This window comes from Rhea pennata, chromosome 14 (genome assembly GCF_028389875.1).
Source record: "Rhea pennata isolate bPtePen1 chromosome 14, bPtePen1.pri, whole genome shotgun sequence".
Classification (NCBI taxonomy): Eukaryota; Metazoa; Chordata; class Aves; order Rheiformes; family Rheidae; genus Rhea; species Rhea pennata.
Window position 1 is genome coordinate 1,706,236 of NC_084676.1, and position 118,563 is coordinate 1,824,798.

Sequence of the window (118,563 nt, forward strand, 5' to 3'; positions counted from 1 at the left end):
TGTGTGGATGCACTAGGTACTCAGGAACCCGAGAGCAGTGGAAGGTTGCTTGTTTATTATGAGGTCTGGGTCAAAGGTGGGCATAGTGAGCACTCACGCAGGTACTGAGACCGGGAGCACTTAGGCCACATTTATAGTGCATAACGTCTTGTGATACCTCTCATGATCTTCAGCTTACAGTACAGCTTCTTTTGTGACTGGTAGTGACTTGGAAGAGGTAGCTCACTAGTAGAATACCCTATACCCCAAGTACTGTAAGAGTTCTTCACGGTGGAAGGAATGTGTTGCCCTTCATAATTACGTGAAGAGAGCTCGCACACTTTGAGTGGTGATGCTACGATGCGGCAGGGACTGCAGTATGCATAGCACGATGTGTCCTGAGAGAAGAAGGTGAGACGTGGATTCCAGGGAATATGAGGGTTTTTGGATGGGGAGAAGTCCCTTCCTGGCAGAACGGTGTGAACCTTTGTTCCCAGAGAGTGGGAGGATTCTTTGCTGATGTAGATTCAGGCTTTTGATGCAGTGCACGCTAGAGCAGAAGTCTGTTGCAGCTAATTCTGGCCTTGGCTTAGGAGAGATGAAAGTTCAAAAAGAGCTTCTATGAGGCCACGTAGTTGCTTCATCACATGCACCTTTGTAGCACCGTGTTGAAGGCAGGCTGAAGAATTCTGTTTGTGTAGATGTAGGGGAGGTTGCAGAGTTGTCTGAATTATAATTTTAAACGAATACAAGGTGAGTGTGAACACTGGTCGTAGATGTAATATTCCACCCACAGCTGTGGTTTCATCCGGTCTTATTTTCTGTGAAGTGTGGCTGAGGAAATGTGGCTATGGCCTATGCCGTGAGCATTGTGAGGAGCCTCCTCAGTGGATGTTGCTTACTAGATACCTTTACTATATACCTCCTACAAGCAATATAAACTACAATATCAGGGCATGATTCCTTCATTTCAGTGTGCTTCAAATTCCAGCCTTGGTTGTGGTTGTCACCTAAAGCCAGGCCTCAAAGTGTCTGACCATGGTTTAAAGGAGATGTAAATGCTCTAAATGTATGCGTGGAGGAGCAGTTTCCATAGATATCTTAAACGTTTTCAGCTGAAAACAGGAAGACTCTGATGAACACGCTTGCTTAGTATGTCACGCAGTGCTCTCGCCTATTGCTTGTGCACGGCCTAAAGTCAGATGTTCTCGATGCTGCAAGTAAAGGGTCGTCAGGCAGTGCATTGACGGTGAGAGGCTGGGTGTGAAAGTGGGGATAGGTGGGTCAGCGGTGCTTTTGGCTAGGCAATATATTGATTTCATGCCTTGTGCCACCGCCCGTGGCAGTTATGCTAGGTCTCTGTTGTCCCATCCTTAAAGGCGGTGACAGTCCTCTGAAGAATGTGTCTTCAGGCAGTAATGTTGTATGTACAAAGGTGCTGCTTGACTAGAATGCCTCGTAATTCCTGTGTGAAACCTCATTCTTCTACCCGTACGACCTTTTAACACCAGGATGGAGAGTCTCATCACAGTTGCATGTAGCTTTCCCAGGCCTGAGCCACCTTCAAGCTGAGTTTGCTAGATGTCTTCCTAGGTCACATTTACAGAACGGGCTGTTGCTTTGGAACCTGTCAGTGTTGTTTTGCAGCGAACACTTAATTCCCTAGACAAGCTTGCAGCCACCTGAAGACTGAATTCTTCCCCGTGAGGAAGACAAAGCTGAGCAGCTAAACCAGCATCTCCCATACATGCTGTTCTATCCCCCACGAGACTTAGGCTCCGGCGGAGGCCTGCAATAAGCCTTCTGGCTTCCTAGGCGCAGGAGGAAGCAGGCCGTATGGTACACAAATCCACGCACAGGGATGAACACTTGTGAAAACAGACCCCTTCCTATCTAGCCCAACATAAGAATTCAGGGCCTGGCTTGCAACTTGAGGTCTCACTGACCTTCCAGATGCTCTGTGGGTGCCTTTTTAGGCAGAGCTGTGGCAAAACAGCTGTAAATCACACATGTGAAATACATGCCTCCAAGGGGCCAGTTGGAGGTTTCGGAATCACTAATCCTCAAAAATGATAGCGAGATCTGAGCTACTGCTTTGTGATAAACGAGATCTCTTTACTGCACATGCCTGTCACCTCTGATGCCTCTCCTTCAAGCTGGCCACACACTAATGTGGTATAGTCTGGTGCAGAGTGCTTCTAGGAAATACCAGCTACTTCTGGGTTGCTCTGATCTCTTAGAGGCCTGTGGACACATGGCCTGCCTCTCGGTGTGCCATCCTGCATTGCCCAGGACTGGAACCAGGCCTTCTCAAGTGGCAGAAGGAAGGTCACAGTTGCAGGCAGAAGTAATTCCAGCTGAATAGGATAGCCTAAGCCTGGATAAGGCCTGGTAACAGGACTTTTGCCTAGAAGCTCCCCAAGGCAACAAGGTCTCAGGCATAACAGTGTGAAATCATTTTTACAGCAGACCTCAGACTGCAGAGTTTCAGCCAAGCGTACCCTGAGCTTTTTATGGACAGCGCTAAGAATCAGCATCAGGATGTGCTTAGGGCAAACAATCTACGTTGTAGATTGGCCAGCCTGGTACTGATATAGAAAAAGAGCAAGTTTAATAGGCAGCTCAGTTATGTTAGTATGCTAACACGTACGATACCTTTAGGGTCCTTTCTTCTCAATCAATATTATTTGCTTATAAAAAGGAAAGAACAAACCTCAGGCACCTACATATAAAAGTAAGGTGAGACTTAGACAAGCTGGAAAGCGTTTGGAGGCCTGCCATAAAATCACGGACCTGATTCCCAAACTGAGAAGGAGGAATAGCTTGGTCTTCTAAGATTTCCTACTCCTTCTCCCTTTTGCTTGCAACTAAGCACAGCGCTTTACCAAACTGGTGTGGCTTACCGGAAATAGAAGTGTGAAATATTCAGACGAGCCCCTTCCCAACCTGGGCATGCGTTTCATCCTCTGCATGAGAAATCTTATTTATCACTCTGTCCTATTTATTTCTTTCTTTGCCTTCATCCCGAGTCAGGGAATGAGTCACACTCACAGAGACGGAAGAAGGGAAAGAAAAAGAACAAAAAATACTGACATAGGGTTATTGCTTTCAAAGTCTTCTCAAGCTATGAAATCATTGTACGGGTCTGTTGCTTTTACTATCCTGTAGTGGATAACTACAGTAGTGAAGAAATACCTCGTTGTGCGAGTGCGAGCCGGCTGCAGTGGCGGCGCGGGGACTCCGGGTGCCGCTGTTGCCCGATGCGAAGCGCCGCCGCAGCCGCCGCCGCAGACGGAGCCGGAGCCGGAGCCGGAGCCGGAGCCGCCGCAGCCTCCCGCGGGGCGGCTGCTCGCTCGCGCAGTGCCCGCCTCGGAGCCGGAAGAGCGGAGCGGAGCAGAGGCGGACTGGGTCTCGCCGCGCCGGTCGACCTGTGAGCCAGCTGCGGGGGATCTGCAGAGCAGGGCGGCGTCGGAGGACGGGAGGCGAGGCGCGGCGAAGGCGGCGAGCGGCGGGGATGGGAGCGAGGCAGGGAGCGCAGCGGCGGGCAGCAGCCAGGCACGTCGCGCTGCTGGCCGTGCTGCTGCCGGTGTGCTGCCGGGCGGCGCCGGAGCGGCTGCGCTATGCGGTTCCCGAGGAGACGGGCAGCGGCTCCCTGGTGGGGCCGTTGGCGCGGGACCTGGGGCTGAGCCCGGCAGACCTGCCGGCGCGGCAGCTGCGCATCAGCTCGGAGAAGCCCTACTTCGCGGTGGGCGCGGAGAACGGGCACCTGTACGTGAGCGAGAGGCTGGACCGGGAGGAGATGTGCGGCGACTCCGCGTCCTGCTCGGTCAGTTTCGAGGTGGTGCTGCAGAACCCGCTCAACGTTTTCCACGTCGACGTGGCCATCCAGGACATCAATGACAACTCGCCGGTCTTCAGCAAGGCAGCTCTCGATCTGGAGATTGCGGAATGGACTGTTCCTGGTGCGCGGTTTCCCCTGGAGATGGCGCAAGATCCGGACGTGGGAAGCAACTCGCTGCTCAGCTACCAGCTCACTGACAGCCCCTCCTTCTCGCTGGCGGTGAAGGAGACTGCAAGTGGCAAGAGGCAGCCCGAGCTGGTGTTAGAAGCAGCTTTGGATCGTGAGAAGCAGAGCTCCTTCCAGATGGTGCTGACGGCGGTGGACGGCGGGTCTCCGGCGAGGTCGGGCACGGTGCAGATTCGCATCAACGTGACAGACGCGAATGACAACGCGCCCGTGTTCAGCAAAAGCGCCTACGAGGCGCGAGTGCGGGAGAACGCGCCGGCGGGGTCGCTGGTGCTGCGGGTGCGAGCCACGGACGCGGATGCGGGCTCCAACGGCCGCGTCTCCTACGCCTTCAGCAACGTGCCCGAGGCTGTCCGCGCTGTCTTCAGCATAGACAGCGACAGCGGCGACATCCGAAACGAAGGGACCTTGGATTTCGAGGAGAGGAACGAATACAGCTTCGGCGTGGAAGCGAGGGACGGGGGCGGGCTCAGCGGTCACTGCCAGGTCCTCGTAGAGGTCACAGACGAGAACGACAACGCGCCCGAGATAACGACGCTGTCGGTGTCGAGCCCGGTGCCCGAGGACTCCCCGCTCGGCACCGTCGTCGCCCTCGTCAAGGTGCGAGACCGGGACTCTGGCGACAACGGGAAGGTGCGGTGCGAGCTGGAGGGCGAGTCGCCGTTCGCCATCGTGGCGTCGTCGGGCAGCTCGTACAAGGTGGTGACGGCGAGCGCGCTGGACAGGGAGCGGGCGGCCGAGCACAACGTGACGGTGGTGGCGAGCGACGGCGGGAGCCCGGCGCTCTGCAGCCGCACGACGCTGGCGCTGGCCGTGTCGGACGTGAACGACAACGCGCCGGTGTTCGAGGAAGCGGCCTACAGCGCCTACGTGGCGGAGAACAACGCGGCGGGCGCGGCGGTGCTGCGCGTCCGCGCGCGGGACGCGGACGCGGGCGCCAACGGGCGCGTGAGCTACTGGCTGGCGGGCGGCAGCGCGGGCGAGGCGGCGGCGGCGCCCTACGTGTCGGTGGAGGCGCGGAGCGGCGCGCTGTACGCGCAGCGCTCCTTCGACTACGAGCAGTGCCGCGAGTTCGCCGTGGAGGTGAGGGCGCAGGACGGCGGGTCGCCGGCGCGCAGCTCGACGGCGACGGTGCGCGTCTTCGTGCTGGACCTCAACGACAACGCGCCGCAGGTGCTGTGGCCGGCGGCGGCGGCGAGCCCCGGCGCGGGCCCGTTCGAGGTGGTGCCGCGGTCGGCCGAGGCGGGCTACCTGGTGGCCAAGGTGGTGGCGGTGGACGCGGACGCGGGGCGCAACGCGTGGCTGTCGTACGAGCTGCTGCAGGCGACGGAGCCGGCGCTCTTCCGGCTGGGGCTGCACAGCGGCGAGGTGCGGACGGCGCGGGCCGTGTCGGAGCGCGACGCGGCCCGGCAGCGCCTCGTGGTGGTGGTGAAGGACCACGGGCAGCCGGCGCTGTCGGCCACGGCCACGCTGCACGTGGTGCTGGCCGAGAGCTTGCAGGAGGCGCTGCCGGCGCTGAGCGAGCGGGCGGCGGGCGCCGAGTCGCCGGCGGATTTGCAGTTCTACCTGGTGCTGGCGCTGGCGCTGCTCTGCGCCTTGTTCGTGCTGAGCGTGGCGCTGGCCGTGGCGGCGCGGGTGCGGCGCGCCGGGCCGCCCGCCGTCCTGCGCTGCCTGGGCGCCGAGCGCTTCGCCGCCGCCGGCCCCGCCTTCCCGGCCGACTTCTGCGAGGGCACCTTGCCCTACTCCTACAACCTGTGCGTGGCGCCGGGCCGCGCCGTCGCCGAGTGCGCCTTGCTGCCGGCCCCGCTCCCCAGCCGCGCCGTCGACGATCTTCTCAGCGGCGACCCGCCCGCGATGCTGACGCCCAGCAGCAGCCGTGCCCCGGCAGAGCCGCCGTCGCACCCCGACGCAGTGCAGGTCTGTAAGCCGACCCCAGCCCTCTTCTCGCACCCTTCCTTATCTGCACACCCCCCGCGTCTGCTCGTTTGTAGTTTTCGTAAGCTTTAGCAGCCTGTGCTGCTTCTCCTCGATTGTATTTGCATCTTAACGAGGAAAGGGGAGCGCCTGTTGAGGCGAATGGATGAACGGACGAATGACTGAGAACAAGCAACACTCCGGTGACGCCTTGCTTTTAGGAGCAGCAAGTGCTCCCGTAGGGTTCTTCTGCTCACAGTTTGGGAGGTATGCCGAGGGGGAACAGACCAGGGCGTAGATCGCGGATCGATGTCAGAGGCAGCAGAGAAATTAGTAACATGAATGTCTGTTGCCACACTGAATGACATGGGGATTTGCCTATGAGAGGCGCGGCGCGGCGCGGCGCGGCGCGGCGCGGCGCGGCGCGGCGCGGCGCGGCGCGGCGCAGGCCCCGCTTCGTTTCCGCACGGGCTCTTCTCGCTCACACTAGTGACTGTGCCGACTGGAGCACGCTTTGCTAAGGCGCAGCTGCTCCAGCGCTTGTTGGCAGATGGGCTTCGACCACGTGCATCTCTGCGTAATGCTTATTGGCTATATTAAAGATAGAAAGGAAGCTCGTGTAAGGTTAGAAAAATGGCCCTTAAGCGGTGTGTGTGTGTTGGTGGGGTGGGGGTGAGAATGAAATGTAATTCACAGCAGCCTCTGAGGTGTGTGGGAAAGCAAAAGTGAAAGGCAGTTTGGGGAGATAAGAGGGACTGCTAATGGGAGGAATTAACAGTTGCAAAGGCTAAGGCAACGACCAGCGAAAGGATCGAGGAGGTGGAGATGTCCTCTGAAGCGCTTGTCCCGAGCGTGGAAGCCCCTGGCGGGAGAGCTATCGTCTGCCCCCCGTGCAATGAGGTCTGTAAGCCTGCACATTCCTCTACGTCCGAGTACACCACATGAAACCTTTTTTGTGCGATGTGGGTTTGGGGGCTGAAGGAATAGCCCCTTGTAACTGAGAGAAGGCAGTGACGTGGTATTTCCCGTAGGCTGGTAGCTGTCAATGTTTTCCGAGGTTGCTCGTGTTAGTTTCCATTTATGCCTTTATAGCTCACTTGATCAGCGTAGGCTGCTCAGCTGGTAAGGAAGGGTGGAAGCTTGTGCTACAGCTCTTACTTCCCGTGCTGATCGACGCGGGTACCGAGGCACCCGACTACGACAGCCTATGCGTTCCTGAAATACCGCGACCGGTATTTCCTCCTGCGACCCGCGTTTTAGGGAGGATCTTCGTTGCTGGGATGTACTGTCAGTCGTGATTTCGGGAACGAATGCGATGGGTAGCGTTCCGGTACGGGGCTGTCCTGACCTGCAGGAAGGTAGCTAGCCACTCGTACCAGAGTATCCGAGGAGCTCATGGCGCTCCTTGCTTCTCGCTGTACGCTGAGAGGGGTGAAATGTTTCCTTTCGGGACTGGGCGCCCAGGGGTGCTTCAGATGAGTGAGGGAGGTTCCCTCTCCTGTTTGAAGCGAAGCCGTGGGAACGTTTTCGTTCCCCGGGTGTGTTGCAGTCTGCAGCAGCTGCTCCGAGTTCTGCCTCGGGAGGCAGGAGGCTGCTGATCTCTTTGGCTCCCCTTGAGGCACCTCTTATCTCGGCAAGTGCCTGTAAACGGCCAGCTCTCTGAGCTTTAGCGTGTGCTGCCGCTGTGAGCTCTCCCTCGAGAGGGGAGATGTGAAGACAAACACTCAGACAAAAGGGTGATCGCTGGAGAGTGCTTGCTTGCGTGGTCCTTTCCAACCTCGGATGGCATAAGCTGCGGAGAGACTGCAAAGGAGAAGAGTCTACGCCTAGAGGGAAATACTGGCCAGCTGCCAATCCGTTGTAAAGGACGGCAGCCGGACGTGTTTCTTCTGTCCTTGACGTCTGAGGCTGGATCCCCGTTACTCTGGGTCCATGCTCTCTGTTCCAGAGAGCCGAGTGGCTGCTGGGAGTTGCTAGCATTCGTGTTACAGATGTTCCACGTTCTTTCGGACATGTGCTTTAGGCAGATGAGACTCTCTTTAAGCAACCTGGCACGACCCAGCGTTTTGCCTTAGGTGCTCATTGTTTGTGTCCTTTTTTTTTTTTTTTGCCCTTTCCCATGCCAAGTAGATCTTTTTTTATAGCGTGATGATACTTTCCCTCTTCTCTCTTTGCCAAGGGATCCTGTATGGTGGTACTGAGAAGTAGAATGTCACCAAGCATGGTCCTTTTGTCCCTAATGTGAGCATAGTGTTGTTTAATGAATTTTGCTTGGCGGTCTTACGAATGGTAGGGAATGATAAGACCTCCTCAGGTATTTCATATTGAAGAGTCCTTATTTCACTTCTTCTGTGCCATGTGGCATCCTGTCCCTTCCTTTAGCAGCTCCCGCTTGTAGTGCAGCTTCTTCTTTCAGTGCTGATTATTTGAAATCTGGGCAAGCATTTTGTTAGCTGTAGGACATCCTGTAATCCAAACAATGCTGGAGGAAGGGGTGAGAAAGTCTGCATTTCTCTTAATGTGTTGCTTCTGAATGACTTTGCTGACCACAAAAGCCTGCTCGCATAGCAACTTTCTTGGTTGTCTTATTGCAGGTTCCTGTTACCCGCAGGGTGGTACTGGTCCATTTGCTTTACTGTTCATCTTGTAGACAGTGGTGACGTTAGAAGAAGAGGTAAATTAAAGCTGAGGGTATGGCTGTACTTGGGCCTAAGGTCCCTGAACTTTGTCGTGTGCTGTGCTGATACTAATTATAACACAAGTATTTAAGCAGAGTGAGATTCCATGTAAAGATATGCTCGCTAGGTAAGTGACCCCTTTGTGTGTCTTACTCTGTCTACAGCAGAGTGTGAGCATTTGTTGGTGAGGAAGAACTCAGTGATGGGGAAGAGTGTGTTCACAGGGAACCTTTCTGTCCCTTCCTGGCAGAACGGTGTGAAGGTTTGTTCCCAGAGAGTAGGAGGTTTCTTTGCTGATGATGGCAGAGGTTTATGACATTGTGCACGCCAGGGCACCGGTGTCTCTGTTGCAGCCAACTCTGGCCTTGGCTAAGGAGGAATACAGGGGACTGGGTTGATTTGACTCTGTTCCTAGGTGCTGAGGACCAGCATCATCTGGGGAAGGTGCTTGGAAAAGGAGTGAAGCTTGTGGTGTGTTCCGAGCCTGACCATCGCTCTTGCCTCGGTGGTGGGGAAACAAGGCAAGAAGAGTCTTTGTGGGGGCAATGCATTCCCTGGTTGTGCCTAAGATTCAAAGAGAAGAGCCGTCACCTCAAGGAGTGCGGGAGCTGACTGTAGAGAGAATGTAGACTTCTTGTGGCTCTACAGCATTGTGATAAATCCTCCTGATATCACTGTATGGAAGAGACATGAAAGGTTGAGGTATGACCTGGAGTCCTTTACCTGTGTTGGGTATCTCTTCCACATGTTCTTGTCTCAGAATGTTCATCACCTTAAATGTTAATTGGTGGGTAGTGACAGAAAGGTGACTGTGACATATCAGAATGTAGTGTGTGTTTTCCATTTGGGAAGTACTGCTACCTCCTTCCTAGGTGTGCCTGTGTATTACTGGTTACCTGCTGGAATGTTCTGCTTTGAGAGAACAGTGAGTTTCAACCTGTAGATGGGGTAAGGGGCTGGAACAGCAAAATCACTGCTTGCTAAAATTCAAATTGTGAAGTGTATGTGCATATGACACAGGTACCCCTTGACCTAAGCAGGGAATCACCATTGTGCCCTTCCTAAGGTGCTTTCCTATGTATTGTGAGTGGAGATGAACAACTGTATGTTTACAGAGGGCAGCCTATCCTTAGGCCTGGAAAGTATGGGTGAAGCGTGCAAAAGCAAGCTGGAGTACGGTTCCCAGTAGGGAGTGGAGCCCGTGATGTCCTTATGAGAGGACAGAATGCCTTCTTAGTTCTTCGGAGAATTGGAGAGCGCTTGTGTCCAGTCGATATCACTGTCTCAGTGGACCTGAGAGGTCGGAGGCAACGCACTACAGTGAACACTGCGCCAGCCTAGAGACGTGCTCTAAAATCAATCAATACACCTGCTGCTTATGAAAGATGCATGTTTCAGTTTTGGTTTCTTCAAGCCTTTATCAGGTGGGAGTTGAGTGACGGCTCTACCAGTTCCTGGAGATTGCATCTCTCCCGTTCTCTTCAGGCCTCCAACGGACACTGTCGGAAGAGCTTTTGTGGTTTCTTGGGTTTGATTTTTTGATGGCAGGTCCCGTGTCACTGAAGGCTTCTGAACACTTGCCTCTCTGTGGGAATGTGGTCACACTGGCATCCTCTACATGCGTCCAGCTTTAGCGTGTTGATGTGACCCACAATGTGTGGATGCACTAGGTACTCAGGAACCCGAGAGCAGTGGAAGGTTGCTTGTTTATTATGAGGTCTGGGTCAAAGGTGGGCATAGTGAGCACTCACGCAGGTACTGAGACCGGGAGCACTTAGGCCACATTTATAGTGCATAACGTCTTGTGATACCTCTCATGATCTTCAGCTTACAGTACAGCTTCTTTTGTGACTGGTAGTGACTTGGAAGAGGTAGCTCACTAGTAGAATACCCTATACCCCAAGTACTGTAAGAGTTCTTCACGGTGGAAGGAATGTGTTGCCCTTCATAATTACGTGAAGAGAGCTCGCACACTTTGAGTGGTGATGCTACGACGCGGCAGGGACTGCAGTATGCATAGCACGATGTGTCCTGAGAGAAGAAGGTGAGACGTGGATTCCAGGGAATATGAGGGTTTTTGGATGGGGAGAAGTCCCTTCCTGGCAGAACGGTGTGAACCTTTGTTCCCAGAGAGTGGGAGGATTCTTTGCTGATGTAGATTCAGGCTTTTGATGCAGTGCACGCTAGAGCAGAAGTCTGTTGCAGCTAATTCTGGCCTTGGCTTAGGAGAGATGAAAGTTCAAAAAGAGCTTCTATGAGGCCACGTAGTTGCTTCATCACATGCACCTTTGTAGCACCGTGTTGAAGGCAGGCTGAAGAATTCTGTTTGTGTAGATGTAGGGGAGGTTGCAGAGTTGTCTGAATTATAATTTTAAACGAATACAAGGTGAGTGTGAACACTGGTCGTAGATGTAATATTCCACCCACAGCTGTGGTTTCATCCGGTCTTATTTTCTGTGAAGTGTGGCTGAGGAAATGTGGCTATGGCCTATGCCGTGAGCATTGTGAGGAGCCTCCTCAGTGGATGTTGCTTACTAGATACCTTTACTATATACCTCCTACAAGCAATATAAACTACAATATCAGGGCATGATTCCTTCATTTCAGTGTGCTTCAAATTCCAGCCTTGGTTGTGGTTGTCACCTAAAGCCAGGCCTCAAAGTGTCTGACCATGGTTTAAAGGAGATGTAAATGCTCTAAATGTATGCGTGGAGGAGCAGTTTCCATAGATATCTTAAACGTTTTCAGCTGAAAACAGGAAGACTCTGATGAACACGCTTGCTTAGTATGTCACGCAGTGCTCTCGCCTATTGCTTGTGCACGGCCTAAAGTCAGATGTTCTCGATGCTGCAAGTAAAGGGTCGTCAGGCAGTGCATTGACGGTGAGAGGCTGGGTGTGAAAGTGGGGATAGGTGGGTCAGCGGTGCTTTTGGCTAGGCAATATATTGATTTCATGCCTTGTGCCACCGCCCGTGGCAGTTATGCTAGGTCTCTGTTGTCCCATCCTTAAAGGCGGTGACAGTCCTCTGAAGAATGTGTCTTCAGGCAGTAATGTTGTATGTACAAAGGTGCTGCTTGACTAGAATGCCTCGTAATTCCTGTGTGAAACCTCATTCTTCTACCCGTACGACCTTTTAACACCAGGATGGAGAGTCTCATCACAGTTGCATGTAGCTTTCCCAGGCCTGAGCCACCTTCAAGCTGAGTTTGCTAGATGTCTTCCTAGGTCACATTTACAGAACGGGCTGTTGCTTTGGAACCTGTCAGTGTTGTTTTGCAGCGAACATTTAATTCCGTAGACAAGCTTGCAGCCACCTGAAGACTGAATTCTTCCCCGTGAGGAAGACAAAGCTGAGCAGCTAAACCAGCATCTCCCATACATGCTGTTCTATCCCCCACGAGACTTAGGCTCCGGCGGAGGCCTGCAATAAGCCTTCTGGCTTCCTAGGCGCAGGAGGAAGCAGGCCGTATGGTACACAAATCCACGCACAGGGATGAACACTTGTGAAAACAGACCCCTTCCTATCTAGCCCAACATAAGAATTCAGGGCCTGGCTTGCAACTTGAGGTCTCACTGACCTTCCAGATGCTCTGTGGGTGCCTTTTTAGGCAGAGCTGTGGCAAAACAGCTGTAAATCACACATGTGAAATACATGCCTCCAAGGGGCCAGTTGGAGGTTTCGGAATCACTAATCCTCAAAAATGATAGCGAGATCTGAGCTACTGCTTTGTGATAAACGAGATCTCTTTACTGCACATGCCTGTCACCTCTGATGCCTCTCCTTCAAGCTGGCCACACACTAATGTGGTATAGTCTGGTGCAGAGTGCTTCTAGGAAATACCAGCTACTTCTGGGTTGCTCTGATCTCTTAGAGGCCTGTGGACACATGGCCTGCCTCTCGGTGTGCCATCCTGCATTGCCCAGGACTGGAACCAGGCCTTCTCAAGTGGCAGAAGGAAGGTCACAGTTGCAGGCAGAAGTAATTCCAGCTGAATAGGATAGCCTAAGCCTGGATAAGGCCTGGTAACAGGACTTTTGCCTAGAAGCTCCCCAAGGCAACAAGGTCTCAGGCATAACAGTGTGAAATCATTTTTACAGCAGACCTCAGACTGCAGAGTTTCAGCCAAGCGTACCCTGAGCTTTTTATGGACAGCGCTAAGAATCAGCATCAGGATGTGCTTAGGGCAAACAATCTACGTTGTAGATTGGCCAGCCTGGTACTGATATAGAAAAAGAGCAAGTTTAATAGGCAGCTCAGTTATGTTAGTATGCTAACACGTACGATACCTTTAGGGTCCTTTCTTCTCAATCAATATTATTTGCTTATAAAAAGGAAAGAACAAACCTCAGGCACCTACATATAAAAGTAAGGTGAGACTTAGACAAGCTGGAAAGCGTTTGGAGGCCTGCCATAAAATCACGGACCTGATTCCCAAACTGAGAAGGAGGAATAGCTTGGTCTTCTAAGATTTCCTACTCCTTCTCCCTTTTGCTTGCAACTAAGCACAGCGCTTTACCAAACTGGTGTGGCTTACCGGAAATAGAAGTGTGAAATATTCAGACGAGCCCCTTCCCAACCTGGGCATGCGTTTCATCCTCTGCATGAGAAATCTTATTTATCACTCTGTCCTATTTATTTCTTTCTTTGCCTTCATCCCGAGTCAGGGAATGAGTCACACTCACAGAGACGGAAGAAGGGAAAGAAAAAGAACAAAAAATACTGACATAGGGTTATTGCTTTCAAAGTCTTCTCAAGCTATGAAATCATTGTACGGGTCTGTTGCTTTTACTATCCTGTAGTGGATAACTACAGTAGTGAAGAAATACCTCGTTGTGCGAGTGCGAGCCGGCTGCAGTGGCGGCGCGGGGACTCCGGGTGCCGCTGTTGCCCGATGCGAAGCGCCGCCGCAGCCGCCGCCGCAGACGGAGCCGGAGCCGGAGCCGGAGCCGGAGCCGGAGCCGCCGCAGCCTCCCGCGGGGCGGCTGCTCGCTCGCGCAGTGCCCGCCTCGGAGCCGGAAGAGCGGAGCGGAGCAGAGGCGGACTGGGTCTCGCCGCGCCGGTCGACCTGTGAGCCAGCTGCGGGGGATCTGCAGAGCAGGGCGGCGTCGGAGGACGGGAGGCGAGGCGCAGCGAAGGCGGCGAGCGGCGGGGATGGGAGCGAGGCAGGGAGCGCAGCGGCGGGCAGCAGCCGGGCACGTCGCGCTGCTGGCCGTGCTGCTGCCGGTGTGCTGCCGGGCGGCGCCGGAGCGGCTGCGCTATGCGGTTCCCGAGGAGACGGGCAGCGGCTCCCTGGTGGGGCCGCTGGCGCGGGACCTGGGGCTGAGCCCGGCAGACCTGCCGGCGCGGCAGCTGCGCATCAGCTCGGAGAAGCCCTACTTCGCGGTGGGCGCGGAGAACGGGCACCTGTACGTGAGCGAGAGGCTGGACCGGGAGGAGATGTGCGGCGACTCCGCGTCCTGCTCGGTCAGTTTCGAGGTGGTGCTGCAGAACCCGCTCAACGTTTTCCACGTCGACGTGGCCATCCAGGACATCAATGACAACTCGCCGGTCTTCAGCAAGGCAGCTCTCGATCTGGAGATCGGGGAATTGATGCTTCCTGGTGCGCGGTTTCCGCTGGAGATGGCGCAAGATCCGGATGTGGGAAGCAACTCGCTGCTCAGCTACCAGCTCACTGACAGCCCCTCCTTCTCGCTGGCGGTGAAGGAGACTGCAAGTGGCAAGAGGCAGCCCGAGCTGGTGTTAGAAGCAGCTTTGGATCGTGAGAAGCAGAGCTCCTTCCAGATGGTGCTGACGGCGGTGGACGGCGGGTCTCCGGCGAGGTCGGGCACGGTGCAGATTCGCATCAACGTGACAGACGCGAATGACAACGCGCCCGTGTTCAGCAAAAGCGCCTACGAGGCGCGAGTGCGGGAGAACGCGCCGGCGGGGTCGCTGGTGCTGCGGGTGCGAGCCACGGACGCGGATGCGGGCTCCAACGGCCGCGTCTCCTACGCCTTCAGCAACGTGCCCGAGGCTGTCCGCGCTGTCTTCAGCATAGACAGCGACAGCGGCGACATCCGAAACGAAGGGACCTTGGATTTCGAGGAGAGGAACGAATACAGCTTCGGCGTGGAAGCGAGGGACGGGGGCGGGCTCAGCGGTCACTGCCAGGTCCTCGTAGAGGTCACAGACGAGAACGACAACGCGCCCGAGATAACGCCGCTGTCGGTGTCGAGCCCGGTGCCCGAGGACTCCCCGCTCGGCACCGTCGTCGCCCTCGTCAAGGTGCGAGACCGGGACTCTGGCGACAACGGGAAGGTGCGGTGCGAGCTGGAGGGCGAGTCGCCGTTCGCCATCGTGGCGTCGTCGGGCAGCTCGTACAAGGTGGTGACGGCGAGCGCGCTGGACAGGGAGCGGGCGGCCGAGCACAACGTGACGGTGGTGGCGAGCGACGGCGGGAGCCCGGCGCTCTGCAGCCGCACGACGCTGGCGCTGGCCGTGTCGGACGTGAACGACAACGCGCCGGTGTTCGAGGAAGCGGCCTACAGCGCCTACGTGGCGGAGAACAACGCGGCGGGCGCGGCGGTGCTGCGCGTCCGCGCGCGGGACGCGGACGCGGGCGCCAACGGGCGCGTGAGCTACTGGCTGGCGGGCGGCAGCGCGGGCGAGGCGGCGGCGGCGCCCTACGTGTCGGTGGAGGCGCGGAGCGGCGCGCTGTACGCGCAGCGCTCCTTCGACTACGAGCAGTGCCGCGAGTTCGCCGTGGAGGTGAGGGCGCAGGACGGCGGGTCGCCGGCGCGCAGCTCGACGGCGACGGTGCGCGTCTTCGTGCTGGACCTCAACGACAACGCGCCGCAGGTGCTGTGGCCGGCGGCGGCGGCGAGCCCCGGCGCGGGCCCGTTCGAGGTGGTGCCGCGGTCGGCCGAGGCGGGCTACCTGGTGGCCAAGGTGGTGGCGGTGGACGCGGACGCGGGGCGCAACGCGTGGCTGTCGTACGAGCTGCTGCAGGCGACGGAGCCGGCGCTCTTCCGGCTGGGGCTGCACAGCGGCGAGGTGCGGACGGCGCGGGCCGTGTCGGAGCGCGACGCGGCCCGGCAGCGCCTCGTGGTGGTGGTGAAGGACCACGGGCAGCCGGCGCTGTCGGCCACGGCCACGCTGCACGTGGTGCTGGCCGAGAGCTTGCAGGAGGCGCTGCCGGCGCTGAGCGAGCGGGCGGCGGGCGCCGAGTCGCCGGCGGATTTGCAGTTCTACCTGGTGCTGGCGCTGGCGCTGCTCTGCGCCTTGTTCGTGCTGAGCGTGGCGCTGGCCGTGGCGGCGCGGGTGCGGCGCGCCGGGCCGCCCGCCGTCCTGCGCTGCCTGGGCGCCGAGCGCTTCGCCGCCGCCGGCCCCGCCTTCCCGGCCGACTTCTGCGAGGGCACCTTGCCCTACTCCTACAACCTGTGCGTGGCGCCGGGCCGCGCCGTCGCCGAGTGCGCCTTGCTGCCGGCCCCGCTCCCCAGCCGCGCCGTCGAGGATCTTCTCAGCGGCGACCCGCCCGCGATGCTGACGCCCAGCAGCAGCCGTGCCCCGGCAGAGCCGCCGTCGCACCCCGACGCAGTGCAGGTCTGTAAGCCGACCCCAGCCCTCTTCTCGCACCCTTCCTTATCTGCACACCCCCCGCGTCTGCTCGTTTGTAGTTTTCGTAAGCTTTAGCAGCCTGTGCTGCTTCTCCTCGATTGTATTTGCATCTTAACGAGGAAAGGGGAGCGCCTGTTGAGGCGAATGGATGAACGGACGAATGACTGAGAACAAGCAACACTCCGGTGACGCCTTGCTTTTAGGAGCAGCAAGTGCTCCCGTAGGGTTCTTCTGCTCACAGTTTGGGAGGTATGCCGAGGGGGAACAGACCAGGGCGTAGATCGCGGATCGATGTCAGAGGCAGCAGAGAAATTAGTAACATGAATGTCTGTTGCCACACTGAATGACATGGGGATTTGCCTATGAGAGGCGCGGCGCGGCGCGGCGCGGCGCGGCGCGGCGCGGCGCGGCGCAGGCCCCGCTTCGTTTCCGCACGGGCTCTTCTCGCTCACACTAGTGACTGTGCCGACTGGAGCACGCTTTGCTAAGGCGCAGCTGCTCCAGCGCTTGTTGGCAGATGGGCTTCGACCACGTGCATCTCTGCGTAATGCTTATTGGCTATATTAAAGATAGAAAGGAAGCTCGTGTAAGGTTAGAAAAATGGCCCTTAAGCGGTGTGTGTGTGTTGGTGGGGTGGGGGTGAGAATGAAATGTAATTCACAGCAGCCTCTGAGGTGTGTGGGAAAGCAAAAGTGAAAGGCAGTTTGGGGAGATAAGAGGGACTGCTAATGGGAGGAATTAACAGTTGCAAAGGCTAAGGCAACGACCAGCGAAAGGATCGAGGAGGTGGAGATGTCCTCTGAAGCGCTTGTCCCGAGCGTGGAAGCCCCTGGCGGGAGAGCTATCGTCTGCCCCCCGTGCAATGAGGTCTGTAAGCCTGCACATTCCTCTACGTCCGAGTACACCACATGAAACCTTTTTTGTGCGATGTGGGTTTGGGGGCTGAAGGAATAGCCCCTTGTAACTGAGAGAAGGCAGTGACGTGGTATTTCCCGTAGGCTGGTAGCTGTCAATGTTTTCCGAGGTTGCTCGTGCTAGTTTCCATTTATGCCTTTATAGCTCACTTGATCAGCGTAGGCTGCTCAGCTGGTAAGGAAGGGTGGAAGCTTGTGCTACAGCTCTTACTTCCCGTGCTGATCGACGCGGGTACCGAGGCACCCGACTACGACAGCCTATGCGTTCCTGAAATACCGCGACCGGTATTTCCTCCTGCGACCCGCGTTTTAGGGAGGATCTTCGTTGCTGGGATGTACTGTCAGTCGTGATTTCGGGAACGAATGCGATGGGTAGCGTTCCGGTACGGGGCTGTCCTGACCTGCAGGAAGGTAGCTAGCCACTCGTACCAGAGTATCCGAGGAGCTCATGGCGCTCCTTGCTTCTCGCTGTACGCTGAGAGGGGTGAAATGTTTCCTTTCGGGACTGGGCGCCCAGGGGTGCTTCAGATGAGTGAGGGAGGTTCCCTCTCCTGTTTGAAGCGAAGCCGTGGGAACGTTTTCGTTCCCCGGGTGTGTTGCAGTCTGCAGCAGCTGCTCCGAGTTCTGCCTCGGGAGGCAGGAGGCTGCTGATCTCTTTGGCTCCCCTTGAGGCACCTCTTATCTCGGCAAGTGCCTGTAAACGGCCAGCTCTCTGAGCTTTAGCGTGTGCTGCCGCTGTGAGCTCTCCCTCGAGAGGGGAGATGTGAAGACAAACACTCAGACAAAAGGGTGATCGCTGGAGAGTGCTTGCTTGCGTGGTCCTTTCCAACCTCGGATGGCATAAGCTGCGGAGAGACTGCAAAGGAGAAGAGTCTACGCCTAGAGGGAAATACTGGCCAGCTGCCAATCCGTTGAAAAGGACGGCAGCCGGACGTGTTTCTTCTGTCCTTGACGTCTGAGGCTGGATCCCCGTTACTCTGGGTCCATGCTCTCTGTTCCAGAGAGCCGAGTGGCTGCTGGGAGTTGCTAGCATTCGTGTTACAGATGTTCCACGTTCTTTCGGACATGTGCTTTAGGCAGATGAGACTCTCTTTAAGCAACCTGGCACGACCCAGCGTTTTGCCTTAGGTGCTCATTGTTTGTGTCCTTTTTTTTTTTGCCCTTTCCCATGCCAAGTAGATCTTTTTTTATAGCGTGATGATACTTTCCCTCTTCTCTCTTTGCCAAGGGATCCTGTATGGTGGTACTGAGAAGTAGAATGTCACCAAGCATGGTCCTTTTGTCCCTAATGTGAGCATAGTGTTGTTTAATGAATTTTGCTTGGCGGTCTTACGAATGGTAGGGAATGATAAGACCTCCTCAGGTATTTCATATTGAAGAGTCCTTATTTCACTTCTTCTGTGCCATGTGGCATCCTGTCCCTTCCTTTAGCAGCTCCCGCTTGTAGTGCAGCTTCTTCTTTCAGTGCTGATTATTTGAAATCTGGGCAAGCATTTTGTTAGCTGTAGGACATCCTGTAATCCAAACAATGCTGGAGGAAGGGGTGAGAAAGTCTGCATTTCTCTTAATGTGTTGCTTCTGAATGACTTTGCTGACCACAAAAGCCTGCTCGCATAGCAACTTTCTTGGTTGTCTTATTGCAGGTTCCTGTTACCCGCAGGGTGGTACTGGTCCATTTGCTTTACTGTTCATCTTGTAGACAGTGGTGACGTTAGAAGAAGAGGTAAATTAAAGCTGAGGGTATGGCTGTACTTGGGCCTAAGGTCCCTGAACTTTGTCGTGTGCTGTGCTGATACTAATTATAACACAAGTATTTAAGCAGAGTGAGATTCCATGTAAAGATATGCTCGCTAGGTAAGTGACCCCTTTGTGTGTCTTACTCTGTCTACAGCAGAGTGTGAGCATTTGTTGGTGAGGAAGAACTTAGTGATGGGGAAGAGTGTGTTCACAGGGAACCTTTCTGTCCCTTCCTGGCAGAACGGTGTGAAGGTTTGTTCCCAGAGAGTAGGAGGTTTCTTTGCTGATGATGGCAGAGGTTTATGACATTGTGCACGCCAGGGCACCGGTGTCTCTGTTGCAGCCAACTCTGGCCTTGGCTAAGGAGGAATACAGGGGACTGGGTTGATTTGACTCTGTTCCTAGGTGCTGAGGACCAGCATCATCTGGGGAAGGTGCTTGGAAAAGGAGTGAAGCTTGTGGTGTGTTCCGAGCCTGACCATCGCTCTTGCCTCGGTGGTGGGGAAACAAGGCAAGAAGAGTCTTTGTGGGGGCAATGCATTCCCTGGTTGTGCCTAAGATTCAAAGAGAAGAGCCGTCACCTCAAGGAGTGCGGGAGCTGACTGTAGAGAGAATGTAGACTTCTTGTGGCTCTACAGCATTGTGATAAATCCTCCTGATATCACTGTATGGAAGAGACATGAAAGGTTGAGGTATGACCTGGAGTCCTTTACCTGTGTTGGGTATCTCTTCCACATGTTCTTGTCTCAGAATGTTCATCACCTTAAATGTTAATTGGTGGGTAGTGACAGAAAGGTGACTGTGACATATCAGAATGTAGTGTGTGTTTTCCATTTGGGAAGTACTGCTACCTCCTTCCTAGGTGTGCCTGTGTATTACTGGTTACCTGCTGGAATGTTCTGCTTTGAGAGAACAGTGAGTTTCAACCTGTAGATGGGGTAAGGGGCTGGAACAGCAAAATCACTGCTTGCTAAAATTCAAATTGTGAAGTGTATGTGCATATGACACAGGTACCCCTTGACCTAAGCAGGGAATCACCATTGTGCCCTTCCTAAGGTGCTTTCCTATGTATTGTGAGTGGAGATGAACAACTGTATGTTTACAGAGGGCAGCCTATCCTTAGGCCTGGAAAGTATGGGTGAAGCGTGCAAAAGCAAGCTGGAGTACGGTTCCCAGTAGGGAGTGGAGCCCGTGATGTCCTTATGAGAGGACAGAATGCCTTCTTAGTTCTTCGGAGAATTGGAGAGCGCTTGTGTCCAGTCGATATCACTGTCTCAGTGGACCTGAGAGGTCGGAGGCAACGCACTACAGTGAACACTGCGCCAGCCTAGAGACGTGCTCTAAAATCAATCAATACACCTGCTGCTTATGAAAGATGTATGTTTCAGTTTTGGTTTCTTCAAGCCTTTATCAGGTGGGAGTTGAGTGACGGCTCTACCAGTTCCTGGAGATTGCATCTCTCCCGTTCTCTTCAGGCCTCCAACGGACACTGTCGGAAGAGCTTTTGTGGTTTCTTGGGTTTGATTTTTTGATGGCAGGTCCCGTGTCACTGAAGGCTTCTGAACACTTGCCTCTCTGTGGGAATGTGGTCACACTGGCATCCTCTACATGCGTCCAGCTTTAGCGTGTTGATGTGACCCACAATGTGTGGATGCACTAGGTACTCAGGAACCCGAGAGCAGTGGAAGGTTGCTTGTTTATTATGAGGTCTGGGTCAAAGGTGGGCATAGTGAGCACTCACGCAGGTACTGAGACCGGGAGCACTTAGGCCACATTTATAGTGCATAACGTCTTGTGATACCTCTCATGATCTTCAGCTTACAGTACAGCTTCTTTTGTGACTGGTAGTGACTTGGAAGAGGTAGCTCACTAGTAGAATACCCTATACCCCAAGTACTGTAAGAGTTCTTCATGGTGGAAGGAATGTGTTGCCCTTCATAATTACGTGAAGAGAGCTCGCACACTTTGAGTGGTGATGCTACGATGCGGCAGGGACTGCAGTATGCATAGCACGATGTGTCCTGAGAGAAGAAGGTGAGACGTGGATTCCAGGGAATATGAGGGTTTTTGGATGGGGAGAAGTCCCTTCCTGGCAGAACGGTGTGAACCTTTGTTCCCAGAGAGTGGGAGGATTCTTTGCTGATGTAGATTCAGGCTTTTGATGCAGTGCACGCTAGAGCAGAAGTCTGTTGCAGCTAATTCTGGCCTTGGCTTAGGAGAGATGAAAGTTCAAAAAGAGCTTCTATGAGGCCACGTAGTTGCTTCATCACATGCACCTTTGTAGCACCGTGTTGAAGGCAGGCTGAAGAATTCTGTTTGTGTAGATGTAGGGGAGGTTGCAGAGTTGTCTGAATTATAATTTTAAACGAATACAAGGTGAGTGTGAACACTGGTCGTAGATGTAATATTCCACCCACAGCTGTGGTTTCATCCGGTCTTATTTTCTGTGAAGTGTGGCTGAGGAAATGTGGCTATGGCCTATGCCGTGAGCATTGTGAGGAGCCTCCTCAGTGGATGTTGCTTACTAGATACCTTTACTATATACCTCCTACAAGCAATATAAACTACAATATCAGGGCATGATTCCTTCATTTCAGTGTGCTTCAAATTCCAGCCTTGGTTGTGGTTGTCACCTAAAGCCAGGCCTCAAAGTGTCTGACCATGGTTTAAAGGAGATGTAAATGCTCTAAATGTACGCGTGGAGGAGCAGTTTCCATAGATATCTTAAACGTTTTCAGCTGAAAACAGGAAGACTCTGATGAACACGCTTGCTTAGTATGTCACGCAGTGCTCTCGCCTATTGCTTGTGCACGGCCTAAAGTCAGATGTTCTCGATGCTGCAAGTAAAGGGTCGTCAGGCAGTGCATTGACGGTGAGAGGCTGGGTGTGAAAGTGGGGATAGGTGGGTCAGCGGTGCTTTTGGCTAGGCAATATATTGATTTCATGCCTTGTGCCACCGCCCGTGGCAGTTATGCTAGGTCTCTGTTGTCCCATCCTTAAAGGCGGTGACAGTCCTCTGAAGAATGTGTCTTCAGGCAGTAATGTTGTATGTACAAAGGTGCTGCTTGACTAGAATGCCTCGTAATTCCTGTGTGAAACCTCATTCTTCTACCCGTACGACCTTTTAACACCAGGATGGAGAGTCTCATCACAGTTGCATGTAGCTTTCCCAGGCCTGAGCCACCTTCAAGCTGAGTTTGCTAGATGTCTTCCTAGGTCACATTTACAGAACGGGCTGTTGCTTTGGAACCTGTCAGTGTTGTTTTGCAGCGAACACTTAATTCCCTAGACAAGCTTGCAGCCACCTGAAGACTGAATTCTTCCCCGTGAGGAAGACAAAGCTGAGCAGCTAAACCAGCATCTCCCATACATGCTGTTCTATCCCCCACGAGACTTAGGCTCCGGCGGAGGCCTGCAATAAGCCTTCTGGCTTCCTAGGCGCAGGAGGAAGCAGGCCGTATGGTACACAAATCCACGCACAGGGATGAACACTTGTGAAAACAGACCCCTTCCTATCTAGCCCAACATAAGAATTCAGGGCCTGGCTTGCAACTTGAGGTCTCACTGACCTTCCAGATGCTCTGTGGGTGCCTTTTTAGGCAGAGCTGTGGCAAAACAGCTGTAAATCACACATGTGAAATACATGCCTCCAAGGGGCCAGTTGGAGGTTTCGGAATCACTAATCCTCAAAAATGATAGCGAGATCTGAGCTACTGCTTTGTGATAAACGAGATCTCTTTACTGCACATGCCTGTCACCTCTGATGCCTCTCCTTCAAGCTGGCCACACACTAATGTGGTATAGTCTGGTGCAGAGTGCTTCTAGGAAATACCAGCTACTTCTGGGTTGCTCTGATCTCTTAGAGGCCTGTGGACACATGGCCTGCCTCTCGGTGTGCCATCCTGCATTGCCCAGGACTGGAACCAGGCCTTCTCAAGTGGCAGAAGGAAGGTCACAGTTGCAGGCAGAAGTAATTCCAGCTGAATAGGATAGCCTAAGCCTGGATAAGGCCTGGTAACAGGACTTTTGCCTAGAAGCTCCCCAAGGCAACAAGGTCTCAGGCATAACAGTGTGAAATCATTTTTACAGCAGACCTCAGACTGCAGAGTTTCAGCCAAGCGTACCCTGAGCTTTTTATGGACAGCGCTAAGAATCAGCATCAGGATGTGCTTAGGGCAAACAATCTACGTTGTAGATTGGCCAGCCTGGTACTGATATAGAAAAAGAGCAAGTTTAATAGGCAGCTCAGTTATGTTAGTATGCTAACACGTACGATACCTTTAGGGTCCTTTCTTCTCAATCAATATTATTTGCTTATAAAAAGGAAAGAACAAACCTCAGGCACCTACATATAAAAGTAAGGTGAGACTTAGACAAGCTGGAAAGCGTTTGGAGGCCTGCCATAAAATCACGGACCTGATTCCCAAACTGAGAAGGAGGAATAGCTTGGTCTTCTAAGATTTCCTACTCCTTCTCCCTTTTGCTTGCAACTAAGCACAGCGCTTTACCAGACTGGTGTGGCTTACCGGAAATAGAAGTGTGAAATATTCAGACGAGCCCCTTCCCAACCTGGGCATGCGTTTCATCCTCTGCATGAGAAATCTTATTTATCACTCTGTCCTATTTATTTCTTTCTTTGCCTTCATCCCGAGTCAGGGAATGAGTCACACTCACAGAGACGGAAGAAGGGAAAGAAAAAGAACAAAAAATACTGACATAGGGTTATTGCTTTCAAAGTCTTCTCAAGCTATGAAATCATTGTACGGGTCTGTTGCTTTTACTATCCTGTAGTGGATAACTACAGTAGTGAAGAAATACCTCGTTGTGCGAGTGCGAGCCGGCTGCAGTGGCGGCGCGGGGACTCCGGGTGCCGCTGTTGCCCGATGCGAAGCGCCGCCGCAGCCGCCGCCGCAGACGGAGCCGGAGCCGGAGCCGCCGCAGCCTCCCGCGGGGCGGCTGCTCGCTCGCGCAGTGCCCGCCTCGGAGCCGGAAGAGCGGAGCGGAGCAGAGGCGGACTGGGTCTCGCCGCGCCGGTCGACCTGTGAGCCAGCTGCGGGGGATCTGCAGAGCAGGGCGGCGTCGGAGGACGGGAGGCGAGGCGCGGCGAAGGCGGCGAGCGGCGGGGATGGGAGCGAGGCAGGGAGCGCAGCGGCGGGCAGCAGCCAGGCACGTCGCGCTGCTGGCCGTGCTGCTGCCGGTGTGCTGCCGGGCGGCGCCGGAGCGGCTGCGCTATGCGGTTCCCGAGGAGACGGGCAGCGGCTCCCTGGTGGGGCCGCTGGCGCGGGACCTGGGGCTGAGCCCGGCAGACCTGCCGGCGCGGCAGCTGCGCATCAGCTCGGAGAAGCCCTACTTCGCGGTGGGCGCGGAGAACGGGCACCTGTACGTGAGCGAGAGGCTGGACCGGGAGGAGATGTGCGGCGACTCCGTGTCCTGCTCGGTCAGTTTCGAGGTGGTGCTGCAGAACCCGCTCAACGTTTTCCACGTCGACGTGGCCATCCAGGACATCAATGACAACTCGCCGGTCTTCAGCAAGGCAGCTCTCGATCTGGAGATCGGGGAATTGATGCTTCCTGGTGCGCGGTTTCCGCTGGAGATGGCGCAAGATCCGGATGTGGGAAGCAACTCGCTGCTCAGCTACCAGCTCACTGACAGCCCCTCCTTCTCGCTGGCAGTGAAGGAGAGCCCGGATGGAAGCAGGCAGCCCGAGTTGGTGTTAGAAGCAGCTTTGGATCGTGAGAAGCAGAGCTCCTTCCAGATGGTGCTGACGGCGGTGGACGGCGGGTCTCCGGCGAGGTCGGGCACGGTGCAGATTCGCATCAACGTGACAGACGCGAATGACAACGCGCCCGTGTTCAGCAAAAGCGCCTACGAGGCGCGAGTGCGGGAGAACGCGCCGGCGGGGTCGCTGGTGCTGCGGGTGCGAGCCACGGACGCGGATGCGGGCTCCAACGGCCGCGTCTCCTACGCCTTCAGCAACGTGCCCGAGGCTGTCCGCGCTGTCTTCAGCATAGACAGCGACAGCGGCGACATCCGAAACGAAGGGACTCTGGATTTCGAGGAGAGGAATAGATACAGCTTCGGCGTGGAAGCGAGGGACGGGGGCGGGCTCAGCGGTCACTGCAAAGTCCTCGTAGAGGTCACAGACGAGAACGACAACGCGCCCGAGATAACGACGCTGTCGGTGTCGAGCCCGGTGCCCGAGGACTCCCCGCTCGGCACCGTCGTCGCCCTCGTCAAGGTGCGAGACCGGGACTCTGGCGACAACGGGAAGGTGCGGTGCGAGCTGGAGGGCGAGTCGCCGTTCGCCATCGTGGCGTCGTCGGGCAGCTCGTACAAGGTGGTGACGGCGAGCGCGCTGGACAGGGAGCGGGCGGCCGAGCACAACGTGACGGTGGTGGCGAGCGACGGCGGGAGCCCGGCGCTCTGCAGCCGCACGACGCTGGCGCTGGCCGTGTCGGACGTGAACGACAACGCGCCGGTGTTCGAGGAAGCGGCCTACAGCGCCTACGTGGCGGAGAACAACGCGGCGGGCGCGGCGGTGCTGCGCGTCCGCGCGCGGGACGCGGACGCGGGCGCCAACGGGCGCGTGAGCTACTGGCTGGCGGGCGGCAGCGCGGGCGAGGCGGCGGCGGCGCCCTACGTGTCGGTGGAGGCGCGGAGCGGCGCGCTGTACGCGCAGCGCTCCTTCGACTACGAGCAGTGCCGCGAGTTCGCCGTGGAGGTGAGGGCGCAGGACGGCGGGTCGCCGGCGCGCAGCTCGACGGCGACGGTGCGCGTCTTCGTGCTGGACCTCAACGACAACGCGCCGCAGGTGCTGTGGCCGGCGGCGGCGGCGAGCCCCGGCGCGGGCCCGTTCGAGGTGGTGCCGCGGTCGGCCGAGGCGGGCTACCTGGTGGCCAAGGTGGTGGCGGTGGACGCGGACGCGGGGCGCAACGCGTGGCTGTCGTACGAGCTGCTGCAGGCGACGGAGCCGGCGCTCTTCCGGCTGGGGCTGCACAGCGGCGAGGTGCGGACGGCGCGGGCCGTGTCGGAGCGCGACGCGGCCCGGCAGCGCCTCGTGGTGGTGGTGAAGGACCACGGGCAGCCGGCGCTGTCGGCCACGGCCACGCTGCACGTGGTGCTGGCCGAGAGCTTGCAGGAGGCGCTGCCGGCGCTGAGCGAGCGGGCGGCGGGCGCCGAGTCGCCGGCGGATTTGCAGTTCTACCTGGTGCTGGCGCTGGCGCTGCTCTGCGCCTTGTTCGTGCTGAGCGTGGCGCTGGCCGTGGCGGCGCGGGTGCGGCGCGCCGGGCCGCCCGCCGTCCTGCGCTGCCTGGGCGTCGAGCGCTTCGCCGCCGCCGGCCCCGCCTTCCCGGCCGACTTCTGCGAGGGCACCTTGCCCTACTCCTACAACCTGTGCGTGGCGCCGGGCCGCGCCGTCGCCGAGTGCGCCTTGCTGCCGGCCCCGCTCCCCAGCCGCGCCGTCGACGATCTTCTCAGCGGCGACCCGCCCGCGATGCTGACGCCCAGCAGCAGCCGTGCCCCGGCAGAGCCGCCGTCGCACCCCGACGCAGTGCAGGTCTGTAAGCCGACCCCAGCCCTCTTCTCGCACCCTTCCTTATCTTCACACCCCCCGCGTCTGCTCGTTTGTAGTTTTCGTAAGCTTTAGCAGCCTGTGCTGCTTCTCCTCGATTGTATTTGCATCTTAACGAGGAAAGGGGAGCGCCTGTTGAGGCGAATGGATGAACGGACGAATGACTGAGAACAAGCAACACTCCGGTGACGCCTTGCTTTTAGGAGCAGCAAGTGCTCCCGTAGGGTTCTTCTGCTCACAGTTTGGGAGGTATGCCGAGGGGGAACAGACCAGGGCGTAGATCGCGGATCGATGTCAGAGGCAGCAGAGAAATTTGTAACATGAATGTCTGTTGCCACACTGAATGACATGGGGATTTGGCTATGAGAGGCGCGGCGCGGCGCGGCGCGGCGCGGCGCGGCGCAGGCCCCGCTTCGTTTCCGCACGGGCTCTTCTCGCTCACACTAGTGACTGTGCCGACTGGAGCACGCTTTGCTAAGGCGCAGCTGCTCCAGCGCTTGTTGGCAGATGGGCTTCGACCACGTGCATCTCTGCGTAATGCTTATTGGCTATATTAAAGATAGAAAGGAAGCTCGTGTAAGGTTAGAAAAATGGCCCTTAAGCGGTGTGTGTGTGTTGGTGGGGTGGGGGTGAGAATGAAATGTAATTCACAGCAGCCTCTGAGGTGTGTGGGAAAGCAAAAGTGAAAGGCAGTTTGGGGAGATAAGAGGGACTGCTAATGGGAGGAATTAACAGTTGCAAAGGCTAAGGCAACGACCAGCGAAAGGATCGAGGAGGTGGAGATGTCCTCTGAAGCGCTTGTCCCGAGCGTGGAAGCCCCTGGCGGGAGAGCTATCGTCTGCCCCCCGTGCAATGAGGTCTGTAAGCCTGCACATTCCTCTACGTCCGAGTACACCACATGAAACCTTTTTTGTGCGATGTGGGTTTGGGGGCTGAAGGAATAGCCCCTTGTAACTGAGAGAAGGCAGTGACGTGGTATTTCCCGTAGGCTGGTAGCTGTCAATGTTTTCCGAGGTTGCTCGTGTTAGTTTCCATTTATGCCTTTATAGCTCACTTGATCAGCGTAGGCTGCTCAGCTGGTAAGGAAGGGTGGAAGCTTGTGCTACAGCTCTTACTTCCCGTGCTGATCGACGCGGGTACCGAGGCACCCGACTACGACAGCCTATGCGTGAGCTCTCCCTCGAGAGGGGAGATGTGAAGACAAACACTCAGACAAAAGGGTGATCTCTGGAGAGTGCTTGCTTGCGTGGTCCTTTCCAACCTCGGATGGGATAAGCTGCGGAGAGACTGCAAAGGAGAAGAGTCTACGCCTAGAGGGAAATACTGGCCAGCTGCCAATCCGTTGTAAAGGACGGCAGCCGGACGTGTTTCTTCTGTCCTTGACGTCTGAGGCTGGATCCCCGTTACTCTGGGTCCATGCTCTCTGTTCCAGAGAGCCGAGTGGCTGCTGGGAGTTGCTTCGGAGGAGGGATGAGTGGAGGTGGTGTGCACAAAGGTCTTGGAATAGAGTGCAAGAGGTCTATCTCCATAATGACATTAACAACAACAATAATGGCGAGTTATAAACGGGAGCTATCCTTTCGCAGTAGATTGGGCTTGTCGTTTAGCGACATGCTGGAGGGAAGGCGCCGTGTGAGCACGTGGGCTCCACAGGCAGCTGTACCTAGAATGGCAGCTGTAGGACCTTACCTACAGAGGTACACACAAATGCGTTTTTTAGAAACGTGTCTGGATTCAGGGGTGTCGGCGGGTTCATAAGAGGGGGCATCTCAGTGACACACGGGTTCCTTTGCCTTTTAATGGTCGTGTGTTATAATACAGAGAGTGCCTGCAGAAAGCAAAAGCCTGTATTTTCTCCCCCACGAGACGGCCACGCTGACGTGTAGATCTGCGGAGCATGGTGGGGTGAAGACACGGCTGAATCGTGAAGGTGTGCTCTCGCGTCTCGGTGCAGTATCGTGAAGCGTGTTGTAAGCCGAGATTCGCATATGCGCATAAGAACGAGCGGAGAGGAGCGGAGCAGCGATTAGCTTTGCCGGCGCTAGAGCGCTGCAGTGATTCCTGGAGGCTGCAAGTGTCGCTGTCTGCTCACGATGGGCCGCTCGGCAGCCCGAGAGCGCGAGAAGAGAAGCGAGCCCGAGAGAGAGGAGCCGCCGGAGTGCAAGGACAGCGCAGGAAAGAGCAGGGTGCGGTCGGAGCCGGCTTGTGCTGTTGGCAGTGGAGATTCAGCCGGGAGGAGAGCGGCGGAAGCGGTGGCCCGAGCTTTGAAATGTGGCCGCGAGAGAGGCGCCGGGACCGCCGAGGGCGAGCGCTGCTGTGGTGCGCCTGGGTGGCAGCGTGGGTGCTGGCGCGGGGGCAGCTGCGCTACTCGGTGCCCGAGGAGATGCAGAAGGGCTCTTTCGTGGGCGACGTGGCCAAGGACCTGGCGCTGGAGCTGGCGGCGCTCCGCGACCGCGGCGCCCGCATCGTAGACACAGATAGGAGTCAGTATTTTGCTCTGCATGAGAAGACCGGCCATTTAGTGACGGCGGCACGGATAGACAGAGAGCAAGTGTGTCGGCTGCTGGAGACGTGCCTGATCCATTTGCAGATTCTGATACAGAATAAAGCCCATCTTTATACTGTGGAAATAGAAATCACTGACCTGAATGACAATGCTCCCACATTCCAGCAAGATAAACTGCAGGTTCGAATCAGTGAAACAGCAGCCGTGGGAACACGGTTCCAACTGGAAGAAGCACAAGACGCAGACGTGGGTGTGAATGCCCTGCAGCGCTACGAGCTGAGCGGCGACGAGCACTTTGCTCTCGATGTGCTGGTGGCACCAGACGGCTCGAAGTATGCGGAGCTGGTGCTGGCGAAGGCGCTGGACCGGGAGGAAAGCACCATTCACGACCTGGTGCTCAGGGCAATGGACGGCGGGGAGCCGGTGCGCACGGGAACAGCGCGGATCCGCGTGGTCGTGCTGGATGCAAATGACAATGCGCCGGTGTTCAGCCAGGCGGTGTACACAGTGCGTGTGCGGGAGGACGTGCCCATGAGGTCATGGCTGCTCACTGTGAACGCCACGGATGCAGATGAGGGCACCAATGCAGAGCTGACCTACTCGTTGCGCAGAACGCCCGGTGAAGCATCATGCATCTTCCAGGTGGACGCCCACACTGGGGATGTTACAGCCATAGGGACGCTGGACTATGAGGAAGCGGCTCTGTATGAGCTGGAGGTGCAGGCAAAGGATGGTGGGGACCTCTCAGCCAGGGCAAAAGTCCTGGTGAGTGTGATTGATGTGAATGACAACGCACCTCTAATCACAGTGACATCTGTTGTGAGCTCCATGTCCGAGGACAGCCCCCCGGGGACTGTTATCGCTTTTATAAATGTGAAAGATGCAGATTCAGAGGCCAATGGGGAGGTCAGGCTGTCCCTCCCAGACAGGCTGCCATTTCGCCTAGAGAAGTCCTCTGAGGACTACTACAGTGTGGTGACGGCGAGGGAGCTGGACCGCGAGGAGGTGTCGGAGTACAACGTGATGGTGCGGGCGACGGACAGCGGGTCGCCGGCGCTGTGGAGCAGCACGGTGCTGCCGCTGCGGGTGCTGGACGTGAACGACAATGCGCCGGTGTTCGCGGAGGCGCGCTACAGTGCCCAGCTGCGCGAGAACAACGCCAAGGGCGTGCTGGTGCTGTGGGTGCGGGCGGCGGACGCGGACTGGGGGCAGAACGCGCGCGTGCGGTACCGGCTGTGGGAGGGGCAGGTGCGGGGCGCGCCGCTCTCGTCGTACGTGTCGGTGAACGCGGAGACGGGCGCGCTGTACGTGCTGCGCTCCTTCGACTACGAGGAGGTGCGCGAGGTGGGGCTGTGGGTGCAGGCGGAGGACGGGGGCACGCCGGCGCTGAGCAGCAACGTGTCGGTGCGGCTCTTCATCGTGGACGAGAACGACAATGCGCCGCAGGTGCTGTACCCGCCACCGGTGGCAGCAGCAGCAGCGGGTCCGGGCTTGGGCTGGACAGGCATGGAGCTGGCACCGCGCTCGGCGGAGCCCGGGGCGCTAGTGGCCAAGGTGGTGGCGGTGGACGCAGACTCGGGGCAGAACGCGTGGCTCTCCTACGAGCTGACCAAGGCCACGGAGCCGGGGCTCTTCCACGTGGGGCTGCACAGCGGCGAGGTGCGCACGGCGCGGTCCCCGCTGGCGCGTGACGCGCTGCGGCAGAGCCTGGTGGTGGTGGTGAAGGACCACGGGCGGCCGGCGCTGTCGGCCACGGCCACGCTGACGGTGGTGCTGGCCGAGAGCGTGGCCGAGCTGCTCTCGGAGCTGGGCAGTGCGGCGGCGCCGGGCGATCCCCCCGGCAGCCTGGCGCGCTGGCTGGTGGTGGCTGTGGCGGCCGTGTGCTGCCTCTTCCTCGCCTTCCTGCTGGCACTGCTGGCGCTGCACATGCGGCACTGGCGCCGCTCACGGCTGCTGGCGGCGGGTGGCGGCGCCTTGCGCGCCGTCCCAGCCTCGCCCTTCGTGGGCATCGATGGCGTCCGCGCCTTCCTGCACTCCTACTCGCACGAGGTCTCGCTCACGGCCGGCTCGTGCAAGAGCCAGCTCCGCTCCCCAGGTGCCAGCTGCTCCAACACGCTCACGCCCGTGCCACCGCCCGACCAGTGCGCCGCGCTGCTGCCCCAGGAGCCCTCGAGCACCGCTGGCCACAGCGGAGACACCCTGCTGGTGAGTCCCTCGAGCGAGACTTTCAAAGTCCTTCTTTGTGCTGCCCGTCCTCCTGCCTTTGCTCCTCCGTGGCACTACTTGTGCCTTTGCTTTCCTGTGCGTCGTTGCTTCTGCCATGTTGTGGGGGAGTAACAAGCAGAAGTAGAGGTCTAGCTGAGGACATGGCTATGAGTGCCCCCAAGGTCCCTAGCACTGATAGAATTTGCTTTTGCAGCACTACAGATGGTGCGCAACTGTCACAAACGTAAATGCATTTTTGTCAATGTAGTTTCTTCATGTTTTGAACTGCCCATTCCTTGAGCTGGGCCTTTGAGGCCTGTGCCACGTTGTTACTCAGGTTACCGCCTTTCGTGTCTCATTCAGCTATTCCTGTGAATGCCAGATTTTGGGAGTAGACGTACAATTTGCGTTAGTAGTTGTATGACAGATGTTCCATGTTCTTGGTGACATGTGCTTTAGTCAAATGAGACTATCTTTAAGTAGAGTTTGGGATGACCCAGTGTTTTGCCTTAGGTGCACATTGTTCGTATACTTTTTTTTCCCCTTTCCCATGACAGGGAGCTCTTTTTATGGTGTTATCGTTCCATGATGATACCTTCCGTCTCCTTCTCTCTTTGCTGAGTCATCCCGTACAAACGGCTTTACTGAGAAGTAGAGGGTCACCAAGCGTGGTCCTTTTGTCCCTAATGTGTGCATAGTGGTGTTTTACAAATGGTGCTTGGCAGCGTTACAGATAGTTGGGAATGATAAGGCCTCTTCAGGTATTTCATAGTGGAGGGTTCCTTATTTCACTTCTTCTATGCCGTGCAACATCTTGTCCCTTCCTTTAGCAGCTCCCACTTATAGTGCAGCTTCTTCTTTTAATGTTGACTATTTGAAATGTGGGCAAGCAGTTTATTAACTGTAGGACATCATGCATTCCAAACAACGCTGGAATAAGGGATAAAGAAGTATGCATTTCTCTTGATGTGCTGGTTCTGAATGACTTTGCTGACTGCAAAAGCCTGCTCGCATAGCAACTTTGTTGGCTGTCTTATTGCAGATTCCTGTTACCCGCAGAGTGGTACTGGTCCATTTGCTTTACTGTGTCTTTACTTGTAGACAGTGGTGACGTTAGAAGAAGAGGTAAGGTAAAGCTGAGGGTATGGCTGTACTTGGTCCTAAGGTCCCTGAATGCCAGTAACTTTGTCGTGTGCTGTGCTGATACTAATTATAACACAAGTATTTAAGCAGAGTGATATTTTGTGGAAAGATGTGCTCCCTAGGGGTAAGTGAAGCTCTTGTGTCTTACTCTGTTTAAAGTAGAGTGTGAGCATTTGTTGATGGGGAAGAACTTGGTGATGAGGAAGAGTGTTCACAGAGAGACTTTCTGTCCCTTCCTGGCAGAACAGTATGAACCTTTGTTCCCAGAGAGTAGGAGGTTTCTTTGCTGATGCTGATACAGGCTTATGACATCGTGCACGCCAGGGCACATGTGTCCCTCTTGCAGCCAGTTCTGGCCTTGGCTAAGGAGGAATGCCATGGACTGGGTTCATTTTCTAGGATTCCACAGAGAAGCCATCCCCTGCCGGAGTCAGGGAGCTGACTGTGGAAAGTATGTAGACTTCTTGTGGCTCTACAGCAGTATGATAAATCCTTCTGGCATCACTGCATGGAAGAGAAGTGAGAGGTTGAGGCATGGCCTGGGGGGAAGTAGAGCCACCTGGGCCTTTACCTGTGTTGGATGTGTTGGATGTGTCTTCCACTTGTCATTGTGTCAGAATATTCTTTGCATTAAGCGTTAACCGGTGGGTAGTGACAGAAGGTGAACGTGACATGTCAGAATGCAGTGTGCCTTTTCCAAACAGGAGGTACTGCTACCTCCTCCTGGAGACCCTTCCTAGGTGTGCCTGTGTATTGCTGGTTGCCTGCTGGAATGTCCTGCTTTGGGAGAACAGTGAGTTTAAACCTGTAGATGGGGTAAGGGGCTGGAACAGCAAAAGGACTGCTTGCAAAGGTTCAAATTGTGAAATGTATGTGCATAAGATACAGGTACGCCTTGACCTAAGCAGGGAATCACTGTTGAGCTCTTCCCAAGGTGCTTTCCTATGTACTGTGAGTGGAGATGAACAACTGTATGTTTGCGGAGGGCAGCCTATCCTTAGGCCTGGAAAGTATGGGTGAAGGGTGTGAAAACCCTGGAGCAGGGTTCCCGGTAGTGTGTGGAGTCCCTGATGTCCTTATGAGAGGACAGAATGCCTTCTTAGTTCTTCGGAGAATTGGAGAGCGCTTTTGTCAAGTCGATATCACTGTCTCAGTGGACCTGTGAGGTCAGAAACAATGCAGTTCAGTGAACACTGCCCCAGCCTAGTACTGTTTTCTAAAAAAAAAAAAAAAAAAAAAAAAAAAAAAAAAAAGAAAAGAGAGAGAGAGAGAAATCTGTGTTTTTATGGAAGATGTTTTTCATCTCTTCTAGCCTTTGTGGAGCGTGAATTGAGTGATGGTTCTTCCCATTCCTGGAGATTACCAGCACTGAGAAAGGCCTGGAAAATTCCCATGCACATCTCTCTCATTCTCCTCAGCCTACCAACAGATACTGTCTGTAGCGCTTTTTTTTTTTTTTTTTTTTTTTCCTGTGTGATGGAATGTTCCATGTCAATGAAGGCTTGGCTCTCTGTGGGAACTGCTATCATGCTGGCATCCTCTGTATGCATCCAGCCTTACAGTGTTGATGTGACCAACAACATGTGAATGCACTACGTACACAGGATCCTGAGAGCAGTGGCAGGATACTTGTAGTGAGAACTCACACAGCTATTGAGACCAGGAGCACTTACACCCTGTTTGTAGTGCCTGATGTCTTTTTATTCCTCTCCTGATCGGTATCTACCAGTCAGCTTTTTTCCTGACTGGTATTTGGAAGAGGAACCTCACTAATAGCACATGTTTGTAGAGTGTAATGTCTTGTGATTCCACTCATGATTTCAGCTTACAATACAGCTTTCTGCATGACTGGTAATTATCTGGAAGAAGTATATCACTAACAGAATACCCTATTTCCCAAATACTCTAAGTGATACTCATGGTAGAAATGTTATGTTCTTTTTAAATATGTGTAGTGAGCTTGCACATTCTGAGTGGTGATCCTACAACATGGCATGGACTGCAGTATGCATAGCATGGTGTGTCCTGAAAAAACAAGGTGACACCTGGATTCCAGGGAATATGAGGTTTCTTGATGGGTAAAAGACATGTAGTTTGCCACATAGTACACAGGACTGCATTTGTGCAGGGCTCTGAGGCTGCGAAGTCTTGAGTCTTCATATGTTTTGGGGGAACAGTCAGGGCTGGCACCATCAGAAACTGAGACCACCAGCATCCTTTATTGCTAGGTCCGCATTCACATGACCACAAGAATGAAGCGATGGAGTGAGAAACAGGAACAAGTACAGTGGGCCAGTGCCTAAGATCAATGGCTACAAAGCCTTGTGAGAAATGCCATGTGAGGTCACTGTGCTGAGAACAGAGAAGCTGAGGTATGGAAGAGATACAAATGGAGTCACGTGTGTTTATGGCTGTGCTGGTTTAGAGATGACAGCCTATATCCTCCAAGCAAACTTTGGGGAGTACCTGTGCCTATGCCAGACATGTATGCCCAAAGGGAATATATAATTCTAGCATCACATTGTCGTGATGCCAACTAAGGTGCCAACAACAGAAACCGCAGCCCTGACTTACCGAAGCTGATGCCAGAGAAGACGATTGATTGCATCCCCGAGGCGACTTTCTGTGACAGCTGGGGGTGGCACACGGTAACGCTACGAAGCAGCTCTGGGATGAAGAGCTCCCTTGGGGAGAGCGCGGCCGCAGCATGTAGCTTTGCGCGGGGCTCTGGGCTGCTACGAGCGGCGGCAGTGGCGGCGCGGGGACTCCGGGTGCCGCTGTTGCCCGATGCGAAGCGCCGCAGCAGCCGCCGCCGCCGCCGCCGCCGCAGACGGAGCCGGAGCCGGAGCCGGAGCCGGAGCCGCCGCAGCCTCCCGCGGGGCGGCTGCTCGCTCGCGCAGTGCCCGCCTCGGAGCCGGAAGAGCGGAGCGGAGCAGGGGCGGACTGGGTCTCGCCGCGCCGGTCGACCTGTGAGCCAGCTGCGGGGGATCTGCAGAGCAGGGCGGCGTCGGAGGACGGGAGGCGAGGCGCGGCGAAGGCGGCGAGCGGTGGGGATGGGAGCGAGGCAGGGAGCGCAGCGGCGGGCAGCAGCCAGGCACGTCGCGCTGCTGGCCGTGCTGCTGCCGGTGTGCTGCCGGGCGGCGCCGGAGCGGCTGCGCTATGCGGTTCCCGAGGAGACGGGCAGCGGCTCCCTGGTGGGGCCGCTGGCGCGGGACCTGGGGCTGAGCCCGGCAGACCTGCCGGCGCGGCAGCTGCGGCTGGTCTCGGCGGCTAAAAGGCAGCTGAAACACTTCGCGGTGGGCGCGGAGAACGGGCACCTGTACGTGAGCGAGAGGCTGGACCGGGAGGAGATGTGCGGCGACTCCGCGTCCTGCTCGGTCAGTTTCGAGGTGGTGCTGCAGAACCCGCTCAACGTTTTCCACGTCGACGTGGCCATCCAGGACATCAATGACAACTCGCCGGTCTTCAGCAAGGCAGCTCTCGCTCTGGAGATCGCGGAATGGACTGTTCCTGGTGCGCGGTTTCCGCTGGAGATGGCGCAAGATCCGGATGTGGGAAGCAACTCGCTGCTCAGCTACCAGCTCACTGACAGCCCCTCCTTCTCGCTGGCAGTGAAGGAGAGCCCGGATGGAAGCAGGCAGCCCGAGCTGGTGTTAGAAGCAGCTTTGGATCGTGAGAAGCAGAGCTCCTTCCAGATGGTGCTGACGGCGGTGGACGGCGGGTCTCCGGCGAGGTCGGGCACGGTGCAGATTCGCATCACCGTGACAGACGCGAATGACAACGCGCCCGTGTTCAGCAAAAGCGCCTACGAGGCGCGAGTGCGGGAGAACGCGCCGGCGGGGTCGCTGGTGCTGCGGGTGCGAGCCACGGACGCGGATGCGGGCTCCAACGGCCGCGTCTCCTACGCCTTCAGCAACGTGCCCGAGGCTGTCCGCGCTGTCTTCAGCATAGACAGCGACAGCGGCGACATCCGAAACGAAGGGACTCTGGATTTCGAGGAGAGGAATAGATACAGCTTCGGCGTGGAAGCGAGGGACGGGGGCGGGCTCAGCGGTCACTGCAAAGTCCTCGTAGAGGTCACAGACGAGAACGACAACGCGCCCGAGATAACGCCGCTGTCGGTGTCGAGCCCGGTGCCCGAGGACTCCCCGCCCGGCACCGTCGTCGCCCTCGTCAACGTGCACGACGCGGACTCTGGCGACAACGGGAAGGTGCGGTGCGAGCTGGAGGGCGAGTCGCCGTTCGCCATCGTGGCGTCGTCGGGCAGCTCGTACAAGGTGGTGACGGCGAGCGCGCTGGACAGGGAGCGGGCGGCCGAGCACAACGTGACGGTGGTGGCGAGCGACGGCGGGAGCCCGGCGCTCTGCAGCCGCACGACGCTGGCGCTGGCCGTGTCGGACGTGAACGACAACGCGCCGGTGTTCGAGGAAGCGGCCTACAGCGCCTACGTGGCGGAGAACAACGCGGCGGGCGCGGCGGTGCTGCGCGTCCGCGCGCGGGACGCGGACGCGGGCGCCAACGGGCGCGTGAGCTACTGGCTGGCGGGCGGCAGCGCGGGCGAGGCGGCGGCGGCGCCCTACGTGTCGGTGGAGGCGCGGAGCGGCGCGCTGTACGCGCAGCGCTCCTTCGACTACGAGCAGTGCCGCGAGTTCGCCGTGGAGGTGAGGGCGCAGGACGGCGGGTCGCCGGCGCGCAGCTCGACGGCGACGGTGCGCGTCTTCGTGCTGGACCTCAACGACAACGCGCCGCAGGTGCTGTGGCCGGCGGCGGCGGCGAGCCCCGGCGCGGGCCCGTTCGAGGTGGTGCCGCGGTCGGCCGAGGCGGGCTACCTGGTGGCCAAGGTGGTGGCGGTGGACGCGGACGCGGGGCGCAACGCGTGGCTGTCGTACGAGCTGCTGCAGGCGACGGAGCCGGCGCTCTTCCGGCTGGGGCTGCACAGCGGCGAGGTGCGGACGGCGCGGGCCGTGTCGGAGCGCGACGCGGCCCGGCAGCGCCTCGTGGTGGTGGTGAAGGACCACGGGCAGCCGGCGCTGTCGGCCACGGCCACGCTGCACGTGGTGCTGGCCGAGAGCTTGCAGGAGGCGCTGCCGGCGCTGAGCGAGCGGGCGGCGGGCGCCGAGTCGCCGGCGGATTTGCAGTTCTACCTGGTGCTGGCGCTGGCGCTGCTCTGCGCCTTGTTCGTGCTGAGCGTGGCGCTGGCCGTGGCGGCGCGGGTGCGGCGCGCCGGGCCGCCCGCCGTCCTGCGCTGCCTGGGCGTCGAGCGCTTCGCCGCCGCCGGCCCCGCCTTCCCGGCCGACTTCTGCGAGGGCACCTTGCCCTACTCCTACAACCTGTGCGTGGCGCCGGGCCGCGCCGTCGCCGAGTGCGCCTTGCTGCCGGCCCCGCTCCCCAGCCGCGCCGTCGACGATCTTCTCAGCGGCGACCCGCCCGCGATGCTGACGCCCAGCAGCAGCCGTGCCCCGGCAGAGCCGCCGTCGCACCCCGACGCAGTGCAGGTCTGTAAGCCGACCCCAGCCCTCTTCTCGCACCCTTCCTTATCTTCACACCCCCCGCGTCTGCTCGTTTGTAGTTTTCGTAAGCTTTAGCAGCCTGTGCTGCTTCTCCTCGATTGTATTTGCATCTTAACGAGGAAAGGGGAGCGCCTGTTGAGGCGAATGGATGAACGGACGAATGACTGAGAACAAGCAACACTCCGGTGACGCCTTGCTTTTAGGAGCAGCAAGTGCTCCCGTAGGGTTCTTCTGCTCACAGTTTGGGAGGTATGCCGAGGGGGAACACACCAGGGCGTAGATCGCGGAACGATGTCAGAGGTAGCATAGAAATTTGTAACATGAATGTCTGTTGCCACACTGAATGACATGGGGATTTGCCTATGAGAGGCGCGGCGCGGCGCGGCGCAGCGCAGGCCCCGCTTCGTTTCCGCACGGGCTCTTCTCGCTCACACTAGTGACTGTGCCGACTGGAGCACGCTTTGCTAAGGCGCAGCTGCTCCAGCGCTTGTTGGCAGATGGGCTTCGACCACGTGCATCTCTGCGTAATGCTTATTGGCTATATTAAAGATAGAAAGGAAGCTCGTGTAAGGTTAGAAAAGTGGCCCTTAAGCGGTGTGTGTGTGTTGGTGGGGTGGGGGTGGGAATGAAATGTAATTCACAGCAGCCTCTGAGGTGTGTGGGAAAGCAAAAGTGAAAGGCAGTTTGGGGAGATAAGAGGGACTGCTAATGGGAGGAATTAACAGTTGCAAAGGCTAAGGCAACGACCAGCGAAAGGATCGAGGAGGTGGAGATGTCCTCTGAAGCGCTTGTCCCGAGCGTGGAAGCCCCTGGCGGGAGAGCTATCGTCTGCCCCCCGTGCAATGAGGTCTGTAAGCCTGCACATTCCTCTACGTCCGAGTACACCACATGAAACCTTTTTTGTGCGATGTGGGTTTGGGGGCTGAAGGAATAGCCCCTTGTAACTGAGAGAAGGCAGTGACGTGGTATTTCCCGTAGGCTGGTAGCTGTCAACGTTTTCCGAGGTTGCTCGTGTTAGTTTCCATTTATGCCTTTATAGCTCACTTGATCAGCGTAGGCTGCTCAGCTGGTAAGGAAGGGTGGAAGCTTGTGCTACAGCTCTTACTTCCCGTGCTGATCGACGCGGGTACCGAGGCACCCGACTACGACAGCCTATGCGTTCCTGAAATACCGCGACCGGTATTTCCTCCTGCGACCCGCGTTTTAGGGAGGATCTTCGTTGCTGGGATGTACTGTCAGTCGTGATTTCGGGAACGAATGCGATGGGTAGCGTTCCGGTACGGGGCTGTCCTGACCTGCAGGAAGGTAGCTAGCCACTCGTACCAGAGTATCCGAGGAGCTCATGGCGCTCCTTGCTTCTCGCTGTACGCTGAGAGGGGTGAAATGTTTCCTTTCGGGACTGGGCGCCCAGGGGTGCTTCAGATGAGTGAGGGAGGTTCCCTCTCCTGTTTGAAGCGAAGCCGTGGGAACGTTTTCGTTCCCCGGGTGTGTTGCAGTCTGCAGCAGCTGCTCCGAGTTCTGCCTCGGGAGGCAGGAGGCTGCTGATCTCTTTGGCTCCCCTTGAGGCACTTCTTATCTCGGCAAGTGCCTGTAAACGGCCAGCTCTCTGAGCTTTAGCGTGTGCTGCCGCTGTGAGCTCTCCCTCGAGAGGGGAGATGTGAAGACAAACACTCAGACAAAAGGGTGATCTCTGGAGAGTGCTTGCTTGCGTGGTCCTTTCCAACCTCGGATGGCATAAGCTGCGGAGAGACTGCAAAGGAGAAGAGTCTACGCCTAGAGGGAAATACTGACCAGCTGCCAATCCGTTGTAAAGGACGGCAGCCGGACGTGTTTCTTCTGTCCTTGACGTCTGAGGCTGGATCCCCGTTACTCAGGGTCCATGCTCTCTGTTCCAGAGAGCCGAGTGGCTGCTGGGAGTTGCTTCGGAGGAGGGATGAGTGGAGGTGGTGTGCACAAAGGTCTTGGAATAGAGTGCAAGAGGTCTACCTCCATAATGACAACAACAACAACAATAACGGTGAGTTATAAACGGGAGCTATCCTTTCACAGTAGATTGGGCTTTATGTGACCATTCGTCGCGGGAACCTTGAGGAGAAAGATTTCAAGCGCCGCTATGGGAATTAACTCTGCCATTCGTAGTGCATGTTCTGCTTTTGGACTGACGATGACGGATATATGATATTTAAAGGGGACAATATAATATGTAATTTTACTTTACATAACGCTTTTCCGGGCCGTGTGGTGCGGGCGAGCCGTGGAAAATGGACAGAGCAGGCGGCCGCGGTGAACATAGTGGCTGCAGTTCTGGGCGCAGGCTGCGGGCGCCGCTGCTCACCACGGAGGCGAGGAGGGAGCGGAGCGCTGCAGCCAGCCCCGCCCGCCGGGGCCCGTCTCGCTCGGCCGCCGCAGCGCCGGGCGCGCTGGCTCGGCGTCTGGGCGGTCCCGGAGCGGCCGGCGCGGTGCGGAGCCGGGCTGCGGCGAGGCGGAGGGGGCGGCGAGAGCAGGTCGCAGCGCCGAGCCGGAGCGACAGCGTCGCGGAGGAGCCCGCGGGCTTTCGTTGCCAGCGGCGCCGTGGCGGAGATGGCAGCGGACGCAGGGAGGCGCCGGGGCGGCCGGGGCCGAGGGCGAGCGCTGCTGTGGTGCGCCTGGGTGGCGGCGTGGGAGCTGGCGTGGGGGCAGCTGCGCTACTCGGTGCCCGAGGAGATGCAGAAGGGCTCTTTCGTGGGCGACGTGGCCAAGGACCTGGCGCTGGAGCTGGCAGCGCTCCACGACCGCGGCGCACGTGTCGTGTCCGAAGGTAGGAGTCAGTATTTTGCTCTGCATGAGAAGACTGGCCATTTAGTGACGGCGGCACGGATAGACAGAGAGCAGGTGTGTCGGCTGCTGGAGAAATGCGTGCTGCACTGTGAGGTGATAGTGGAAGGCGAGATGAAGGTTTATGCCATCGAAGTGGAAGTCAGAGACATTAACGACAACACGCCCAGCTTCCGAGAGGCAGAAATAAAGCTGAAGGTGAGCGAGACAACAGCACCAGGATCACGGTTTTCACTCACTGAGGCTCACGACTCGGACAGCGGGAGCAATTCCGTGCAGCGCTACGAGCTGAGCGGCGACGAGCACTTCTCCCTGGCCGTGCAGACGGCACCCGATGGGGAGAAGCGTCCCGAGCTGGTGCTGGCGAAGGCGCTGGACCGGGAGGAAAGCGCCTTTCATGACCTGATGCTCAGGGCGATGGACGGCGGGGAGCCGGCGCACACGGGCACGGCGCGGATCCACGTGGTCGTGCTGGACGCGAACGACAACACACCAGTGTTCAGCCAGGCGGTGTACACGGTGCGCGTGCGGGAGGACGTGCCCGTGGGCTCCACGCTGCTCACTGTGAGGGCCACCGACGCCGACGACGGGCTGAACGGAGAGGTGAACTACATTTTTCAGAAAATCTCTGACATGGCATCAGAGATTTTCTATTTAGACCTTGAGACCGGGGAACTCTCTCTCATGCGTGAACTGGACTTCGAAGAAATTTCAACATATGAGCTGGAAGTGCAAGCACGAGATGGCGGAGGCCTTTTCGACACAGCAAAAGTCGTGATCGCAGTGACTGACGTGAACGACAACGTGCCCGAGATCTCCGTGCGGTCGCTGGTGAACGCGGTGTCTGAGGACTCTCTGGCCGGGACGGTGGTGGCCCTGCTGCACGTGCAGGACCGGGACTCGGGGGTGAACGGGGAGGTGAGGTGCTCGCTGAGCGCGGGGCTGCCGTTCCGCCTGCGGAGCTCGCTGAGCAGCTACTACAGCGTGGTGACGGCGAGGGAGCTGGACCGCGAGGAGGTGTCGGAGTACAACGTGACGGTGCGGGCGACGGACGGCGGGTCGCCGGCGCTGTGGAGCAGCGCGGTGCTGCCGCTGCGGGTGCTGGACGTGAACGACAACGCGCCGGTGTTCGCGGAGGCGCGCTACAGCACCCGGCTGCGCGAGAACAACGCCAAGGGCGCGCTGGTGCTGCGGGTGCGGGCGGCGGACGCGGACTGGGGGCAGAACGCGCGCGTGCGGTACCGGCTGTGGGAGGGGCAGGTGCGGGGCACGCCGCTCTCGTCATACGTGTCAGTGCACGCGGAGACGGGCGTGCTGTACGCGCTGCGCTCCTTCGACTACGAGGAGGTGCGCGAGGTGGGGCTGTGGGTGCAGGCGGAGGACGGGGGCGCGCCGGCGCTGAGCAGCAACGTGTCCGTGTGGCTCTTCATCGTGGACGAGAACGACAACGTGCCGCAGGTGCTGTACCCGCCACCGGTGGCAGCAGCAGCAGCGGGTCCGGGCTTGGGCTGGACGGGCGTGGAGCTGGCACCGCGCTCGGCGGAGCCCGGGGCGCTGGTGGCCAAGGTGGTGGCGGTGGACGCGGACTCGGGGCAGAACGCGTGGCTCTCCTACGAGCTGGCCAAGGCCACGGAGCCGGGGCTCTTCCGCGTGGGGCTGCACAGCGGCGAGGTGCGCACGGCGCGGTCCCCGCTGGCGCGTGACGCGCTGCGGCAGAGCCTGGTGGTGGTGGTGAAGGACCACGGGCGGCCGGCGCTGTCGGCCACGGCCACGCTGACGGTGGTGCTGGCCGAGAGCGTGGCCGAGCTGCTCTCAGAGCTGGGCGGTGCGGCGGCGCCGGGCGAGCCCCCCGGCAGCCTGACGCGCTGGCTGGTGGTGGCCGTGGCGGCCGTGTGCTGCCTCTTCCTCGCCTTCCTACTGGCGCTGCTGGCGCTGCACCTGTGGTGCCGGCGCCACTCGCGGCTGCTGGCAGTGGGCGGCGGCACCTTGTGCGCTGTCCCAGCCTCGCCCTTCGTGGGCATCGACGGCGTCCGTGCCTTCCTGCACTCCTACTCGCACGAGGTCTCGCTCACGGCCGGCTCGCGCAAGAGCCAGCTCCGCTCCCCGGGCGCCAGCTGCTCCAACATGCTCACGCCCGCGCCGCCGCCCGACCAGTGCGCTGCGCTGCTGCCCCAGGAGCCCTCGAGCGCCGCCGGCCACAGCGGAGACGCCCTGCTGGTGAGTCCCTCGAGCGAGACTTTCAAAGTCCTTCCTTGTGCTGCCCGTCCTCCTGCCTTTGCTCCTCCGTGGCACTGCTTGTGCCTTTGCTTTCCTGTGCGTCGTTGCTTCTGCCATGTTGTGGGGGAGTAACAAGCAGAAGTAGAGGTCTAGCTGGGGATGTGGCTACGAGTGCTCCCAAGGTCCCTAGTGCTGATAGAATTTGCTTTTGCAGCACTACAGATGGTGCGCAACTGTCACAAACGTAAATGGATTTTTATAAATATAGTTTCTTCATGTTTTGAACTGCCCATTCCTTGAGCTGGGCCTTTGAGGCCTGTGCCTCGTTGTTACTCGGTTTACCGCCTTTCGTGTGTCATTCAGCTGTTCTTCTGAATGTTAGGTTTTTGGGTGTAGACGTACACTTTGCGTTAGTAGTTGTATCACAGATGTTGCATGTTCTTGGTGACATGTGCTTTAGTCAAATGAGACTATCTTTAAGTAGCATGTGGGATGACCCAGTGTTTTGCCTTAGGTGCACATTGTTTGTGTACTTTTTTTGCCCTTTCCCATGCCTAGTAGATCTTTTTTTGTATAGCGTGATGAAACTGTCCCTCTGTTTGCTGAGTCATCCTGTACAAATGGCTTTACTGAGAAGTAGAGGGTCATTAATTGTGATCCTTATGTCCCTAATGTGTGCATAGTGTTGTTTTATGAATTCTGCTTGGCAGCGTTACAGACAGTGGGGAATGATAAGACCTATGCAGCTGTTTCATAGTGAAGGGTTCTTTATTTTTCTTCTTCTGTGCTGTGTGACATCTTGTCCCTTCCTTTAGCAGCTCCCGCTTATAGTGCAACTACTTCTTTTAATGTTAACTATTTGAAATCTGGATGTATTAGTGGTAGAACATAGTGTACAAATCTGCCCTATGAGGAACAGCTGTGAGAGCAGGCCCTGTTTAGCCTGGAGAAGACTGAGGGGGGGATCTATTAAGTATCTGAAGGGAAGGTGTCAAGGGGATGGGGCTACACTCTTTTCAGTTGTCCCATGCGAAAGGAGAAGAGGCAATGGGCAAAAACTGAACCACAGAAAGTTCCACCTAAATATGAGGGGCACTTTCTTTCCTGGGAGGGTGACAGAGCACTGGCAGAGTTTACCCAGAGAGGATGTGGGGTCTCCTCCTCTGGAGATATTCAGAACCCCCCTGGATGCAACCCTGTCTAAGATGCTGTAGGTGACCCTGCCTGAGCAGGGGGGTTGGACTAGATGATCTCCAGAGGTCTGTTCCAACTTTAACCATTCTGTGATTCTGTGATTCCAAGCAATGCTGGAAGAAAGGTTAAGAAAGTCTGCATTTCTCTTGATGTGCTGCTTCTGAATGACTTGCTGACCACAAAAGCCTGCTCGCATAGCAACTTTGTTGGCTGCTTTATTGGAGGTTCCTGTTACCCCTAGGGTGGTACTGGTCCATTTGCTTTACTGTTCATCTTGTAGACGGTGGTAACATTAGAAGAAGAGGTAAGATAAAGTGGAGGGTATGGCTGTACTTGGTCCTAAGGTGCCTGAATGCCAGTAACATTGTCGTGTGCTATTTGGCAGTGCTACAGATGGCTTGGAGGTAAAGGAAATGATCAGGTTATTGTTCGCACATTTTCTGTGAAGACTGTCCATTGCTGACTTAGTCTATCACCGACCTCTTATAATACAGCTACATCATTTCAGGTCACGTCAGGTGGTTTTAAACATCCCTATACTAATGATGTCACGAGCATTTAGGCAGAGTGAGATTCCATGTAAAGATGTGCTAACTAGGGGTAAGTGACCCTCTTGCGTGCTTACTCTGTCTAAAGTAGAGTGTGAGCATTTGTTGGTGAGGCAGACCTTGGCGACAGGGAAGGGTGTGTTCACAGAGAAACTTTAGGTCCCTTCCTGGCAGAATGGTGTGAACCTTTGTTCCCAGAGAGTAGGTTTCTTTGCTGATGCTGATACAGGCTTATGACATTGTGCACGCCAGGGCACTGGTGTCTCTGTTGCAGCCAACTCTGGCCTCGACTAAGGAGGAATACAAAGGACTGGGTTGATTTGACTCTGTTCCTAGGTGCTGAGGACCAGCATCATCTGGGGAAGGTGCTTGGAAAAGGAGTGAAGCTTGTGGTGTGTTCTGAGCCTGACCATCGCTCTTGCCTCGGTGGTGGGGAAACGAGGCATGAAGAGTCTTTGTAGGGACAATGCATTCCCTGGTTGTGCCTAGGATTCAAAGAGAAGAGCCATCACCTCAAGGAGGGAGGGAGCTAGTCACAGAGACAGTGTAGTCTTCTTGTGGCTCTAAAGTACTGCAATAAATCCTACTTCCATCACTGCATTGAATAGAGATTGATGCATAGCATGGAGGGAAGTAGAGCCACCTGGGCCTTTACCAGTGTTGGACATGTCTTCCACTTGTCATTGTGTCAGAATGTTCATCATGTTAAGTGTTAACCAGTGGGTGGTGACAGAAGGATGAACGTGACATGTCAGAATGCAGTGTGCCTTTTCCAAATGGGAGGTACTGCTACCTCCTCCCGGAGACCCTTCCTGGGTGTGCCTGTGTATTGCTGGTTGCCTGCTGGAATGTCCTGCTTTGGGAGAACAGTGAGCTCCAACCTGTAGATGGGGTAAGGGGCTGGAACAGCAAAATCACTGCTTGCTAAAATTCAAATTGTGAAATGTATGTGCATAAGATACAGGCACCCCTTGACCTAAGCAGGGAATCACCATTGTGCTCTTCCCAAGGTGCTTTCCTATGTACTGTGAGTGGAGATAAACAACTGTATGTTTACAGAGGGCAGCCTATCCTTAGGCCTGGAAAGTATGGGTGAAGGGTGTGAAAACAAGCTGGAGTACGGTTCCCAGTAGGGAGTGGAGCCCGTGATGTCCTTATGAGAGGACAGAATGCCTTCTTAGTTCTTCGGAGAATTGGAGAGCGCTTGTGTCCAGTCGATATCACTGTCTCAGTGGACCTGAGAGGTCAGAGGCAACGCACTACAGTGAACACTGCGCCAGCCTAGAGACGTGCTCTAAAATCAATCAATACACCTGCTGCTTATGAAAGATGTATGTTTCAGTTTTGGTTTCTTCAAGCCTTTATCAGGTGGGAGTTGAGTGACGGCTCTACCAGTTCCTGGAGATTGCATCTCTCCCGTTTTCCTCAGGCCTCCAACGGACACTGTTGGAAGAGCTTTTGTGGTTTCTTGGGTTTGATTTTTTGATGGCAGGTCCCGTGTCACTGAAGGTTTCTGAACACTTGCCTCTCTGTGGGAATGTCGTCACACTGGCATCCTCTACATGTGTCCAGCTTTACCGTGTTGATGTGACCAACAATGTGTGGATGGACTAGGTACTCAGGAACTTCACTTCAGATAGCCTAAGCCTGGATAAGGCCTGGTAACAGGACTTTTGCCTAGAAGCTCCCCAAGGCAACAAGGTCTCAGGCATAACAGTGTGAAATCATTTTTACAGCAGACCTCAGACTGCAGAGTTTCAGCCAATCATACCCTGAGCTTTTTATGGACAGTGTAAGAGTCAGCATCAGGATGTGCTTAGGGCAAACAATCTACATTGTTTTGTACTGTTCTTGGCCAGCCTGGTACCAATATGGAAAAGGAGCAGGTTTAATAGGCAGCTCAGTTATGTTAGTGTGCTAACACGCACGATATCTTTAGGGTCCTTTCTTCTCAATCAATATTATTTGCTTATAAAAAGGAAAGAACAAACCTCAGGCACCTACATATAAAAGTAAGGCGAGACTTAGGCAAGCTGGAAAGCGTTTGGAGGCCTGCCATAAAATCACGGACCTGATTCCCAAACTGAGAAGGAGGAATAGCTTGGTCTTCTAAGATTTCCTACTCCTTCTCCCTTTTGCTTGCAACTAAGCACAGCGCTTTACCAAACTGGTGTGGCTTACCGGAAATAGAAGTGTGAAATATTCAGACGAGCCCCTTCCCAACCTGGGCATGCGTTTCATCCTCTGCATGAGAAATCTTATTTATCACTCTGTCCTACTTATTTCTTTCTTTGCCTTCGTCCCGAGTCAGGGAATGAGTCACACTCACAGAGACGGAAGAAGGGAAAAAAATACTGACAGAGGGCTATTGCTTTCAAAGTCTTCTCAAGCTATGAAATCATTGTACGGGTCTGTTGCTTTTACTATCCTGTAGTGGATAACTACAGTAGTGAAGAAATACCTCGCTGTGCGAGTGCGAGCCGGCTGCAGTGGCGGCGCGGGGACTCCGGGTGCCGCTGTTGCCCGATGCGAAGCGCCGCAGCAGCCGCCGCCGCCGCCGCAGACGGAGCCGGAGCCGGAGCCGCGGGGCGGCTGCTCGCTCGCGCAGTGCCCGAGGCGGAAGAGCGGAGCGGAGCAGGGGCGGACTGGGTCTCGCCGCGCCGGTCGACCTGTGAGCCAGCTGCGGGGGATCTGCAGAGCAGGGCGGCGTCGGAGGACGGGAGGCGAGGCGCAGCGAAGGCGGCGAGCGGCGGGGATGGGAGCGAGGCAGGGAGCGCAGCGGCGGGCAGCAGCCAGGCACGTCGCGCTGCTGGCCGTGCTGCTGCCGGTGTGCTGCCGGGCGGCGCCGGAGCGGCTGCGCTATGCGGTTCCCGAGGAGACGGGCAGCGGCTCCCTGGTGGGGCCGCTGGCGCGGGACCTGGGGCTGAGCCCGGCAGACCTGCCGGCGCGGCAGCTGCGGCTGGTCTCGGCGGCTAAAAGGCAGCTGAAACACTTCGCGGTGGGCGCGGAGAACGGGCACCTGTACGTGAGCGAGAGGCTGGACCGGGAGGAGATGTGCGGCGACTCCGCGTCCTGCTCGGTCAGTTTCGAGGTGGTGCTGCAGAACCCGCTCAACGTTTTCCACGTCGACGTGGCCATCCAGGACATCAATGACAACTCGCCGGTCTTCAGCAAGGCAGCTCTCGATCTGGAGATCGGGGAATTGATGCTTCCTGGTGCGCGGTTTCCGCTGGAGATGGCGCAAGATCCGGATGTGGGAAGCAACTCGCTGCTCAGCTACCAGCTCACTGACAGCCCCTCCTTCTCGCTTGCGGTGAAGGAGACTGCAAGTGGCAAGAGGCAGCCCGAGCTGGTGTTAGAAGCAGCTTTGGATCGTGAGAAGCAGAGCTCCTTCCAGATGGTGCTGATGGCGGTGGACGGCGGGTCTCCGGCGAGGTCGGGCACGGTGCAGATTCGCGTCAACGTGACAGACGCGAATGACAACGCGCCCGTGTTCAGCAAAAGCGCCTACGAGGCGCGAGTGCGGGAGAACGCGCCGGCGGGGTCGCTGGTGCTGCGGGTGCGAGCCACGGACGCGGATGCGGGCTCCAACGGCCGCGTCTCCTACGCCTTCAGCAACGTGCCCGAGGCTGTCCGCGCTGTCTTCAGCATAGACAGCGACAGCGGCGACATCCGAAACGAAGGGACTCTGGATTTCGAGGAGAGGAATAGATACAGCTTCGGCGTGGAAGCGAGGGACGGGGGCGGGCTCAGCGGTCACTGCCAGGTCCTCGTAGAGGTCACAGACGAGAACGACAACGCGCCCGAGATAACGACGCTGTCGGTGTCGAGCCCGGTGCCCGAGGACTCCCCGCTCGGCACCGTCGTCGCCCTCGTGAACGTGCACGACGCGGACTCTGGCGACAACGGGAAGGTGCGGTGCGAGCTGGAGGGCGAGTCGCCGTTCGCCATCGTGGCGTCGTCGGGCAGCTCGTACAAGGTGGTGACGGCGAGCGCGCTGGACAGGGAGCGGGCGGCCGAGCACAACGTGACGGTGGTGGCGAGCGACGGCGGGAGCCCGGCGCTCTGCAGCCGCACGACGCTGGCGCTGGCCGTGTCGGACGTGAACGACAACGCGCCGGTGTTCGAGGAAGCGGCCTACAGCGCCTACGTGGCGGAGAACAACGCGGCGGGCGCGGCGGTGCTGCGCGTCCGCGCGCGGGACGCGGACGCGGGCGCCAACGGGCGCGTGAGCTACTGGCTGGCGGGCGGCAGCGCGGGCGAGGCGGCGGCGGCGCCCTACGTGTCGGTGGAGGCGCGGAGCGGCGCGCTGTACGCGCAGCGCTCCTTCGACTACGAGCAGTGCCGCGAGTTCGCCGTGGAGGTGAGGGCGCAGGACGGCGGGTCGCCGGCGCGCAGCTCGACGGCGACGGTGCGCGTCTTCGTGCTGGACCTCAACGACAACGCGCCGCAGGTGCTGTGGCCGGCGGCGGCGGCGAGCCCCGGCGCGGGCCCGTTCGAGGTGGTGCCGCGGTCGGCCGAGGCGGGCTACCTGGTGGCCAAGGTGGTGGCGGTGGACGCGGACGCGGGGCGCAACGCGTGGCTGTCGTACGAGCTGCTGCAGGCGACGGAGCCGGCGCTCTTCCGGCTGGGGCTGCACAGCGGCGAGGTGCGGACGGCGCGGGCCGTGTCGGAGCGCGACGCGGCCCGGCAGCGCCTCGTGGTGGTGGTGAAGGACCACGGGCAGCCGGCGCTGTCGGCCACGGCCACGCTGCACGTGGTGCTGGCCGAGAGCTTGCAGGAGGCGCTGCCGGCGCTGAGCGAGCGGGCGGCGGGCGCCGAGTCGCCGGCGGATTTGCAGTTCTACCTGGTGCTGGCGCTGGCGCTGCTCTGCGCCTTGTTCGTGCTGAGCGTGGCGCTGGCCGTGGCGGCGCGGGTGCGGCGCGCCGGGCCGCCCGCCGTCCTGCGCTGCCTGGGCGCCGAGCGCTTCGCCGCCGCCGGCCCCGCCTTCCCGGCCGACTTCTGCGAGGGCACCTTGCCCTACTCCTACAACCTGTGCGTGGCGCCGGGCCGCGCCGTCGCCGAGTGCGCCTTGCTGCCGGCCCCGCTCCCCAGCCGCGCCGTCGACGATCTTCTCAGCGGCGACCCGCCCGCGATGCTGACGCCCAGCAGCAGCCGTGCCCCGGCAGAGCCGCCGTCGCACCCCGACGCAGTGCAGGTCTGTAAGCCGACCCCAGCCCTCTTCTCGCACCCTTCCTTATCTTCACACCCCCCGCGTCTGCTCGTTTGTAGTTTTCGTAAGCTTTAGCAGCCTGTGCTGCTTCTCCTCGATTGTATTTGCATCTTAACGAGGAAAGGGGAGCGCCTGTTGAGGCGAATGGATGAACGGACGAATGACTGAGAACAAGCAACACTCCGGTGACGCCTTGCTTTTAGGAGCAGCAAGTGCTCCCGTAGGGTTCTTCTGCTCACAGTTTGGGAGGTATGCCGAGGGGGAACAGACCAGGGCGTAGATCGCGGATCGATGTCAGAGGCAGCAGAGAAATTAGTAACATGAATGTCTGTTGCCACACTGAATGACATGGGGATTTGCCTATGAGAGGCGCGGCGCGGCGCGGCGCAGCGCAGGCCCCGCTTCGTTTCCGCACGGGCTCTTCTCGCTCACACTAGTGACTGTGCCGACTGGAGCACGCTTTGCTAAGGCGCAGCTGCTCCAGCGCTTGTTGGCAGATGGGCTTCGACCACGTGCATCTCTGCGTAATGCTTATTGGCTATATTAAAGATAGAAAGGAAGCTCGTGTAAGGTTAGAAAAATGGCCCTTAAGCGGTGTGTGTGTGTTGGTGGGGTGGGTGGGGGGGTGGGAATGAAATGTAATTCACAGCAGCCTCTGAGGTGTGTGGGAAAGCAAAAGTGAAAGGCAGTTTGGGGAGATAAGAGGGACTGCTAATGGGAGGAATTAACAGTTGCAAAGGCTAAGGCAACGACCAGCGAAAGGATCGAGGAGGTGGAGATGTCCTCTGAAGCGCTTGTCCCGAGCGTGGAAGCCCCTGGCGGGAGAGCTATCGTCTGCCCCCCGTGCAATGAGGTCTGTAAGTCTGCACATTCCTCTACGTCCGAGTACACCACATGAAACCTTTTTTGTGCGATGTGGGTTTGGGGGCTGAAGGAATAGCCCCTTGTAACTGAGAGAAGGCAGTGACGTGGTATTTCCCGTAGGCTGGTAGCTGTCAACGTTTTCCGAGGTTGCTCGTGTTAGTTTCCATTTATGCCTTTATAGCTCACTTGATCAGCGTAGGCTGCTCAGCTGGTAAGGAAGGGTGGAAGCTTGTGCTACAGCTCTTACTTCCCGTGCTGATCGACGCGGGTACCGAGGCACCCGACTACGACAGCCTATGCGTTCCTGAAATACCGCGTAATTCATTTCCTCCTGCGACCCGCGTTTTAGGGAGGATCTTCGTTGCTGGGATGTACTGTCAGTCGTGATTTCGGGAACGAATGCGATGGGTAGCGTTCCGGTACGGGGCTGTCCTGACCTGCAGGAAGGTAGCCAGCCACTCGTACCAGAGTATCCGAGGAGCTCATGGCGCTCCTTGCTTCTCGCTGTACGCTGAGAGGGGTGAAATGTTTCCTTTCGGGACTGGGCGCCCAGGGGTGCTTCAGATGAGTGAGGGAGGTTCCCTCTCCTGTTTGAAGCGAAGCCGTGGGAACGTTTTCGTTCCCCGGGTGTGTTGCAGTCTGCAGCAGCTGCTCCGAGTTCTGCCTCGGGAGGCAGGAGGCTGCTGATCTCTTTGGCTCCCCTTGAGGCACTTCTTATCTCGGCAAGTGCCTGTAAACGGCCAGCTCTCTGAGCTTTAGCGTGTGCTGCCGCTGTGAGCTCTCCCTCGAGAGGGGAGATGTGAAGACAAACACTCAGACAAAAGGGTGATCTCTGGAGAGTGCTTGCTTGCGTGGTCCTTTCCAACCTCGGATGGCATAAGCTGCGGAGAGACTGCAAAGGAGAAGAGTCTACGCCTAGAGGGAAATACTGACCAGCTGCCAATCCGTTGTAAAGGACGGCAGCCGGACGTGTTTCTTCTGTCCTTGACGTCTGAGGCTGGATCCCCGTTACTCAGGGTCCATGCTCTCTGTTCCAGAGAGCCGAGTGGCTGCTGGGAGTTGCTTCGGAGGAGGGATGAGTGGAGGTGGTGTGCACAAAGGTCTTGGAATAGAGTGCAAGAGGTCTACCTCCATAATGACAACAACAACAACAATAACGGTGAGTTATAAACGGGAGCTATCCTTTCACAGTAGATTGGGCTTTATGTGACCATTCGTCGCGGGAACCTTGAGGAGAAAGATTTCAAGCGCCGCTATGGGAATTAACTCTGCCATTCGTAGTGCATGTTCTGCTTTTGGACTGACGATGACGGATATATGATATTTAAAGGGGACAATATAATATGTAATTTTACTTTACATAACGCTTTTCCGGGCCGTGTGGTGCGGGCGAGCCGTGGAAAATGGACAGAGCAGGCGGCCGCGGTGAACATAGTGGCTGCAGTTCTGGGCGCAGGCTGCGGGCGCCGCTGCTCACCACGGAGGCGAGGAGGGAGCGGAGCGCTGCAGCCAGCCCCGCCCGCCGGGGCCCGTCTCGCTCGGCCGCCGCAGCGCCGGGCTCGCTGGCTCGGCGTCTGGGCGGTCCCGGAGCGGCCGGCGCGGTGCGGAGCCGGGCTGCGGCGAGGCGGAGGGGGCGGCGAGAGCAGGTCGCAGCGCCGAGCCGGAGCGAAAGCGTCGCGGAGGAGCCCGCGGGCTTTCGTTGCCGGCGGCGCCGTGGCGGAGATGGCAGCGGACGCAGGGAGGCGCCGGGGCGGCCGGGGCCGAGGGCGAGCGCTGCTGTGGTGCGCCTGGGTGGCGGCGTGGGAGCTGGCGTGGGGGCAGCTGCGCTACTCGGTGCCCGAGGAGATGCAGAAGGGCTCTTTTGTGGGCGACGTGGCCAAGGACCTGGCGCTGGAGCTGGCAGCGCTCCGCGACCGCGGCGCGCGTGTCGTGTCCGAAGGTAGGAGTCAGTATTTTGCTTTGCATGAGAAGACCGGCCATTTAGTGACGGCGGCACGGATAGACAGAGAGCAGGTGTGTCGGCTGCTGGAGAAATGCGTGCTGCACTGTGAGGTGATAATGGAAGGCGAGATGAAGGTTTATGCCATCGAAGTGGAAGTCAGAGACATTAACGACAATGCGCCCAGCTTCCGAGAGGCAGAAATAAAGCTGAAAGTGAATGAAATAACAGCGCCGGGATGGAGGTTTCCGCTGGCTGAGGCTCACGACCCGGACAGCGGGAGCAATTCCGTGCAGCGCTACGAGCTGAGCGGCGACGAGCACTTCTCCCTGGCCATGCAGACGGCACCCGATGGCGAGAAGCGTCCCGAGCTGGTGCTGGCGAAGGCGCTGGACCGGGAGGAAAGCGCCTTTCACGACCTGGTGCTCAGGGCGGTGGACGGCGGGGAGCTGGCACGCACGGGCACGGCGCGGATCCGCGTGGTCGTGCTGGACGCGAATGACAACACGCCGGTGTTCAGCCAGGCGGTGTACACGGTGCGCGTGCGGGAGGACGTGCCCGTGGGCTCCACGCTGCTCACCGTGAGGGCCACCGATGCCGACGACGGGCTGAACGGAGAGGTGAACTACATTTTTCAGAAAATCTCTGACATGGCATCAGAGATTTTCTATTTAGACCTTGAGACAGGGGAACTCTCTCTCATGCGTGAACTGGACTTCGAACAAGTTTCCTCATACGAGCTGGAAGTGCAAGCACGAGATGGCGGAGGCCTTTTCGACACAGCAAAAGTTGTGATCGCAGTGACTGACGTGAACGACAACGCGCCCGAGATCTCCATGCGGTCGCTGGTGAGCGCGGTGTCCGAGGACTCTCCGGCCGGGACAGTGGTGGCCCTGCTGCACGTGCAGGACCGGGACTCGGGGGCGAACGGGGAGGTGAGGTGCTCGCTGGGCGCGGGGCTGCCGTTCCGCCTGCGGAGCTCGCTGGGCAGCTACTACAGCGTGGTGACGGCGAGGGAGCTGGACCACGAGGAGGTGTCGGAGTACAACGTGACAGTGCGGGTGACGGACGGCGGGTCGCCGGCGCTGTGGAGCAGCGCGGTGCTGCCGCTGCGGGTGCTGGACGTGAACGACAACGCGCCGGTGTTCACGGAGGCGCGCTACAGCGCCCGGCTGCACGAGAACAACGCCAAGGGCACGCTGGTGCTGCGGGTGCGGGCGGCGGACGCGGACTGGGGGCAGAACGCGCGCGTGCGGTACCGGCTGTGGGAGGGGCAGGTGCGGGGCGCGCCGCTCTCGTCGTACGTGTCGGTGAACGCGGAGACGGGCGCGCTGTACGCGCTGCGCTCCTTCGACTACGAGGAGGTGCGCGAGGTGGGGCTGTGGGTGCAGGCAGAGGACGGGGGCGTGCCGGCGCTGAGCAGCAACGTGTCGGTGCGGCTCTTCATCATGGACGAGAACGACAACGCGCCGCAGGTGCTGTACCCGCCACCGGTGGCGGCATCAGCAGCAACAGCGGGTCCGGGCTTGGGCTGGACGGGCGTGGAGCTGGCGCCGCGCTCGGCGGAGCCCGGGGCGCTGGTGGCCAAGGTGGTGGCGGTGGACGCGGACTCGGGGCAGAACGCGTGGCTCTCCTACGAGCTGGCCAAGGCCACGGAGCCGGGGCTCTTCCGCGTGGGGCTGCACAGCGGCGAGGTGCGCACGGCACGGTCCCCGCTGGCGCGCGACGCACTGCGGCAGAGCCTGGTGGTGGTGGTGAAGGACCACGGGCAGCCAGCGCTGTCGGCCACGGCCACGCTGATGGTGGTGCTGGCCGAGAGTGTGGCCGAGCTGCTCTCGGAGCTGGGCGGCGCGGCGGTGCCGGGCGAGCCCCCCGGCAGCCTGACGCGCTGGCTGGTGGTGGCCGTGGCGGCCGTGTGCTGCCTCTTCCTCGCCTTCCTGCTGGCGCTGCTGGCGCTGCACCTGCGGCGCTGGCGCCGCTCGCGGCTGCTGGCAGCGGGCGGCGGCACCTTGCGCGCCGTCCCGGCCTCGCCCTTCGTGGGCATCGACGGCATCCGTGCCTTCCTGCACTCCTACTCGCATGAGGTCTCGCTCACGGCCGGCTCGCGCAAGAGCCAGCTCCGTTCCCTGGGCGCCAGCTGCTCCAACACGCTCACGCCCGCGCCGCCGCCTGACCAGTGCGCTGTGCTGCTGCCCCAGGAGCCCTCGAGCGCTGCCGGCCACAGCGGAGACGCCCTGCTGGTGAGTCCCTCGAGCGAGACTTTCAAAGTCCTTCCTTGTGCTGCCCGTCCTCCTGCCTTTGCTCCTCCGTGGCACTGCTTGTGCCTTTGCTTTCCTGTGCGTCGTTGCTTCTGCCATGTTGTGGGGGAGTAACAAGCAGAAGTAGAGGTCTAGCTGAGGACGTGGCTACGAGTGCTCCCAAGGTCCCTAGTGCTGATAGAATTTGCTTTTGCAGTGCTGCAGATGGTGCGCAACTGTCACAAGCATAAATGCATTTTTGTAAATGTAGCTTCTTCAGAGCGACTTGTTATTTCCTTTTTTTTCATAAAGCGTGTCAATCAGTCACTGATGTTGACATCCTTCTCTTAGAACACACCTGTTTCATTTAATAGGAACTATTTTAAGTATGTGTAATCAGTATTTGGGTAATGGCATGGCAAGTATTTTGGCAGGATGAGATTCTGTGTTAAGATGTACTCCCCAGAGGCAGGTAACCCTCCTGAGGTCTGTTTGTAGTAGAGTGTGAGTATTCTTTGGTGAGGAAGACCTTACTGATGAGGAAGAGCATGTTCACAGAGATGCCTTCTGTCACTTTCTGGCATAACGACACAGCCAGCCCAGGTTTCCAACCTGGTGAATGCCAGAGCACATGCATCCGTGTTGCAGTTCATTCCAGCCTTGATCGTGGATGAATGTAAGGGACAGGGTTGATCTAAATTACTTGTTCTTGTGTCAGAATGTTCATCACTGTAAGTGTTGATCTGTGGGTAGTGATAGAAGGGTGAATGTGATATAACAGAATATAGTGTGTTTTTTCAAAATGTGAGGTACCACTACCTCCTCCCGGAGATCCTTCCTAGTTGTGCCTGTGTGTATTGCTGGTTCCCTGCTGGAATGTCCTGCTTTGGGAGAACAGTGAGTTTCAACCTGTGGTGGGGTAAGGGACTGGAACAGCAAAATGACTGCCAGCTAAGTTTCAGGTTGTGAAATGTATGTGCATACAACAAACTTATCCCTTGACCTAGGCAGGGAATCACCATTGTGCCCTTCCCAAGGCGCTTTCCTATGTACTGTGAGTTGAGATAAACAATTGTATGTTTGCAGAGGGCAGCCTATCCTTAGGCCTGGAAAGTATGGGTGAAGCGTGCAAAAGCAAGCTGGAGCATGGTTCCCAGTAGCGTATGGAGCCCGTGATGTCCTTATGAGAGGACAGAATGCCTTCTTAGTTCTTCAGAGAATTGGAGAGCGCTTGTGTCAAGTCGATATCACTCTCAGTGGACCTGTGAGGTTGTAGACAATGCAGTTCAGTGAACACTGCCCCAGCCTAGAAACGTGCTCTAAAATAAATGAATAAATAAAACTACTATTTATGGAAGATGTGTGTTCCAGTTTTGGTCTCTTCAAGCCCTTGCAGTGTGGGAATTAGGTGATGGCTCTACTGGTTCCTGGAAATTGTATCTCTCCCCTTCTCCTCAGGCCTCCAGCAGATACTGCCTCTAGTACTTTTGTGGTTTCTTTAATTTGTTGATGGCACGTCCCATGTCAGTGAAGGCTTCTGAACACTTACCTTTCTGTGAGAATCTTGTAATACTGGCATCCTCTGCGTTTGCCCAGCTTTACTGTGTTGTTGTGACCAATAATGTGTGAATGAACTATATGCTGAGGGACCTGAGAGCAGTGGCAGGCTGCTTGTTTGGTCTGAAATCTGTGTTGAAGGAGGAAGTAGTAATGAAGTTCTACTCATGGTAGAAGGAGTGTTATGTTCTTTTAAAATATGTGTAGTGATCTTGCACACTCTGAGTGGTGATTCTACGACATGGCAGGGACTGCAGCATGCATAGCATGGTGTGTCCTGAAAAAACAAGGTGACACCTGGATTCCAGAGAATATGAGGTTTCTTGATGGGTAAAAGACGTGTAGTTTGCCACATAGTACGCAGAACTGTGTGCAGGGCTCTGAGGCTGCGAAGTCTTGAGTCTTCATATGTTTTGGGGGAACAGTCAGGGCTGGCACCATCAGAAACTGAGACCACCAGCATCCTTTATTGCTCATGACCACAAGAATGAAGCGATGGAGTGAGAAACAGGAACAAGTACAGTGGGCCTGTGCCTAAGATCAATGGCTGCAAAGCCTTGCGAGAAATGCCATGTGAGGTCACTGTGCTGAGAACAGAGAAGCTGAGGTATGGAACAGGTACAAATGGAGGGCCCCCTGCGAGTCCTGACGACTGCATGCTCTGCAGAAGATCTGTCCTCAGCCAGAAGTGACAGGAGAATGAATTTTGTGTATCAGACAGCAGTGTATGTTCACAAAACTGGAAGTATGACCTGTTGAACCCAGCGGCCTTTCCTAGGCATTCTTGAGAAATGTTCACTGCTTGCTGGAATGCCCTTGGTCTGGGGAAAGTGAGTTCAGGCTGTGGTGGAGTAAGAACAGTTTCCTAGGAATTGTTCCCAGAAGTCTTTCAGCCCTAAATAGCTCTCTACTCCAGACAGAGACCTCTTAGTCAAATGTGAGGAATCACCCTTGTGCTCATACAAAATATGTTCTGCTATCCCTTAAATGGAGACGCAGTATCATTCGTTTAGAGATGACAGCCTATATCCTCCAAGCAAATTTTGGGGAGTACCTGTGCCTATGCCAGACATGTATGCCCAAAGGGAATATATAATTCTAGCATCACATTGTCGTGATGCCAACTAAGGTGCCAACAACAGAAACCGCAGCCCTGACTTACCGAAGCTGATGCCAGAGAAGACGATTGATTGCTTCCCCGAGGCGACTTTCTGTGACAGCTGGGGGTGGCACACGGTAACGCTACGAAGCAGCTCTGGGATGAAGAGCTCCCTTGGGGAGAGCGCGGCCGCAGCATGTAGCTTTGCGCGGGGCTCTGGGCTGCTACGAGCGGCGGCAGTGGCGGCGCGGGGACTCCGGGTGCCGCTGTTGCCCGATGCGAAGCGCCGCAGCAGCCGCCGCCGCCGCCGCCGCCGCAGACGGAGCCGGAGCCGGAGCCGGAGCCGCCGCAGCCTCCCGCGGGGCGGCTGCTCGCTCGCGCAGTGCCCGCCTCGGAGCCGGAAGAGCGGAGCGGAGCAGGGGCGGACTGGGTCTCGCCGCGCCGGTCGACCTGTGAGCCAGCTGCGGGGGATCTGCAGAGCAGGGCGGCGTCGGAGGACGGGAGGCGAGGCGCAGCGAAGGCGGCGAGCGGCGGGGATGGGAGCGAGGCAGGGAGCGCAGCGGCGGGCAGCAGCCAGGCACGTCGCGCTGCTGGCCGTGCTGCTGCCGGTGTGCTGCCGGGCGGCGCCGGAGCGGCTGCACTATGCGGTTCCCGAGGAGACGGGCAGCGGCTCCCTGGTGGGGCCGCTGGCGCGGGACCTGGGGCTGAGCCCGGCAGACCTGCCGGCGCGGCAGCTGCGGCTGGTCTCGGCGGCTAAAAGGCAGCTGAAACACTTCGCGGTGGGCGCGGAGAACGGGCACCTGTACGTGAGCGAGAGGCTGGACCGGGAGGAGATGTGCGGCGACTCCGCGTCCTGCTCGGTCAGTTTCGAGGTGGTGCTGCAGAACCCGCTCAACGTTTTCCACGTCGACGTGGCCATCCAGGACATCAATGACAACTCGCCGGTCTTCAGCAAGGCAGCTCTCGATCTGGAGATCGGGGAATTGATGCTTCCTGGTGCGCGGTTTCCGCTGGAGATGGCGCAAGATCCGGATGTGGGAAGCAACTCGCTGCTCAGCTACCAGCTCACTGACAGCCCCTCCTTCTCGCTGGCGGTGAAGGAGAGCCCGGATGGAAGCAGGCAGCCCGAGCTGGTGTTAGAAGCAGCTTTGGATCGTGAGAAGCAGAGCTCCTTCCAGATGGTGCTGACGGCGGTGGACGGCGGGTCTCCGGCGAGGTCGGGCACGGTGCAGATTCGCATCAACGTGACAGACGCGAATGACAACGCGCCCGTGTTCAGCAAAAGCGCCTACGAGGCGCGAGTGCGGGAGAACGCGCCGGCGGGGTCGCTGGTGCTGCGGGTGCGAGCCACGGACGCGGATGCGGGCTCCAACGGCCGCGTCTCCTACGCCTTCAGCAACGTGCCCGAGGCTGTCCGCGCTGTCTTCAGCATAGACAGCGACAGCGGCGACATCCGAAACGAAGGGACTCTGGATTTCGAGGAGAGGAATAGATACAGCTTCGGCGTGGAAGCGAGGGACGGGGGCGGGCTCAGCGGTCACTGCAAAGTCCTCGTAGAGGTCACAGACGAGAACGACAACGCGCCCGAGATAACGACGCTGTCGGTGTCGAGCCCGGTGCCCGAGGACTCCCCGCCCGGCACCGTCGTCGCCCTCGTGAACGTGCACGACGCGGACTCTGGCGACAACGGGAAGGTGCGGTGCGAGCTGGAGGGCGAGTCGCCGTTCGCCATCGTGGCGTCGTCGGGCAGCTCGTACAAGGTGGTGACGGCGAGCGCGCTGGACAGGGAGCGGGCGGCCGAGCACAACGTGACGGTGGTGGCGAGCGACGGCGGGAGCCCGGCGCTCTGCAGCCGCACGACGCTGGCGCTGGCCGTGTCGGACGTGAACGACAACGCGCCGGTGTTCGAGGAAGCGGCCTACAGCGCCTACGTGGCGGAGAACAACGCGGCGGGCGCGGCGGTGCTGCGCGTCCGCGCGCGGGACGCGGACGCGGGCGCCAACGGGCGCGTGAGCTACTGGCTGGCGGGCGGCAGCGCGGGCGAGGCGGCGGCGGCGCCCTACGTGTCGGTGGAGGCGCGGAGCGGCGCGCTGTACGCGCAGCGCTCCTTCGACTACGAGCAGTGCCGCGAGTTCGCCGTGGAGGTGAGGGCGCAGGACGGCGGGTCGCCGGCGCGCAGCTCGACGGCGACGGTGCGCGTCTTCGTGCTGGACCTCAACGACAACGCGCCGCAGGTGCTGTGGCCGGCGGCGGCGGCGAGCCCCGGCGCGGGCCCGTTCGAGGTGGTGCCGCGGTCGGCCGAGGCGGGCTACCTGGTGGCCAAGGTGGTGGCGGTGGACGCGGACGCGGGGCGCAACGCGTGGCTGTCGTACGAGCTGCTGCAGGCGACGGAGCCGGCGCTCTTCCGGCTGGGGCTGCACAGCGGCGAGGTGCGGACGGCGCGGGCCGTGTCGGAGCGCGACGCGGCCCGGCAGCGCCTCGTGGTGGTGGTGAAGGACCACGGGCAGCCGGCGCTGTCGGCCACGGCCACGCTGCACGTGGTGCTGGCCGAGAGCTTGCAGGAGGCGCTGCCGGCGCTGAGCGAGCGGGCGGCGGGCGCCGAGTCGCCGGCGGATTTGCAGTTCTACCTGGTGCTGGCGCTGGCGCTGCTCTGCGCCTTGTTCGTGCTGAGCGTGGCGCTGGCCGTGGCGGCGCGGGTGCGGCGCGCCGGGCCGCCCGCCGTCCTGCGCTGCCTGGGCGCCGAGCGCTTCGCCGCCGCCGGCCCCGCCTTCCCGGCCGACTTCTGCGAGGGCACCTTGCCCTACTCCTACAACCTGTGCGTGGCGCCGGGCCGCGCCGTCGCCGAGTGCGCCTTGCTGCCGGCCCCGCTCCCCAGCCGCGCCGTCGACGATCTTCTCAGCGGCGACCCGCCCGCGATGCTGACGCCCAGCAGCAGCCGTGCCCCGGCAGAGCCGCCGTCGCACCCCGACGCAGTGCAGGTCTGTAAGCCGACCCCAGCCCTCTTCTCGCACCCTTCCTTATCTTCGTATCACGTTTATTGGGGTGAGTGCATGTATGTGTGTGCGCATTACACGATTTTGTGGCGGGAGCTTCTCTCATTTGCGCTTATCTTCCCGAATGGAAAGGAGATGATCGCTTTTTTGCAGGTGTAATCGCAGGTCCTGAAACACGGCACCTTTCGGGTCATCACTGGTCACATGCATGGGCTCACTTGGGAACTGTGGCCATGATAGTGGTGCTGAGCGATATGCCTCGGTAATGGTGCGTGTGGATCCCCATTGCCTGTACTGACATCTCTTGCTTTTGCTTGGGGTGAGTGGCGAATGTGACTGAATTTTCAGGAGGAGGAGGGTCGTTTTGTTTGCCGATTTTCCCCGTGTGCTCAGAGCATCGAGGCCCGGTGTGTTCATGCAGCTGATGAGTGGGATGAGGAGAGGGGAGGTGGGAGGGGCGGTGTGTGTGTACCTTCTGCGGCTGTGCGATGCCTCATCCCTGCAGGGCTATGGTGGAAGGCTGCTGCAGACATGATAGCACTCGTGGGACCCATCACATTGGCCGGCCCTGATTCCCCCGCGTGGTTCGAGATGAGTGTGCCTTTGAGCTGTCGTCCCCATCTCCAACCGTCTTCGCCTCGGCAGGATGAGAGCTGTCTTGTGTTGTGTTTTTTGGGGTGTTCTTGTCGAACTGGCCACTTAAGAGCAGAGTGACTGCGTGAGGGGCAGAGCCGTGTGCCTTGGAGTGAAGTAGTTGGTCTTTTCCCTCCCTCCTTGCGTTTGTAAGGCGGTAGGAGAAACAATGAGTGGGATTTCCTCCTGTAGGGGCGACCGTTGTTTGCGACAACGGCTGTTACCTGTTTCTAGGCTGAAATGCACTTTGGGCGTCTTATCCGTCACTTCTGCAAATTGCTGAAAGAGGTGGAAATGGGTGTCTGGGTGGGAATGGAAGTGTGGTGCTAGCGGATGCTAGAGCGTGCGGATAGCGAAAATTGGAGTGTGTAGGAGGGAAATAGTGCTCTGCCTAAAAACCGTTTGTCAGATAAAAGAAAAAAAAGGCAGTATAATCGGATAGTTGAATGCATCCCCCAAATCAGTCGCGTGGCTCCTTCTGCTGTTCAGATGGCGTATTTATTCCTTCTTTCCCCTCCCCCTCGAAAAATGCATTTTAGACACTGTCCCTGGTTGTCTTCACTGCTTGAAGCTGTTCCCTTTCGTGGCCATTCCAGGGAGGCTAACCCACTCTCCCTTCTGACAGGGGACAGTGACTTGTCAGAGCCCCTGGGCAGCAAGCGTGTGGGCTTCCAGTGGAATTCGTGCAGGCCCTGTGCTGTATTTCTGAGGAACTCGTGTGCTGGGCCGAAAAATACTGGAGTGCATCACGTCATCACCGAAGGCAAAGGAAGAAAGCTTCTTCCTTCTTCCACGTCTCCCTGACTTGGAGGTGAAATGTAATGTGTCCCAAGGTGCCAGCCCCTGGGCAGAAACCATAGCGGGCAGCAAGCACTCAACGTGGCCCTGTTTCTCCTGATTCTTGGGGAGACGAGCGCAGCATGTAGTTTATGAAAAAAAAGAGAAAAAGGAAAGGCAAAGAAAAGAAAAATCAAACTGTGCTGTTTCCTTGGTCAGTCTCACACATTAGTCAAAAATCAGTCCTGCAGTGCTGCAATTGCCGGCCGAGACTGCGGGCGCCGCTGTTCACCAGGCGGGAGCGGAGAGCGGCGAGATGCTGCCACCCCGCTCGCCGTGACACGGCTCGGAGAGAGATCCGTCCAGAGCCGCAAGCGCCCTCCCGGCAGGAGTCGGCGGCGCTGAGCTCTCGCCTGGGCGCCGGCCGTGCCGGACCCGCGCCGCACGGTGCAGGCGGCGGAGCGGAGCGGCGGCGGCGCGCCCCGGTCGGCAGGGCAATGAGCGGGACGCCAAGGCGCCGGGACCGCCGAGGGCGAGCGCTGCTGTGGTGCGCCTGGGTGGCGGCGTGGGAGCTGGCGCGGGGGCAGCTGCGCTACTCGGTGCCCGAGGAGATGCAGAAGGGCTCTTTCGTGGGCGACGTGGCCAAGGACCTGGCGCTGGAGCTGGCGGCGCTCCGCGACCGCGGCGCGCGTGTCGTGTCCGAAGGTAGGAGTCAGTATTTTGCTCTGCATGAGAAGACCGGCCATTTAGTGACGGCGGCACGGATAGACAGAGAGCAGGTCTGCGAAGCCGCGGATGGGTGTGTGCTGCGCTGTGAGGTGATAGTGGAGGGCGAAATGAAGGTTTATGCCATCGAAGTGGAAATCAGGGACATTAATGATAACGCGCCCACTTTCAAGGAAGTGCTGATGGAGGAAAAAATGAGCGAGACAACAGCTCCGGGATCACGGTTTTCCCTGGCTGAGGCTCACGACCCGGACAGCGGGAGCAATTCCGTGCAGCGCTACGAGCTGAGCGGCGACGAGCACTTCTCCCTGGCCGTGCAGACGGCACCCGATGGGGAGGAGCGTCCCGAGCTGGTGCTGGCGAAGGCGCTGGACCGGGAGGAAAGCGCCTTTCACGACCTGGTGCTCAGGGCGGTGGACGGCGGGGAGCCGGCGCGCACGGGCACGGCGCGGATCCGCGTGGTCGTGCTGGACGCGAACGACAACACACCGGTGTTCAGCCAGGCGGTGTACACGGTGCGCGTGCGGGAGGACGTGCCCGTGGGCTCCACGCTGCTCACCGTGAGGGCCACCGATGCCGACGACGGGCTGAACGGAGAGGTGAAATACTCGTTTCAAAAGATTTCAGTAAAGGCATCGGAAATATTCCAGCTGGACACGGAAACGGGGGCGCTCATCCTGGTCAGGATCCTGGACTTTGAGAAAGGCGACTCGTACGAAGTGGGGGTGCAGGCAAAGGATGGTGGGGGCCTTTCCAACACAGCAAAAGTCGTGATCGCAGTGACTGATGTGAACGACAACGCGCCCGAGATCTCCGTGCGGTCTCTGGTGAGCGCGGTGTCCGAGGACTCTCCGGCCGGGACGGTGGTGGCCCTGCTGCACGTGCAGGACCGGGACTCGGGGGCGAACGGGGAGGTGAGGTGCTCGCTGGGCGCGGGGCTGCCGTTCCGCCTGCGGAGCTCGCTGGGCAGCTACTACAGCGTGGTGACGGTGAGGGAGCTGGACCGCGAGGAGGTGTCGGAGTACAACGTGACGGTGCGGGCGACGGACGGCGGGTCGCCGGCGCTGTGGAGCAGCGCGGTGCTGCCGCTGCGGGTGCTGGACGTGAACGACAACGCGCCGGTGTTCGCGGAGGCGCGCTACAGCGCCCGGCTGCGCGAGAACAACGCCAAGGGCGCGCTGGTGCTGCGGGTGCGGGCGGCGGACGCGGACTGGGGGCAGAACGCGCGCGTGCGGTACCGGCTGTGGGAGGGGCAGGTGCGGGGCGCGCCGCTCTCGTCGTACGTGTCGGTGAACGCGGAGACGGGCGCGCTGTACGCGCTGCGCTCCTTCGACTACGAGGAGGTGCGCGAGGTGGGGCTGTGGGTGCAGGCGGAGGACGGGGGCGCGCCGGCGCTGAGCAGCAACGTGTCGGTGCGGCTCTTCATCGTGGACGAGAACGACAACGCGCCGCAGGTGCTGTACCCGCCACCGGCGGCAGCAGCAGCAGCAGCAGCGGGTCCGGGCTTGGGCTGGACGGGCGTGGAGCTGGCGCCGCGCTCGGCGGAGCCCGGGGCGCTGGTGGCCAAGGTGGTGGCGGTGGACGCGGACTCGGGGCAGAACGCGTGGCTCTCCTATGAGCTGGCCAAGGCCACGGAGCCGGGGCTCTTCCGCGTGGGGCTGCACAGCGGCGAGGTGTACACGGCGCGGTCCCCGCTGGCGCGCGACGCGCTGCGGCAGAGCCTGGTGGTGGTGGTGAAGGACCACGGGCAGCCGGCGCTGTCGGCCACGGCCACGCTGACGGTGGTGCTGGCCGAGAGCGTGGCCGAGCTGCTCTCGGAGCTGGGCGGCGCGGCGGCGCCGGGCGAGCCCCCCGGCAGCCTGACGCGCTGGCTGGTGGTGGCCGTGGCGGCCGTGTGCTGCCTCTTCCTCGCCTTCCTGCTGGCGCTGCTGGCGCTGCACCTGTGGCGCTGGCGCCGCTCACGGCTGCTGGCAGCGGGCGGCGGCACCTTGCGCGCCATCCCGGCCTCGCCCTTCGTGGGCATCGACGGCGTCCGCGCCTTCCTGCACTCCTACTCGCACGAGGTCTCGCTCACGGCCGGCTCGCGCAAGAGCCAGCTCCGCTCCCCGGGCGCCAGCTGCTCCAACACGCTCACGCCCGCGCCGCCGCCCGACCAGTGCGCTGCGCTGCTGCCCCAGGAGCCCTCGAGCGCCGCCGGCCACAGCGGAGACGCCCTGCTGGTGAGTCCCTCGAGCGAGACTTTCAGAGTCCTTCTTTGTGCTGCCCGTCCTCCTGCCTTTGCTCCTCCGTGGCACTGCTTGTGCCTTTGCTTTCCTGTGCGTCGTTGCTTTTGCCATGTTGTGGGGGAGTAACAAGCAGAAGTAGAGGTCTAGCTGAGGACGTGGCTACGAGTGCCCCCAAGGTCCCTAGCACTGATAGAATTTGCTTTTGCAGTGCTGCAGATGGTGCGCAACTGTCACAAGCATAAATGCATTTTTGTAAATGTAGCTTCTTCAGAGCGACTTGTTATTTCCTTTTTTTTCATAAAGCGTGTCAATCAGTCACTGATGTTGACATCCTCCTCTTAGAACACATCTTACTCTACCTGAGGTAGAGTGTGAGCATTTGTTGGTGAGGGAGACCTTACTGACGAGGAAGGGCTTATTCAGAGAGACACTTTTTGTCCTTTCTTGGCAGGACGATGTGAACCTTTTTCCCCAGATAGTAGAAGGTTTCTTTGCTCATGCTGATAGAGGCTTCCGATGTGGTGCATGCTAGGGCACATGTGTCTCTGTTACAGCCAGTTCTATCCTTGGCCATGGAGGGATGTAAGGGACTGGTTCGATCTGACTTTCTTTTCTAGGCTCTGAGGACCAGCATTGTCCAGGGAAGGCACTTGGCAAAAGGAGTGACACTTGATGTGTGTTGAGCCTGACCATTGCTCTTATTTCAGTGATGGGGGAACGAGGCAAAAAAAAGAGTCGTTGTGGGGACAATGTATTTCCTGGTGTGTCTAGAGACATCTAGACACAGACAAGAGTCATCAGCTTCCAGAGAAGGGAGCTGATCCCGGAGATAGTGTAGTCTTCTGATGGCTCTAAAACATTGTGATAAATCCCACTCACATCACTGCGTGGAAGAGAAGTGAGACATACATACTCGTCTGGGGTATGTCTTCCACTTGTCATTGTGTGAGAATATTCATCATATTAAGTGTTGATTGGTGGGTGGTGACAGAAGGATGAACGTGATATGTCAGAATGCAGTGTGCCTTTTCCAAATGGGAGGTACTGCTATCTCCTCCTGGAGACCCTTCCTGGGTGTGCCTGTGTATTGCTGGTTGCCTGCTGGAATGTCCTGCTTTGGGAGAACAGTGAGTTCCGACCTGTAGATGGGGTAAGGGGCTGGAACAGTGAAATGACTGCTTGCTAATATTTAGGTTGTAGAAGGTATGTGCATATAACACAGTCACCCCTTGACCTAAGCAGGGAATCACCGTTGTGCCCTTCTCAAGGCACTCTGCGGTCTACTGTGAGTGGAGATAAATGACTGTATGTTTGCAGAGGGCAGCCTATCCTTAGGCCTGGAAAGTATGGGTGAAGCATGTGAAAGCAAGCTGGAGCATGGTTCCCAGTAGCGTATGGAGCCCTTGATGTCTTTACGAGAGGACAGAATGCCTTCTTAGTTCTTAGAGGAACTGAAAAGCTTTCATGTCAAGTCGATATCACTGTCTCAGTGGACCTGTGAGGTTGGAGGCAATGCAGTTCAGTGAATGCTGCCCCAGCCTCGAACTGTGCTCAAAATACACACACACACACACACACATACACACACACATATATATACACATACGCCTGTTGTTTAGGGAAGGTGTGTTACAGTTTTGGTATCTTCAAGGCTTTATAGGGTGTGAGTCGAGTGATGGCTGTACGTGTTTCCTGAGGTGGCCAACACCATGAACAAGCAGGAGAATTGCAGTGCAGCTCTCTCTTTTTCCTCCGACCTCCAACAGATACCATTTCTGAGACCTTTTTTTCTTTCTTTTTTCTTTTTTTTTTTTTTTTTGGTGGGAAGTGAGGCATTATGATTGATGGCTCGAAGTCACTGAAGTCTTTTGAACACTTGCTGCTCTGTGGGAATACTGTCACGCTGGCATCCGCTGCATGATTCTAGTCTTTCAGTGCTGATGTGACCAGTAATGTTTGAATGTAGTGTGTTCTCAAGAACCTAATAGTACTGGTAGGATATTTCTTTGGGATGACATTGAGGAAGAAAGTGGAAGTAGTGAGAACTCAATGAATGCTGAAGTAATCTTGTTAAGAAGGCAATTACTTTCTTCATCGCTTTCAATACAGATATTGGGACCGGGTGCATTTAGGTCGTATCTGCAATGCGAGACATCTTGTTATTCCTCTCATGATCGTTAGCCTTCAGTACAGGTAGTGTTATCATAATAATATGTGGTACACATGATTAAGCTCCTTTCTGTAGGTGTTGCACTCAAAATCTTCTTTTATCCTTTCCATTCTTCAGTCCACTCCATTCCTGGAATATTCTATGTTTTCCTGCTGCAAAATATATGGTCCTGTGGTTGTGTCATCATTAGACTACTCCTTTTAGAGGTTGTTGCCTTTCTTAGAAGCTTTACAGAGCTTTCTTTTGTGAGAGTTTCCTTAATTTTTTTTCTCCTAGTCCTTTACTTGAATTTGTACCTGGCATGTTGGTTTTTGTGGGCTGTGAACACTTAAATCAGCCACTGCTGCAGACTAGTAGATGATTGCTCCTGTTTACAATTCTTGGAATAACACGTTGGCCATTGGAGCACGCTGGAAGTAGGAAATACACAGGTATATTTTCGCTGCGCATCCATGTTCTTCTGTTCACTAAGAGAAAGAATTTCAAAGGGAGGAATAACAGGGATGTTTTCACTGTTCTAAAGCTAGAATTTGTGATCTTTATAGTTCATAAACTGGCTGGTGTACTGATACAGTTGTTCTAAACAATAATAGCTTGCCATGTTCTCCCAAAGCACTGAGTCTTTGTCAGTCCCAAAGGTATATAAAATAACAGGGTATAACCAAGAGTCTCCTCAAACAAGCTGATTTACATGGTGGATTCAATGCTTCCTTACTATAGTAACTCATCTTCTGAAGTATTTTCAGACTGTGGCTTGTCAGATCTCCTAAAAGAGCTGGAGAAGTTAATCCCCTGTACCAGTGGATACTCTCAGAAAATATCAGACCTAGTCAATATATCCTGAACGGTGTACTTACCTGTACTCATCTGTGCCTTGGTGAACACATACTGTGTGCTCCTTCACTGCTCCATTGCACATTCCCCACACAGACTCGTTTTCCTTACCAAAGTCGTTTGACCACTCGTCCCCGCTGGATGAGAAAAATCGCAGAAGCCAAAGGTGAATCTCATACTACAAAGCAGCACGGCTCCGTCTCGCTCCCGGGTAGCTGAGGGCGCAGTTTCAGACCCCGCTGCTGACAGTGCGGCTGGACGGGGCAGTGACAGGGGTGCCGCACACCCGGCGCCGCTGCAGTGGCGGCGCGGGGACTCCGGGTGCCGCTGTTGCCCGATGCGAAGCGCCGCAGCAGCCGCCGGAGCCGGGGCCGCCGCAGGCTCCCGCGGGGCGGCTGCTCGCTCGCGCAGCGCCGGGCGGGCGGCACAGGCACAAACCCCCGCGGGGAGGGCGGCAACGACGGAGCGGCCGGCGGGGGAGGCGGCGAGCGGTGCAGTCCACTCGTCCCCGCCGCCACTCTCACCCTGCTGGAGGACAGTTTGCGAGGACTAAGCGCAGGCGCGGCGAGGGACTCTCCGCGCAGAGGAAGCAGAGCAGCCAGCCGATCCGCGGAGATCAGCGGCGGCCACAGCCGGAGCCGGGATCGCCGCCCCCCGCCGGGGTCCCCGCGTGTGCCGGACGGCACGGAATGAACGGGAGGGGCGGGGGGACGGAGCGCAGCGCGCACTGCTGAACATGGGAAGGCGGCAGAGCCACGGGCGCTCGCTCGGAGCCGGGGCAGCGCTGCTGTGCGCCTGGCTGCTCTCCGCGGGCTGCCGGGCGGCGCCGGAGCGGCTGCGCTATGCGGTTCCCGAGGAGACGGGCAGCGGCTCCCTGGTGGGGCCGCTGGCGCGGGACCTGGGGCTGAGCCCGGCAGACCTGCCGGCGCGGCAGCTGCGCATCAGCTCGGAGAAGCCCTACTTCGCGGTGGGCGCGGAGAACGGGCACCTGTACGTGAGCGAGAGGCTGGACCGGGAGGAGATGTGCGGCGACTCCGCGTCCTGCTCGGTCAGTTTCGAGGTGGTGCTGCAGAACCCGCTCAACGTTTTCCACGTCGACGTGGCCATCCAGGACATCAATGACAACGCGCCGCGCTTCCTCCAAGAGAATATCCACATCGAAATCAATGAGTTAACTTCTCCTGGCGCTCGGTTTCACTTGGGAAATGCTGTGGATGCGGACGTCGGCCAGAACTCGCTGCAGAGCTACGAGCTGGAGGTTAACGCCTACTTCGCGTTAGAAGTGAAGGAGAGTGACGATGGCAACAAGTTCGCGGAGCTGGTGCTGCGCCGCGCCCTGGACCGCGAGAGCGAGCAGAGCCTGCGCCTGGTCCTGACGGCGGTGGATGGCGGCGAGCCCCGCCGCAGCGGCACCGCCCAGCTCTGGGTCAGCGTCGCCGACGCCAACGACAACGCGCCCATGTTCGCGCAGGACCGATACCGGGCGAGCCTGCGCGAGGACGCGCCGCCGGGCTCCTCGGTGCTGCGTGTCTCTGCCTCCGACGGCGACGACGGCAGCAACGCACACATCACCTACAACTTCGACAAAGTGCCAGGCAAGGTCCTTCGGCAATTCAATTTGCATACAGAGACCGGAATGATCACGCTGAAGGAGGCACTGGACTTCGAGGACACGCGGAGCTATACGTTGCTAGTAAAGGCGAGGGATGGGGGCGGGCTGGTGGCGCACTGCAAAGTGGAGGTGGAGGTGCTGGACGTGAACGACAACGCGCCCGAGATAACGACGCTGTCGGTGTCGAGCCCGGTGCCCGAGGACTCCCCACCCGGCACCGTCGTCGCCCTCGTCAAGGTGCGAGACCGGGACTCTGGCGACAACGGGAAGGTGCGGTGCGAGCTGGAGGGCGAGTCGCCGTTCGCCATCGTGACGTCGTCGGGCAGCTCGTACAAGGTGGTGACGGCGAGCGCGCTGGACAGGGAGCGGGCGGCCGAGCATAACGTGACGGTGGTGGCGAGCGACGGCGGGAGCCCGGCGCTCTGCAGCCGCACGACGCTGGCGCTGGCCGTGTCGGACGTGAACGACAACGCGCCGGTGTTCGAGGAAGCGGCCTACAGCGCCTACGTGGCGGAGAACAACGCGGCGGGCGCGGCGGTGCTGCGCGTCCGCGCGCGGGATGCGGACGCGGGCGCCAACGGGCGCGTGAGCTACTGGCTGGCGGGCGGCAGCGCGGGCGAGGCGGCGGCGGCGCCCTACGTGTCGGTGGAGGCGCGGAGCGGCGCGCTGTACGCGCAGCGCTCCTTCGACTACGAGCAGTGCCGCGAGTTCGCCGTGGAGGTGAGGGCGCAGGACGGCGGGTCGCCGGCGCGCAGCTCGACGGCGACGGTGCGCGTCTTCGTGCTGGACCTCAACGACAACGCGCCGCAGGTGCTGTGGCCGGCGGCGGCGGCGAGCCCCGGCGCGGGCCCGTTCGAGGTGGTGCCGCGGTCGGCCGAGGCGGGCTACCTGGTGGCCAAGGTGGTGGCGGTGGACGCGGACGCGGGGCGCAACGCGTGGCTGTCGTACGAGCTGCTGCAGGCGACGGAGCCGGCGCTCTTCCGGCTGGGGCTGCACAGCGGCGAGGTGCGGACGGCGCGGGCCGTGTCGGAGCGCGACGCGGCCCGGCAGCGCCTCGTGGTGGTGGTGAAGGACCACGGGCAGCCGGCGCTGTCGGCCACGGCCACGCTGCACGTGGTGCTGGCCGAGAGCTTGCAGGAGGCGCTGCCGGCGCTGAGCAACAGACACACTGAATCCGAGCTGACATCTGATTTAAATACCATTCTTGTGGTGGCGCTCGCTGTGGTTTCCTTGTTATTCATTTTTACAGTCATTACGATTTTATGTTTTAAATGCCGAAGGCCAAGGAGCCCTCCCGTCTTCATATCTTCTGACAAGGAATTTTATTCCAGCCTGGGCTCCAAAGCACCTTACACCTATTGCAGCAGCACGCTGCCTCTCCCTTATTCCTACGAAGTTTGTTCGGCCTCTGAGTCAGTCCAGAAAGACTTCACCTTTCTCAGACCAGGGGCAGCAGCACTGACGGACCGTCCACTACTGGACGAAGTCGTCTCAAGGAGTCAGTCTGAGAAGGAAGGCCCGAGCCCAGACAGCTCAGTACAGGTGAGATATACTGTCCCCGCCTCGCCAGCGAGATTTTACAGTCCTTCTCTTTTCTCTTATTGCTCCATCTGGGAATGGTGGTCGTTACACATCGCCTCCCAGTACACGGCTCAATAGCTTTTTGAGATTATCTTGATTTTTTTTTCCTTTAGACCTATCTTATCCTCGAACTTTCTGTTCTGCCCTTTAGAACTGACATGCGATGCTCGAGGTTGTGTTAATAACATTTCTGTTGACATTGAATGAGTTATCCTGGGAATGAGTTTTACTGCGGGTTGTCATGTGGGTGTTGAGGGGAGCGATAGGAAAAGGTTCTCGAGGGTCGAAACTGAAAGAGGCCTTTCGTCTTGTTCCAGTGATTCCTTCATTTAGTGTCTCAGACAATTCAGTGAAATAGATCTAAGACTTACCTCGGTCCGTTCGTTTAGTGAGGGTTGCGACTCTTGTGGTCCTTTCGACCGTTTTCCCCTCCAGCTCATATCCTGTCCCCGTCATGCAGACCAGTGATTTAACATTCATCCTCCTTTCACTGGGGAGCTGGAACTGATGCCTGACTGTCACTTAGAGCTTGGAGCTGAGCAGGAAGGTAGTTTGGTTCCACCAGTTGCTGCTGAGACTGACTCCTCTGGAGCCATAGCGGGTCTGCGAATACTGTGAGTGACTCTGCCTGTGATTTCTCTTGAACTCGTGCTTGAAGGAATCCCAGTGTCTTTTTCTCTTGTCCATCTAGACGGTATTTTCAGGAGTTCTGAGAGGTATCACCTTGGATTTTCTGACTTCCTGTAACAGCGAATGAGGGGTGATGTCCCCACGTCAGTCAAAGGATAAGAGATGGGAATGTTTAATCTTCTGTGCCTTTACTGAATGGCGAGATCCTTGCGTTTCACTGAGTATGCTGCCTTTGACCATCTTACTACTCCTGCAGGTATTATGTAGACATGCCACTCTGGAGGAATTGTTGTATGTACTCATATCAAGAGAAACCAAAGAATTTCGATATACATGTTAGAGAGATAAATGATTCTGAAAATAGAATTTAGGAAAGAGATAAACGTTTGAAGAAGGTAGCAGGGGCTGGGGAAAAAATTAAAAGATTCAGATCTCATTTCAGAGTAAATAAGTGAAGAGGCTTGACGTTTTTTGAACAGTAGCTCGAAGGGTGCTATGGATTGTCTTCTGAGATCAGACGTGAGAGAGAAAACTAACTGGAGTTTTGTTGTGTAGAGGTTTATGAGAGAAAGAAACTTCATTTCAGGATGGTGAATCTGAAGATATAGTCCTTTGTACAGAAGGTCCAGAATGGATAGATTGACATAAGTGTTAGTCCTTCTGGGCACAGTAGAGCTGCGGTGGGTGTTAAAATATCAGTTTTCATCCACTTTCCTTGTGAGTTTTTAAATTCCTCCAGAACTATATATATATATATATATATTTAGATTACTAATATTGCATTTTAACGCTTTGAAACATACACTTTCATCAAATTCTACGGACTGGTGATAACACTGTACTAGTAGTAAGCACTGTTGATATGATTTAATTTTCACCATTGATTATTAGGTATGAAAGGAAATGGCTGAACATGTAGAGATGAAAGATCGTCACCTCGAACCGATCCGTGTTATATTGTTGACTTTATATAAGCGCTGAAATTTTTGCTTCTGAGTCTATCCCTTCGGCTCATGGCAGTTAGGAAGACTGTGTAGGAGAGCATGCCATGTGTCCAGGCTCGACTTCTCTGTTGCTCTGTCTGTGCTGTGTATCTCACACTGATAAGGGTGATTTGCAGCCGTTCTGCGGTATTGTCGATTGTGATAAGATGCGGGATAACAGATAACCAGCTGTAATATTTCCTGCAAAATTCTGCAAAGCCTGCGCCTCTGTCCTGGATAAACGAGTGAAAAACTAGGTGCTGATTTCGAGTCAGTTTTCTTTCCTAGCCAACCCTTTTCGATGGTTATTAAACTTATTATGATAGAGCTCATGGCGTTCCCATATCAAGTTTCCTTGTTTCCTTCCCTTTCCACAATGTTAATTTTGCATCATTTCGTAGATTACAGACGCTGAACTCCGAAATTGCAGTAGTTTCGTTCGTTTGTGCGTTCGTAACGTTGAATAAGCGCTGTATCACAAGTTGTTGACAGGAACAACTCGAAACGTACCACAGACAGCTCTGGAGTTGGCTGTTTCTCGCCCAGGCGTGCCCGATGCCATGTTTCCGGGGCTATTATAGGATAGGCTTTTCCATTTTCCGAGTGTGCCCCAACTCCTGCACTCAGTGAGGCCAGCAGGTCCCGGACTGTGATTTCGTTGTGCCTGGGTCAGGGAAATAGGCATCCGGAGCCAAGCTGGGAGATGGCGAGAGCAAGAGAGAGAGAAACCAAAAATTAGAGCCCAGGAGCCCGGAGAAGGGCTATCTGCTTCTGCCTCGCCCGGCCGCGTGTCCCACGGACGTGGCTTTTGTATCTCTCTTCTAACGATTTATCGTAGGAGGATCTTCTCTGGGAAAGTGGCGATGATTGGGAGTAGGAGGTGAGATGCTCCTAGGGACACGACAGCAGGAGCTGCCCTCCAGGATAATTGTCTGCTGTGGGCAAAATAGTTGATTGTAACTTACCAGCACGAAATCGATGTTTCAGTTGGCGGCATTGCCTGGCTGCGCACAGGCATATGCCATCGGGACCCTGTGAGATGTTAGGAAAGGCTGAAACAGCATCCGTGAGGACCTGGGTCCCTTCAGGATCCTGACACCCGGAGACGGCACAGCGCGTTGTGCCAAGGCCGTGTTCCGAAGCCCTGCCGAGCATTGCCCTCCATCAGCCTCATCCCACCCGCTCCTTCTCCCTTTCTTGCTCCTCCTGTCTTTCTCCAACGAGATTTTATTTTTTTTCCCTTTCTGGGGGACCTCGCTGTTTTCCGGTTGTCTCATTTTCTTTTTGCATCATCTTCTCCGCTCCTGCGCATTCCTATCCCCACACGCAGTTCACGTGTCAGATCTATACGGGCTTATTTGCTTGGTTCCTCGCAGGAAGGTGCTCTCCACTCTCTCCGCGCCGGGTCAGCAGGTCTCCTGGCAGCTTTGCTCTCAGGGCTGGCGTTTCAGCCAACCTGCCGGCTAGAGGTGCGGGCCGTGGTCGGTCGGTGCGCCGCTGCCTGCCGTGCTCCCCGAGAGTGGCTGCTTCCCACGGCGGGGCTCTCTGAGCGCGCTCCGTGCAGTTACTGGCCGGGACTCTACGTGCCGCTGTCGGCCAGTGGTGAAGCCGGGGATCTGGCGGCCCGTCCCCGCTCGGAGCCGGGATGAGGCAGAGACAGCCTCAGAGAGAGCCGGGGAGTGAGTCACTGCTGTGCTGCAAAGCAATGCCCGTCTCCGCGGCGCACGGCCGGTTCCCGGGGCGCTCTGGGAAGCGGCATGAAGGGGCGAGCTGAGGATTTCTAGTGGAGGGGGGGCAAACCGCAGAGGCGCGGGCGGGGAGAGCTGCCGTCCTGTGCGATGAAAGGCGTTGCTGCAAGGAGCCGCGGGGTGACGACGGGGCAGGTACTGAGTTTCTTGGTTTTGTTCGGCGTTTCCGACTGGGCTTCCGCCGCGATCCGCTATGCGATTCCCGAGGAGGTGCGGAGAGGCTCCGCGGTGGGAAACGTGGTAGCTGACCTAGCGCTGGATCTCGGGCGGCTGCCGAACCGCCGGCTCCGGGTGGTGTCAGGCGGCAGCAAGAAGTACTTCAGGGTGGATCCGAAGAGCGGCGCGCTGCAGGTGAGCGAGCGGATAGACCGGGAGGAGCTCTGCGGCGCTGTGTCTCCCTGCTCCTTGAGCTTTGAGATCGTGGTGGAGAACCCGCTGGAACTGTATAGCGGCGTCGTAGAGATCCAGGACATCAATGACAACGATCCAGTTTTTCCGAGCAACCAGGCGAGGCTGGAAATCAGCGAGTCAGTGGCACCCGGGGTGCGCTTCCCGCTAGAGAGCGCGCAAGACCCCGACGTGGGAATTAACTCTTTGCAGACTTACCAGCTGAGCGCCAACCCGCATTTTGTGCTGGATGTGCAGACGAGGGGGGATGGCAGCAAGTATGCGGAGCTGGTGCTAAAGAAGGAGCTAGATAGGGAGGAGCAGCGGGAACTACACTTGGTCCTGACGGCACTGGATGGAGGCAGCCCACTGCGGTCGGCCAGCGTGCAGATCCACATTGACGTTTTGGATGCCAATGATAACACCCCGGTCTTCAACCACTCCACCTACAAGGCGAACGTGAGGGAAAACACGCCCAGCGGCGCCCTGGTGGCCAAGATCAGTGCTTACGATCTGGATGATGGGCCAAACGGTGACATCATCTACTCCTTCAGCAGCCACACACCGGCAAAGGTGCGAGAGCTTTTCACATTGGACTCGGCCACGGGAGAACTGAGGGTCAAGGGACAGCTGGACTATGAGGAAACAAAACTATACGAGATTTACTTACAGGCTAAAGACAAGGGCGCCGTTCCTGGCGTGGCTCATTGCAAAGTGCTGGTGGAAGTCGTGGATGTGAACGACAATGCTCCAGAGGTGACAGTGACATCCGTGTACAGCCCCGTGCCCGAGGATGCCGCCCCAGGAACGGTTGTAGCTCTGCTGAGCGTAACAGATCTGGACTCTGGAGACAACGGTCTGGTGAACTGCTTTATTTCCCCCGGGATCCCATTCACGCTTAGCTCCTCCCTCAAAAACTACTATACGTTGAAAACCAAAGAGGCTCTGGACCGTGAAGAAGCATCAGAGTATAACATCACCATCACGGCCAGGGACTCGGGCTCGCCACCCTTGTCAATGGTAAAACAACTCTTGGTGCAGGTGTCGGACGTCAACGACAACGCACCCAAGTCTCTCCAGGATTCTTACGATGTGTACGTGCCAGAGAACAATGTGGCTGGCATCCCTATCCTAAACGTAAGTGCCACGGACCCGGACCTGGGGCCCAACTCCCATCTCTCCTATGTCCTCCTGCAGGGCGACCCCTCTGTGGGCCGCCTTTTCTCCATCAACCGTGAGAATGGCACCCTCTACCTGCTCGCCTCCCTAGACCACGAGGACCAGGTGGAGTTTAGCATGACAGTGCAGGTCCAGGACAGTGGCTCTCCGCCTTTGTCCACCAACCTATCAATCAGTGTGTTTGTCACTGACCTCAACGACAATGCCCCAGTCGTGCTGTATCCCCGTCCCAACACCACCTCCTCCTATGCTGATGTGGTGGCCCCAGGCACTCCCGCCGGGCATATGGTCACCAAAGTGGTGGCAGTGGATGCAGACGCAGGGTACAATGCCTGGATCTCCTACACCCTGTTACAGGCCACTGACCCCAGCCTCTTCTCAGTTGGGCTGCACAGTGGAGAGATCTTCACAGCCCGCCAGCTCCAGGAGGACGAGGCACCCCAACACACGCTGGTCATCCTGCTGAAAGACCATGGGGAGCCCGTGCTCTCTGCCAGTGTCACCGTCTCCATCTCTGTGGCTGAGACAGTCAAAGAGGCGCTTATTGACCTCACTGATGTGGCGCCAGCCCATGACCCCAGGAGGCATGTGACTTTCTATCTCATCCTGGCTGTGATCGTGGTCTCGGCAGCTTTCTTCATCACCATATTGTCGGTGGGCATTTTCAAGTGCTACAAGTGGAGGCAGTCAAAGGAGTTATTCAATAGCTCTAGGAGCACCCTGTACAGGACGCCAGGGCCCTTCCACCACATCGATGCCGTGCGGGGTGGCTTCACACCGCCCAACTTCTATCACCAGGTTTATCTTACCACAGACTCTCGCCAGAGTGATCTCCTGTGCAAAAAACCCTTCACTTCCAGCCCCTTGGGGAGCCGCCAAAATACCCTGAGGAATGGTGAGCCAGGATTGTACCACCAGATCACGGGCACCGCCAGCCGGCTACCCATGCCTGCCGAGGTAACGTAGCTACCTTCCTTGGCCCTCACTGGTGTTGTGCCAGGCCGGGCCAGGCCAGGTCGAGCCGTGGCTCATTTTTGCCGTACGCGCATGGTAGCAGATTGGGCTCAGGGAGAATATCGAGTCACTCAGTTCAATGATAGCTGAACAACTCTTCATCAAATGAGCCATCTTGAGAGCTGATGGAATGAGGAGCGGGACCAAACTGGTGTACTTACTCGCTTTAGTGAGCACATGTCTTTTGTAGGAAGTTTTGGGTTTGGCTGGAGTGAGTAGCCGGAGAAAGCAGCTGAGATTAGTTTACAACCACTTACATATCCTCGATGACAGTGCTAACGGTGTGTCCTTCCCTTTGGGAAACAAGATGTGAGAGCTGGGTATCGAGAGGGATGTGAGCACAGCCCTTCGGCACCACACACTGGTGCGGCCTGGGGGAGGTGGTGGTGGGATCCAGGTCATCCTTGCGCCACTGGGTCGTGGGAGCTGCGGGCTGCTGGCAGAGGACCAGGACGTCCTGTCCCATGGTGTGGTTAACACGCGAGGCTGAAGGATGACGCCTGTCACTGTTTGGTAGGCAGTGGCCACAGAGCAGTTCCTTCTGCCTGTGTCTCCCTTCATGTTTGACTCTTGGTTATTCTGATTTTATTTCCATGTCAGTTTTGCGAGGATGTGCTTGCCTCTGAGGGTGCCCGATGTTATCGCAGGCTGCCCAAGCACTCAGCTGAGGTGGGCTGTGGCTCGGAGCAGGACGGTGAGCGCTCCACCTGGTCGTGGCTTTAAACACCCTGCATGGTCTGTAGTGTGCTGAGAAATACTTAATAGCCCGACTGAATAAACTGCAGTCAGAAAACATTGGAGCATGGCAGGCTGCTTCTGTGCTTCCTCCCTGGTGGGAATTTTGCAACTCAATTTGAGAGCTTTCAATTATGGGAAAGCTTTGATCCTCAGAGGTAAGACCGGGCAGTGGATCCGGCAGAAGGGGAAGATCTGAAAGGTTTCCAAGGTGGACCGTGCCGGTAATGCCTGCCCTCAGGGGAGGCCCTGTGTAGAAATGACCAATTCGTCGGAGCGGAAGGAAGCGAGGCACAGCGGGAGCCGTGGGCGGCGTGAAGGGGGGGCGTGGGGCTGCCTGTGCCACCTGCCTGGAGCGGCCGAATAGCAGGTGGAGGCAGAAACCTCCCGCAATATTTTATGCTCCCCCTCACCGCCCCCTGCTTCCCGCCTCCATCGCTTTGCTTCCGATCTGTCGTGGGCAGGAAGGGGCTGCGGCAGCTGCTGGAGCAAATTTCCTTTTCCTGTGCCTGTGGCGTTACATATAGGGACAGGGATGTGTTGTCGTCGTCACTCCCCACCCCGCTCTCCCGCAAAGGGTCCTGGCAGGGAGCCTCTGGGAGGGGAGAGTAAATGCTTGGGGAATGGAGATAGATGGGTCTACAAGCAGCTGATAACGGGCAGGCGACAACTCAGAGCCCCTGGCATAACCCTTCCGCCCCCCCAGCACCATGCAGAAAGGCACCGACCAGGAGAAGCCGGCTGCTCCGGCTCGGGGGCACGGATTTTCAGTCTTCATGGTGAAAAATGATTAATGGATCGCACCAAGCCCGCAAATGGCTCTCTCTGCCTTATGGGGGTGAACCCCGTAAGGGTGCCTCCATCACCAGTTCCCGATACCGCTGCAGCGGGGACGACACTGCCTGTCAGTCCCCAGCTGCCGTGCTGGCCCTGTGCGGGGCAGGCGGCATGTCCGGCCTGCGATTTGGTCCCAGCATTGCCTTGCACCGAAATCCCCCCTTCAGAGAGCGGTTACTTGATCGCTGCTACCACGCAGGATCTCCCGTGATCCCTCGATTCCCTTCAGATGGCTGCATCGGCAGCCTTTTCGCAGGGCAAGCGCTGCCTCTCCGAATGGGGACATCTCCATTCGGGACACCAGGCTGTCACCCACCCCCTGGTCCAGCTTGCCTTCATCCCTGGCCCAGGCCTTGGCGGACCCGAGCAGCAGCCCGCTGCCCGCCCCAGTCCCTCAGTGACCGAGCCACCTTGGGACACTCTGAGCAGATCCCCCAGACCTTGTGGTTTTCACAGGAGGCTTCTGCCGAGGCGCTCCTGCTCTTGCTCCGTTCCCGCGGGAGCAGCGCCCCGTGTCGCTGGCGACGATGTCCCGTCCCGTCCCCCCCATTATCCAGCTCCGCTGTCCAGGGGCCCTGTCTGGGATGGGCACTGGAGTCTTCAGGGTATTAGGAGAAAGCCCCACCTCTACATGGGCTTTTCTGCGTGCCAGAATCGCAGTTATGGCGATAGCTTCCTGCTGGTGGCACCTCCGGAAGCCTTGGGGCCCGAATGCGTCCAAGATGGAGTGTCTGTCTCTGAGGCAGGGGCTGCCACTCGCCCAGCGTTTTCCTGAGCTGGCCCTTTAAGAGCTCCTTCTCCTCTCCGCCGGAGCGCGCAGTAGGCGGGATTGGGCCGCGGTTTTCACCAATTCAAAGCCTCCTTGGTGAGCGAAGCTCCGCCTCCCTCTGATTGGCAGCAGCGAGGTCCCGCCCCCTAGCGCCTTGAACGGGCGGGGGGGGCGGCGGAGGGGGGGCAGGCGAGGCTGACCTGGGGCCGGAGGCCCCTCGAGGGCCGCCCGTCTGGCACTTCGCCGCGGGCCGACGGTCCCCAGCCCCGGCTGCCGTCTCCATCCTCGACCGGACTGACCGCGTCCCTGACGGGCCTGCCAGGCTATCCCCCCACCCCCACCCCGGGACACCCCGGGGCGCCGGGGACAGTGCTGGAGCCCCCGGGGGCGCAGCACTGCTGCCGGCTCCTGCCCCCTCAGGGCCGTGGGGCACTCGAGGGAGCGAGTGCTGCCCTGAGCGCTCTCAGGGCAGGGCTCTTCAGGGCATGACCCAGCAAGGCCTCTGCGGGGACCCGACCTGAGCTGGGGCCTGCCGCTCCCCTCGGGCTGGGGAGGGGGACAGCACAGGTGACTCACTACTCTGCTACCCAGCACGGAGGCCACGGCCCCAACTTTTGCCTGTGAGAAGCTCCCTCGACTGAGAAGCTGTCTCTAGTAGTGTTTCCATACATGCTTGTGCCAGCTGAGAGGCTTGGGCCTCTCGCTCAGTCTGATGGCCTGAGGTAACGTTGTGTGATCTAGTGATGATCCAGTGGGGTTGCTCACTGATTCCATGTATTTGCAGCAACTTGGGCACTATGAAGCTTTATCCGTTCCCTGTTCTGGGATAAGGAAGCAGCACCCGGCCAGACACATACGGTGAATAGTTGCATGGCAGCTCTCAAGAACTCACCCGTCTCTGCCGGCCCACCTCGTGCTGCCTCCCCCACCAAGCGGGCTGGTGGGGATGTCCCCATCTCTGGGTGGGGGCTGCTCTTGGCTGCGGGCAGCGCTGGTGGCCGAGGTGCCTCGTTACAGGGTGGTCCTGGAGCGCGGGCCTCAGTGGAACGGGCAGAGCATCAGCTGTGGGGGAGGAGAGGGACGGGAGACGCGTCCCCGGTGCCTCGGGGCTTGAACAAGCGCTTTTTCACGGGGCGTGAGGAGCCCTTTGGCCCGCGTCCATCGCGGCCGCCCTTTGTTTGCGGGTGCGATCCGAAGCCGCCGCTGCGGGAGTGGGAGCGCACAGGGCGGGCTTGTACCTAGACGGCTTCCAGGACGCGCAGTCTCCCTGAGAACGGGGGAAACGAGCTGCTAAACCGAGCTGCGGGAGCAAGTGACTCAGACTAGCGGAGCGGGAGCGCGGGGGCGGCGGCCGCGCTGCTGCGGGTTCGAGCCCCGCTCCCCGCCGCCCGCCGGAGCCCGCCATTGGCCGAGAGGGGCCGGAGCGCTCCGCCAGTCGGGAGTGATCGGGAGCGGGGGGATCTGCTCCCCCGGCGCCGGGCTGTGCTGCAGCTCCCCTCCCCCAGCCCACCCCCTCTGCTCGCAGGCTCACAACCGGCACCGCAGCCTGCCAAAGCCCCGGAGCTGTTCCCGAGCCGTGCAAGAGAGACCCAGGGATTTTTAGCAGCTCCCCCGCTGCCTGCTGTGTCCTGGGCCAGGACCCGGGCCAAACGCGTGCGGACATGGAGTGTGTCAGCCTCCGGCGACCCACTTGGAAATGGCAAGTACTGAGTTTGTTTACGCTCTGCGGCTGGGGCTGGGTCTCCGGGCAGATCCGCTACTCGGTGGTTGAGGAGTCGGAGGTGGGGACCGCGGTGGGGAACGTGGCCCAGGACCTAGGCTTGAAGGTGGAGGATCTGTTGGGTCGCAGGCTGCGCCTGGGCTCGGAGGAGAGCCTGCGCTACTTCGCTGTGCACCTGGACAGCGGTGCGCTGGTGGTGAGCAAGCAGCTAGACCGGGAGCACCTGTGCGGAGCCGCTGCCAGCTGCGTGCTGTCGGTGCAGGTGGTGACGGAGAACCCCCTGGAGCTCTTCCGCCTCGAAGTGGAGATCCTGGACCTGAACGACAACGCACCAAGCTTCCCCACTGCCCACCGCACCCTGCGGATCTCCGAGTCTGCCACCGTGGCTGCGCGCTTCCCCCTGGAGAGCGCGCAGGACCCTGACGTGGGCACTAATGCCGTGGGCTCCTACTGGCTGAGTCCCAACTCCCACTTCTCCCTGGATATCAAGCAGCTGAAGGATGGCAAATTCTTCCCGGAGCTGGTGCTGGAGCACGCCCTGGACCGGGAGGAGCAGCCGGAGCTGCAGCTGCTGCTGACGGCCGTGGATGGGGGCAGCCCGGCCCGCTCGGGCACAGCACAAATAACGGTCCTGGTCCTGGACAGCAACGACAATGCGCCCGCCTTTGACCGCGCCGTGTACAAGGTGCGAGTGTCAGAAAACACACCTGCAGGGGCTCTGCTACTCCGGCTCAACGCGTCGGACCCCGATGAGGGTCCCAACGGGGAGATGCAGTACTCCTTCGGGCTGCACACCCCTGACTCGGTCCAGAGGCTCTTCACCCTGGATCCCCGCAGCGGGGAGGTGCGGGTGGGCAGGACCCTGGACTTCGAGGAATCACCCTTCTATGAGATCCACGTGCGAGCTCGCGATGGCGGCGTGCCAGAGATGGAGGGCCACTGCGTGCTCCAGGTGGAAGTGGAGGATGCCAACGACAACCCCCCAGAGGTGCTTCTCACCTCCCTGCTCAACCCGGTGCCAGAAGACACCTCGCCGGAGACCGTCGTGGGGCTCTTTAACGTGCGGGATCGAGACTCGGGGGCCAATGGGGATGTGAGCTTGGAGATTTCGCCCGATGTGCCTTTCGCCGTCCGATCCCTTCAGAACCACTACTCGTTGATCACCCGAGAGAGTCTGGACCGAGAAACCACCCCGCAGTATGTGGTGGAGCTCACTGCCCGGGACAGTGGCTCTCCTGCCCTCACCACGAGGCTCACGCTGCTCCTCAACATCTCCGATGTGAATGACAACCCCCCACGCTTCTCCCAGCCCTCCTACGATGCCTTCCTTCCAGAGAACAACCCGCCAGGCTCCTTGCTGTGCACCGTCTCCGCCTCGGATCCCGATGATGGGGACAACTCCCGGCTCATTTACTCCATAGAGGGTGGCCACATGCAGGGCGCTCCCACTTCTTCTTTTGTCCACATCGACCCCGACAACGGTGACCTCTATGCCCAGCGCACCTTCGACTTTGAGCTGGTGCAGGTCCTGCCAGTCATCGTGGCCGTGCGGGACTCGGGGTCCCCCCCGCTGCGCGCCAATGTTACCGTCTATGTCTTTGTGCTGGACCAGAACGACCACCCCCCCACCGTGCTGCAGCCTGCTGGCGGCGGCGATGTCCTGGCACCCCAGAGGGTCCCGCTGTCCGCCCCGCCAGGCTACTTGGTCACCAAGGTGACAGCAGTGGACGCGGACGCCGGGCACAACGCCTGGCTCTCATATCGACTGCTGCCGCAGTCCACCGACCCCTCCTTGTTTCACGTGGCGCCCTACACCGGAGAGGTGCGGACGGCACGTGCCCTCCGCAACACCGACATGGTGGCGCAGCAGGTCCTCGTCCTGGTGCAGGACAACGGTGACCCGCCGCTCTCCACCACCGTCACCATTGCCGTGGCCCTGGAGGAGACAGCCGAGGAGGAGAGCTACAAGCCTCGGGATTTCGTGGCTGGAGCCAAGGAGAAGCCGGATCTGACCCTCTACCTCATTATCACGCTGGCAGCCGTGAGCACCGTGGCGCTCGCCACCTTTACCCTCCTCGCCGCCCGCTGCCTCCGGCGCAGAGGCCGTGCTGCCGGCTCGCCATGCTGCTGCTGGCTCAGCGAGTCGCCGTCCCGGGATTTCTGTAAGCACTCCAGCCCGAAGCTCCAGCTCAGCTCCGACGGCACGCTCAAGTACATGGAGGTCACCCTGCGGCCCACTGGCTCCCAGACCCAGTGCTACCGCACCTGCTTCTCTCCCGGCTCCGACCGGAGCGATTTCACCTTCGTGCGGCCTTGCCCGGCCCCCGGGACCCTAGCGAGGGAAACCGATGCTTTCCTCTCCGCTACCGGTACCCTGCAAGACCCCAGCCAGGTGAGAGCCTGCGAGGGCTTGTCGCTAGGGGAAGGGGCGGCCGTGCCGCGGGGCGCGGCTCGGCGGGGCGCCGCTCTGGGACTTCCCCGAGGACCGCTGCAGCACGGGGACACGGGGCGGGGGGGCGCGGGGCGGGGGGCAGCGCCGGCGGCGCGGGGCGTCTTTGTTCTCCGGGGGCGCGGTGCCGGCGGGCGGCCCCCGACGGGCGCGGGCGCGGGCCGCCGCCGCCGTCGCTAGGTGAAGCGCCGCAGGTTCGCGCCGCGGCAGCGCCTCGCGCGCCGGGATTGGTGCCGGTGTTGCTGTCCTGGGCAGGAGGCCGGCGATTGGACGAACGCGGCGGCACTCGGAGCCAATGGCGAGGAGGCTGGCGGGGCGCTCGGCGCGCCCCCCCCGTCGGAGCCGCATCCGCCCCAAACAATGAATGGGAGAGCGAAGCGCTGAGCAGCGGCCGCGGAGCGCGGGCGGCCGCCGGCCCACAGCTCGCCCCCGCGGGGCGCCGGCGGAGGGCATCGCTCCCGAGCTGCGGCTGCCCACCTGGCAAGGATGCTGAGGGCAGGAAAGGCGGGCTGGTCCCTGGGACTGCCGCGTGTCTTTTCTTTCTGTTTGTTCTTGCACAGCTCCTCTGCCCAGATCCGGTACACCATCCCGGAGGAGCTCACCCGGGGTGCCTTCGTGGGCAATATTGCTAAGGACCTGGGCACGGATGTGGCGAAACTGGCGGCAGCTAATCTGCAGGTACTGTCCGATTCGGATTCCCAGTACTTCTCTGTCAATGTGAACACTGGGGTTATAATGGTCAGCGAGCGCATAGACCGGGAGCAGCTCTGCGGACAGAACCCCCGCTGCTTCCTCCACCTGAAACTTGCCATCGAGAACCCAGTGGAGTTTTACCGCATTGAGGTGGAGATCCTGGATATCAATGACAACCCCCCCGAGTTCCCCAGTGCTGAGGTCTCTTTGCGCATCTATGAGCTGGCATCGCTGGGTGCCCGCTTCCCTATCCAGCCCGCCAAGGACCCCGATGTGGGCACCAACACCCTGCAGACCTACCACCTGAGTGCCAATGAGAACTTCAACCTCAACGTGAAGGCACGGACAGATGGCGGGAAGTTCCCTGAGCTGGTGCTGGAGAGGGCCTTGGACCGGGAGCTCAGAGCTGTCCACAACCTAGTCCTGACTGCTGAGGACGGTGGGTCTCCTCCCCGCTCCAGCAAGATGCACATCGCTATTCATGTCCTGGATGCCAATGACAACCACCCGGTCTTTGACAGACCGTCATATGGAGCCCGCTTGGTGGAGAATTCCCCAGTGGGCACCCTCGTGGTGAAGTTAAATGCCACCGACGTGGATGAAGGGCCCAATGGAGACATCCGCTACTCCCTCAGCAGCCACAACTCGGCTGCCTTATGCCAGATCTTTGCTATCGATGAGCAAACTGGGGAGATCCGTGTTCGGGGCAAGCTGGACTTCGAGGAGGCAACAGTGTATGAGATAGAAGTAGAGGCCAAGGACATGGGATCACCCACAATGGAGGAACACTGCAGTGTGGTTGTGGAAATCATTGATGTGAACGACAATGCCCCTGAGGTCATTGTCACCTCGTTCTCCAGCTCCCTGAGTGAAGATGCTCCCCCGGGCACAGTGGTGGCCGTGATACACATCAGAGACAAGGACTCCGGGGAGCAGGGCAAGGTTCAGTGTTACGTGTCTTCAGATCTTCCCTTCCAGCTGCGTAAGGACTTTGAGCACCAATACTCACTGCTAACCAGTACCTATTTGGACAGGGAGCGCATTGCCTTCTACAATGTCACCGTCTCTGCCTCGGATCTGGGGAGTCCCCCACTCTCCCACTACACCATCTTGCCAATTGCCCTGGCAGATGTCAATGACAACCCACCACAGTTTGAACAAGCATCCTATGAAGTGCTGGTGGCAGAAAACAATCCAGTGGACAGTGTGCTGGTTACTGTCTCTGCCGTTGACCCTGACTCGGAGCAGAACTCACGCCTCTCCTACTCCATCCTGCAAGTTGGCGGGACAGATCCAGGTCTGGATCCAACCCGCTACCTCTCCATCCATCCCACAAGTGGACGAGTCTCAGCCAAACTCCCCTTTGACTATGAGCAAACCACTTATTTCCAGTTCCATGTGGAGGTCTCTGATGGTGGCTCTCCGGCCCTGAGGAACAGGACACTGGTTCACGTCTTCATAGCGGACCAGAATGACAATGCTCCACAGGTGCATTTCCCCAGGGCCAGGGAGGACTCTGCTGCCCAGATCCGAATTTCACCCGCCACTTACCCACCTGCTCTCATCACCAAAGTGGTGGCAATGGATGCTGACTCGGGGCGCAATGCCTGGCTCTCCTACCACCTTGTGGAAGCCACAGACCCAGGGCTCTTCAGTGTGGCCCTGCGCTCTGGAGAGATCCGGATCATGCGGGCCCTGCAGGAGAATGATGCCTCTGCTCATGAACTGCTGGTGGTGGTCCGGGACAGCGGAGAGCCTCCACTCTCCACAGCTGTCACGCTTGTGGTGCTAGTGGAGGAGAAGGGCCCAGAGGCCTTGCAGGGCTCTGAGGCTCAGGCCACAGACAGTGGAGGCTTACCCACAATTACACTTTATCTGATCGTTTCCTTAGTCCTCATCTCTACTGTGTCCTTGGTGGGACTGGCGGCACTGGTTGTGCGATATCTCCGGCAGGGCTCTGCGCCCCCTGCCCGGGGCTGCTGTGTAGAGAGTGTGGACACGCTTCACCCCCCTTCTAGCCACATGTTTGGACACTCGCGTTACCAGCCCAAGCAAGGGGACACGGTGATGGGCGTCCAGGTGGTGGCCACAGCCCCCCCTGCCCCGCGCTATCGCTCCTGCTTTTCGCCAGTCTCTGATATCAGCGAATTCATGTTCGTGAAACCTTCCGTGGGTCCGGCTGGTGCAAACTTGCTGGATGCCAGCTTGTGCAGCGAGGTGAGCTCGGGAGCGTGCCGCCACTCTCTGCCAGCCTGATTCCAGCCCGCTCGCCTGAGGGGCTCGGCATCGCCGCCGTCCGGGGTCCAGTCCCCCTAGGCGGCTTTGGGGATGGAGTCCCTGCCCGTCCCCGCTCTCCAGCACCGGCCTGGGGGCGGAGCGGGGGGGGCGGGAGGGGGTTCCCGTTGCCGGGGAGTCCCCGACTCCCTCCCGGCGCTGCGGGGGCGGCGGGGGGGGGGCTACGCCGTGCGTATTTTGAGGAAGGCGGTAGAGGAGGGAGAAGAGGAGGAGGAGGAGGGGGGGGGGCTCCCCCGCTGTTGGGAGACGTAAAACTGTCACTCGGTTCGTCCCCTGCGCTCGCCGACTCTGTGCGTCCAGGAGCCGCTCGGCCGCCGGGGCCGCGATCGCGTCCGCGCCCGCCCGCTCGCTCCGTGCCCGCCTCCGGGCGGCTTCCTCCCGGCGCAGCCCGCTCGGCTCGGCCCGGCGCGGCGCGGCCCGGGCGCGGGGGCTGCGGCGCGGCCGGGAGGAGGGCGGGGAGGAGGGGGCGGCTGCTCGGAGCCGCCTCTGCCCGCCGCTGCGGTCGCACAGCCGGCGCGGCATGCACGGCGAACGGAGTTTGCAATGGCAGCTCCTGCTGCTGCTCGGAGCCCTCTCCTCCCTGCCGCCCCCCAGCAGCGCCCAGCTCCACTACTCCGTGCCCGAGGACCGCGAGCCGGGCTCCTTCGTGGGCGACGTGGCCAAGGACCTAGGGGTGGAGGTGCGGAGCCTGGCTGCCCGCAGCCTGCGGCTGGTGAGTGAGGGGGAGCAGCAGCACTTCCAGGTGGACCTGGCGGCGGGGGTGCTGCTCCTCCACAGCAGGCTGGACCGGGAGGTGCTGTGCGGCCAGAGCCCCACGTGCTCCCTGCACCTCCAGCTCGTCATGGAGAATCCCCTCCAGCTCCACCGCGTCCAGGTGGACATCCTCGATGTGAACGACAACGCGCCCCAGTTCCCCAAGCATGAAGTGGCTTTGGAGATCACTGAAGTAGCCAACCCCGGGACTCGGCTACCCCTGGAGGTAGCAGAAGACCCAGATATGGGCTCCAACTCCATCGCCACCTACGAACTCAGCCCCAGTGAGCATTTCGCCCTGGCTATCAACATGAGAGGAGATGGTGTTAAAATGCCTGAGATTGTACTCAAGAAAGCACTGGATAGAGAGAAAGTGGCTGTCCATCATTTAACCCTGACAGCTCTGGATGGAGGGAATCCAGTGAAATCTGGCACTGCCAAGGTCACCATCCATGTCCTGGATGCAAATGACAACCCACCTGTCTGCTACCCACCTGTATCCAAAGTGCATCTGGAGGAGAATGTGCCAGTGGGCACTCTGGTCACCAAGCTGAATGTCACTGATTTGGATGAAGGCCCCAATGGGGAAGTGGAGTATTCTTTCAAAACAAGCAATAATCCACCTGGAAAGTTCACCAGGCTGTTCACCCTAGATCCTCAGACAGGGGAGATCAGAACCAAAGCCCCACTGGACTATGAGGAATCCAGTGCTTATGAGATTGCAGTTCGAGCCAGAGACAAGGGATCACCAGCCATGGAGGGACACTGTCACCTGCGAGTGGAATTAATCGATATCAATGATAACAGTCCGGAGATTGTGCTGACCTCTCTCTCCAGCCCAGTGCAGGAGGACGCAACCCCAGGAACTGTGATTGCCCTCATTGGTGTGAAGGACAGCGATTCTGGTGACAATGGTCAGGTCCGCCTGCAGATAGCAAAAGATCTCCCATTCAAACTTGTGTCATCTTTCAAAGAACACTTCTCACTGGTCACAGATGGTCCGCTTGATCGGGAGAAGTCCAGTGGATACAACATCACTGTAAGGGCTACGGATTCAGGGTCCCCAGAGAGGGCCACGCAAAAAACAATTTTCCTCCAGATTGCTGACGTGAATGATAATGCTCCAAGCTTCTCCAGCTCTTCCTACACAGCTCACATTCAAGAAAACTCCCTCCCCGGGGCCTTTGTCTTTTCAGTGACAGCATCTGACCCTGATGAGGGAAGCAATGCCAAGCTGTCTTACTCCATCCTGGACAACGGAATGCAAGATTTACCTATCTCAACTTACTTCCAGATAGACCAGGATAATGGCACCATCTACACCATCCAGGCTTTGGATTATGAGCAGGACAAGGTGTTCCAGGTGCCTGTGGAGGTGAAAGATGCTGGGTCTCCAGCTCTGAGCAGCACTGCTGTGGTCCATGTGTTTGTCCTGGACCAGAATGACAATGCCCCCACCATTGTCTACCCATCTGTTCCCAAGGGCACTGCCTTCCACCAGAGCATCCCAGCCTCAGCAGAACCTGGCTATTTGGTCACCAAAATTGTAGCTGTGGATGCTGATAGTGGCCACAATGCCTGGCTGTCCTACCAGCTGGAGGAAACTGCTGAAACTTTGCCTTTCCGTGTAGAACACCGCTCTGGAGAGATAAGGGTCACACAGACCCTTCGGGACTCAGAAGGTCCCTATAAGTTGGTGATTGTAGTGAGGGACAACGGGACACCATCCCTCTCAGTCTCTGTGGCAATAGTCATCTCTCTGGAGGAGAACAGCATACAGGATTTTGCCAAGTCCATGGACCTCCCCAAATCTTCTCCCAAGGAAACCAATCTAACTCTTTATCTCATCATCTCCCTTGTGTCCATTTCTTTAGTGACTTGTGTGATGTTTGCTGTCGTGGGTGCCAGGTGTCTCAAAGCTGGCTCTGGCTCCAGCTGGACCCTCATGGGCTGCTGCCGAGGGACAGGCCGCAAGCCCGCCTCCCATTTCCGTGGGCAGCTGAAGCCAGACGGCTTCATCAAGTACCTGGATGTGGGAGGAGCGGGCCTGACGTCCCAGGCACAGCAGTACACATCTTGTTTCTCTCCCATGTCTGATCAAAGTGATTTCCTCTTTGTAAAACCTTTCAGCCATTCTAGTACCGCGGAAAGCATGGCTGCCTATGAGCAGGCGACCAGCACCTTAGCGAGTCCCTGTGATGGGGTAAGAGATGGGTGTTTTTTGCTGTCTTGTTTGCTAAGTGCAATGATCCATACTGTCCAGGTTACTTTGCTGTTCGGTGTCTGTCCTTCAGCTAAATAAGGTGGCCTCAGGGAATGTATGTTACCTTCACCTGCCCAGGAAGTGGCTGGTGAAAGATTTGGCTCTGCATGATGGAGTGATGGCAAGGGGGTGAAAGTCACTGTAAAATCAAAGACTGTGTACTTGTAGCAGCTGGGCTAAGACTGGAGAATTTTCTTTTGGCCTTCTTGGTACTCTTTTCTTTTTAAAGGGATTCTTAGCGTGGTCAGTATGATGATTTTGGGGGCATTTAACTTCTTGATTCTGTTTAACCCCTTTATTCTGCATGTCATATGAAACTAGACACGAGAGAAAGTTATCCGTAAAGCAAAGTTTATCAGTGCTTATCTTGCTCTGTTTTAGAGGTGTGTTGCAGAAATTTCTGTTTCTTTACTCTGAAATGTTAACTGCTGATTGTGCCCTGGCAAGGGATCATTTTCGAACTTGGTCATTTAAAGCAAGGGGCTTGAATTCATAGTTCATCACCAGAAGTAGTGGCATTTTCTCAGAGGTCCCGATGACCTTATCTGCCCTCGAACTTGACAAGACCTAGGCAGTAGAGTGCTTCAAAACCTTCAGCCACTTTTATGTGTATGTCTAAATATGGATGTAGGTGTCTGCATTTAGCTGTACCTTTTATAACTTTGGGATATAGCTGAAAAGACTTTTTGTGTCAGTAAATGCCTGCCCTAAATTTGAAAGTAGTAATTGCAACAGGAATTCAAAAAATAGATTGGGAAGGGCTTATTTAGTGGGAGATTGTGTGTCAGTGTGTGCAGAAAATGTGTGTATCGGAAATCTAGAGGACAAGCATTTAAACAACTTGATTTGCATGCGGCATGGGTAACAGTGGGGCCTCTATTTTAAGGAAGTCAGTAATTTATTCTAATGTATTCCTTTACCAGAATCATCAAAGCTTTGGGGAAATTAGTAAAATCACATCTACTAAATAAGAATCTAGGTCAGCTGTATCCGTCTTCAATTTTCCGTAGTAATTGCATGTACAGGCAGAATAATCCTGTAAAACTTCTGTTACACTGTGTAGATTTTGAACTGCTCATTCCTAAGGTAACTGAGAGAAATGTTATCCTTTCCAGGTAGCATGTTATCACTCGGGAATTAATTAAGAAGATTACGATTTTAGGAAGTGTGCGTCTTTCAGACAGAAAACAGTTCTGCTATTTAGTGCTCTTCACAAAGGCATGATTCAAACAAATAAATGCACAGTCCTGTTTCGTATCCTTCCTTATTTACAAAATGTCCATTGTCTGATGGTAAAATAACATGGACAGAAAGCAATACAAGGCCTACTAATGAAGTTACAAAGTATGTTGCTGTGTCTGACTATTGTGTCCCCTGAACAAATACTGCTTTTTCTGTGTTGTCGGAAGTTCATTCTTTTCTCTGTGGACAGAAAAATATTGCAGTGCTCCAAGGCCACAGCATCTAGGAAAAGTCATTCAAACACAATGTGTGAAATCAAGATCTCAGGCAGGCCTTTTTAAGGACAGAAGAAGGACAGATTAGGAAGGTCTGTTATCATTTTACCTTCTGGCATTAAAAGCATCTTTCCCAGTATCAATTAACTCTGCCACCCCCACCCTCCCCCCTTACACTCCTCCAAGCTCATTACTTTGGTACCATTTCTCCTGCTAAATTGATGCCCTTATCAGTTTGTTTCATGCTTCATTTCTTTCACAGCCTGGTTTCCTGAGCTGCCTTGGAAGATTATTCTCTGAATAGTTTTGTCATGCTTTTTAGTATTCACACTGTTTGCAGTAGTTCAAAAATACTCAGGAAAGAGGGGTGGGTTTGGTGGCCCTTTTTTTTTTTTTTTTTTTTTTTTTTTTTTTTTTTTTTGTTCTAGTTGATTTGCTTTACTTCGAAAGAATATTCTGATATTCCAGACTGAAATAATCCAGGATCCGTTTGCTTTGGTTTCAAACAGAAGAACAGAAGCATTAATTTTTTCCTATTTTCTTTGCAGCAAGCTCAGCCTAACACAGATTGGCGCTTCTCTCAGACCCAGAGACCTGGAACTAGTGGGTGAGTGCATTTTTTCCATGTATGTGTCCAGTGCAGGTTTTAATCCTTTCTGTGCTGGTTGTAGTGCTGGAAGGTCCTGAATTGTCAGCTCTGAGGATGGATTTTCTGTTTTTTTTTTTTTTTTTTTTTTTTTTGGTAGAACTGTCCAGCTGAAGAATCAGAAGTAGTGCTGTTCCTGTGTTAGCTCTGTCTGATGCTGGTGTGACAGCTATTTGGAATAGTGTGTCTGGTTTTGGTATCTGCAGTTCAAGAGGGACACTCAGGAACTAGAGCGAGCTCCAGATGAAATTGTGAGATATGCAAAGAACTGGAAAACATGCTTCATAGAGGACAGCTTGTTATCTAAAGCAGATATTGAGTATTTAGACAAGATTTAGGCAGATTCTGTGTCCAAAATCATGATTCCTCCTCCTGCTCAGAGGCTACTGAAATCTCTGTGTGAGTCCCTTTTCCAGCCAGAGACCCTTATGCTCTGTGTTGTTAATTGTATTACCTGCTCTGACTTTCAGCACCTAATGTCGAACTCCTGTGTAAACCCCCAAGACAGCCAGAAGTTGGGCAGATGGGCCCCAAGTCCTCAAAGGTCTGGCTAGAAAAATGTGCCTTAGTAACATCTAACTCATCTCAGCAGGACCATGTTCTTTCAAAATACAAGTGTACCTGCTTTCTCCTATGAGCTAGTCTGACTGATAGAATTAGTGTTGGGAGATTGGGATCCGGTTCCAATTGTTTGGGATTTTGGACTCATTCTCACATTCCTTGGGAAATGCCATAACCAACACAGGGTGGTTCATGCAGAGTTGGAGCCCTCCCCACTCTTTGCCCTGGAGCTGGGCAACAGAGCAGAGGCACACTAAGGGAGAAGAAATTAGATCTAGTATGTCAGGAAACTCACAGGGCAGAGGTCTCCCAAGGTCTGGTCTTGTTCTCAAAACTATGTCTGAGTTTTTGCTAATGGATATGTAATGTCAAAATGATATGAAGCCCTGGAAGCAGAACAGGGGGCCTGCCTCCTGACTGAGTACCCATCTCTCGACTGTTCTCTCTCTTGCCTCTGACTCAAAAAAATTTGCTTTCCTTGCTGCACAGTGAGAAAGCATTGACAGAAAATGTTCAGCAAGTGCCCTTCACCTCTCCCATCTCCCTTCCTAGTTCATAGGCAGAGGGAGGAGATGCTCTTCTGAGAATGAACTTTGTTGAGCACTGTAAGGGTAAGAAAGAGTTATGTAAGAAGTACACCCTCCTGTGTAAAAACCTTAACCACTAGATTGTTGTGTATGAGGTGACTGGAGAAAAAGCTTCAGGATAATTTATATGTGAAAAGATTGTAACACCTGGCTGGAAGAAATAGGAGTAAATTCTGATGCTGTGCTTCCTTGGCTGGATGGGTCAGGCATCTTATCTCTGCAGATAAGTGAGGAGCTCACATTTCTGTGCTTCACAGTTCTTGTTGGCCAGCCTGGGCGGCTCCCTCCGAGGTTTTGACCACCCCATAGGGAGATCCCAGGGGTCTAGATTCCGGAGTTGGGACTTGCAGTTAAGCATTTACAACAGCTAACTGTTTACTGTTTGAATCCTTCACTCGATCTGGCTCAATAATTTAACTTAGCAGAGAGAACGTCAAGAGACTGCTGTAGTCACTGGAACAGTTTTCCCAGAGTTCAGTTGAATTCCCCATCACTGACAACTTTTTAATCAAGAAAAATACTTCTAAACACTTACACCCGAGTTCAAATGATAATTGTCTGGAAAACCCTGTTATGCAGAAATGCACAAGCGCCACTGTAATAGTTTTGCTATAAGAAGTGAGTAAATGAACCCCTTCAGAGCAGCTCTGTTGCTCTCCGTCCTAGCATCATGCTGGAGCTCTTCAAGGCACAGCGTTAATGCAGTGCTGACCTACATAGCTCAGTGATAGCGACCTTTCCTCAGGACTCTATCAGGACTTCACACCAGTCCCCCAGCTACTGGCTACAGCTCTTCACAGCCTCCAGACCCTTTCCAGTTCCTAAGCGGGAGTGGCAACACTTGGGATGGGAAGTGGGGGGGCAAGCAGGAAGGAAGCCTCAGACAGCTCAGGGGCAGCTGAAATAGCACCACGTGCTGATTCTGGCACATGTGCCATAGGTTTGTCCTATGATCTGTGAACTGGGTGATCAGGTGTCCGGTGTAGTCCTTGAAACAGCCTCCAAAGGCTCGTATCAGTGCCAGTTCTGGCAGAGCTTTTCATAACACAGGCTGCACAGATTGACTTCTAGGGCTTGGAGAGAGGATTTGTCCGAACACAGATTTGAATTGAAATAACTTGGAGGATTTTAATTCATGCTGGTTTTCACCACCTGCATATGTGCAGATTTCATGTTTGCAATGAAACATTTGTCACTGAATTTCTTGTAACTTCCTTTTATCCTGTTTTAAGTTAAATCAAAGAAGATACTTTTATTCTAAACTGATTTAAAATTTAAAAAGATGTCAGTAGAAGGTATTATCATATGGTCAATGACTAGCCCTGACACCTCTCTGGTGATCAAGCAAGTCAGGCAAATCTTGGAGAGCAGTTTGCTCCCTGTTGTGCTGTTCCTGTGCTCTTACTGGTATTTTTAACGTCTGTTGTGTGACTCTCTCAGACATCAGCTGATAGTACATTTACTAAGGAGAGCACAAGGGAAACTGCCTGAGCCCTCTTACTGTTACTTTCTGTGATGTTAGTTCATGTAGTGTCTTCTACTGAAAATAAATCTTTGCAGCACTGTGAACTCCTGGGCTCTGCTCAGGGCTTGGCGAGATAACTCTAAACTGAGAAAAGGGATGTGCTCTTAACTGAATTTGCCTAGTGCAAATTAAATAGCAATAAAGACAAGGCAGCTTAGGCTAGCAGATTGAATGGATCCTGCAGGGAGTCTGGCACTGACCCTAAACCAGGAAGCAAGCTAAAACCAATGTTATCATTTTTTAAATTTTTTAATGTGAGGTAGAAGAGAGAGCAGTCCTGTCTTTTCACAGTATAGATCTGCTCACAGAGAAAAATCTCACAGGTCTCTTAGTACCTGGAGCCAGCCAAAGCTCAGTGCAAGTTCAATAGGGCAGGGACTGTCCTCTGATCTTGTACATCTTTGCATTGCAGGACACTGCTATCATTTTTATTGGACAATGAAGAGAATTTGTTCTTTTGTGATCTGAAACACAGGAGAGCTGTCAGAAAACTTTAGACAATATCCTGGAAAAGCATGGCAGAGAGTTAGATCTGTGAATAAGTAGAGTGTTTCTCAGTGAATCTTGTTTGGGAGAAATAGGAGGACAAATTGATTTGTTTAATAATTTTTTTTAATGCACCCTGCAGTCTCTGGGCCAATGTAAATGAATACAGAATGCTAATTAGCAGCAAATGCAATTCATAAACATATCACACTGGTGGCTGTAGTGGAGACTACAGTGGTGAATTATCCAAAGTGGTGCAGACCTACAGTCTAGCAGCATTGCAGGACGTATCTCTGTGCGATTGCCAGTGTAGGATTTCCCAGGGTGGGCTGGAGAGGAGGAGAACTCAGGGACTGGTACTGGTGCGAGGTTCACCAAAGGAACAGAGAACTGGCTTGTGCCCTGCACATTCGTGATATTTGCCTGACAACCAGTTCTTTGTTTTGATCTTTGCTCAGTAGTTTATTCAGCAAAGCACTGGGCTCAAGTCAGGATTTTCTACTTGGGGGAGTAGCGAAGAGTCCAGGTAGCTTACAGGTGAGCATGGGAGGATGAGGCATCCAGATTGGGAAGGGACAGTATGTCCTGGGGACCTCAAGGAGGGAGTGGGGACAATCTCAGGCCATATGGATAGGCTGGAGGAGGAGACCTCAGAGAGGAGGAACTGAGGAGGCTGGGGTGGGGGGGGGGCTTGAAAGGAAGTGGGAGACTGTAGGGGAGTCCCGGGTCCCACAGGGGAGGGAGGAGTGACATATGCAAACAAGATACAAAGTGTGTTGTCGTTACCTTCACCCCCTCAGTTTTTGCTCTAATCCTCAATCTCCTCCCTGTGCTAATGGTTTTAAATGCTGCCCTGAGCCCTCCCAGGCTAAGCATAGTCAATAGTGATGTTCACTTCATTCACCCATTAAACAGCATCACGGCTGCACTGTCTGACGCTGGGTCACCGTACCCCCGGCCTGTGCCAAGGACAGAAGGGATTGGAGACACTGCAACTGTAGTGATAGGAAAGCTGTAAAGGAAAGGAGGATTTTTTCCTTCTTAGTTCCTTTTTTTTCACTCCCGGGTGCCAAGAATTGGACAGTCATTACTAAATGAATCAGACTTTGCCCAGAGACTGATGAAAAAAGACATTCCAAGAATATTTCTTAAAGCGCCCTGAAGCTTTCTTGGGCTTCCTGGTGTCTGCAAGATGTATGGCACTGAGGTACACCCAAAGACCTGGTGTAACTCTAGGGGCTTCTGGTATGTATTTGGGAGGATCAGGAGCTCCTGTGCAACTCCATCAGCCTAGTGTGCCAGGGACGTGCTCCTGCTAAGGAAACTTTTATATGCAGCACGTAGGCTGCCCTGCAAACATGCTATGTATTTGGGTGGGACTTCCCAAAGCACGCACAAGCTGGAGCCGGAGGACAGACACACACAGAGAGACATGCACACACATTCATGCATTTACACAGGAGAGGCAGATACACCACCCAGAAACAAACAGATACACACGCAGACTCCAACATTCATAAATCCTTTCTAAAGCAGAAAACTGCTGACTGAACAGTCAAAGGGGGGAGGCGGTCTGTGAGTATTGTAACCCTAAAGGAATTTATGTTGCACGTTTACATAACATTATGGTCAATACAGTGGCAAGTACTAAAGCACGTGGGCGTGTGGATGGGGATGGATATCAGCATAAATAGTCTTAGTTTTAACTTTTACTCACTCATTCATTGAAAACATGTGAAAACTCATTTCATGTGTGGTGTGGGACCTGCAGGCTCTCCACTGCAGGGAGCTGGCTGTACTGCAGAAGGGGAAGCGCTTTAGATTTGCTCGAGGTGGGACACAGCTGCATGTCAAGCTCCAGAGCCTGCAGCAGTCAGCAGTGTGCAAATGCTGCCTTCCCCCCGCCTCCCTCAGCCGTAGCAGCATGCTGCGTTGGTTGAGCTGGATCGTTGTGCATGCTATTCCTCCATCCTTCTCACACCCCACAACGGCTTGTCCAGCACCTTTTAATGTTTCTAAAGTCTCCCTCCACAAAAGCTGCTATTGCCTCCCTCCAGCATTTTCCTCTCCCCACAGTATGGTGAGGTTCTCCCCATGCACCTCTTCTGACATTGTCTTTGTTCCTCATGCTGTCTCCAGCCTTCTGCTCTCCCTAAACCCTTCCACAGTACCACCACCTTCCTCCCCAACATCCCCACTGTCCCTCATAGCAGCAGAACAAGCAGCTATCGTGATTTCCAGCCACCCGTGTGCTGAACAGCCACCTGGTGATGGACATTGACAAGCTAGTTAGCAGGGCAAGCACAGTGGATAACTAAGCCTTTCGCTAGCAAAAGACAGCAATTAGGGTCTGTCTTTGCTGATGTTCATGGAAATGGTAGAGGCGCAGTATGTCAGAAACTTCTACGTGCCTGACAGATCAGATTTAAACTAGGCAGGAGTAAATGAATAGTCAGACAGGCAGCATGGAGGAACTAGGCTGAAGAAGAACGAAGAAGGTAGTTCACATTTCTTTGTGATCGTATGTGTAGTTATACGACGGTCTTCAAAACATAACAGTATCACCTGGAGAGCATGTAAAAAATCAGAGCTATGAATGCGGTGCAGTTGGTGATGTAGCAGTTTCCACTGAAGGTTGGGCGGCCCTGGGAATAACTCTTGGCACTTCTGTACTACCTGATTGGAGGGGCAAACTTCCATCCTCAGTCTTTCATTCAGGGGGGCAGTGGGAGCAGCAGAAATAACTGCCATCCTTGATAATTTAGGAAATAGAATATAATTCCTATCTTTTCATATCAAATACACAGAGGTTGAAACCAAGAGCTATGTTACGACAGTGAAATTTGCTTCTGAACATGAGGCTTCACATGCTTTGTAGGTGAATGGAAAGCGATGGAATGGTCTTAGGTCCAAATTCACTGGTTCTTCTGGCTGTTTTGCATCCGTCTGTGCAGACACTTTTATATTAAGTGATTCTCTGGTGACTCCTGCAATATGTAGAACATAGTGCTGCTTTCAGCTGCTTAACTTGTCTCGGGGAACATGCAGGCATAAGTGACAGGCTGGGGAAGTAAAGTGCCTTTGGCCTTTCCCTGCAGTCACATCTGCTTTTTGCATGGTCTGGGCGCATCTCTCCAGGGCTATATGTAGGCACCTGCTGTGCACCCACTTGCCCTGGACAGTGAGGAGAGCAGTGCCTTTGAGTGCAGCCACAGAGCCATCCCAGGGACTAGTGAAGGTGGGAGCAGGAGCCCAGCAAGGTCAGGGGCTGAGAGATGCAGGCTGCCTGAAAAATCGTGGCACACTGGAAGTGCCTTTGGTGTCATTGCTTTTCAGGAATGGCAGTGCTCTCCTAAGGCTGAAATGAGGACTGTGGCACACAAGGACACCTCAGCGATGGAGGAGTTGTGCTATAAAGTGTGCTAGACTTCTAAGAGAGGTTTTTACCCCCTGTTAAAACTCCTGGGGCTTGCTGCAGATCCTCAGGAGTTTGAGAGAGAAGTGCATTTTGGGGAAAATTTGAGGTTGTCTTTGTGAGGGACATGCCAGATGAGGCAGCACACCCCAACCTGCAGCCCATGTGAGCCTTTTGCTCAGCAGACACCTCTGAGGGAACTATACAAAGCCAGCATGGGCCAGACGTTTGCTTTTGCAACATGCAGTGTTGCTCTGGTGGGAGCTTGGTGGGTCTTAAAACAAGACTGAGCACTTAGAGGCTCTGAGCTTTAGCTGTAGTGGTTTCCTATTCAGTGCCACAGTGTAAAAGCTGTTTTAAAGCCTAGAGCCTGGCCTTGCCCTAGTGTGTGCTGTAGTCTGGTGTTGCAATTTTTGAGCGTGCTGGTGGGGGGGCTGGGACTAGTACAGGCAGGGAGAGATCCCATGGGAGCTGCTCTGAAGCTGGGAGCAGGAGCTGCGCCTAGATAACTGCTCTCCTTTCTCCTCTCCCTGAGTTGCGTGAGCCCTGGCCTGCTGAAATAAACGCCAGTTCCCAGGACTTGAAATTGAAATTTTTGTAATGGTCTGTCCCAGTTCTACCCTCCCTTCCACCACTGCGAGAGACCGCAACTTTCTGCTAGTGCTGTGAGTGACTCCTATGAACTCTCCTGCCGAGAAGGCCTCTCCCTCTGGTTTATTAACAGCCCACATCTCAGAAGAAGCTGTATTTGGGTTTCCTTTCGGACCATGTGCTCCTCGCCAACTAGATGTTTCCTTCCTCTCCCCAGAATTCTCAGACCACTCTGGGCCAGTACTTTGCTGCACTTTTGTCTGTATTTGTCATGGCCCTTGAAGTCTGAGACATCCGGATCCTGCCAGGCTGGACAAAGAATGATAGAGAGAGACTTATGGAGAACAGGAAATATGTTAGAAAAGGGACATGTTTCTCACTCTAGAAGGTCCCCAAAATATCAAGAGTTTCATCATCATGGATTTATGTATAGAAACACTATTTTAGGTAATTTAGCAGGTGCTACATGTATTAGTTTAATTTTTCTCTCTCCATCTGTTTCCTGCACAGCTGAGCACATGCCATGGTTGGCTGTAGAGGCGCAGAAAGCCAACAAACCGACACAATAACAGTTCCAAAGAATTTCTCGAAATAGCTTTCCTGTCATGCTTGTGGCATGTATGGCGACAGGATGGGTCATGCATAAACGCTATTCTCAGCCCTTGTTTACGCTGCTAGACACAGCTCATTCTTAAGTGCTGGAACTTCTCCTTTGGGATGGTTTCCCCTGAATTCCCCTTGCCAGCCAGCTGCTGCTGGCTGCAGCACCATCATGGCCTTGGGTTCTGCCTCCAGCTCGCAGAGCAGCATCTCAGCAGCTCTGGAGGCTGCAAGTGGTTCCTGGCGGTTGCTTTGTGAGGCTGCAAATCGTCCCCTCCACCTACTAAAATGTTCAGTCCCATCTTTGCAAAGTCATGATCTTAAATCTGTGCTTTATCCAGGCTGTCTCCAGCCAATGTAATTGCATTACGGAAGAAGCAGGGAATGTGCAGAGCTGGGGAGGGGGAAGGGAGCAGGGGGAGGGCAGGCAGCATCCTCTGTTAAGGGAGAAGGAAGGAGATTCTGGCAGTTTCTGTGTTCTGTTTTTCTGGAGACTCTGGGAGGTGGGAGAGGGAGGGCAAGGGATGGCGGGCAGCAGGTCTGGGGCATGTGGGCTGCTGTTGGGAAGAGTGAAGGATGGGGCAGGCTGCGGGACCAAGGGATGCTCTGCCCTCGGCTTGGGGCTCGGAGAGCAGCCGCAGCAGTGTCTCCAGCACACCTTAAGAGTGGCTGAGGCTCTGTGCTGTCCATGACAGATCCTTTTCCTGTTGCTTGTCACTTTGCCAAGCTGAAAACACTCGAGCTGAGATTTTACTTCTGTTGCTGCCTCTGGCTGGGTTGGTGTGTGGCAGATATTGCTTGAATGGAGTAGTGGGGGAAGGGATTGAAGGAAGCTGGGAAAGGAGATTGGAAACAGCATTGCAAGGGGGGGGGCTGAGCTGAGGCAAACAGCCTGGGAGCATCAGGGACTGGTGAGGAATGAGGCTGGAGGAAAGGGCTTGAGGATGCAGCCTGGCCTTGGGCAGTGATGGAAGAGCAGGGTCCTTCCCCCAGGGAGGATGCTGAGGAAGCAGAAGGGGGAGTGGGAGAAGGAGCCAGAGCTGAGGAGCAAACAGGAGCAAAATGGGGAAGGGCTGGGATGAATCCCAGACATGTCTCTTGGGAGTGGGGAAGTCTGAGAGCAGCCAGCAAGGTGGGGTGGAAGGCAGCACTGGGCACTGGGGGCTGTGTCCCTCTTGGCAATGGCCTTTCTAACTCTGGGGGCTCTGAAATTGCTTGTCTGTGGCATTCAACTTCTTCAGTTTCTTGTGGCTCTGCTCGCAAAGCCAGGTTTCCATCTGCAGAATGAAGAAAACAGTTTTTCAGAAATTCACTGGGCAGCTGTGCAAATAAATGTTTGTGAGGCATTGGGATGCCATAGTAACAGGCTCCATAGAAACCCCATAAGGAAATGAATAATTCTGTACTCAAAGTGGAATTTAAAAAAGGGACAGTGCATTGGCCAGGTGAGGTGTCACAAAATAGCAGGTCAGCAAGGGACATGCGGCCACCCTGTGCACTGCTGGGGCAGATGCTTATGGAAAACCTACAGGCTTCTGTGTAATTAGGCAGTATTGTAATATGATGCATAACGGAGCTGCACAGAAAACTTTTCATTTTGGTATTTCCTAACATTCCTAATGCATCCAGTTTGGTTAAGTTTAATGAAGGCCTCTGTGACCTGTGCGCTGGAAATACCTGCCTCTGCCGTCCAGCTCCCCTCAGGGAGCTGTGTGATTTTGTGCACCTCCATGCTGCCCGTGCTGCTGCGGTGCCCTCCCTATGGCCTGTGTCCATCACCCTCTGATCCACCTCGGACACTGTATTCCTAGGGATCTGGCACAGAAAGACTTACCTCTTTGTCTCAAATGTAGATTTGTGGAATTGTTGCTTTTTCTCCAGTCCTAGCTGCATTGTAAATGTCCCTGAATAAAACCCAGCTATTTTCTGTGCTGAACGGAGGAATAGAATTTAACAGGAAAAAAAAATCTGTCCAATGGATTTTTTTTTTTAAGCCTATTGAGTAAATGTCATTTGTATTAAAAACTGTGAGTCCTTGGAGTCATTTCCATAGGAACTAGCCTTTCTAAGTTTTAGGCATCCTCCCCACAGAATTACTTAAGGCTCAGGATGAGCAGTGAGCAGTCCTGTAAGGGAGTGCTTTAAGGTTTCTCTGTTGTAGGCAGATAGGAGAAGCGGTTTTAATCAATGTGGAAAGGCAGGATTTTAGTTGTAGAGTTGTAAATCAGCAATTCACAACTCCGTCCTATAGCCTTGGAAGACAGCCAGATCTGGTCATCAGATGTGTGCCTTTTTTAGGTGTAAGTACTTATTTTAGAGCATTTTTAGATTACTGCACTTATGTTTTCTGTGCCTCTGAATTCTGTATGATTGCACTGCAAGTAATTGAGGCACTTGAATTTCCTGCATATAGAAATGAGCTAAATGCCATTTTTTGCAGCTCTAAGGCATTTCTAAAATAGCTTTTCTGTGTGACATCATGTGCAGCAGGGACACTGTTTCAGGCCTGAAGTGCCAGTTTATCTACACTCCTTTGAAGAGAGAGTATTACAAAGAGCTAGAGCCAGAAGTCAAGAGATGCAGTGCATTCCTGTGTTGTATACTGAGTGCTAGCAGAAGCCTGCACCAGAGGTCAAGCCCACTGACCTTCCATCATGCATGGGCACAAGCCAGCACCCCAGCAGGGCTGTGCTGAACTTTGGGACAACTGTTGGAGTGAGGAAAAGGAGCTGAGCTTGAGTGTGCATCCATCTGCTGTGCAGGCCAGTTCCCCTATGTAGACTATGCAGCAATCTCATGTCATCAGCAGGGAGATAGACTGGGCTAGACTCCTTCCATGGTGGGCCGTAACATCACCTGTCATCAGGGTGGTGGTTGGACCTCTCCTGCATGGGGTGACTTCCATCAGGTCACACCACCCTGAGCACACAGCTGTTGTCTGATCGCTGAAGCTCGGTACAATCAGGCTCAATTACTATTTGGATGGGAGACTACTTGGGAATACTGGGTGCAATAGGCTTGCAGAAACTGGCCTGAGTGTCCTGATGGACAATAAGTTGAATATGACACATTATCACTGCATTCCTGCATCTGATACCTGGAGGAGAACCCAGGACCGTGGTTATCTAAAAACAGAAGCTAGGAAAAGAATCAGAAATCCTGCCTATCTTCCCAGCCTGCTACCTGGCTCAGGGATAAACCTCCCTTTGCACTCTCCTGAGGCACAGTTGTCCTTCCCTGGGGTCATGTACCTTCAAAACAACAGGTTAAAATCTGAGCAAGATCCACACACTCTATTTTCAATATACTACTTGTCTTGTGCCTTGCACTAGAGTGGTTAAACTGTGTCTTGCTGAAGACACAGAGCCTCAACACCCTCCCAGTCTGCAGGGACTGACAGCCACATCACTTCTTCACCCTCCTCCCTGCTCAGCAGAGTATCCTTCCAACCCAGTCCCAAGTCTGATGGTTGGTGATTGCTGTAGGATGAGGACTCTCCAGCTGCGCCTGTGTGCAACCAAGAAGCCAAAGTTCATTGGGAAGGAGATGGAGATATTTACTTTGGAAATAAGCAGTTAGGAATCTCTGTGAATTTGTGAGCCCTGATCCTGCCTCCGGGATGTATGCCCTGGTCACAGGCTGATGCTTTCCTTCCATGCGTTCCCTCTATCCTCCTGTGCAGAGGCACAGCTTTAACAGGAGGTGGAAGGGGCTTCTGTCCAGGGTAGCTTGCTGCATGAAGGAGGGGTGAAAGGCAATGAAACAGTCTTCTGGGAAGTGGAAAATGGGATGCCTTAAACAGTGCCTGTGCTTTCATACCAAAGAAGGAATTGAACATAAGTTGAACATAGATTCAAACCACTGGACTATTACCACTAATCCCCTCTTTGCCAGACAAATTAACTTTGGCCTTTCTTGTGCCTTCTGTACCCACTCCTCTCCCTGGATGCCATTACTATGCTAGGGGTCTCTGACAACCAGACCAGACTGAGTTCCTCACTAAGAAGCAGATGTGGACCTGCCCAGACTGGGCATTTCTGGGCAGGCTTCTTGCAGCACTGAAGGACTTGGGAAGTGCAGTTGTCAGCCGAGACAGCTGGTAAGGGAGGAGCTGCTGGGGTTAAGTGGTGGCTAAATGGGTTGTGGTTTGGACTGGGTTTTAGGTGCATAAGCCCTTTATTGGATCTAGCCTGGGGCTCTATTCCCAGCCCTGCCTGTGACATTGAATAGGTCACTCCATCCTTGAAGCTGTCTCCCCCTTGTTCTGACTGCTTGGACTGTCTGTCCTCTGAGGCAAATATTGCTACATACTGCTTGTTGGCGTAACACCGAGTACAATGGGAGTTTTAATCTTGTTTGAGGAGTCTTACTGAAACTGGAATACAAGCAATCACAGAAGTCAATGTGAAAGGCAGGCAAAACTTCTGGCTTTCTTGAAACTGGGCCAGCATGCTATGTAGTAGACGATAGATATAAATAAGTTTTGGGGTGCCCCAGGTTGCAGCAGATGGCAGATACCTCAGAAGCAGTATTGTTGGCAGTGTCCTGCCAGGGCATCCTCTGCTAAGTAAGTAATTGTTTGTGTCTTCAACAGATAAAACAGTAGAGTGGGAACAGTGATATGGCCAGAAAGGCAATACAGAAGGGGGAAGGGAAGGATGGTCATGTGGTCCTGGCAAAGCTCCTGCATGTCTTTAGGCAAGTTGCTTAAGACCAGATTTTCAAAAGCGTTTCCATCCCTCACTGAAGTACCCAGAAGTATCCAAGTCCCTGCCTCCCTTAAGCTGAAATCCCCGTGTTTCAAAGGGAGTTGTGCACATACATACCTTTCACTGGGTCTGTCCTGAGCTGTATGACCAAGCAGGACCATTTTTGATCCTGATCAGAGACCACTGGGACTCTTATCTGGCCTATGCATCTGGGCTTTTTCTTCCTGTGTGTACAGGACATTTGGACAGGGAGGAAGGGGAAAGATGTGCATTCAGGATTTCCCTCATTACAAAGTTTTGACACAGCTGGATCAGTGACCTAGATACAGGAGCTGGATGTGCTGCAGGGTCATCTGGGTAGACACAGCCTTCAAGGATCTGCACGTGGATCTGTCTGTATCAGTGTCTGTTTTCTGTGTCAGTGTTTGTTTTCAAAACAGGCATATTTGACCTGTGTTTTGTCTTAAGGCTGGAGCAGCCACATCTAGGAGGAGGACTCAGGCAGCATGATGCTCAGCACGGTGGTAAGGTGCCCATCTGCTGTACAGTATGCAGTACTGAGTAGGCATCAACACTGGCAGTGCTGTATGAGGTGGCGAGACACTTACTGAGCACTTGAACACAGAGCAGCTAACAGGAGATCCCAGAGCAGGGGAGAGCTCCACTACTTGAGCATATATGAACAGGGCTTTCGAGTTGGACACCTCCTCTTGGATGTGAGTGCTTTGACCACAGCTTCCCCTCCAAGGCTCAGCATTGGTGGAGGAAGCCACCTCCTTGGCCTGCAGCCTAGTGGTTTGAATGTTTGCCTAGGAAATGGGCTTAGCTTTCTCCAGCGTGAATGGCTTCTCACTTCTTGAGAGTTCCTGGCCACAAAAGTGGCGGCAGTCCTCACCACACCTGTTGAAGTGAGCAAATGCACAGCTGAGGATGCAGAGCCTTGCTTCTCAAAACCTGGCAAGAGTTGTGTAGTGGTCAGAGCACTTGGCTGGAAGAGGGAAGACCTGTGGTCCCAATCCAGCTCCCAAGACAGTTCAGGTCTTACATGGTCACTCACATGCTGCTGCAAGGTCAGAGCAGAGGAAACCCATGTGGCCCTGAAAGCTGGTGAGTTTTTGAGTTCTCTGCTGACCTGCTGATCAGCCGTTGCCTACACACAAACCTTGACTGGTAGACATCTGGTCAGAGCCTAGATTAATGAAGCTTTTGTAGTGGGCAGGTCTTGTGCTACCATCCCACTGTGATAAGAACAGTGGGAGCAGGGAGATGACTGGAAGTAGTGGAGGTATGTGAGGCTCTAAGAGCACATCCCTGACCCTCTCCAAAGGGAAAATCTGACCACAAATGGATAATGGATGAAGACGGTTGGCAGGGATCTGGCAAACATGAATGCAGAGCTTTTACACAAGCTACACTGATTGTAACCTTGCTCGACAAAAACTCCTGCATAACCGAAGCCTGGTAGCGTCTCCAGAGATTTTCCAAGCTGATCTGCCGGACTCTTACGCTAACAATACACCCATCAGCCTTCCCTGAGGAACCGAACTGGTCTCTCACCTCCTTTCCGTCTGCTCCTCACTGCTCCAGCCTCCCCAAAACAGCTTGCTCCACATTCTGCAGAGCTGGTGGCTGCCCTTTGACTCCCTTCAGTGTTAGACAGCTGGCTCCCCGCTGATGCCAAATCTCATGAGTCCATAATATTTTCTCACTTTCGTTCTCACAAATGAAGTCGTTGAACGGAATTTTAGCCCAAAATAATCTGAGAGGGCCTCCACCTCATGTGGTCTTCAAAAGGAAGAGAGGTTCTGATTATACAAGGATGTGTGCATCTCTCGGACTTTAGGACTGGCATTTTATGATATTTAAGTGATATGGAAAGGCACCTGCTGGGATTTTGAACTGGTTAGGTGCCTGGCTCTCTCTGAAATCAGCAGGAGTTAGGTAGGCATTTCTGGAAGTGTCACTGAGTTTGCAACAACCTTTTTTATTAGTGATTCGTCTTCAAAAGCCTGGAAAAGGATGAAGACCTCAGAAAGTATTTTGTCTATAGGGTGTTCCTTAGCAGAGTGGTTTAAAATCCATGCCTCTCCATTAGCAAGCACTACACAACTCAGCAGATGCACCCAAAGTAGTGTGACGAGGCTTCTCTCAGGCTGTAGAACTGCACTGACAAGTCCACAGTGTTGCCTTTTCATTCTTTCTGTCAATTCCACTCTTTTTTTACTGACCTGTAATAACTTGCTGTTTCTTTTCTTTTTTTTTCCTTAGCTCTCAGAATGGAGAGGAAGGTGGAGCTTGGCCAAACAACCAGTTTGACACAGAAATGCTTCAAGCTATGATCCTGGCTTCAGCAAACGGTCAGTCTCCATTACATATGGGAAAACCAGAACATTTGCTATAATACAGACATCTCAGGTGCATGCCATTAGACAAGATGCTTGTGTTATTGATGTATTTGGGTTAACTGGGTTGAATAGCTTCTGAAGTACTTAAAGAGACACTGTCTGAAAAGCACTGCTGTCTGTGTTATCCTGCAGAAGAGAAGATTCAGATAGGACTCAGGCAGAGATAGTCATCAGCCTCGAGCATGCAGTAGACAGAGATGTCTCTTCCACCCAAACTGTGTTATCTATGTATTAGACAGAATGTTATCTGGCTCATGGAAGGATTGTGTTGAATGAAAAAGGTGGTCTTGAGATGTGTTGTAAGCTATTTGGTTCCAGAAGGTCACAGTAAATGAAGCATCCACTGTGGTGGAACTTGGCATAAGGTAAGGCGGTAAAAAGCTTGAAAGATCTGCTTGTGGCCAGAGCTAGGGCCTGGATAAGTGATATCAGAAATGCAGTTAATGCTGGCCTGAGTCAGTCTAGGTCCTCTATTTACAGTCTAGGGTCCTATATTTACAGATGGCCAGAATGATATGCTCAGATAAAAGCTGGAGAGAAGTAGGCTGTTGTAGAGTAACAGGTCCCTTTTCTTCTCGTGATGAGAAGGGAATATCCTGTGTCAGGAGCAGAAGAGATGTTTTTAGAAAAGACTTGCAGGTTTTAAGGAAGAGGCCACTATCAGGCCTTATGTCTGGAGACATAGATATGGAGGTGGTCCCCATGAGCATGTGTCCCTGCATCTGGGGGCTCTTCTGATTACTCACGGCTAGCGTCGGGCTGTAGATCACTGTGAGGTGGGCTCTGATGGGCTGAGGACTGAGCGAGACTCTGCCCTACATCCTGTTACTGGTTCTTTGTATTTGCAGTTGTTGGATTTGGTCTGGTATTGTGTTGATGCTTGGTTGGTTTGTTCTGGTTAATGGCTGTGTTGTGTGAAAGTGATGGACTTAGAGGGCTGTTTCTGTGAGCCTGCAGTCTCCATGGCTTTGGATAAAAGAAGTGCAATTATCACTCTACACAGTGCTCTGGATAAAGAGGTTGTTTTTTATAAAGCCTTTATTTATAAATACCACCAAGTCTTTCCCCCTTGATTTAAAAATAGAAACAACAACGCAGCCATAAAATTCTGTGTAAAATGCTTAGGATGTTTCCTTTGAGCTCTTGGGAGAGAAGGAATCTGGGGGAGGAGGGATTCATATGGTGTTGCTTTCTTGGAAAGCTGTTTCAGCTGAACTTTGCCTCTCTACAAGGCTCTGCAGACACCATGCAGCTCAGAGACACAGTTGCTGTGGCAGGGTGAAGGGATGAAGGTCTTGGGTATTAGAGTTGTTTACACTCAAGGAAGAGGAACAACGTGAAAATGTGTCTCTGTTCTGAAAAATGACCATGGAAAAATAGCCTCAGGGGGCCCATATGGTTATCATCACTCAGGGCCTCCAGATCCAGTTTCCTTGCTCACAAATAAAGCTGTTCTGCTGACTGCCATTCCAGGAGTTCCTCAGGATCTGAAAGCTGAGCTGGTTCCTTCTAGGTTAGGCGCTGACTTCCGCTTTGCCCCAGGCCCTATTCTGGCAAGTCTCCCCCAGTACACAAGTCTCAAACACTCCTAACCTCTCCCACAGTTCTGTCTGCCCAGGAGGCTAAATTCAGTCAGCTCCATCTACTAGATCAAAGCAACTTACTTTCTCTAGTGTAGCCCCAGAAAGAGGCTGGCTTAGTGCAGTTAGTTCTTTTCCTGTTCACTTTGGTACTTGGCTGAGATAGATGGGGCCAGGGTGGAGACACAGTGCAAGAGTCCATCTCCAGTAGAGCAAGGAGCCCCCAAATACTTTTTCCACAGTAACTGTTTTCATTAGTTCCCTCTCCTCCACCCCCAGCTCTGTTCCTTGCATGCTGCCCTCATTCATTAGGCTAATAGTGCTGATGGGGCAGGCTTTGATCAAGGGCAGATATTGCAGCTCTAATTGGCTGTTAAGCTTTGTACTTACCTATCCTTGAGTAATGTTTGTTGGCTCTTTGATTGACCATTGCCTCCTATTGCTGTCAACTGAGCTCTGTTCAAGCTTTGGAGATGCAAACAGCAGTACCTTGCCATTACACAGGTGAAAGCACTGTGTGCCATTTGCTTACCCCAGGTCTTCTCAGCATGAGCTCCTCTCTGCCCAGAGCAGGCATATCGCTAACTTCAGCCACCCGGCTGGTGTTCGGTGTAAAGCCCAAGCTCAGGTCCGTGCTGAGCAGAGACTGTCTTGGAGGTAGTTCTCCTGATGCTGCTTTGCTCTGTGAGCTTCAGGAAGGGGATAGTGCTGTCCTGTTTGCATCCTTGACCCTATGCCACCGTTTATCCTTCATTGGAACGAGAGAGAGCAATGAGCTTGTTTGTCTATGCCAGGCCCAGTTGATCCAGTCTCTCTGAAGATCAAAGCAGTTGCCACTACTCCTTCCAAGAGAGAGAGCAGCTAACTTAGGTCTGAGCCAGAGAGCAGCTGCAGGATCTGGACTAAGGCCCGTGGGCTCTCCCAGGTTGGACTGCTGGGGCAAGCTGGATTAGGAGTAAATTGACCTCACAGGGCTGCAGCCCGGTTGTAGGGCTTCTGCCTCCATTCCCAGGGTCCCTCTGGATCCTCTACTCTCAGAGCTGGGAGACCTATTTCCCTACTAATTTCCCAGCTTGGCCCTTGCTTTCTCTTTGCTAGTCTCTCCAGCCCAACATTTTGGGCAAAGGATCTTCCACCTTCTCCACCACCTGTACACATTCTCACACAGGGGACAGTGGTAAACCATCTGATCTAACAGCAGGGATGGAGAAAGTGCTGTCTGAACAGAATCTTTTCAGAAACACATTTGCATGCTGAGCATCCAGCGCTGCCGGGCGGGGGATGTTAAGAGAGGAGAGAGGGTTGCCACGAGGACCTGTGCCACATCCCTGGGGATTGAGCCTTGTGGTCCATCTGAGAGGCTGCCATTTACACTCCCACTTTCAAAGGCCTGGGAGCTGCCAACAGTTTGAAAAGCTAGTGATTTTAGCAATCTGAAAGGGCAGAGGCAGCTGCTAAGACAAACTGAGGAGTACAGATGCTCTAGGAAACCAGACACTAAAGGCTAGGCTTATGAGGCATCTTGTCCTGGGAAATTTCCCCTAAAATACTTTGTCTCTTAGCACAAATTTATTTATATGGGCGCCATGAAACAGCCAGCAAGAAAGCACACTCCTCCTTCTGCAGACAGGAGGGCAGCCTGAGAAGGTCCTTCCAAGCATTGCAGTCTGTAGGCTCAGGCAGACACTCTATATTTGGTTCCTGTGAAAGCCCCACCAGCAGCTGCACCAGCAAGTGCTCCGGGCCTGACTCCCTAAATCTCATTGTCCCTGCCAGAGGCAAGCTCGGTTTATAAGGGGAAGGGAGATGCTCGGTTATTTTTGCCTAACTGCAAATTCTTTTTTTCCTCTTTACCATTTGATTGCAGGAGCTTCAAGACTGTTTAGGATAATGGCTGGCTGTTGAGAAAGGCTGAGCATAACCTTTTCAGCCAGAAGAGCTGTAGTGCCCTGCTTGGCAAAAGCAGCTCAGCACCGATTTATAAATCTCTATTGTCCCTGTTCTCTCTTCTTTTCAGCCTTAATGTCAATGTTACCTAGAAACAGCTTTCTGCTCACTGTTAACTCTTGGACTGGACCAGCTGGCAGACTGGGAACTTGACAGTCCCCTCCTCCCACACACACACCTTGGAAACTGTGCTGCCTCCACAAGTTGTTTCGTAGGGGAAGGCTATTGGGGATGCTGCTGAGAGCCCCCAGGCCCCTCGCTCAGTGAAGCCAGGATGACCTGGAGAGAAATGGATCGGTGGGGCAATGGCACGCAGGAGCGAGGGCACGTTAAAACATGCCCAGACCTGCGAAGCCCCCAACCAGGCTGTCACCAGCCGAAATCCAGCAGTGGCTGAGCCTAGAGAAAATTCTCCCCCAGTGCCAGAGGCAGTAATCTGCCTGCAGGTTGGTCCCTGACTGCAGCCTGGCCTGATAGCGCATCTCCAGCAATCACATCCTGGTCCGTAACACCCTGAGGGGTGCGTAATTGAGTTGGTCGTTAACGAAATTAGCTGTTGATGAGCTGAACAATTACAAATCTCCAAGTACCTTTTAAAACAAGAAGAAAGAAGAAGATAGTTAAACACAGCCCAGGGGGTGAATGGTAAAACCCTGGAATAAAGAGTTAGCACAGAGGATTAGTGACAAATATAATTAAATGTATATGCTCATCCTCTCCACCTGATCTCCTGTGCCTTCTCCCGAAGAAGCTCCTGAAAGCCGGGCCAATTCTGTGAATCTCTCAAAAGGGACGACAGAATAAAGTCTTCTGCCTGTGAATTCTGATGCTTTCATGTCAGAAAGCAGAATGGCATTTCCCCACAGTATATTTTGCCGCGTTTGTATACCTTCATGAGTTTCCTTAATCCTTAATGCATAATGTTACGCCTTTTTTTAAGACTCACTGTGTGTTTTTCTCTGTCTACTGTAATACAGCAGTTGTAGCTTTTCAAATTTCAGTTGTTTAATATTTACAGTGCCTTTAAGGGTGTATATATAGACTGAAATATTTCAGGGGACTAGTAAATAAGTGTGTCCCAAGTTTCTATTTGGATTCTTCTCTGTTTTTCCTATCCTTCTGGCTCAAGCAAAAGCAAAGGCAAAAAGATGGCATCTGCAGATCTGAGCTGGTGAGAGGAGAAACAGGTCGTGGCCAGACCACAATTTATGCTTGTTGTTTTGCTTTATTCCTGCAGTCTTTCTGACTGTGAAAGGAGGGAGCAGCAGCTCTGGACTCTGCTTTGGGCCCCTCAGTCACTTCATCCTCCTTTCACTGCGAAAACTCAGCCAAACCTTTATTGTTAGAGTGATACAACCTCTTGGTTTGGTGTGGGCATGCCCTGTCGTTGGAGGTGCCACCTCTGGAAGTCCAGGGAGAACTTGAGGGATTTCTCCCAGCCCCCCAGGAGCTCGTGTTCCCAGACATTTCTGTGGAGCAGTTAAAAGTCCCGTTCATGAGGAAAGCTGCAAGCTCTTTCCAGATCAGATCTGTAATATCAAATGCAAAGGCAGGATTTTAGCGAGTCATTTCCAGCCAGAACTGTGTTGAAATCAAATCCTGGGCTGTGCTAGTCATGTTGGAGTGGATCATGCAGCTGCTCTTAGAAGCAATATTGCTCATTCCCTGACTTCTCCCTGTGCTTATTTCTCCCCTGTCTCTGTTCATCTCCCCTATTTCCATTTTGCAGCCTGGTCCCTCACATCAGTGTGACAGCAGCACAGGCGGGTTCTGCATCCCTCCCTGCCCCCACGGTTGCTATCTCTGTGCTGGGTTTTTGCAGCATGACAAGAATTAATTTGCCTTCCCCTCCCCCTCTGTGGCCTGCTCCCAAATCTGGGCTATCATGCACACTTCAGCACTGATAGCTGTATGCTCAGCTTCCTAGAGCCGTTTTGTGGTACTGCATGATAGGGATTTTTCTTTGTCATGTCATGTGTTCTGCTCCTTAAATAAACCTATCTTTAGAAATACTATGGTCAGGGTTTTAAATGCAGGGAAAAAAAACTGCAGGGCCCAATAATGGATTTCCCTTAATGCATTACTAATGGTTGTAACTGTACAATATGTTTGTAATGAGCTGTTGCCCGGACAGGGAGAGAGGGACTTCTGCTGCAGAAGAAAGGAAGGGATTTCTGCTGCAGATTGAGCTGTGCTCCTGAGCACAAACATGACAGCCACCCTACGAGACCGGTGTGTCCTGAAGAGACCCTTTCTTAGACTCGGCATGCACGCACGATGTGCCCTGTCGACTGATTCAGGCGTTGTGGCCGACCTGCCTGGCCTTTCCTATGGGAGGTTTTGGGAGAGAGAAGAGGAAGCAGGCCCGAAACTGCTCTTGGCTTCTGCCACCCCCCTGCGCAATGTACTGCTGGGGAGGTGGTGGTGGTGCCTGACAGCCCTCCCTGCTGCTTCTCAGCCCTGTGCTGGCCATCCCCTGCTTGAGCGGGGTGGGGGTTGGACTAGATGATTTCCAGAGATTCCTTCCAACCTCAACCATGCTGTGATTCTGTGATCCCACCCCTCGGAAGCTGTCGGATGGTGGGTAGAATGCTACCCCTGCAGCATGGCTTTCTCCAGAAAAAAAAAAAAATCACGTTGTGCTTCCTGGCAGCTCCCCCGCTGAGCATCTCCGTTTCCATTAGACTCGTGGACCTGTCCCTAGCTGCTTATCTAGCCCTTATCCTCTTGCAGTATGGGGGGAGTGCTAGTGATGAAGGCTAAGGAGAGTTTGTGATGGAGGTTGATGGCACTGAGGTGGTCTGGATTAAATGTCCTCTGCCTGAGAGAGCCTTTTGGAGCGTCTTTTTGGCTCACTAGGATCCTCTGTGCAGCAGGTTCAGGCTTGGAATGGGCTTTGCGATGTTCCTGGACTCTCGTTGACCCTTTTTTGTCTGCTTCTCTCCCATGGCACCAGCAGAAGCTGCTGATGGGAACTCGACTCTGGGTGGAGGAACAGGCACCATGGGCCTGAGCGCCAGGTATGGCCCCCAGTTCACCCTGCAGCACGTCCCCGACTACCGGCAGAATGTGTACATCCCGGGCAGCACCGCCACGCTCTCCAACTCCTCAGGTAAACGTGACACCAAGAACGCAGGCTCTTCCGGCGGGAACAAGAAGAAGTCGGGGAAGAAGGAGAAGAAGTAGAGTTGACAAGAGACCATCTGCAGCTTAGATCTACAGGGCAGACTGCTCCAGCACTCCCCCAAATCACAGCCTAGGATGGAGGACGAATGTGAATCTTGTGATGCTAAAGTAGGAAAAACTACGAATGTATATCATCATCAGAGCTAGGAGTAGGGTCTCGCTACTGTTAGATCTCATGATGAAAATCAATCTGGAAAAAAAAACTAACAAAAACAAGTGCCCTGTTAATACTAGCTAATATTTTATACAATCCCTCGGGTATTAGAATATGCAAGGGTGGAAGGTCTTTTAATCATGTCTTTGGATTCGATTTGCTCCCAGATAGTCTGAGAAAGGCACAAGGCTTGTGCTTGGCTTCGTCCAGTGTAAATAATTTAACATGATTTTTTTTTAATTTATAGACCTTTGATCATGTTTGAAAGGAGAAAGAAAGTTCCTAGGTTAGAGCCCATGTTCAAGATTTTGCAGTTTATCTTTCCATTAGTAAAATTCACCTTGAGCTATTTATGGATTTCCTGCTAAGAAGTTGGTAGGGAGTGCTTCAGTTCCTGTTTACCTGTTATCCTAAAAAAAGTAAGTGTTTATATTGCATGAGTCAAAGGGAATATGGTAAAGCTGCATCCTAAACATTTATTTTTTTTAAGTGCAACCAGTGATGGCCTGAAATAAGAGACAGAAAGTCACGATGTCTGAGAGACAGGGAATTCAATCTAACTGCAGTGGAAGAGCGTGCCACTCTCTACTGAGGTGTACAAAAGCTGTCCTAATGATTCTAGAGGTCTCTAAAGAGCAGACACATCTCATCCGTTCTTTGCAGTAAATATTTATATGTACAGTAAATGTTTTTCTGGAATTAAAGTTAAGAAAGTCTTAATTTCCTGCTGAGAGACTGGAGCTGCAGCTCCTTCAAACATAGCCATGTCCTTACCAAGGGCTTGTGCTATTGGAGTAAGCTCCAATCTGCTTGTAGGGAATGGAGACAATGCTTCACATTTCTGCACATCAGTCTGCATGCAAATTACTCACTTCACATCTACAGTAGAGCAGTTAACTCCACGGACCTAGACAAGTCATCGCATGCCTATGCAGCATGGTATAAATACATGGGCAGATAAACAAGTCTAAGTGCAGACTGAGCAGTGTCTATCTAGGAGTAGGGTTCAGTAATATGAGATGGGGAGAGTCGGGAGAGCCACTGCTCCCAAATGGGGCGTTGATGAGATCTGCAGAGGTGCCAGTGAACAGCCTTGGTTCCTTGGCCTTCAGAATTGGCTACTAAGTGACAGTTGGTTTGGTGGCACCTGGTGACCAGACCTGGGTCAGGGACCTGAGAACTGGAAATGAGTGTGTGGTGTTGACTGCAAAGCCAGTGAGCCTGGGGATGGCCCATGTTGGTCAGAGACTGAGAGGAAGGATTCTGGCTTGTTGCGGGGGTTGTGTGTGACCACACAGCACCCAGGCAGGTAGATGGGACTTAACCCAGGTCAGACCTGCAGCTTGGACAGTTTGTTTTTGGTGTTACCACTGGCTTTGGGATTTCCACCACACAGCTGGAGCAGAAGGATCAGGAACAGGATTTCTGCACTATGTGCCCTTCACATCTCTGCCCCTTCTCCCGCTGGTATAAACGCAGCAAAGAGAAGGTGCCTTGTGCCCTCCACACCACGTCAGCCTGGCCTTAGGTCCTCTGGTGTGCCTCGCCGGCTACCAGGGCTGCTGCCCCTCCTGCCCCGAGTGTACAGCCTTTCGCCAGGCCAACCTCCCCATCAAAGCTGTTGACTGGGACCTGGGAAGGCAGACGGGGGCATTTTTCCAGTGAGAGGGCAAAGGAGAAGGGGTGCGGAGTCGGGGATGAGGTAGCCATGCCAGAGTCAGCTTGAATTTCTGGGGGAGGTTAGTTTGGGTTTTTGTTTTGTTTTGTTTTGTTTTTTTCTCTTTTAATCACTAACCTGTAGCTCACCTGAGCAGATGTAGCCTCCTCTGCTCAGCTCTGGGGAAGCGTCGGCGCAGCCGGCGACGCAGCCCAGCCGCCCGTAGCGCTCCACGGGGTGCCGGGCCCCGATTGCTCTCGCCCTACGCCCAGAGAAGCAGGACCAGCTGGTGGGAGGAACCTGTCTGCATATGATTTTTTGTACTGATCCCAGTCACCTCCTGTGGTGGCTGCACTAGAAACAGTTTACATGATTAGTAAGGCTTACACAATCTCATGTAGTTATTACATGGCCCTTCTAGAAATACTGTAGATGAATCGTAGTGTTTATATTTCTTTTTATTCTGCAATCTGAGGTAGAGTAGTGAGTGTTGTGTATTTAGTGGCGTGTTATTTTTATCTCAGTAACTAACTTGTGGACACCAGTATTTTCAATTTCTCTGTACCTTCTTTCCATGTGGTCTGTGCTCTGAGTGTACCTGAAATGAAACACGTTTGCCCTTTCAATGTGTCTAATATTGAATTATACTTATATATTATATATATGCTTATATCCTTCTTATACCCATATAGACCAATGTCAATGTGTTACACGCAAGTTTTATACTCTAATATTTATATTGCTTTTTTCTTTGGGAAAAAAAATAATAAAATGGTTTCTTCTGAATAGATGGTATTTGTTCCTGGGAGAAAGGGAGAGAGAGCGAGCGATGACTCTTTCTCTCCGATGCTGCATGGGGTGAGGCTGCCGGCAGAAGGCAGCTATGCGTGGTTGAGCCCCCCTCCCCAGACAGCGACCCCAGCCCGGTGCTCCGGGATGCAAGTGTGCAACGGGGCCGGGATCGCTGCCTCTGCACCGGCCGCGCTCTGCCAGCACAGAGGCTCTCAGGCCACCCTTGTCCTTGGGTCCCTCAAGGCTTTGGGGTGAGGGTGATGTGGCCAAGGGCTGCACTGGTCTGCTCCTGTCTGGCAGGTTTGGGGCAGGGCAGCCCATCTGGAGACCCCCATCACAGCCCACAGAGGAGGCCACGGCGTCCGTGAGACCCGTCCAGGATGCTCCAGCAGCCACGGTGGGGGTGGGATTTGGCCTCTCCGCAGCTCCCATGGCTCTGTACTGACCGTGCTGGGTTGGAAATGTCACGCTGGGTTGTTTTCCCTCATCTGAGTCATCCCCAAATAGGCTGTCTCAGCCTGGTTTGGGGAGGACGTGGGCCAGCCATGGGTCCCACCACACTGCTCCCAGTGCCCCGCTTCCGGGGGGGGCAGCTGCTACTGGGGAAAGGTGGCATCTTTGGGGCGGGGGGGGAGGGGCATGAGCAGTTACCCCAAGACGCCAAAAGGGCACAGGGTCTCCTCGCTCAGCCAGCCCCCTCCCCCCCCCGGCAGCCGGCACCCTTGGGGGCTGAGGGAGCGGCTGGGTGGGTGCCACAGCGTGAGGCTCTGACAGGCGGGTGCAAACCTCTCCGGAATTCACTGCCCCGTGCAGGAGGCCCCGAAACACCCCCCGGCTTTGCGTGTGCAAGGTGGCTTCGGGGCTGCCTGGGCCGGGACCGGCAGGCTGCAGCCCAGCTCCTGGCAGCAGCCCCGGAGGGGCTCTGCGGAGCTGCTGCTGGGAGCAGCCCCCCCTCCCCCCCCCCGCCCCCATGTCCGAGGGCAGGTAGAGGCTGCTGGAGAAAGACCTCCCCCCCCCCCGGGAGGGGGCATTGGCCAAACATCCCCCGCTCCGCCGGGACCTGACATGACCCTCCCGGCGCATCCACCTCCGTTTCTGGCAGTTCCTATTGCTGATGAAGGACGGCGCGGGCAGGAGCGAGCGTGGAGGGGGCCAGCGCCGGGCCCGCACCCCCGGCCCCTGCTAAACCCAGGCCCAGGGCTCCTTTGCGCCCCCCCCACCCCGACAGAGCGGTGCCGCCGGCGGTGCCAGCCCGGCCTTCCGCTGCCGTCCGACGGCGACGGGGAGGTTTCGCAAACATCTTGTGACTCGGAGAATGTTGCAACCGCGGAGGAAAAAATAAGTCTCTGCTTTGGCCGCTGCCGCCCGGATCGGGGGAGGGAGGGAGAGCGCGGGGGGGGGAGGGGGGAGCGGGGTGGCCCGGGGGGGGGGGTGTTTGGGGCTCTCTCGGTGGTGGTGGTGGGGGGGGAGGGGGGTCGTGCAAAGCAGCCCCGCAGCCCCACCCCTCCCCTCCCGCCCTCCCGCCGCCTGGAAGGGGGAGGCTGTGCCCCTCCCCCCGATGTCCACCCTCCCCATAAGCGCCCCCGCAGGGAGGCACCGTGGCCGCAGGACGCGCCCCCTCCGCCCCCCCACCCCCCCCCCGCCGGTACCGAGCGGCTGCGGCGCCCCGCGGAGGCCGAGGACGCCCCCCGCAGGAGCGCGGCCGCACTGCACCCGGGGGTGGGGGGGGAAGCTCCGTGCAGCCGCCGCATATCCGACCCCCACCCCGGCCAAGCCGCTGCCGGGGGGGGGGGGCGGGGGGCGGAGCCAGCCCTGCTTCCGTCCCGGCGCCGCGGAGCGCCCCCCCCGCCCCGTACAGACACACAGACATCCCTCCCCCGGCACAGAGACACCCCTCAACAGAGACATCCCCCCATACAGAAATGCTCCTGCCCCCCCCCCCGAATACCCCACTCGGCTTCCCAGAGACCCCCTCCCCCCCAAGCACCCCCCCCGAGACACCCCCTCTCCCCGAATCCCTTCCCGACCCCTTGTCCCCACGGTCAGAGCCCTGTGCTCACCCCCTACGCACAGCAGCCCCCCCCCCCCCGAGCCCCGTGCACATCCCACCGTGCACGCCATGCCCCTCCCCCCGCCCAGCACACAGACCGCCCCCCCCCCGGGACAGCCCCCGCCTGCACACAGCGACCCCCAACACACAGCCCCCCCCCAAAAAAACCCACAAGGATACACATTTCTGTGCAAAGCAACCCCCCCCCCCGCAGCACACAGGACCCCCCCCCCCCCCCGCAGGGACCCCCCCCAGGAAACGAGAGCATCTGTCTGCTCCCGCAGCACGCTGCCCTCCGGCACGTCCCCCTCCAGCAGTAGTCGCCATGCACAGAGACACCCCCCCCCCCGCCAAACACCCCCCTGCCCACAGTCGCCTCTAGAGCTGCCCCCTGCCCAGCATGGAGGCGGTGGCACACGGGAATGCCACTGCTGTCCCCTCTGTGCTGCCCCAACAGTGGCAGCGGGAACCCCTTTGGTGCTGGTTGGGGGGGGCACAAATGGGGACCTGGCGCCCTAGGGTCACAGGGCAGGAGAGGGTGCTGCACCCTACCCTCTGCCCCACAGCAATTAAATAGACCTGCTGCCAAGGGGAACTGCTAGCTGAGCACCCCCCCATCCCAGGGTGGCACCAGGGTGCCAGCCGGGCTCCCCGTGCGCAGGGGCGCGCTGTCCCGTGCCATCCCCACCAGCCACAGTCTGGATCTGGGGACAAGGCTGGCCCAAGTGGCCCTGTACACGTGCCCCA

The 118,563-nt window shown here is 56.0% G+C and overlaps 7 protein-coding genes across 15 annotated transcripts; all 7 read left to right on the forward strand.

Annotated features, from left to right (window-relative positions):
* The first annotated feature begins 3,192 nt into the window (after positions 1-3,192).
* Positions 3,193-6,314, forward strand: LOC134146688 (protocadherin gamma-B5-like). The gene has a single exon (XM_062587144.1). It carries the CDS (start codon positions 3,494-3,496, stop codon positions 6,011-6,013), a length of 2,520 nt encoding a protein of 839 aa, XP_062443128.1. The 5' UTR covers positions 3,193-3,493; the 3' UTR covers positions 6,014-6,314.
* Positions 6,315-13,751: 7,437 nt separating this feature from the next.
* LOC134146996 (protocadherin gamma-B5-like) lies at positions 13,752-16,572 on the forward strand. The gene has a single exon (XM_062587694.1). It carries the CDS (start codon positions 13,752-13,754, stop codon positions 16,269-16,271), a length of 2,520 nt encoding a protein of 839 aa, XP_062443678.1. The 3' UTR covers positions 16,272-16,572.
* A 7,232-nt stretch (positions 16,573-23,804) lies between these two features.
* LOC134147058 (protocadherin gamma-B1-like) lies at positions 23,805-26,686 on the forward strand. Its single transcript, XM_062587797.1, has one exon. The coding sequence runs from the start codon at positions 23,973-23,975 to the stop codon at positions 26,490-26,492; it is 2,520 nt and encodes an 839-aa protein (XP_062443781.1). The 5' UTR covers positions 23,805-23,972; the 3' UTR covers positions 26,493-26,686.
* Positions 26,687-28,186: 1,500 nt separating this feature from the next.
* LOC134146997 (uncharacterized) lies at positions 28,187-38,038 on the forward strand. Its single transcript, XM_062587695.1, has 3 exons — positions 28,187-31,128; positions 32,230-32,258; positions 35,141-38,038. The coding sequence occupies exons 1-3, from the start codon at positions 28,687-28,689 to the stop codon at positions 37,854-37,856; spliced, it is 5,187 nt and encodes a 1,728-aa protein (XP_062443679.1). The 5' UTR covers positions 28,187-28,686; the 3' UTR covers positions 37,857-38,038.
* A 2,239-nt stretch (positions 38,039-40,277) lies between these two features.
* Positions 40,278-45,387, forward strand: LOC134147054 (protocadherin gamma-A5-like). The gene is made up of 2 exons (XM_062587793.1): positions 40,278-42,812; positions 44,891-45,387. Exons 1-2 carry the CDS (start codon positions 40,362-40,364, stop codon positions 44,936-44,938), a joined length of 2,499 nt encoding a protein of 832 aa, XP_062443777.1. The 5' UTR covers positions 40,278-40,361; the 3' UTR covers positions 44,939-45,387.
* A 1,590-nt stretch (positions 45,388-46,977) lies between these two features.
* On the forward strand, positions 46,978-50,373 carry LOC134147056 (protocadherin gamma-B1-like). Its single transcript, XM_062587795.1, has one exon. It carries the CDS (start codon positions 47,310-47,312, stop codon positions 49,839-49,841), a length of 2,532 nt encoding a protein of 843 aa, XP_062443779.1. The 5' UTR covers positions 46,978-47,309; the 3' UTR covers positions 49,842-50,373.
* A 1,893-nt stretch (positions 50,374-52,266) lies between these two features.
* LOC134147052 (protocadherin gamma-C5-like) lies at positions 52,267-115,760 on the forward strand. 9 transcript variants are annotated; one of them, XM_062587785.1, is made up of 4 exons: positions 52,267-54,809; positions 91,474-91,532; positions 106,314-106,402; positions 112,934-115,760. In XM_062587785.1, the coding sequence occupies exons 1-4, from the start codon at positions 52,353-52,355 to the stop codon at positions 113,161-113,163; spliced, it is 2,835 nt and encodes a 944-aa protein (XP_062443769.1). In that variant the 5' UTR covers positions 52,267-52,352; the 3' UTR covers positions 113,164-115,760. The 9 variants fall into 9 exon arrangements, with proteins under 9 accessions (XP_062443769.1, XP_062443767.1, XP_062443768.1 ...); XM_062587783.1 differs by lacking the exon at positions 52,267-54,809 and adding an exon at positions 56,698-60,440; XM_062587784.1 differs by lacking the exon at positions 52,267-54,809 and adding an exon at positions 56,698-60,440 and having other exon boundaries at positions 112,937-115,760.
* The last annotated feature ends 2,803 nt before the right edge of the window (positions 115,761-118,563 follow it).

Excerpts from the sequence above, each read along its gene's own strand:
- LOC134147056 (XM_062587795.1), top strand. The coding sequence starts at position 47,310 with ATGGGAGCGAGGCAGGGAGCGCAGCGGCGGGCAGCAGCCAGGCACGTC.
- LOC134147054 (XM_062587793.1), top strand. The coding sequence starts at position 40,362 with ATGGCAGCGGACGCAGGGAGGCGCCGGGGCGGCCGGGGCCGAGGGCGA. Across the intron at positions 42,813-44,890 it reads ACAGCGGAGACGCCCTGCTG|GTGCTGAGGACCAGCATCAT; the intron begins GTGAGTCCCTCG and ends CTCTGTTCCTAG.
- LOC134147058 (XM_062587797.1), top strand. The coding sequence starts at position 23,973 with ATGGGAGCGAGGCAGGGAGCGCAGCGGCGGGCAGCAGCCAGGCACGTC.
- LOC134146997 (XM_062587695.1), top strand. The coding sequence starts at position 28,687 with ATGTGGCCGCGAGAGAGGCGCCGGGACCGCCGAGGGCGAGCGCTGCTG. Across the intron at positions 31,129-32,229 it reads ACAGCGGAGACACCCTGCTG|ACAGTGGTGACGTTAGAAGA; the intron begins GTGAGTCCCTCG and ends CTTTACTTGTAG. Across the intron at positions 32,259-35,140 it reads ACGTTAGAAGAAGAGGTAAG|CCTCCCGCGGGGCGGCTGCT; the intron begins GTAAAGCTGAGG and ends GAGCCGCCGCAG.
- LOC134147052 (XM_062587783.1), top strand. The coding sequence starts at position 57,534 with ATGCCAGAGAAGACGATTGATTGCTTCCCCGAGGCGACTTTCTGTGAC. Across the intron at positions 60,441-91,473 it reads CGCACCCCGACGCAGTGCAG|CAAGCTCAGCCTAACACAGA; the intron begins GTCTGTAAGCCG and ends TTTTCTTTGCAG. Across the intron at positions 106,403-112,933 it reads GATCCTGGCTTCAGCAAACG|CAGAAGCTGCTGATGGGAAC; the intron begins GTCAGTCTCCAT and ends CCATGGCACCAG.
- LOC134146688 (XM_062587144.1), top strand. The coding sequence starts at position 3,494 with ATGGGAGCGAGGCAGGGAGCGCAGCGGCGGGCAGCAGCCAGGCACGTC.
- LOC134146996 (XM_062587694.1), top strand. The coding sequence starts at position 13,752 with ATGGGAGCGAGGCAGGGAGCGCAGCGGCGGGCAGCAGCCGGGCACGTC.